Source organism: Sesamum indicum, linkage group LG4, assembly GCF_026168435.1.
Source record: "Sesamum indicum cultivar Baizhima isolate 11 linkage group LG4, ASM2616843v1, whole genome shotgun sequence".
NCBI lineage: Eukaryota > Viridiplantae > Streptophyta > Magnoliopsida > Lamiales > Pedaliaceae > Sesamum > Sesamum indicum.
In genome coordinates, this window is record NC_142660.1 from 20894839 (window position 1) to 21016457 (window position 121619).

At 36.3% G+C, this 121619-nt stretch overlaps 15 protein-coding genes and 1 long non-coding RNA gene across 23 annotated transcripts in view; 11 read left to right on the forward strand and 5 right to left on the reverse strand.

Moving 5' to 3' along the window:
- Positions 1-1627, forward strand: part of LOC105161221 (phospholipase A(1) LCAT3) — a 5554-nt gene extending 3927 nt beyond the window's left edge. Inside the window, exons 8-11 of the mRNA XM_011078842.3 lie at positions 256-413; positions 508-562; positions 830-883; positions 1285-1627. Coding sequence (XP_011077144.1) covers positions 256-413; positions 508-562; positions 830-883; positions 1285-1443 — 426 coding nt within the window. The 3' untranslated portion in view covers positions 1444-1627. The remainder of the gene's footprint in view (positions 1-255; positions 414-507; positions 563-829; positions 884-1284) is intronic.
- A 13697-nt stretch (positions 1628-15324) lies between these two features.
- Positions 15325-19122, forward strand: LOC105161222 (AP2-like ethylene-responsive transcription factor BBM2). The gene is made up of 8 exons (XM_088880172.1): positions 15325-15844; positions 15955-16522; positions 16683-16765; positions 17072-17160; positions 17301-17374; positions 17461-17511; positions 17719-17795; positions 17887-19122. Exons 1-8 carry the CDS (start codon positions 15574-15576, stop codon positions 18756-18758), a joined length of 2085 nt encoding a protein of 694 aa, XP_088736298.1. The 5' UTR covers positions 15325-15573; the 3' UTR covers positions 18759-19122.
- Positions 19123-21089: 1967 nt separating this feature from the next.
- Positions 21090-24075, reverse strand: NPQ7 (antigen receptor-like protein (DUF565)). Of its 2 annotated transcripts, none has more exons than XM_020693134.2 (4): positions 23820-24075; positions 23640-23727; positions 22164-22300; positions 21090-21710 (listed from the first exon to the last, which is right to left on the reverse strand). In XM_020693134.2, exons 3-4 carry the CDS (start codon positions 22295-22297, stop codon positions 21272-21274), a joined length of 573 nt encoding a protein of 190 aa, XP_020548793.1. In that variant the 5' UTR covers positions 22298-22300; positions 23640-23727; positions 23820-24075; the 3' UTR covers positions 21090-21271. The 2 variants fall into 2 exon arrangements, with proteins under 2 accessions (XP_020548793.1, XP_011077146.1); XM_011078844.3 differs by having other exon boundaries at positions 23816-24075.
- Positions 24076-31909: 7834 nt separating this feature from the next.
- Positions 31910-36446, forward strand: CRT3 (calreticulin 3). Its single transcript, XM_011078845.3, has 14 exons — positions 31910-32069; positions 32526-32633; positions 32886-33078; positions 33392-33650; positions 33913-33969; positions 34056-34103; positions 34340-34426; positions 34517-34574; positions 34698-34765; positions 34879-34971; positions 35065-35121; positions 35205-35306; positions 35753-35785; positions 36099-36446. The coding sequence occupies exons 1-14, from the start codon at positions 31958-31960 to the stop codon at positions 36108-36110; spliced, it is 1287 nt and encodes a 428-aa protein (XP_011077147.1). The 5' UTR covers positions 31910-31957; the 3' UTR covers positions 36111-36446.
- A 6088-nt stretch (positions 36447-42534) lies between these two features.
- LOC105161225 (U1 snRNP-associated protein usp106) lies at positions 42535-49591 on the forward strand. 2 transcript variants are annotated; one of them, XM_011078846.3, is made up of 13 exons: positions 42538-42800; positions 43570-43622; positions 44285-44453; positions 44538-44601; positions 45130-45209; positions 45298-45451; positions 45962-46023; positions 46218-46280; positions 46609-46667; positions 46975-47056; positions 48424-48467; positions 48561-48809; positions 49235-49591. In XM_011078846.3, the coding sequence occupies exons 1-13, from the start codon at positions 42654-42656 to the stop codon at positions 49251-49253; spliced, it is 1245 nt and encodes a 414-aa protein (XP_011077148.1). In that variant the 5' UTR covers positions 42538-42653; the 3' UTR covers positions 49254-49591. The 2 variants fall into 2 exon arrangements, with proteins under 2 accessions (XP_011077149.1, XP_011077148.1); XM_011078847.3 differs by lacking the exons at positions 48424-48467; positions 48561-48809; positions 49235-49591 and adding an exon at positions 47368-47538 and having other exon boundaries at positions 42535-42800.
- Positions 49592-50474: 883 nt separating this feature from the next.
- On the forward strand, positions 50475-52324 carry LOC105161227 (uncharacterized). The gene is made up of 2 exons (XM_011078848.3): positions 50475-51103; positions 51861-52324. Exons 1-2 carry the CDS (start codon positions 50549-50551, stop codon positions 51921-51923), a joined length of 618 nt encoding a protein of 205 aa, XP_011077150.1. The 5' UTR covers positions 50475-50548; the 3' UTR covers positions 51924-52324.
- A 304-nt stretch (positions 52325-52628) lies between these two features.
- TIC20-II (chloroplast import component Tic20-II) lies at positions 52629-53751 on the forward strand. Its single transcript, XM_011078849.3, has one exon. The coding sequence runs from the start codon at positions 52928-52930 to the stop codon at positions 53555-53557; it is 630 nt and encodes a 209-aa protein (XP_011077151.1). The 5' UTR covers positions 52629-52927; the 3' UTR covers positions 53558-53751.
- A 511-nt stretch (positions 53752-54262) lies between these two features.
- On the reverse strand, positions 54263-58751 carry LOC105161229 (biotin carboxyl carrier protein of acetyl-CoA carboxylase, chloroplastic). The gene is made up of 7 exons (XM_088879315.1): positions 58454-58751; positions 56927-56980; positions 56699-56844; positions 56308-56620; positions 56081-56152; positions 54605-54670; positions 54263-54508 (listed from the first exon to the last, which is right to left on the reverse strand). Exons 1-7 carry the CDS (start codon positions 58619-58621, stop codon positions 54485-54487), a joined length of 843 nt encoding a protein of 280 aa, XP_088735441.1. The 5' UTR covers positions 58622-58751; the 3' UTR covers positions 54263-54484.
- An 8286-nt stretch (positions 58752-67037) lies between these two features.
- On the forward strand, positions 67038-69343 carry LOC105161230 (thioredoxin F1, chloroplastic). The gene is made up of 3 exons (XM_011078853.3): positions 67038-67441; positions 68837-68936; positions 69039-69343. Exons 1-3 carry the CDS (start codon positions 67149-67151, stop codon positions 69171-69173), a joined length of 528 nt encoding a protein of 175 aa, XP_011077155.1. The 5' UTR covers positions 67038-67148; the 3' UTR covers positions 69174-69343.
- A 504-nt stretch (positions 69344-69847) lies between these two features.
- PRORP1 (proteinaceous RNase P 1) lies at positions 69848-74994 on the reverse strand. Its single transcript, XM_011078854.3, has 6 exons — positions 73700-74994; positions 72865-72954; positions 72552-72733; positions 71195-71315; positions 70254-70322; positions 69848-70159 (listed from the first exon to the last, which is right to left on the reverse strand). Exons 1-6 carry the CDS (start codon positions 74855-74857, stop codon positions 70070-70072), a joined length of 1710 nt encoding a protein of 569 aa, XP_011077156.1. The 5' UTR covers positions 74858-74994; the 3' UTR covers positions 69848-70069.
- A 10116-nt stretch (positions 74995-85110) lies between these two features.
- LOC105161233 (aspartic proteinase 36) lies at positions 85111-95504 on the forward strand. Its single transcript, XM_020693320.2, has 10 exons — positions 85111-85854; positions 86727-86856; positions 87005-87252; positions 90263-90487; positions 91489-91651; positions 91828-91901; positions 93710-93800; positions 94003-94078; positions 94595-94666; positions 95230-95504. The coding sequence occupies exons 1-10, from the start codon at positions 85631-85633 to the stop codon at positions 95376-95378; spliced, it is 1452 nt and encodes a 483-aa protein (XP_020548979.1). The 5' UTR covers positions 85111-85630; the 3' UTR covers positions 95379-95504.
- A 32-nt stretch (positions 95505-95536) lies between these two features.
- Positions 95537-97757, reverse strand: LOC105161232 (transmembrane protein, putative (DUF2358)). The gene is made up of 5 exons (XM_011078855.3): positions 97330-97757; positions 96855-97081; positions 96566-96646; positions 95900-96250; positions 95537-95811 (listed from the first exon to the last, which is right to left on the reverse strand). Exons 1-5 carry the CDS (start codon positions 97553-97555, stop codon positions 95710-95712), a joined length of 987 nt encoding a protein of 328 aa, XP_011077157.1. The 5' UTR covers positions 97556-97757; the 3' UTR covers positions 95537-95709.
- Positions 97758-101623: 3866 nt separating this feature from the next.
- Positions 101624-106181, forward strand: LOC105161234 (serine carboxypeptidase-like 20). 2 transcript variants are annotated; one of them, XM_088879861.1, is made up of 15 exons: positions 101624-101843; positions 102393-102484; positions 102602-102747; positions 103075-103151; positions 103266-103388; positions 103538-103640; positions 103749-103786; positions 103905-104006; positions 104435-104515; positions 104635-104880; positions 105101-105166; positions 105253-105365; positions 105495-105608; positions 105737-105782; positions 105904-106181. In XM_088879861.1, exons 1-15 carry the CDS (start codon positions 101838-101840, stop codon positions 105985-105987), a joined length of 1437 nt encoding a protein of 478 aa, XP_088735987.1. In that variant the 5' UTR covers positions 101624-101837; the 3' UTR covers positions 105988-106181. The 2 variants fall into 2 exon arrangements, with proteins under 2 accessions (XP_088735987.1, XP_011077160.1); XM_011078858.3 differs by lacking the exon at positions 101624-101843 and having other exon boundaries at positions 101940-102484.
- A 98-nt stretch (positions 106182-106279) lies between these two features.
- On the forward strand, positions 106280-107622 carry LOC105161236 (dirigent protein 24-like). The gene has a single exon (XM_011078859.3). The coding sequence runs from the start codon at positions 106429-106431 to the stop codon at positions 107518-107520; it is 1092 nt and encodes a 363-aa protein (XP_011077161.1). The 5' UTR covers positions 106280-106428; the 3' UTR covers positions 107521-107622.
- Positions 107623-108500: 878 nt separating this feature from the next.
- On the forward strand, positions 108501-113444 carry LOC105161237 (cytidine/deoxycytidylate deaminase family protein). 5 transcript variants are annotated; one of them, XM_088879957.1, is made up of 10 exons: positions 108501-109024; positions 110001-110135; positions 110490-110546; positions 110897-110996; positions 111119-111244; positions 111331-111644; positions 111723-111842; positions 112054-112299; positions 112380-112505; positions 112977-113444. In XM_088879957.1, exons 1-10 carry the CDS (start codon positions 108659-108661, stop codon positions 113265-113267), a joined length of 1881 nt encoding a protein of 626 aa, XP_088736083.1. In that variant the 5' UTR covers positions 108501-108658; the 3' UTR covers positions 113268-113444. The 5 variants fall into 5 exon arrangements, with proteins under 5 accessions (XP_088736083.1, XP_088736086.1, XP_088736084.1 ...); XM_088879960.1 differs by having other exon boundaries at positions 110490-110538; positions 110901-110996; XM_088879958.1 differs by having other exon boundaries at positions 110496-110546.
- Positions 113445-119232: 5788 nt separating this feature from the next.
- LOC148788552 (uncharacterized) lies at positions 119233-120649 on the reverse strand. The gene is made up of 2 exons (XR_016065341.1): positions 119517-120649; positions 119233-119402 (listed from the first exon to the last, which is right to left on the reverse strand). It is a non-coding gene; the product is annotated as an uncharacterized LOC148788552 (long non-coding RNA).
- Positions 120650-121619: the final 970 nt, after the last annotated feature.

The following is a 121619-nucleotide window of genomic DNA, read 5'->3' on the forward strand; positions in this document are numbered from 1 at the left end:
ATTGCTTCAATTATATGCATCGAACAAAGAAGAGCCGGGTCGATGGCATCAAAAAGGCAGTGTCCTGCGCCTTCTATAGATTCAGTAGTTGCGGATTCATTCTGAATTAAGAGATAAACAGTAATATATTTTTCCTTTACATAACCGGGAGCTACTTTTAGTTTAGCTATATCTCTTGGGTGGTTCCGCAATTGTTTCAATTATTGATCCTTGAGGATTATGTTATTAACATTTCTATTTCTTCTCATTTTGTAGCTAAAGTATGACGGAAAAACAGTGGCTCTCCCTTTCAACTTGGCGATTCTTAAATGGGCTGCTGGTACCCGGGAAGTTCTCGATGAAACTCAGATTCCCAAGGGTATTTCTTTCTACAACATATACGGAACATCTTTCGACACACCTTTTGACGTTTGGTAGGTAACTCAATATCACATCTTTCACTTGATCTCTACATTGGGAAAGCTTTGTTGGACCTAGATATGTTTACATTGTCTCTCCCTCTTGCAGCTACGGTTCAGAATCTTCTCCCATCGACCAGCTATCTGAGATATGTCATACAACGGTAAGCGATCCGTGTATTTCTCATACTATCTGGTTGCACAAGTAAAGCATCCAATACATGCATGCACACATACAAATATATCTTATTTTGGTGGTTCGCAGATGCATTGAGATTAAGTTTTATTTTGCAGAATCCATCTTTATGCAACAACAGTGATTCCTATAGTATTCATTTCTTTTAACCAATTACAGTCCTGCATATGTTCAGCTTCATGACGACATATTTTTCCTGTAAAACTACTTATGTGAGACTTTGTTATTTGTTCAGCCAGAGTACTCCTATGTAGATGGTGATGGAACTGTCCCCTCCGAATCAGCAATGGTACAATGCCTTCTGCTCTGGTTGCTACTTTTACAATTTTGACAACAATACATTATATAGGGACCATCGCATGGTACATCATATCCAAAATCCCCAGCAGTCATGGTTTATGATACAAATATTCAGACGAAATATGCAATGTGCAACACTTTTTTAGGTAAAATCGAGGTCTTTTAACACTACATGTAAATCTTCAGACTATGAACATAATCAGTGCATTTTTATATTAAGTGAAAACACATTGCTGGTCAGTTTTAACGACATTGCATAGATGAGCGTAGTGCCTACATACCGAATTCTCTGTGAACAATCCTTCACACACACACACACACATATATATATTTTTTAAGAAGAAGCAATTTCATGTTGACCGGGCACGATCTTGATTGCACGTTGTGCAGGCGGATAAATTTGATGCAGTAGAAAGAGTAGGAGTTGGTGCAAGTCACCGGGGACTGTTAAAGGATGAGAATGTATTTGAGCTTGTGAAGAAGTGGTTAGGAGTTTCTGGAAAGGCGAGGGCGCGCTATTCCAAGACTTCAAAAGTTATGGATGCATGATATGTAATTCTGAGGAGGGTTGACAGTGTCTGTACAGACATCTGAAATATTCTTGGGAGCTTCTAAGAATAAATGGGGTAATTCCATCTGAAAACCTCATGTATGTCTGTCTGTATGTATTCTCAGACATTTTGGGTTCATTGTCTAAATTAATGGAACCTCAAACTCTTTGCATTCTATTTCACTTAATAGATTGTCGGGTTTGGACGACTGTGTTCTACTCTTACATCTTATACCATAATTTTAGACAAAAAATTATATCAAAATTGTTGGCTTTCTCATCATTTAACGTACATACATAGAGTTAATCATATGATGAAAGGGATCCATAAGTCCATATATAAATGTATGTGGGTGAGGTTGCATGTTTGGATCCATCCCATTAGAATAATTATTAATCTGTCCATACATTATTAGGTTGTCAGTGACCATCTTGTAACTACTAGGTTTTAGATATTGGTCTCAACATCACATATATTTTATTTTAATTTTTTAATTCAATACATATAGAATTAATAAATGAATACACAGATACAAATGTGAAGCAAGAATCAACTTAGGCCAGGGGGTGGCTTGGCTCTGCAATCAACACTATACATTAATTTCTACATGAGATAATTAAGATATTAATACATGTACGTATATATATACGTGTAAGTATGTATGTATTTTTACAGTTTCAAGAACAAGAGTTGTTGTTTCGAATTACGATATATATGTTTTCATGTGATGATTTTACAAGTTGAAGAATCGGACTTTGTTTTCTTTCGTCTGTATATATATATATATATATCATTGATTGAATAGTATAAGAAAAAGAACATGAGTTGATATATATATATAGATACAAAATCTCTTTTTAATTAACAAAAAGCAAATCTGCGTGCTACTACTATATATATAGGCCATGCATGAGCATGTCTCACACATACACACACATGTGTGTGTGTGAAAGAGATACATATATATATATATATGTATAGAAGAAAGAAGAGTGGTGGTGGGAGGTGAAATTTTCAAGGGTGGTCCAAGTCAAAAAAAGGGTTGGAATCCCAACATGCTGTTTACCCCCCCACCCCCACCCCTCACCTGCTTAATTATATGAGTCTTCATCATCATCAAATCAACATGTATATATATGCATCAAAACCAATGAGATGAAAGAAAATGAGGATTCCCAGGGCTTTGATTTTGCTGTAAACAAACAAACAAACTGGTTTGTATTTAGCGTTTCTTTCACCATTCACACACATGCAAATCAAACCCTATTTCTGGAGATGGCGACTTATAGCTAATTACACGTTTTCAAGTATTATTTTCCATTTATAGAAATACCCACCTTCTTCATTCTTCATCCATATCAACCCTAAACACCCTTTTTTGTATGCTCGGACAAAATTGCATTTCAAGTCCCCTATTATACCAAATATGTCAATATTTTAGAATCCTATTATACCACCAACATTTTTTGTTTCACATGATACATTTGATATCAATACGCCCGTTTTATCAAAAAATATTAATCATGTTCAAGAAACGTGATTTTATCGTCTATTTTGCATGGAAGTTGGACTGTGGGGCTAAATGTGTGGAAAAAATCCCATCATATAATAAGTATGAAATATAATTAAGAATTTTAAAATCCATTAAAATTATTAATTATAACAATTAGATGCATCCAGGGTAGAATAATTAATATGAATAAAAAGAGGGAAATCCTTTTATCTTGGGCACTTTTATTAATTAAGTAATAAAAAGAGGGTGTAAATGTAATTAAGGCAGGCAGGCACGAGCATGGCGACAAAACATTGACTTGCATTTAAGGCTGTGCAACCAAGGAATTAATTCAAATCATATATTTATTAATTATTAGAATATTATTATATATAAATTGAAATAGTAATGGTTTCCGAGGAGGCACGGGTGCTCCGACGATTTCTCCAACACAATCCCACTTCCCACCACTCCCTCTCTCTCTCTCTCTCTACACATATATTTGTAACTATCTGCATGCCTCTATTTAAACTATTCCAATCTCTATTGGGTTTGGGTCTGGGTCCCCACAGTTTTCTTCGGATTTTTTTTATAATTAAGAAATTATATTTAATATTTTTAATGTTTATTTTCGTATAATAATTAAATAGATCAGTAAGTTTTTGTTTAAATTTATAGATATTAATAAAAAAATTGAATAAAGAATCATGTTTACTCTTGACTAACTTATATTGACTTATTGTAAGTCAAACAAATTTTTCTGACCAAACTATTCTTATAAGATGTAAGTGTATCTCCTTACATGTACTAGCGTCATGCATAGAAAGATGTATAAGGGTAGTTTTGTCAGAAAAAATAAATTGTTTGACACACAATAAATTAGTAATAAGTCAATTGGGGGTAAATATGAATTTCATTTAAAATCTTTTTTGGTTAATATCAACAAATTTGATTAATTTTAACTAGGGGGTCTGTTTATTAAACGAAAACAAACTTCATAGATGCTAGATGTAATTTTTTTTAAATCATAATATATTTTGTGTATAATTACACCAAATTTCAGAAAAAAAATGTAATTATCCTATAATTATATTATATATAATAAAATCAAGTATAAAAGTTGTTATAATTAATAAGAACTAATGACAAAAAATTGGGCACAATCAACAAAGTCATAATTCAGGTCATATGGGGCTCCATCATTTCCTCTTGCTTGTTACCTGCTTCCATTTCCTTCTCCCATATCCTACCCTACCTAACCCCCCTCTAAAGATTATAAGAATAATTAGATACTCTGTTTCTGATCATAATGACTAAAGTATATAAATGTATAGAAAATATATAATAATCACATTAATTAATAAATATTTGTAATGCCACATTTGCTTCATATATATAATCTTTTAATAGAAAATGATGGCAGCAGCTTATAATTATTAAACATATTATCAACAAGATTTTCCCACTTGAGATGTCCATTTGACCACCGACCTCAAAAAGTGGTAAGAAAACAAGACATAATATAAATAATTTTAATTTCCAATCAACTATGATTTTGAATCCTTTATTAGCATATTTGAATAATTATGATTTTCTTAATTAATCACTAATCTAATTTGGAATTTACATTTGTAAATTGGAATCCTTGAATCAGGCAAGGGCAAGGGCAAGGGCAATCTAATGAGCGATTAGATAGTTTTATAAAAGTCCAAAAGGGTAATCTGGCGATATAGACTTGTTGGAATGTTTTTAATTAAGATCCTCCAATGTTTATATCAGTTAGATGCATGTGAAATTGAAGAAAAAGATGAAGAATATTTTTTTAATAAATGACTTACCTTAGCCCAAGAATGGTTCACCTTCAAAACAAATAAAATTATTAGAATTTTTTACCCCAAAATAATTTTAAAAAAATAAAATGACTAATTAACTTACGTGCCACCTCAGCTGCCGACGTCCGCTTTCTTGTAGCATCTGGCAAAAAGTTTCATATGTTTAAGAGGCCGACCGAGCTCTACCTCCTGTAGAAAAATTAAACAATTAGAATAATATTTATAAAATAATGATAAGACTTAAAAAAAAAACGTAATGAACTTACCATTTTAATCGCCGCCTAGTTCACCTTATTCTTCGCCGACCCTTTTTGGAAGTCCGCATTGGCCCAGTACACCTAGAGTTGTAGTAAGACCTCGTTGGCTAGCCAAAGTGCTTGACCAAGTTCCTTAGGCGATGGCGAATTTCTTCTGTATATGCCAGCCTACATGTGGAAGACGCGAAACATGGGCTCATCGTCACAATTCCACCAGCAGGTCATCTACAATAAGAAAATTAAAGAAAATATTAGTAAAATTCATTAAAGAATTTAGATTATAGTATAATACCAAATTGAGAATAAGGTACATTACCTTCATATCATCTAACCAAAAATGTTGGTGCTCTGTCGGCACCTGCCTCATACATGCTTACGGGTGGGGATAATGTCCTCGCACCACCGCATTGTTGTGCTCGTGGAAGCGACGGTTAGACCTAAAAAGACATATTAGTTGTTGATTTTTCAAATAAAATAATACTAAAAAAATATTTATAGAAAAATTTACCTCGCGTCACCGAGGCTAATATACTGGCACGCTGATAGTGGGGGGACTACTGGTTGTGCTGGTGTGGAGCAGCCCACGGATGGGCAAGATCAGCTATTGGTGCGCAGATGGTTGTACGACTTCCTCAGTTGCCGGTGCCACACCAGATGGTCCAGCATCATCTGAAGTCTACTGGGTGGTTGATTGTCCCATAGTGTCAGGTGGTGGGGGTGATAAAAAATTGCTTCTCCAACCAGAAAAGCATCAGACGGCACGGATGAAAGTTGCGGGCCACGATAGTTGCCACGGCCACATCTACGTCCTCAACCACATGGTACATGAGGCATACCGCTAGACATAATCTATACAAATTATTGAGAAGTATTAGTTTTTGTAATTGTTGAAAAAACTTTCCTAATTCAATAATTATTAAAGCGAATATACTAGTTCTTACATATTGGAAATATTATTGACATTATTATGAATATAATAATATTATTAGAAATATTAGTATAAGGTTCTGATTATTGATATTGTTATGTAAGTAATATTATTTATTGAAAATATTAATTAGTCTAAGATTGTGACTAGTGATATTGTTATGTAAATAATATTATTATCGAAAATATTAATTAGTCTATGGTTGTGATTATTAATATTGTTATGTAATAATATTATTATTGAAAATATTAATTAGTCTAAGGTTGTGGTTATTGATATTTGTTATTTTAAATAATACTATAGGAAGTATTAGCCTCATTTTATGATTATCGATATTATTACATAATAATGTTATTATTTATAATACTTATCTAATTTTATAATTATTGATATTGTTATGTAAATAATATTGTTATTGGAATTATTAGCCTCATTTTTATGATTATTTTAATTATTATGTTATTAATTTCTATTATGCTAAAATGTGTAATAAGTTCATTAATTTTCTAAATAATTACACACATTTCACAATAATTTACAGAAACTACACAATAATTATTAAAATAACACAATTACACAATAATTACCAAAATTACATAATATTTTCCGAAATTACACAACTACACAATAATTATAAATAAATACAGAAATTACACAATTATACAATAATTACACAAAAGTTACACAATAATTGACGAAATTATGCAATTATCTCTTGTTACAAATTACAATGATTACATAAAAATTACAAAAATATTATAATTTTCATAAACTATATTTTAATTTCAGAAAAATATTGTTTAATTTCAAAAAACATATAGTTTAATTTTCAGAAATATATTTTAATTTCAAAAAATATTTTAATCTTATAAAAAATATTTTAATTTCAGAAACTTTTTTATTTTAAGAAAATATTTTCAACTTTATGAAAAATTTATTTTAATTATAAAAAATAACTGATTTCAGAAAAAAATATTTTAACGTTAGTAAAAATTAATTAATTTCTATTTTTTTTAAATTTGGGAAAATTACAGAATTTTTTTTTTGAAAAAACAGAAAATATTACACATTTTCTGAAAATAATACACAAAAAAAACTTTGTGAAAAGACAAATTATTATACGATGTCATAAACTCTTTCTAAAAATATTTTCAGAAAGGGGTACCGGGGGGGGGGGGGGGGGAAGAAAAAAAAACGGTGACTTATCTTCTTAGAGAAAGAGAGGGAGGAAGGGCGAATGGAGAAAAAATGAATGGTGGTCGGCAAACGGCAACAGAGTTACGAAAGGGGGTGGCAGCGGCGGGCCAGAGAGAGAGAGAAGGGAAAAAAAAAAAAAATCTGCCGAGTGCTATTTATATATTGAAATTTTAGAACGATCTAAAAACGGTCAAAATTTAAAAAATTGTTCCACCGATAGTTCCTAAGTAACCAAAATGTCGTCGTTTCACTTGATGTGGATTGGTCAGAATTTTGATTTATTTAGGAATGATTGGTTATATTATTTCTAAATTCGTTCCTAATTATAAACAATGATGTCGTGTAATCCTAAAACGATGGCGTATTGGGAGATTATTAGATGATTGTTCCTATTTTTTTTTAAAAAAAAAAAAGTGTTCCTAATGTGGTGCCAAAAATATTTTTTCTTTTAAATAAAAAATAAAAAATAAAAAATAAAAAAATCGCCCCAAATATATTAATGATTAGATAAAAGTAGACCATAAATTAATTAAGACTATTGAAAATATATAATCTTTTGATTTAAATTGATACATATTCGGAAGATCAAGTATATTTGTATATATATAAGATTGTTAATCTTACATAGATGTAAGTAACATCTTATACTGTTATACTGGAATGCCTAATTAGACCGTTGGATATGATTAAATCAACAAAATACTACATTCGATGAAGTTTTAGACATTTTTGTTATACGGATACTGAGATATACAATACGATGTTAAAAATGATGCAACTGTCCATCAGACCATGTGGGTTTTACATCAGACCACTAGATATGTTTACATATGTAAAATGTTGTTATGCATTTAAGTTTTAAATTAATTAGGAATCCAGATGTTGAGATATCATAATCGGGAAGTGAATTAGGAATCTTTATTATATTCAGGAATGGTTTTATTACTACTTTAGACACGGTTTTCATTTATATTCATGTTAGAAACGGATAATTTATTCATTTAGGCACAGTTTCCTTTAAATTCATCTTGGGAACGGTCAAATATTTAAAAATCATTCCTATATGTGATTTTTCCTCCACTTTTCATTTGACGCGAAATTAATTTTGTTTGGAATTGATTTAGGAATTGTCAATGTATATATATTGACTGTTCTTATATTTTGAATTTTTCTTCTTTTTCTGTAGGATGTTGTAATATATTTAGGCATGATTTTTTTTTTTGCCCATTCCTACTTGAAATTTAATATTATTCACGAATATTAAGGAATGGTTACATTGAGGCGGTTTTACTTATGATCGTTCCTGTTAAAAAAAATTGAATATTTAATCAATAATTTTTACAGATGTTTTGATTACAGAAACGGTGTACTTTCAATTATAATTATTGTCCTTCTTTAGTCTCGTAATCCTCGTCAAAAGCTATCTTCGTCAGACTCATCATCAGATTCACCATTCGCAGTTTGGGATGTACCTACTCCTTGTTGATTAGCAATAGAAAGCTGAACGACAAATAGTATACCATTTGGGTCATACAATTCATAATTATGGTTGTCCGTAAAAAACTTATGTAGTAGGTATTATCTTCTCTTCTTGAAATGCAACTTCGGTCCATCAAGTGTTATCAATGACTCTTCTAACTTTTATTTTACAGACAACCATCTCTTCATACTAGGGTACTCCATGTAGTATACTTGTACTGCTTGTTGTGACAAGATGATGGTTCGTTCTTTTAGTATACCTTCTTGAAGTTGACATCAACAAGGTGATAACGAGGATGTACTTTCATACCTCTCATGAGATCGACCCAACAACATTTAAATAAAACAATCTATATGTTTAGAATAAGTATATAATCTAACTGAATAATCTCTTTGAGAATCCCATAAAAGTCACATTCGTGTTTGTACATGATGAGCTTTTGACACACACCCGACAATTCATAGTTGACTTGCTTAAGCTGTGATGTTCAGTGTGGAAATTGTAACCATTCACAAAATAACATGGGAATGCTCCTCAGCAGTATGACCCCAATAATGCAATTTCAACAAATCGTTGTCCATGTAATTCAAGTCGGATTTCACCTGTATTGCACATATTAGAGAAACAATATATTGACGACTGACAGTTGTGGCACAATTCGTAATTAAGCACAATTCAGAAGGCACAATTTACACGACGTTTGAACCAATTCTTGAATTGAGTTGCAACTAGCTCCTCAATATTGGGGTCCTACAATTGATGGTGCTCGTAGAGTTCATTCAAAAAGGACTTGTATGCCAAAAAAAAAAAAAAGAATACATATCAACACATAGGTTAAAAGTCTAAAATAAGAATGTGAATAAACTGTTGGTATCTTCACACATATTCTCGCAGTATGACGTGACTACTTCACAATTGCACAAGATGTACGTCTCAATTATGTGACCCTATGATCCGCTAAGCCACCTCTTCTTTGAAGCACCACATGCTCGGTCAGGATAGTTGAAAATAGATCGTTGAATACGAATATCGTTCATACAAAGGTTGTCATTTCTATGGGGCATGTTTCGTTTGCCAAAGAATCTGCAGCTCAAAGTATTGAGAAGTGAATAGACCAATTTCGTCTATAAGGTAAGCTTCTACAATTGACGTCTCGACGGTGTATTTTGTTTTTCATCTTCATTTTCAAGTTTCTAAAAAATCTAATAAACGAATATTTATTAGAAAACATATATATGATACAATTAGAACTATGTCAAAAAGTTAGTATAACTCGTGTGCTTACCTCTCAAATGGGTACATCCACTTCTATTACACGGCCCCTCTCATGCGCGCTTCATATAACAAGTGAACAATTGAATCGTCTTATTTGATATGATTTGATTCTTTGATCATATATCTTCCTATAATATTACAAAAATAAATCAAAAGACAAAAGGGAAATTAATCCAAATATAGAAAGTAATTAATTTAATTAGAGTTAAGGTTAAACACACACATACATACACACAAGTCATGTACATGTGTGTGATCCCTAGCTACTAGGTAGATGATAATTCATGGATGGGAAAGTGTTAAGAGTCAAAAAGGGAGAAGAGGGTATTCAGAGTGTGATGAGGCACATCAATGCATATTGTAAAGACTACTAATATATTAATTAATATTATAAGGTTAATTTGTGTATGTGTGTGTGTGTTTTGGGATTCTCTTCTTCTTCAACGGTCAAACTTAACAGTGAGTTTTTCGCACCCTTCGAGATATCTCTCTCTCTCTCTCTCTCTCTATATATATATATATATATTATATTCTCACACAGTGACAGTAGGGGTATGCATGCAAGTCCATACATTAGCTTCTGCCAATATATGGGTTCACTTCATCCCCATAAATGTTTTCCAGAAAATTTTACTCAATCTTTGAAGCAAAAAATGTAATTTTAGTCCTATGTATAATTCAGGGATTGATATTTTTTATTTTGTATGAATTAATTTTTATAATTTAGTTTCATAATTTTAAGATTTTGATAATTTTAATTATTTTTTGGCTAATTTGGTGGAAAAATTCACTATAAGAGAAATAATATTTAATCATGATTAATTGTCATAATTAATAATAATAGTTGCAGGAAATAGACATTGATCATGAATGTGTAACGTTTGTTCATTGTGATTTTTATGAGGGTGGCTACACATTTATCATGGTTAAAAGTCATGGCAAATATTTTTACTATGCCTTTTAGTAGCGACGAATATTTTGTCATTGTGGAAAAGCTAGTTTTTGGAGCATCAAAAATTCCGTTCCTATAAATTACAAGACTACAATTACATTGTTTTCCATATATTTGCACCCTATATATATATATACATAAAATCAAATATTTTTTTGTGGTTGGAGCTGTACGTATACCTAGCTAATATTGTTCATTCTTCAAAAAAATAAAATGACGTAATTATTTTTAAATTAAATTCGAAGTTTAATTCATATATATACTTTTATATAATTAATCTGACTCTAATAATGCCATATTCACCAATAATAGCTTCAAAAATATCAAATATTAAACATTTTTTTTAATATTTAAAATACACTCTTATTACAATAATAAATTAAGTGGCATGCAATATATAGATATATATAAGAATAGCTTTTACAAAATAAGTCTTAATTATATTTTGTTATTTAGAATTTAATAGGTAGGTAGAGATATATATAATTAATTTAATAATTAAATAATGGTATTGAGAATATATAAGAATGAAAATAGATGAAGCGGAAGACAAGGGTTTGTGTCCTCACTTACGGAAACATACATTTACTTTTTACTTCTCCACTTTTGTTTTTACCCTACTAATTAATAATAAAATAATAACTCTTCATCTAATATCCATCCAATTATATTTTTTGATCCATAATTTCAGAAATATTCCACCATATACATATATAGGCTTAAAGACAAGTTTCGTCCCTTAATTTCAAATCATTCTCGTTTTAGTCCTCTAAGTTACTAGGGTTTCATTTTGGTCCCGTAAAATTGAAAAAATTTCAATTTTGATACAAATTTGGTTGGAAAGTTGAGTCACTTGTCGGAAAAAGCCACATGCCAAGCATGTGACTTTTTAAATTGGGGCTTGCATTGTGATTGACTGAAAAAGATGATATGATGAAAACATGGCCTGAAGTTAGGGGACTAAAACGAGAATGACCTGAAATTATGGGACGAAAATTGACTTTTTCCGGCGAGTGACTCAACTTTCCGACCAAATTTATACCAAAATTGAGATTTTTTCAGTTTTACGGGACCAAAATGGAACCCTAATAACTTAGGGGACTAAAACGAGAATAGCTTAAAGTTAGAGGAAGAAAATTACTTTTAATCCATATATATATATATATATACCTTTTGACATATTCCTGTCATTAAAATTTATGAACACCTACAGAACCCATGACCCTTTAAGGGATAAATTGGGTGATTAATTAATTAGATTTTGGGAGGAAAAATATGATATACAATGAATGCAGCTGATATGAACAGAGTGTATAGATAGGAAGGAAAGTAGTCGCCCGTGTGCAGCGGGGGGTAATGTGATAATAATTGATAAAAAAAGAGTGGTATAGAATAATGTGATGTGATGTGTATGGAGGGAATGTGAGAAAGTTATGGGTACTGTTCAAACCCTCCTTTTCCCAATCTCTTTTATTTCATTTCATCTCATCATTTTTTATTTTATTTCCATAAATTCTTAACAAAACAAACTTTATTTTTGTATTTATTATTATTAATTAAGAATCACGTACAATCAGAATTAGAGTAGTGCAACTTTTGATTGATGCGGCATGTGACAAGATTGATATTCAGCTCATTAGTACATATGTTTTATGAAGACAGAATATCGACTTATAAACCACTTAAAATCGTCTTATTACATTACATGTTTTTATTTCAAAACATGCCAAAAAAGTTTTACAAACATTAAATTTAATGTAGGGAGAGGTAGAAATACAAATGGGGGTTATTTCACAGTGGGTTTGATAAGGGGTACGTAGTTTTGTAATATAAATAATGATATAGTAAATTAATAAAGTTAATTTTGAAATATATATATATCTATATATATATATATATAATGGTATATGATGATGAATTAGGGTTAGTTTGAAGAATGGGGAGTGGCAGATGTCTGAATCTGACAGTGATATGACAATTGTGTCCAACTGGGCATCTATATTATTCATACATTATGTGGGATGGAATGGGGGCCTTTCCTGGGATCCTTATTACCAAATTTCTCATCATTAATGCATATACCGATAATTTTTTTTTAAAAAAAATTCGATATAATTACATATAAATTTTATATAATTTAAAAAAAATGAATAAAAAAACTGGGAGGTAGGATGAATGTGAAATAGTTAATTTTAAAGATTAGGAAAGGACATGATGATGTTAGGGTGCAAAGCCATGCATGCATCATTATGTGTATGTTAATTGCCCTAAATATTACTACCTAGTAATTAATATATATCCCATTAATCAACATAACTTCAATTTCCTTATATATATATATATATATATATTTGGATTGACTATAATTCTCAAAACTCTCTCTCTCTCTATATATATAATTTGATGTTGCATGCATGCTCTCGTACGTGTTCTCTTTTCATTAGTTCTCTTATAGGCAAACTACTTCCAAACCCTAAGTGTATGCCCATCATCATATAATACATTATATATATATATATATATGTAAAATTAAGAATTTGAAGATTGGTGCATGAATATATATATGATGATGATGATGATGATGATGGTTCCACTTGGAATTTTAAGATATTTAATTTAGTTACGTACCTATTGTATGTAGTAGACTAATCATTCTTGTGTTTTTGGCATTTCTTGAGTTGTTGAATATTGGTGGTGTCAATTATAGGAAAAATCACAATTTTAGTTCCGTAATTTAAGAAAAGTGGTATTTTTAGTCTTGTATAAAATGATTTTTGTAATTGAATCCTATAACTTTATAAATTTGACAATTTTAATTATTTTTGGCTGGAAGTTGCAATTTACTTGTAATTTTAGTCTTGCAAATAAATTCATGTAGGAAAAAAAATGTCAACTCTTCAAAGTTATAGGACTAAAAATGCTAATGCCTCCTAAATTACAGGACTAAAAATGCAATTTGATTGAGTCATGTGCACATCACATGTAATTTTTTCGGCCAAATTAGCCGAAAAAAGATGGAAATTTCCATTGCAAAAATCAATTCGTATAGGACAAAAAATGTCACCTCCCATAAGTTACAGCACTAAAATTGTATTTTTTCCACAGATTATATAATGTCTGATCTCCACTGCCATTATGATAAATAAAAATTCATTTTTCTCTAAAATATAAATGACTGTATACGGGTCATGACAAATTAATAATATCTATCAATGTTGGACAAAATGCAATGCAAAAAGTTGAGTTTGTTGAGCATGGCTATTGGGTTTTAATTATTCATCAAAATATTAATGTTCTTTAATTGATCACTTGCAAAAATAATATTATTATTGATCAATTTATTTAGTATTTTGTAATATTTTTTTCTGGTTGGATACGGTTTGCACCCCTGAACTATGCATAAAATGCATTTACACCCCTAAATTATAAAAACGTAATAAATTAAATGGCCCCTCAAGATATACACTATTTTTTTTATGATGAAAATACCTTATTATTTGCACCCCTAAAATATCTCTATTACAATCATTCTCCTAAATATATAATCTAAATTATTATAAATATTTTGATTTAAAATAAACACTACTCAAATTTTATAATTTCTATACTGAGTATAGAATCTGTATAAACTCCACAAATTTATAATTCTTATATTTTTTATACAACTGACATATTTTTTTGCCTGTTTTGCTATATATTGAACTTTTTTTTAAAAACAAAGTATCAATACAAATTTAAAATATTATATCGAACATATATATATTGTAAAATATATTTAAAGCAATAATATGATATATTTTTATTATGTGGACATGCATGTAATTGAATAAAAAATTATATAACATATTTTTTTATAATATTATATGCATTATGTATTGACACATATTTATGTGTATTTTTTGACATAATTTATTTACTTTGTAAAATATATTTAAATATTTTAGCATATATTGAGCTTATAATTTTTTTTTTGTGTTTTATAATTTATAAAAAAATTATTAATTATAAATATTATTTTAAAAATAAAATATGAGTAGAATTTTAAATCACTAGAAATAATTTTGGGAGAGAAATTTTAAAAAAAATATAGAGATAAGTGAGAAGGGCATTTTTATCTTATCAATGTCAAATTATTTTGTCAGGGATATTTTTATTACCTTTTATATTTTAGGAGTGTAAATGAGATAAAATGCATAATTAAGGGATATAAAATGTATTTAATCCTAATTTTGTAGGTTTGAATGTGTGATAAAAAGTGAGATTTACTTTGAATAATTAATTTGGTTCATTTGTTTGATATAATACAAATAAATTTTTTGATAATGCTCGGATTATATAATGAAGTGTATATAAATATAAATATTAGGTGGCCACTTGTGTGTGTGTGTGTGTGTGTAAAAATGTGCATAGAGATGGAATCTGGGTGTGGGTGTGTGAAAGTGTGCATATAAATGTGAAGTTTGCGTTGGGAGAAATGATTTTCCGGTTTGATATTTTGGAGCTTTCCTCTTCTCTTCTTCCCCAAAACCCAAACTCAAACCCTTTTTTCTTTTAACCCTTATCATGCATGAACTTCATCTATTACTCTTCTTCTTCTTCTTCTGATCATATATATACACACACATCTATATATATATATATATAGTGAGAGAGAGAGAGAGAGAGAGAGAGAGAGAGAGAGAGTGTCTGTGTGTGTGTTCGTCACTCCAATTCATATGGGTTCCATGAATAATAACTGGTTAGGCTTCTCCCTTTCACCTCAAGAACAGCTTCCCCAAGAAAACTCATCATCACTTCCTACCTTAGACCAAATCTCAGCTGCAGCAGCTGCCCAAGTTGTCTCCTCTCAATCTTGCTTCAATCATCTCACTACTGCTACTGCACCCTCTCATCATTCAGGACTCCCCCTTCCCTCTCTCAATCTTCCACCCCCTTTTTCCCTTTTCCAACCTTTCAACACATCAAACCTTAACACCACCTCTCAAGGTTTCATTTCTTCTTACTTAACACTTTTTCCTACTCTATGTTTGTGTTTCATTTCTTAATTAATTAAATTTCCCTTGTTTTATTTGCTGATTTTCTTTGTGTTTCTGCAGATTGGACTAGTATCAAGGATGTGAGCATCAACTCTTTCTCATGCAGCAGCCACAGCCACAGCCTGGAGAATCAAGAAACGCCGAAACTGGAGAACTTTCTTGGGGTTGGAGGCCAGACGTCTTTTGCTCATGATCACCATCATCAACACCACAAGAAGCTCTGCCTTGATCATATTGCATCTAATTCCGACACTAATTATGATACTAGTAATTTTAACATCTACCAAGAAACTGAGCCCACTTCCCACCACACAAACACCACCACCACCAACAGTACCATTGGCCTCTCCATGATCAAGAATTGGCTCAGGAGCAACCCAGGCCCCCCAGACAACAAAGGCGGCGCCGACGAGGCGGTGGCTCCGCCGCCACTTGCTGGGCCGACGTCTGCAGGTGCACAGACATTGTCACTCTCCATGAACACAAATGGCAATGCAATGGAGAGTTGTGCATCAGATAGCAAACTAGCTGACAGTCAGGCTGCAGGTGGTGGTGCAGTTGAGTCAGTGCCCCGGAAATCTATAGACACATTCGGACAAAGGACCTCTATTTACCGTGGTGTAACAAGGTTTGAGTTTTTTCTTTTTTTTTTTTTTTTCCGATGTTAATTTTTTGGGCTTTTTATTACATTAATTTGTGGGGTTGAAATGATTAAGATGCAAATTTTCTTACAGTTCTTGTACATTATTAATCTAATTAATGTTTTTGTTTGTAATTCTTTTGTGCAGGCATAGATGGACTGGCAGATATGAGGCACATTTATGGGATAATAGTTGTAGAAGAGAGGGACAAACCCGGAAAGGAAGGCAAGGTGTGAATGAAATTGTCTGCCATTATTACTTGAGTTAAAATAATCTTAATTATTTGAAATTTTATTACAATATTTCTTGGTTTTAACTCTCTACCTTGTTTCCTTGTCTCCCTCTTCTTCTGAATTTGCATGTTGGGGGATGATTAAATTAATTGTCACTGCAGTTTACTTGGGTAAGTCTGCCAGTTTTTCCTCTTCATGTTCCCATTAACTCTCTCATTTTTCCAATTTAAAATTATGTGATCTTTAGTACTATACAGAAAAATAAAAGTTTTCTTGCAACCCTTGTGGTATTTTACAATGTAGGAGGTTATGACAAGGAAGAAAAGGCTGCTAGAGCTTATGATTTAGCAGCACTCAAGTATTGGGGAACCACCACTACTACAAATTTTCCTGTGAGTTGTAACAAAATTTCCAGAGACATGTATATATATATATAACTAAACATTTGCTTTTACTATACGAGTGTTTGTTATGTACTGATTTAGAGACATTTGACACTTTTTCTCGTTTGGTGTTGTTCTAAAATTTTCAGATCAGCAACTATGAGAAAGAACTGGAGGAAATGAAGCACATGACCAGACAGGAATATGTAGCATCATTAAGAAGGTAATAAACTGGAATCACTTGAGTAAGCATGAATCAAGCTAAGAAGAAAAAATAGCTTATCATGTCAATAATTGCGTTTCTTCCAGGAAAAGCAGTGGATTCTCTCGCGGGGCGTCTATTTATCGAGGAGTTACAAGGTAAAAATTGATGTAGCTTTTTCTTTGCATGAATGATCTGACAGGCAACATGGGTGTAGTGATGTTGAATGACTCGTGTTCTTTCTTATAACTTGATTATGGAAATTATTCGATGGCAACTTTTGTAGTCTTCTGCAACCTTTACATGATAAATGAACCTTTAAACAATCTTGTAAAGTTATCTCTGACAAGCACTGTAAATTACAGACATCATCAGCATGGGAGATGGCAAGCAAGAATTGGGAGAGTAGCAGGGAATAAGGATCTATACTTGGGAACTTTCAGTAAGCCACTTGCCTTATTATTTACTTAACTGTACATGATATCTCCGCAAAAAGACTTTTTAATTTTCTTCTAAATTTTCTGAATTTGAAGGCACACAAGAGGAAGCAGCAGAAGCGTATGACATAGCAGCCATCAAATTCCGGGGCTTAAACGCCGTCACCAACTTTGAGATCAACAGATACGATGTGAAAAGCATACTGGAAAGCAGCACTTTGCCAATAGGCGGAGCAGCAAAGCGCCTCAAGGATGCTGAAAATGCAGAGACGGCTTTAGAAATGCACCGGGCTAATGAAGGGAACTTGAGCTTGCACCTAACAGATGGGCACATAAACAACTACGGCAGTGGAGGGAATAATCATTCCTGGCCGACGATTGCATTCCAGCAAAGTCAGCCCCTAAACATGTACCCTTATGCCCACCAGAGACTGTGGTGCAAACAAGAGCAAGATCATGATTTCAGTCACGGTCTCAACGATATTCATCATCAACTTCAACTGGGAAACACGCAGAATTTCTTGCAACCATCTGTGTTGCACAATCTCATGAGCCTGGATTCTTCCTCCATGGAACACAGTTCAGGTTCTAATTCCGTGGTTTATGGGAATAACAACGGGGACGGGAGTGGGAATGGTTCATATGGGAATGGAGCTAATGGTAGCGGCTTTATGGTGCCAATGATGGGGACAGTGATTGTTCAAGATGGGAGTCAAAACCAGGGAAACGGTTTTCTTGGGAATGAAGGGGAGAAGGCAGTTGGGTATGAGGGCAATTTTGGATCATCAGATGCTTATCAGCAGGCAAGAAACTTGTATTATCAGTCTCAGCAATCATCATCAGATGGCATAGGATCAACTTGTAACAACTGGATCCCCACTGCTGTGCCAACTCAGCTTGCAGCAAGGAACAGCAACTTGGCTGTTTGTCATGGAGCTTCAAACTTTACCGTATGGAACGACACGTAAAATCCAGGACAGACATGTTTTTCGGGATCGTTATATACATAACTAACTTTTTATTTTATTTTATTTTTTCAATGATTACCCTGCTAATTTGCTAGAAAGAGAGAATCCAGGATGATAGCTAGGCCTTTGACATTTTTCATGTGATTCAGACATGTTTTTTCTCTTAGGTGCAGGCAAATTTCATAAGGACATTATGGCTGGAGTTCATCAATAGCCAGTTTGAACTTTTGTGTGTTCAATCTGGCTATGAATTTTGGGAACTTGGGTTGAATACATGTCCTCGGAAAGTAGTTGTTATCAGGCTTTGTAATTCAAACTGCAATACGAAAATGGGCTTTTTATGCTTTTGTGGATTATTACTTTAGTAGTATCGAAATTTTACATTGTAAGACGAGAGCGAAAAGGATTTGTATGTGCATTATGTACTCAATGCCTACACTTATTTATACAACTAGGAAACAGAATGAATCGAATCCCGACAATCATTTGCAAGATACGCAGTGGGCAGAGCTTATTAGGTAGATAATCAATCCATAGTCCCAATTCAAGATGTCTACTGGGATTCAGAATTGGTTTGAACCAAATAAAAAATGGATTGGGTTGGCCAAAATCCAATCCCAACTATCTGTTCCTGAGTCGGGCCATTTGTTTTTATAATAATAATGCATGATGCAGAAATTTTATTTTATTCTCCTAAATTAACTATACTAATAGCTTTTATATATTTATGGAACTCTAAAAATTATTGTTTTACTTCTAAATTTTTAGTATTTTAATTCATTAATATTTTTATTTATTGTTTTCATATTTTATTATTTTTAATTTATTATGTTTTAAGTTCATTATATAGTATTAACTATTATTTTTTTAGTTATGATTTTTTTGTGATTTAATTTAATATTTATTGTATTTCATAATTAATTTAGGTAATTGTTAAAAAAAAAAAAACTTCTATTTCATAAAACAATAAAATAAAAATAAAATAGACACGCTTGGGCTTGGTCCCGGCCTCAACCGATCATGAACAATAGTGAGCTAGTCTTGGGCTGAGCTTTTTTGAACTGGCCCAACTCGCTGTGCATCTTGAGTCCCAATTATAACCGTTGTAAATATCAAGTTTTGTTGAATCTATATATATATTTATTTAATTAAATAAATTAAAAAAATGAATTGATTGATTAAAATTGATAAAATAAATTAATTTTGAATTAAAATTAATAAAATAGATTGTTATTTGTAAATAAAATAAGGGCTAAATTGCCTTTACTACCCTATATGTTTGGAGGGTATTAATTATTTCTTCTAATAATTACGATAATTAAAATTGTGTTTGAAACAAAATAAAATCAACCACTTGAAATAGTGGTAGTAAAGACTAAGTTTTTGTTAAGCAAAATTCGAATTGTTGAAGTAAAAGAAGAATAATTGCAATTTCGAACATATTAGCACTTGGATTCACATGTATGATCAGTTATATCATTTCTTAGAGTTCGTTAATTAGTTCAATGAGAGGAATGGAAAAATTAGTTCATAAACATCCAATTTTATTACCCTTTCATTTACTCTCCCTAACCAAGCGACAACTTTTTCTTTTCACTTATACACTTATTTTTTACCCCAACCAAACAAGCTCTTAATTAACAACATAATTGATTAGATATTTTCTAAAAGAAAGAGTTCCTACAAATAATTTGCATGTTGAGTGGCAATTGATTGATTGCTGAAGTTTGAACTTACTACAATTGATTGATTTCCTTACAAGAGTTTGAACTTTAACATAATGAAAATATATAATAGAAGAATTGTTAATTGATTGGTCAAGTTTAAAAAAATAGTTTAACATGATCATAAATGAACATACAAAAATAAATTTGATTGAGTCGCCTTTCTTTCTCTCTCTACCCCGAAGTGAATGGAAATGAAAATTGATTGAGAGGAAATGATGGTTTGGCAAGGCAAAGCTTTGGTCAAAAGGCCGGCTCCAGGGTCGTTTGCCGGAGGGAGAAAAGAGGAATGAAATGTTAGGATTCAAATTCCGCGAATTTGCACAAGTCACATACAACATAGCTTTCTTTAGGGAATGATCCATAAGGTATCGTTGTAAAGATGCAATGTTATTCTTTAAAATCAGAGGTGGGATTCTAGTCTATAGAGACACAAGACAGCCTCCTCGAAAGCAACTGGTAGCCAAGAAAAAGGAACGTGCGTGCAAGAATGCAGTACAGTAATGTTATGGCTGCCCTATGTTTCTCTGCTATTGTCCCAATAGTTGTGTGGATCATTAAGCTGATTTTTTAGCATAAATCAAAAAATCGTTGCTGACAAGCAAAATTACTCGGAGAACTCAACTCTTATTGAAGCTTCAAATGTTACAGGACCTACACATTCCTAAAGGATTTATACAGCAATCCTCCCCACACATTTGTGCAGAGGAAAATCATGAAGGTTGAAGAGAGCTGATGTTAAGTGAAACTAGACATTTGGTTGAAGGATAAATGTGTAATGGCAGAAAGTCAACTGCCTAACTTAAAAGCATCAACAAATAAGCCTAAGCAGACACCAGCTTTCCAATAATTTATCATTACCACCAGAGACTTCAACCTCCCGGTAGACATTGGCCTTTTGTACATCAGCATACCAATACCCTCGATTGCAGCAACTACAACTCCAGCTACCAGTACATCCCAGTCTCCCGTCTGGCCTAGAATTGTTGCGAGAGCATTAGCCGTGTAGAAGCCAAGGAGCAGGAGAAATACTTTCATTGGGAAGTTCTTCCTAGCAGAGTTGAGCTTACTCAACAGCTGCCTACTACCGGCACCAACTATCCTTCCTAAACGAGTTCCACCAAGAGCAGAGTTGTTCCCATTGAGGTTGCCTTGGTCGTTGTTGGCTGCAAAACCATCAGTATTCAAAGCAAATGCTATTCTCCAACCATGTCGACTAGACTGCAAACTGTTACAAATGCCAAACACGGAAACACAAGTGACATGAAATATCGGCTCAGAATACTGAACAAAAGGAAAAGAAGAGCAAATTATGCATGAGAAATATGACTTTGCAGTTCGTCATGAGTCCCATGGAAATAATGAAATGTACTAGAAAAGAAAAATTGGTACATAAAAACTCATTGTACTCAAGGGTCAGCTTACTTTATACTTTCGTCCAACCAGTTACTTGAAGAAAAGCACAGTATAATGAAAATGTATGTCATAAAATCAGTCTGTGCCATTAAAGGTCTCATGTTACTTTCATTACCAACCCCATTGACCAACAAAAAGAAGACCACAAGCCCAAAAATGGCGAAACTAGATAAGAAAGACTTCAAGAATTTAAGCAATCTTAAAAGTCTGGAGTAGGATAATAGTGATTCCGATGATCACAAGGCCAGTAAATTCAGAAATATACCTCTTTCTATAAGAAGGTAAATCAAGTTTGGGTGTCTGTCTAGATAAGTTTTGCATATTGACCAAATTCTGAATGCCACAAGAATGCCTGAGAGACATAGTCTGCAAGGTTATTATATCCATTTGGCAGGCCATGAACTGCAAAATACAGAGGAAGAAAGACAATTAAACCCTGTCAGAACTCAGAACCTAGAAGAAGAAATTTTTAACGAAATTAGTGGCAAGGACAAGCAGGAAAGCAGTTAGAAAAGTCAATGCAGTAACATGAATCGAGCCTGACGTGGGTGCTGGATCCAGCAATATTCACATCAACACCAATGAACTATATAAGGTGTTTTAGAAGTCTTTAAACTTCACATGCTACCTGGTAGAAATCTGGATCTTTATCTATATGTTTGTTTTAATTCAAAGCCAAAACAAAGATTTCAGAGCAGCAACAAACAACTTAATTTGGAGTAGTATATCATCAACCCCTAATGTTCTATAGCACCATAGTGATATACATTATTGACATGGAGACCACAAAAGCAAAAGACAAAGCATTTTCATTTCAAGAAAATAAGATACAAATATAGGTACTGATGTACCATCACCAGCTTCCAATGAGTTTACGAGGATGACGGCCGTGATGATAGTTAGGAGGAAGATAACCTTTGTTGACCAAGAATTTACCAAAAACAGACTATTCGACTTTGTTAAAGCTTTATATATATATATATCAAAAACACCAAGGCCGGTGGGGATTTTTTGAGGTCTCCTCTCATCTCCATATCAACAAGCATAGGTGGAGTAGTGCTACACATTTACTCAAGATGCCCATAAGGGCCACCAATAAGAATTGTGGTACTGAATTGAATTAATGCTATAACGATATTGCAAAAAAAAAGAAATATCATTAAGATAACATTCAAAGCTTGTTAATGGACTTGTCAAGTGCGACGAAAAGCAGCAAATATGGAGGCAGGGGAAGGGCGAATTTTCTGTCAATTGATGAAGGCATTCATATTGCAGCTCTTTTCACTCTCAGAGTGTCACACAACGGATATATTAATATGCCAATATCTGCAAACTTGCAACTCCCAGTAGAAATAATGATAACAGAACAAGCTCCAGTAGATATAGAGCTCGGATATGCCTTCATTTTTAACTCCATAATTTAAATTCCAAGAAAAGCACGAGTGGATATTTACTCAAGTTACGAACTTGTATAGTGCAGTTTTAATTAGTTAATACTGTATTTTATGTTCTCAGGAATTAAGACAAAACATACAATATAGTTAGACATCCCTATTCATATCTTCATATCCTATAACATTGCTTTCCACTCATATAAACATTACATCTGGCACTACCAATATCCCTTATGAGCTAAACAGTCTTACATTAAAAGTTTCATCAATGTGTATGAATCTTTACCATCAACTAAAATTCATTAAAAAAAGAGTATATGGATATAATGCAAGAAAATATCATCTACCTGCAGAATAACGACAGCTCCAAGTATGCTTGCCAGACTTAGTGGGCAACTGAAGAAGAGAGGCAAAAGCACAAAACTGCAAACTCAACTGAAGATAAAAAGTGAAAGTGAGTATGATGATTAGCATATGTCCTTCAAAAAAGAAAGATAAGACTGGAAAGAGACTGATGGTATACATGCCGTTTACATCGAGATTCAACTGGGCGAGTTCAGTTGAGATTGTTGGGAAATTACTCAAACTCAGAATCGAAAACCCACCAATAATAAGTGGTGGGCTGATGAGAGGAAGAAGAGGTTCGTTAAAGCCGATCCCTTTCTCTGTAATTTCCCTGTCAGACTCAAGACTGTAGATTAAATAGAAACCACAGATGCCAGCGGCTGCGGCCCCTAAGAAGCACTGCGATTTTATCAAGGCCATTTGCTTATTCTTTTATGTACTAGTCGCCCCCTTCTTCTTTTTACCCTCTTCTTCCCCAAAACACCGGGGGTCAAATAGGTAAATTTTCATGTTATGAGTTGAAATAGTAAAATCCGTTACATTCTTTAAAGACAGTGATAAGGGTATAACAGTCATTTCAGCTAATTAATTGGTATGAAATATAACAAATAAACATGGAATGGTAAACATGCCACTTACAATTGCGTACAGTAAACCACGTATAATTAATCTCGAGTTTTTTAATTCTTCAATTATTATTAATCTATCCTGAAATCCAAATAATTCATACTTAAAGTAAACACCACCTACAATTGAAGTTAAATGCAATCTACTCCCCGGTAATATGTGAAAATGAACAAAAACCTCCTAAGAAAAAAGAATAAGTAAATTACTCTTTGTGTTTCAAAAAATGAATCAATGGTTTAGATAAGAAGTAATTTGTTTCCTTTTTCAAAACACAGGGAATAGTTTACTATTTTATTTTTTATAGGAATTTTTTACTCATTTCTCAAATAGGGGTGGCGGAGTGGGGTGTAAAAAATTGCAATTTTTTCATTGGGTACCAAAATGTTCGCTGTTGGAAGGACTTTTCAATGGTGGTAAGGTTGAATAGAGAGGTGGTCGGATGACAGAGAAAAAAACAATAGAAGATGGGGGCTGCGAGTTAGGATTTTCTGAGCAAAACAAATGGAGATAACTCGCCAACAGATTGAAGATTTTAGGTCTATATGAATATGATACAAATGAATACACAAATTTATTGAAACATTTCCATTTGTATTTGTTAGGATTGTATGATCTTTCAACAGGTAGTGTTAACCTTCAGTAATAATGTTAAAAATGAATGTAAAATCCATGGCACAGAGAATGGAATCAAAAAGCTTCTTTCTCATAGATTCAGAAAAGTGATACAGCATGCCTTAAATATAAGAAGCAAAGGTCGGTGAAGAGAAAAGAACTGTACAACTAACTAATAATAGAAATAACAAATTAGACGTCACATCACCGCCACCTAAGCTAGCTAACAAAGGTGCAATACACATAAAGAAAACGTAAAGAAAGAAACACACTTTATACTAACTTCAAGTGACGGAAACAGAGGCTGTGGAAGATGACGCTGGTGTTGCAGGCATGGAGGAAGAGGACCGAGCTGCACTTGAAGAATTCAACAACCCCCCCCCCCCCCTCAAGTTGGGCGTGGGTGAAAGGGAACAAGCTCAACTTGGGTAAGAAAGTAGCGACGGACGGACCAGACACGGACTTAGTAAACAAGTCTACCAGCTGCAACTTACTAGAGATGTGCGAAGGAGGAATAAAACCAGATTTGAACTTGTCACGCACCAAGCGACAATCAATCTCCAGATGTTTCATACGCTCGTGAAAGTTGGGGTTGGCAACAATATGTAAGGCGGGCTGATTATCGCAATATAGAGAAATTGGTGTCCTGATTGCAACATGAAAATCCTTCAAGAGATAAGAGAGCCACTGAAGCTCGCATACAGTCGCACCTAAACTACGGTACTCTGCCTCTGCTGTCAATCTGGAAACGATGGACTATTCTTTGTCTTCCATGAAATAAGAGCATCCCCCAAAAATATGCAATACCCACTGAGAGACCGACGTATCCACACAGCTGCCACAATCAGTGTCGTAATATGCCGTGAGTGTGGAAGAAGGAGAGGCAGGGATAAACAAACCCAACTCTGGACAGCCAGCTAGGTAACGTACAAGATAGAGCGTAATATCCCTGTGAACTTGGCATAGCTCGTGAAGGAATTGGCTCAACTGCTGGGAACCATTGGAAATGTTGGGGCGAGTGAAGCCCAAGTAGAGGAGACGACCCACTAACCTGCGGTATGGCTCTGGATCAACAAGAGGAGGAGATGAGTGTGATGAGAGCTTTAAATCAAGTGGCAAAGGAGTGGAGACTGGTTTGCAGTGCTCAAGTCCAGTATCAGCAATAATATCACGAATGCATTTATGTTGTGTGACTAAAGTACCAACTGTGGAATGAGCAATTTCAAGGCCAAGGAAGTACTTGACATATCCCAGGTCCTTAATGTTGAAGGTAGCATACAAAAAATTCTTAACTTCAGCAATGAGCGCCTCCAATGGTCCTGTGATTAGCAAGTCGTCAACATAAACGAGTTCAATGACAAGTAAATCAGTAGAGCCTTTAACGAATAAACAATAATCATTCAATGACTGAGTAAAACCAAACTGAATAAGCTTAGCAGTAAGTTCTTGATTCCACTGACGAGATGCTTGCTTTAAGCCGTACAGTGAACGTTTTAACTTGCAAACCTTGCCCAAAGGAACCTCATAACTGGCTGGAGGTTCCATGAAGATATCTTCATCACGGAAACCGTGAAGAAATGCATTGTTTATATCGCGTTGATGTAGAGGCCAATGAAAACTAGTAGCCACAGCCAAGAATACCCTTACTTAACAACTTTGGCGACTGGAGAAAAACAATCAAAATAGTCGACGCCTTCGACTTGATTATACCCCTTTGCAACGAGTCTCGCCTTATAGCGTTCTATACTGCTGTTAGGGTTAAGCTTGACTTTATAAACCCACTTACGATCAATCGGTTTCTTACCAGGCCGCAAATATGTCAGCTCCCAGGTTTGATTTTGTTCTAAGGCATGAATTTCAGCCCTCATAGCTCGCCTCCACTCCTCAAATTCCATAGCTTTATTGTAACAACTAGGCTCCTGAACCGTAGACAAAGCAGTCTTAAACGCATAGTGTGAGGAGGTGAAGCTATAGGGAGGAACCTGAGAAGTATGACTAACGAAGTCACGTAGCCAGAAAGGTGGATATGTGATCCTCTATGAGCGTCTAAGAGGACTAGGTGATGGAGGATCAATAGGTAAAGAAGCAGGACTGGAATCAGTTTGAACAAGTTCAGATTGAGTGGACTCGTGACTCATAGTGGGAGTAAAAGAACCTCTCACAGGATCAATAGAAGAATCCTCAACAAAGGATGGCAGAGGAAGTGGAGTTCGTTGTTCTGTTCGTGTGGCAAATTTAAACGAAAAAACATTTTTGTAGAAAAGGACATCTCTTGAGAAAATGACCTTGTTGTTGTGGATGTCAAACACTTTGTAGCCCTTTTGGTTTGGCAAGTATCCTAGGAAGACATTCAAACGCCTGTTTATCAAACTTAGACCTCCCTGGGTAAAAATTGGAAGCGAAACAGAGACAACCAAAGGATTTAAGGGTGTCATATCTAGGGGATGATTTATGCAAAATTTCAAACGGGGATTTTCAGTCTAAGGTAGGAGTAGGAAGCTTATTTATAATGTGAGTTGCTGTCAAGATGGAATCCCCCTAAAACTTATTTGGTAAGTGTGATTGGAACATAAGAGCTCGAGCGACTTGTAGAAGATGCCTATGTTTACGCTTTACTACCCCATTTTGTTAGGGTGTATAAATGCAAATTTTTGGTGACTAATGCCAAGAGTTTGGAAGAGATGGAGGCAACTAGAGTTCACGAATTCGGAGCCATTTTTGGTTCTAGTGGATTTAATTTTACAGCTGAATTGAGTGCGTACCTAAGCAAAGAAAACAGTCAAGGTATGAAGTGTTTGTGATTTTTGGTTCATGAGAAAAGTCCATGTGGCTCTATAGAAGTCGTCAACGATAGTTAATACGTAGTGAGCTCCTGAAATCATGGCCTGTCTATAAGGACCCCATACGTCAATATGTATGAGTTCAGAACATGAGTTAGTACAGGAATTGCTTGAATGAAAGGGAATGCGAGTTTGCTTTGCTAATGGACAAATGCTATAAAGATGTCTTTTGTGAGATTTAGGAATGCATAAGGATTTGATATGCTGCATTACATCAGGTGATGAGTGTCCTAAACGCTGATGCCACAAAGTAAAACTACCATGATCTAAAGATGAAAATAAAGCATGTACAAAGGTGTGATTGGAATTTGCAAAAACAGGAACAAAGGAGTTGTGCTCCAGATGATAGAGCCAATTATGTTGCTTCCCTAGAGCCAAGATATGGTTAGATTTCAGGTCCTGCAGTACACAAAAAGATCCATGAAACAAGAAACTGACATGATGTGAAGCGTAGAGTAGAGATACAGAGAGCAGATTATGAGTAAAGTTGGGAACAAACAACACATTTATCAACGTGAGTTTAGGACAAAGCTGAATATCACCACTTTGTGTAGCAAGGGTGAAAGTATTATCAGGTAGGTAAATTTGTTTGGGTGTTTTGAGTGTAGTGAGAGATTGGAATAACTTCATATAACCACACATATGGTAGCTGGCCTTTGTGTCTACGATCCAGGAGGTAGAGTCACAGTCTGCTAAACTAGAAAACTCCATAGCCATACCTACCATGTCTGATACTTGAGCGAAATGTACATTCGCTGGATCTGAAGGAGCTCTGCCTTGCATCATACGTAGAGCGTCTAATAGTTCTGACATCAATTAAGTACTGCTATTAGGATGACCAGCGTTTGCAAGTGAAGTATCTATAGTTTCAGTGACAGCATACCCCTTCCTCGTCGTGCTCTGTTTTCATCGCCGGTCATGTAGTTCCTTGTACTAGTCTGGGAAACCATGGAGCTTGAAGCAAGTCTCCTTGCTATATCCCGGCCTATTATAATGCTCACAGTGGAGGGTACGTTTTTCTACGAGTCCCTTTCATCTCATACAGTTCTTAGGACCACCACTATGTCGTTGTTCATACACTCTCATAGTAGAAGCCTCCCCTACTTTAGAGTATTCTGAATTTACTATTTGTTGTCGTTCAACCCGTAGTACCATGGAATACACCTTATTGACAAAGGGGAAGTGGTTCCAGAACTAGAATTTGGTTGCGTATATTGTCGAATGAATCATTTAGTCCCATTAGGAACTGTATCAACTGACCAGCATCATTTTGTTCTGCCTTGGTCTTGTTGCAGTCGCAGATGCACAGTCCACATGAACAGGTGGCTGGGGGCATGAGGCATATCAACTAATCCCACAATTGTTTCAATTTTGTGTAGTATGTCGTTACACTCATATTACATTGCGAGATTGAACTAATTTCTCGTTACAATTTGTAAAAGTAAAGTTCCATTACATTCACCGTACCGAGCCTCAAGTTCCAACCAGAGATATCTGGACAAACTTGCATAGAAGTAAGCATTCACCAATTCCTTAAAAATGGTGTTCAAGATCCAGGTCCTCACCATACAATCAGTGAATGGAGCTTCAAGCACCTAACTTTCCATGCTCATCAAATGCTAAATCCAGTTTTAGCGAATGTAGAAGAACAATTACAATGTAGAAAAGGATTTGTATGCAGAGACCATCAAGTTGATGGCTCTGATACCATGTTAAAAATGAATCCATGGCACAGAGAATGGAATCATAAAGCTTCTTTCTCATAGATTCAGAAAAGTGATACAACAGTACCTTAAATATAAGAAGCAGAGGTCAGTGAAGAGAAAAGAACTGTACAAGTAACTAATAACAAAAATAACAAATCAGACGCCACGTCACCTGCCACCTAAGCTAGCTAACAAATGTGCAAAACACATAAGAAAAATGTAAAGAAAGAAACACGGTTTATACAGACTTCAAGTGACAGAAACAAAGGCTGTGGAAGATGACGTTGGTGTTGCAGGCATGGAGGAAGAGGACTGAGCTGCACTTGAAGAATTCAACAATAAATTATTGAGAACAGGAGAAAGATCAGCGTACCAGCCAATATTTTGATCTTCTAAGCAATAGGAACATCAGTAGTTTCTCTTTTCCAATCAACTTCCGGAAATTGTAAATCGTCTTTAGACATGATTAGAGGAATCAAGGATACAAATTTTTCTGCAGCAACATGCAAGCTCACAACCTGTAAGAAAATTAAATAATATTATAACAGATTTTTGGAGTCATCCGAAAAATAAAACATTAGAGGATCATATGGTTTTTGCATCACTGGACTTCAACTTGAGAGAATCAAGAATATAGTGTACAACTGGAACCTGTAGTTGCAAGTACACATTGATAAAAGAAAATGAGAAGACAATGCTCACATATGATTCTGAGATGTTCACCAAAACAGACGACACAAATCTAGCTAACATAATAACTGCATTAAAGAACAAGTAAAACCCATTGTGCAATCATAATAATTAGGAGAAGAAAGGATACGCTTTGTAGGGAACCACATAGCAAACAAGATGATAAAAAAATAGGGAAGATGATGTCAGAAGTTTGTAAATGACGTGGAGCAACATTTAGGACGACCATAGAAAGACAATTTTTCAGTGCCAACAAGCACCCATGTTGTAGTCCAGATTTCTTTGGCACTACTATAATTGACAAACAAGTCGAACAGAGAATTATTCATATGATTAAGCAAGTAACCTCTCATCATTTTATTGTCTCTGTCATACTTCTGTTTTGCCTCATCTTCAAATTTTATGGTTGTCCCGTTTGTGGAGATCGTTGCTGCAGGAATGGCAAGAGTAAAGATTTGTGCTGGAGTTTTCGATGGATTTTGGAACAGCACATAGTCCACATCCAATTGTTCGAAAAAGATGAGCAACTTTTGTGACCATCATTTGTAGTTGGTACCGTCAAGTGGCTTTAGCTTGGAGAGGTCAGGCGATGTTTTAGCAATAGGAACAGCCATTATAACAAGAATTTCGCTTAAAACTGTTGGAAAATAAAAGATTGTGCCGTGGAAAACCACTGCCTTGAAAGCGAAATTTTGATACTACCGTGGTGCAGATAATATAAACCCTTCGTTCCCCAAGGTTAACACAACTATAACTCTCTGACACGCGCACTCGTGGTAGAGAGCTTGGAACAACGAACAAAATAACACTCAGAAGAGGAAGGAGAGAAAGCAGAGCAGATAGAAGAGGCTCTCGGATTTTTGGTGTGTTTCAAATACATAGAGCTGAGCCTATTTATAGACGAGCAGCTTTGTTGTTGGAGAATTATGGACTCTACACTAGCCACAAAAATTAATGTTACAAACGGATTTTAACAGAAGCTAAAAAATCGCTAATGAGGGCTAAAGAGGAGACTTAGTCACCTAGGAGTCAAAAAACGTGAGAAGTGAAAGAGAAGAAAAAAAAAGAGAGACTTGTATTTTATATTCTATTGTAATTATATGAAATATCACCTCTACGATTTTTTACACCATCAATGACATATCTATACAACCTATATTATATATTATTTGAGAGGGTCTATTTGATGTCCAAATTAATTTTGATCTGTCATCTTTTAAAATTTTTAAATTTATTAGTTATTTTAACTTTCATCCTCGTGATTTTTCAAAACTACCTTTTCGAAATTCTTTTTTTCTCGTGCATTTTCATCTTATTTTAGGTAATTTTTAATTATAAAAAAAATAAATAATATAATTTATAAAAATATTTTATTTTAAATATTTTTTAAAAATTATGCACATACATAGAATTACTAGTTATGAAGAAAAGAGGTGTTGTACATCCAAAGTGGTGGTTTAGATATCATGGCACTATTTTTTTGTAATTTTTATTTAAAATATCGTTCAACTTATAAGATAATTAATTTATTTAATTTTTTAAATTTTATATAATTTAACTGTTTAATTTAATTTAAAATATATATTAAAATATAATTTTTTTAATTCAAAAGGGCAGTGGGACGAAGGTGTCGGGGGTGGGGGCAGAGAATGTACTAGAAGGAATCGGGACTAACGTGCGAAAAGGGGCCGTGTTGGGGACTTCAAAAGTCAATAAAGAAGTCGTAGTAAACAGGGCACGACCGTAATAAACCATAAATTATGGGGTCAAAACACAAACATGATTTCTATAATTGAGCTCCCCCTCCCCCAACCACAAGCAAATCCCACGCCTCAAAGTTGAAGAATGGCAAAATCTAAGCACAAGCTACTTTCAGTAGCGTCTTTTCTGCTGCTACTAACAGCTTCACTCCTCTGCTCTTCATTTGCTGAAATCATTTTTGAGGAGCGTTTTGAAGGTAACTTCTTCCAACATATTCTCTCCTTTTTCTTTCCGGAATACATTTTCTTTTGTTATTTTATAGTTGGAGCTTGCGTTGGTTAGCAGTAATGATCAATGAATATATCAAGTTTTTTGTGGGTGCCCACGAATCTTTGATGAGTTGTATTGAATTTTTCAAGCTGGAAATGGGCTTGAATTGATGTCTTGGGCCTGTTTACATTTTGTTGGTGATTATGCTAGTACAGACAAATTGGTGATTTTGTGACTTTTATTCTGTAGTTTTGAAGCTGAGTAAGTTTTGATCGTTTGCTTATATCTAGTTGATTATGGGGTTGAGCACTAGAGTCAACCTTGCTGAGTTTTTCTTCTTACCAGTTATTTTTGTAAAAGTGAGCCAATTCTTGAAGAAATTATTGTTCAGATTTTACTTTGTTGAAATATTTATTTTTCGACCTTTTGCTGTTTGGAAAAGATGGATGGCAAAGTAGATGGGTGAGGTCTGATTGGAAAAAGATTGAAGGGAAAGCTGGATCTTTCAAACACACAGCAGGGAAGTGGCATGGTGATCCTGATGATAAAGGTTTGACTCTTCACTCATATATATGTTTGCTCTGATAATTATTGATTTTAAATGAAATTCGCAAACAAGTTTCTTATTTGAAGTGTGCCTCTTCAACTATGCATTTTAAGTTGTTCGAGACAAACTAAACTTATGGTTCTGGATTTTCCTTTTACGTTATAGTTTCTATCAACAATTTGGTTATTGAATTTGAAATAAGATTGGAAAGCAATTTCAATAGCTTGCTTTTCTGATGTTTCCAATTCATTTCAGGTATTCAGACCACGACTGATGCTAGGCATTTTGCCATATCTGCTAAGATTCCGGAGTTCACCAACAAGAACAGAACTTTGGTTGTTCAATATTCTATTAGATTTGAGCAGGACATAGAATGTGGTGGGGGTTACATAAAGCTTCTTTCTGGTTATGTTAATCAAAAGAAATTTGGTGGTGACACCCCTTACAGGTATGCAACTGTTCTAAGCTGCATCTAATATAATTTCTTCAAAAGATGCTCACAATCATGCTTCATTTTTTCAGTCTTCTAGGTTCATTTTGTTGTGTTACTTGATTTCCTGTTAGAGGTTCCATTTATGAAAATATCATTGTTTTATTTTTACAGTATTGCTCTACATGCAAAGTTTAAGAAGCAGCTGATGATAGTTTCAGCTAACAGCTAATTCATGAGGACAGAATACTGACAGTTTCTTGCATAAATTCATTTCCTCCACATTCCATTTTCGGATCACTAATCATTTGGAACTTTTATTTGTTGTCAGTATGATGTTTGGACCTGATATATGTGGCACACAGACCAAGAAACTTCACGTCATACTTTCATATCAGGGTCAAAATTACCCCATCAAGAAGGACCTGCAATGTGAAACGGACAAGTTGACCCATTTTTATACATTCATTCTTCGCCCTGATGCAACGTACAGTGTCCTGATTGATGGTCGAGAAAGAGATTCAGGAAGCATGTATACCGACTGGGATATCCTACCTCCGCGCAAGATTAAAGATGTGAATGCAAAAAAGGTTATTTTCAGCTTAAATTCTTTCAACTCTTACCTATATCTAGTTAATTTCATGTGAGGTTAAGTTGTTTTTCCTTTGTCCTTAATTTGACCTTGTGTATTTATCCTAGGACATTACTCTGTATACCTCTTATTTACTATAATATTATTATTGTTTAAGTTTACATGCGAGTATTGTTGCAAATCAGAGAATGAGAAAGTAATAACTAGTTGATGGTATAATGGGTTTATACTCACATGTTCTTCTAAAACCATCATGACAGCCTGCAGACTGGGATGATAGAGAATATATAGATGATCCAAATCATGTCAAGCCTGAGGTATTGCACTTTGCAGCTTTATTGTGTCCTCAACAGCTTATTAATTTTCTGTTTATGATTCTGTTTTAATATGCATCACATTGCAGGGATATGATTCTATTCCACGAGAAATACCTGATCCAAAAGCAAAGGAGGTTAGTTTATCCACTAAAGGTTAAGTTTCATTTGCACAACATGTCACATGCATGCCGCCATATATGGTTACCAAGAGCCCTTGATCATGATTGTTTAATCTGAACGAGGCTGCTTAGTTTTCTTAAGTGCTTTCAAGTTCCAGTTGATCATCTTTAGAACTCAATTTTTGTTCGAAGCATTGATGAGAGAGCATTATATTAAACGATCATTTAGTTATTCATTTTATCCTGAGCAGCCTCATGACTGGGACGAAGAAGAGGATGGTATATGGAAACCACCCAAAATTCCAAATCCAGCCTACAAGGGACCATGGAAGCCTAAGGTGCCAAAATAATTTGAACACTACGCAGCAATACTCAAATCTTAGTTCATTGTTAAATCACATCAATGACCACTGTTTCTTGTTAAGCAGAAAATCAAGAACCCTAATTATAAAGGAAAATGGAGGATTCCATGGATTGATAATCCTGGTAAAGCTCATTTGTCGTCATTCACCTGCTGGGCTGCAGTTTTCAGTATCGTTGAGCTATTATATGTTTTCATTGGCTTTCGAGTTCTAATTTCTGTTTCCCTTTGGTTTTTCCCTTGGTCAGAATTTGAAGATGATCCAGATCTTTATGTTCTGAAGCCCATCAAGTATGTCGGTATTGAAGTTTGGCAGGTGAGAAAGATTTGCACGTTTATTTTGCTAGCTTAGCATATGCTCCTACATTCAGCAGAGCCAATGTTTTGTGGTTTGATTTTGACTGGTGTTTGATTTTGCTATGGTTGCAGGTGAAAGCAGGTTCCGTTTTTGACAACATTCTGATTTGTGATGATCCAGAGTACGCAAAGAAAGTAGTGGAGGAAGTCTTTGCCAATAGGGAGGTGGGCCTCTGCTCCAATCTATCTTAAAAGCACATTGTAGTGCTAGCTTTCTAACTTCTTCTACACTCTTTTGTGTTATATTCTGGAATTTAGGCTGAAAAGGAAGCCTTTGAGGAAGCAGAGAAAGTGAGAAAAGCAAAAGAGGAAGAGGTCATAGCCTAACCAACTGTCAGTTTGATTGATTTGGCACCGAAAGATGGAAAAATAAAAGTATTTCTGACTTTTATTTGCAGGAAGCACGACGAGCAAGAGAAGAAGGTGAAAGGAGGAGAAGCGAAAGGGGTTACGACAGAAGGCCACGGGATAGGGAGCGCTACCGAGAAAGATACAAGAAGGTTTGCCCTTTTGTACCTGAACTAATTCCTTGTATTATGTGCTGTTTTGTTTATCGGGTTCGAAAATGATTCTTGTAGCAATGCCTGATGCTTCTATTACTTCTCCATCTTCTGAGTTCCAGCCATGTATTTATATGTCTAAGAGGCTATGGTATGGGACCATCAGGAAAATGTTGCTGTTGGGTCTTTGGCTTAGTCAAAATACCTTATATCAGACTGAAAATATAATGGAAATTTAAGCTAGAGAATAAGGTGTTGTATTCTCATCATGATTTGTTGAGTTTTAAGGAATCACTGCCGTTTCTCTAGTCGGGTTTATACGATTCTGTAATTTTTTTTTCTGTGTGGAGACATTCATATGCAAATTTATGCCCATCTGGTACTTTGTAATTCAATTCATTTTGCACTCAGAACGTAACATCTTAAACCTGAAAATTGTTTTGCAGCACCGCCATGATTACTTGGATGATGACTATCATGTAAGTATTTCACTTATCTTATTTTATATTCCTAATTGTTTGTATGTATGGTGAAGATACTAACTGCAGACTCTCTAATTAAAGATCGAAACATGAAACTAATGTTGCAATACTTTGGCTAAAATCCCACATCTCGAACTTGGAGACAAAGATAATGTTGTCAACTTGCATGATAAAGTGACACTAACTTGCAATGTTGAGAAAATCTTTGTCTTGATGTTGAAATGGTGTGGCCTAACTTGCAAAGTTGCAGAGGTTTTTGGTTGTGCATTCAAAGCTCTAGACTGAGTTGTTTCTTGTTTCCCTTTTGCAGGATGAACTATGAGAATTTGCCTTCTTTCATGATTGAAGAATTACTCCAAGAAGTTTCTTCCGGCATTCTATTTTGTAAGTGTAGCTATAGTGTTCAGACAGGATCTGACATTTTGTGTCGCAGCACGTCTTTGGAATCAAGAAGCACGTCATCATGGTATGTGCTTGTGTTTCATCTGTTAATTTACAGGAACATAAATTTGATGCTAAAAGAGCAGAGCTCTTGAAAACTCATGTTCTTTTCAGCATTTTATGACAACCAAAAGGGCAGAAAATCACTTCATTTGTATCAGTCAGCTGAGAGTTGGCATAAATTGTTGATCCCATGTATTGATGCGATTCAAGTCAAGAGGAATGACAGTATATCAAGAAACACCAATATAATGAATATTCCATGAAAATTACAAAAATAATCATAATAATAATAATTATTTCTCGTCATTCTTTTGAGGGGCCTCCGGTTTAATTTCTTGAGAATCCAGTTCGTGGTCTTTTGGCACAAGAATCTCAAAATCATGATTGACAAGTGGAGGTTTGTCATGAACAATGCAGTGAGGCCATAACCACACCACGCTCATCTTTTCCTCGTCGAACGTCCATCGACATGGCCACTCCTCCCAATTCTTAACATTCTTCAACTTCTCAATTAAGTCTTCCGGTAGTGAGACGTGTGCATTCATATCGTACTCTTCTCCCGTTTCTTCATTTGACAATGCCATTTATCGTGCGATGTACTTTAGGTTCACCCCTTCAGCAGAGCCGATATATATATAAACAGACACGCACACAGAGACACAGAGAAAGAGTTCTTGCACATATAATTTCTGTATTGGATTCTCTTAATATTACACAAATCTGAGTGAGTTACAAAATCCAGATATATTAAAATGAGGAGATTGTGAATTGGGTATTTTTGGAAAATATATGAGAGAAAAGGAGGCATGTCTTGTTGTCCCAAAAGCAAATATGGTAAGTTAGTGTTGGCATATTGGGTGGTAACAGGTGAGAGAGTCCTCCTATTTCACATGATTGGTAATTGCATATGAGGATGGGCGTAGATGGCAGGATTTGCAGAATTATACTTAGATTATTTTGATTTATGAGAGTGTAAGTGTGTGTGATTTGCTTAGACATTGAAATCAAGGAAACTTAATTCTCATAATATCAATTTGTACAGCTGCTTATTCTAATTTCATGTTTATGTTGTTGAGGATATATTACTGAAATCCCACATCCAATGCACACTGATCTGTTTCTGACCTCATGAGGCTGTCAATTAATGCAAATCTTGGACCTGACATAAGGAATGTAAATTGGTGTAGAAGCAAATGTTCATCTCCAGATAAGAATGAAATTAAGTGACAAGTTTATCATCACGAAAAACCTTAAAAAACAAACAACATATTTATTCAAATTTATGGATTTGAGGGAGCTCTTTCATTCATCTTAAGCTCATATATCATGCAGCACCATCTTCAGTAAGTTGATAGTACTGCCCAAGCACTCCAACCCACCACATTTGCTCTTCATCAAACGTCCATGGACAACTCCACTCTTCCCAATAATTCATATCCTCCAATCTCTCAATTAAATCATATGGAAGCGTTGGATGAGAATATCCCTCATCTTTCCTCTCCATTTCCTGTTGTTTCTTCCTTCCATTGTCTTCCTCCGCTTCGCTTATATAACTTTTGAATCATGTAACGGAAGCCTATCTGTAAGAAGAAAGGACAACTGATATAATTAAAAGACCACGAATATTTTGGTAAGTGGGGATATGGATGGTGTATCCGTGGTTTTACAATAGGAAAGCTGGCAATGGTTCGGTAAATTACTTTTGTCACTCTACTACCTGTCTTTGTATTTTGTATATTTGGTAAATTTAACTTCTTTATATGTAATTGTTGATTGTCATTACTATAATCTTTTGATGATTAACACCTCAAAAAGATGTTGAATGATGATCTGCAGACAATAGGTTTTGTAAAGGCTAAATTGTATATTGTAATTATTCAAATAATTATTATAACCCAAATACAACAAGCGAGTCGGCTCGGAAAAGCGCTAGGGGAAGCGAGAGACGAAATAATAGCATAAAAATTAAAACCTCATTCATAAAATAAATAAAGCGATCCAACCAAGGGGTGTTCCCGAGCGTTCAATGCAGTGTGAAAAAGGGAAAACAATGTTCACACAAGGCTATGGTTATAAAACAAAAGAGATGCATAAACTTAAAACGAGAATACCTCTTTCGATTCAAGTTCCCAATTGAGAATCGTTCACTTCAAGATCCCAATATTGAAATCCTCTAAAGCAAAGTCCACACCATACCAGAACGAACGAGACCTTGATCCCTTTGCTAGAAGAGATTAAGGTCAAACTCTCACCAAGTGCCGGGGGAGGGGGGGGGGGAGAGATAGTTCTAATTATGGTCAAACTTGCACATTTCAAAAGTGCAATTTTTTAGTCAACTTTTCTTCCACCAATTGGCTAGTGGGCCTCAATTTTGGGCCGAATTTAAAATAAATTCAAGGCCCAATGAATTTTAATTAAATTCAATTTAATAAAAAATTCAATTAAATTGAGCGCAATATGCATTTAGTCCAATTAAATACATAAGCCTAAAACATCTTAATTAATTCATAAATCTAGTTTATTAATTAATTGAGTTCAATTAAATTAATCCAATTAATTTGATCTTGGGCTATCCATCCAAATTAATTCCTTATTCTTCTTCAGTGATTTGTGTGTGACTCTTTAAGTTCATCTTTCAACTAGACTTGGGCTAGTGTCCAACACTACCGATTATTAAATTCAATCTAATTAATCATTTCTAATCAATCATTGATCAAGAAAGATCGCTACCATGGGTTGCCGTCTAGCAAAGGTCCATGATACTAGAGACTAGGTGAATATCCATGTGAACACTTAGGCTCCCAATTTCATACATGTACCATCCTTTCATCTACAGTCTTCTGGCCTTAGTCTAGGGTATGCAATTTAGTGTTGGTTCCCATCCTGGACTAGGCATCTATGCTTTAATACTTGAGACCACATTGCTCAACGTAGGAACCTCTGTTTTCTATTCAATCAACTACTGTGGCCACAGGTTCATAAAGCATAAACGCGTTTCCAAGTGCATAGGAGATACCTCTGTCACAAATAGATAGGGGATGGATCCTCTTTCTGGAACTCACTGTCCTTACTACATAATCCGACTGCACTAGACAAGGTTTATGATGATCATATTTATGACACAATCACCTCTCGTGCAAATCCAAATATAGTCATTGTATGCACGTGACTACCGTGATTCCTCAAGTTTGAGGACTATTCCCGTACTATTGGAGCCGATGTCTCAAGTCATACCAGCCAAGCCTCCAAGGTTTCCATATGACGATCCCCTCGAGTCAGTTCAGTCAGTTGACCATCTTATCAACTAACCCACTAAAATTGCATAGACGTCCAACATTTATCACCGATGAAGCACGACACTTATCTATTGAATGCATTACTTAGTGCAAATCTCAATAGAACTTTCGATGCCCAGTCTCGAGGTCTTTGACTTAAAACGTTTCATATCAACCCTCAAAAGTTGATTTCACAATCGTCATCTAATGCACAAACTAACTATATGGGTTATCTAAAATGGTCTGTGGACATCTGTTGTGATATCAAAGTAATGCTTAACGTAATTGATAAGCACAATAGACACATGTACCAAGGTGAATACTTACCATATTCATCGGGACAATATTACTTAAATAAAGATCGCTTGAATAGTTCCCAAAACCGTTAATCCAATTGGCTTTTTGGCCACCCATTCCAACACCACTTAGGTTGTGCTAAGTTGGTCTATAAGCCATTGAATGTGGACATAATAATACCAAAAAGAGAAATATGCCATCAAAATTCAAAATCCAACTGCTTTCAACCCCACCCAGGTAGTATCCAAGCAGGCAACATGCCAATGAATTAGTGTCTCTCTTTGTGAATTTTGCCATACAATTCTGCTCTCTTACTACTCCCACATCCAATGCACACTCATCTGTTTCTGACTTATGAGTCTGTCAATTAATGCAAATCTTGGGACTGAGATAAGGAATGTAAATTGGTGTAGAAGCAAATGTTCATCTCCAGATAAGATGGAAATCAAGTGACAAGTTTATCATCACCAAAAACCTTCAAAAACAAAGAACATATTTATTCAAATTCATGGATTTGAGGGAGCTCTTTCATTCATTTTAAGCTCATACATCATGTTCCCAAAAAGTAGGTAGATGCAGCACCATCTTCAGCAAGTTGATAGCACTGCCCAAGCACTCCAACCCACCACATTTGCTCTTCATCAAATGTCCATGGACAACTCCACTCTTCCCAATAATTCATATCCTCCAATCTACCAATTAAATCATATGGAAGCGTTGGATGAGAAAATCCCTCATCCTTCGTCTCCATTTCCTGTTGTTTACTTCGCTTCGCTTAAATAACTTTTGAATCATGTAACGGAAGCCTATCTGTAAGAAAAAAGACAACTGATATAATTAAAAGACCACGAATATTTTGGTAAGTGGGGATATGGATGGTGTATCCGTGGCTTTACAATAGGAAAGCTGGCAATGGTTTGGTAACCGTCTCCATCATCTCCACAATGATTCGTGAGTGACCCTTTAAATTCACCCTCAGCTAGACTTGAGCGTGTGTGACTAACACAATTAATTAAATTAAATTAAATTAATTATTTCTAATTATTCCATAATAAAAAATGCCTCTTACCATGGGTGATCGTCTAGCAATGATCCATGACACTAGAGACTAGGTGAATGTTGGCGTGAACATTTAGGTTCCGAGTTCATATGAGTACATTCTTACTTTCAATCGTCGTCTGCCCTTAATCTAGGGTATGTAATTGGGCGTCGGTTTCTATCCTTGATTAAGAAACTATGCTTGAAACTTGAGATGTGTTTACTCTACTGATCGTCGTAGGAAATCCCTTCTCACTCAATCAATCGCTTTGGGTATAGACTCGAAAAGTCTAAATCATCTCGGAGTGCATAGGAGAACTTTCTATCATATACTAACAGGAGATAGATTCTATCTTGAAATCTATCGTTCTCGCTATATATAGAATGCACTAGATAAGGCTTGTGATAACCATGTCTTGCGCCACAGTCTCCACTTGCCAGATCTAAGATGTAGTCTTCTTATGCACGCGGTTGCCATGATTTCTCAAGTCTGAGAACTAATCTCGTACTATCACAATCAGGAATCCTAGTCATGCTGACCAAGCCTTAAGTGACTTTCATATGACGATTCTCGCGAGTCAATTCAATCAGTCAACTACCTTGCCAAACCCATTAAAACTGCACAAAGGACCTACATCTCCTGCCGACGAAATACGGCTGTAGTACTTAGTGCAAGTCTCTATAGGACCCTCAAATCTTTTCGTGCTTCCTCAGACATTTTGTACATTCGCCAATCCTTGGAGTAGGGGAAGGAGAAGGACTCCCCCTTGGTGGCCAAGCTTATGTGGGAGATGCTTACTTCAGGGATAGACGCATCATGGCCTTCGTTACTCAAGAGGAGCTTGAAAGGATGATATCCACATACTTGGTCAAGGTACTTCTTCTTAGTCTTTTTCGCTACTTTTTTCGTTTCTTTGAGTACTTTCTTGATTTTCTTCTTGTGTTTCAGGCGACCTCTTTGTGCGAGGAGTTTTTCTCATGCCTCTAGGTGACTCCTCCTGCTACTAAAGGGGATGCCGAGGCAGAAATTGGAGAAAAAAAAGGTAGAGCGTCAAGTAATTAAAATTGTCAAGCTGAAGAAGACAAAGAAGGAGGTTGTGTCTCGCTACCAGCAAGCAAAAAGGGATTTAAAGAAGCTGTAGAAGGAGACTGTTGGTCAAGTCAAAGCAATTAGGAAGGCAACTGATCAACCTAGACTTGATTTTCCTAATACTAAGGAGGGTCAATGGTACTTGGAAGCCTATTGGGCCAAACATCTCCTGGAGTTCAAGAAGTCAATGGACTTCCAGCGTGATGTGGTGAAGATAGCTGAGCCCTTCTTGGAGTATGATTTTATGGCTTATAAGGAGTAGTTGATGGCTTAGGGGTATCTCCCACATGCATTAGCAAATATAAAAATATTTAAAAGTAGTTTGATTAGAAAATATTTATTTAATACAATAAGTCAGTAATAAGTCAATTAAGAGTAAATATAATTTTTTATTTTATTATTTTAATAATATCAGTAAATTCAATAAATTTTAATTAATGAATAAACCTATTTATTGGACAAAAACAAATAAATGAAATTTTCTTGCAATTAGGATCTATTTAAGAAATTACCAAGGCAGGGGTTACAAGGCGCTATGGGTAATTTCCAAGTTCTTAAGGGTCTATAAGTAATTTACATAAATATCAGGCGCGGAAAGAAATGAGTGTTCTTCACATAAGAAACCCACTTTTTTCTTCCCCGAAACCAAACCCTAATACACCGAAACATTTTCGCTGGTTCTGACAGTGGGGAAAGGTATAGGATAGGAGAAGGAGAAGCAATGGATGCGTTGAGGAAGCAGCTGGATGTACTGATGGGAGCGAATCGAAACGGCGACGCACAGGAGGTGACGCGGAAGTACTACGATCGTGATGTCTGCCGCCTCTTCCTCGCCGGCCTTTGCCCTCACGAGCTTTTCCAGCTCACTGTACGAATTTTATTTACTATTTTGTGTTTGTTGAAGCTTTTTCCGTTAATTGATATTTTACTGCTAGGATAAGTTTGGTGGTTTACCGCTTCAGTAATGCTTGAGTATTTCTAATGATGAATCCGGGTACGATGTGAAGTCTTATGCTTATGAATTCGCATAATGAAGAAAATCAAGTTTGAGAATTTTGTGGGTTTGAGAGGGGTGATCACGGTGCTGACTTAGTTTTTTTCTAAACTATTTTTCAAATTGAATTGCCATTGGCAGTTTTACTAAACAATTCTTCAAATTGCTAATTTCGTAACAAAAACTGAAAGTTGCTGTTTTATGCTGTTTAACACTTATAAAAAATAAGACATCCACACTAACAAAGAGTAGGAAGTTATATATAGTTCAAAAATTTTAAGTGACAAAAGTAGTAAGTTATACATATATACTTAAAAGTCTTAAGTAATAAAGAGTCGCAAGTTTTTGGAAGAATTGAAGTCAAATACACAATATACAGCTAAAAAATTTTTAAGGTACCTTAAAACATTAAATATTATATATATTTGACTGTTCGATTTTCTGCCGCTTTTTTAGTTCTAGACTTACATCAAACCAATTAGTACGGTTTACTCTACATTATCCTGGTTTGTAACGGTTTGATTCGAATTGGTTCGGGTGGTTTTGAAATTTTTTTATCATCCTTATTTACTAGTGGTGTTTGGTTTATTAAATAAATGCATTTTTTTCTGTCCATTGATTTTGTTATTTGTTTCTGATGTAGAAAATGGATAAGGGACCGTGCCCCAAGGTGCATTCATTGCAGCTGAGGAAAGAGTATCCTTTATCTGATAAAACCATGCAACTTTTGTTTTTGTTATTTTGTGTGTTCGTGGAGATAATGTAATTATCCGTTAAGTTTTGCAATTATAATTTGGAATCTATATTTTGGGTAATTAGAGCAGGAAAACTTTCAGATACTTGGTTGGGAAGCTGTCCGATGTCATCACTGAAATTTCTTAGGCAATAATTTACTGGCCTTAATGCATTGGCATTTTTTATACTTAAATTCCTTCTTAGTATGGTAGGCCAAACAACCTTCTTGGGAAATTGCTTTTTCTTTCTTGAAATGAGACTTCCATTTGTCAAACATCTTGATGTTGGTGTAGCTAAAATGGAAGAAGGATTTTATATTTTTATGCTGTTATGATTGACAGATCTTTCTGTGACTGTTTTCAAGTATCTGGTGCAAGAGAATTCATCACTTAGAGCCTGGACATTTGTTGCACCATTGCAGTTACTTATGAAAGTATTTGTTTCTGGAACAAGATAAGTCCTCGCTTAGAGGCAGGAGGTTTACTCTGCATCAAGCTGTTGCTTATGAAAGTATTTGTTCGTATCGTAAAATGTCAGATACTTTTGCATGATCAGGACTCATACTTATGTAATACATTCTTGGAACCTGGATTTCCACTTGTGATCCTTTAACCCTTCTTCAGATATGAGGAAGCAAAAGCAAAGGGTCTTGATAATTATGACAGGGATTTAGAGGATAACATAGACAGACTTATTGTTGAATGCGATCGTAAAATTGCCCGGGCTCTGAAGAGACTGGATGAAGAGGATGCTAAAGCGGCTATCGCAATTTCTGTATCAGAAGTTACTCAGGTATCTTTCTGTATTGCAACATCTTCCTGCTCTGGCCCTTTCGTTCATTCAACTATATGGTCAGTAAGCACTGTGGATTCGCAGACTCTGGAGAATATTGAGTTGTCAAAGCAAATTAAAGAGAAGTTGAAAGAAGCTGATCAATTTGGTAAGTTTATCAATTGCCTCTGTGTTTCTAATCAGAATGCATGGTTCACTTTAGATGACTTTCTTTATGTAATGCTGAAATGCACTTAGGTTAATTTGGACATCATTGTTATGATTATAATTTGAGGGTTTAATAGGTTTGTTGGAATTATACGAAGTAGAAAGTCTTGAGTTGACAAACAATTTTCTCTATGCTTTCTCTCATGTTTTATTGTCTAGAACCCTTGTTCACTTGATCTGTTGTGATGGGTAGCCTGAGCAATCACCTGTGTTACCCACAAAAATCATTTACGTGTATAGGAGTAAATGTTGTGTATTTGGGTATTTACAATTTTCTCTATGCTTTCTCTCCTGTTTTATTGGCTAGAACCCTTGTTCACTTGATCTGTTGTGATGGGTAGCCTGAGCAATCACCTGTGTTACCCACAAAAATCATTTACGTGTATAGAAGTAAATGTTGTGTATTTGGGTATTTGGTTATGTTCCATGATACTCATCTGATGATGCTACTGAATATTTGATATTATAGATCTTGAAGGCAAGACGGACATGAAGATTCGTGCTCTTGAAGAGGTTGAAGAACTAAGAACTAAAAGAGCGGACAAACAGGTTTAGAAGGCTTTGAGAAACTTATTTTATTTGTATCAATGAAATTGATGTACTAGAAGGATAAACATGAATTGTTGTTTGATGGCAGGCAATGCTTCTTTTAGATGCTTTCAACAAGGATCGTGCATCTCTTCCGCAGCCCCTGACAAATAATACACAATTGGCACCCTTGCCAGCAGCTCTTCCAGATCCGCACATTCAAGATATGATTAACGAGAAGCTAAAAAAAGCTGAAGATCTTGGTAAGATTTTTTTTAAATATTTAAAGCATGTACATGGTTTAGCTTGATATCAGGTGATTAATACACAATATGAATGAGACTGATTAAAACATGTACTGTGCGGTGGTGTTTTAAAATATTTTTGGGGTTTTCAAATTTATTCTCTTACTTATGCATATGAAGTAGTAGCCTCTCGTAGTTTATACTTAAGGTGGATATCTGTATTTCTTTTTGTCATTTTATATGACCATATGCTGCAAACCAGCTGGATCCTTTTGATTCCATTCAAAGGATGGGTTTATTTTGTCTGGTAGCATTGAATGCCTTGAGGGTTTGTATGGATGTAAGTTTAGGGTACCTAGATTTGAAGAGTTTTGTTAAAAATTATTTAATATAGTTTCCTGTAATGTGATTGTTGGAAAATGTTGGTGATACTAAGTGACACCACCTCTCTGCTTAAATCTATTTGATATGTTGTGATTCGGCCATACTAACACTATCTTCAATTTGTGCATCTGGTACGTTATTCAGGTGAACAAGGAATGGTGGATGAAGCACAGAAAGCATTGGAAGAGGCTGAAGCACTCAAAAAGGTTTGCATCTACTTCCTTGAGTTTAACTTAGAAATGTTGCTCATGTCAGGATCTGCTTCATGTTGTTATCCTTGCTATTTTTCTATTCTGTCTCTTGATGTCTCAAGTTGCCACTTTTTTTGTTTTCAACATGCCAAAATTTTCAATCTGTGCTTGAATTTGACTATTTTTTTTCTTGCCGGCATTTGATGCAGCTGCCACCACGACAGGAAGCTGCAACTGATTCCTCAAAGTACACAGCTGCTGATGTGCGCATTGTGAGTACAGTTTCTGTTATTCTGACAATTTTGATTTGATAATTTTTTACTGCCGTTCCAGGTTTCCCTTGGGTTGTTGTATGTTTGGATGCTATTTCGACTAGTTATGGTTTTTCCGTTTTAATGGAAAATATGGGGTTAGTTTAGATGTGAGTTACAATTCTACCCTGGAGGATTCTTTCTGTTTATCGGAAAGTACTAAGTCTGCTGTTATGATCCCCATTCCAAAGAAACATGTCAAATTATTCTTCTTTAAATGAAATGTGAAGATTGGTATGATAAGGATTGCATGTGTTTTGTGACACTGATATATTCTGGTCACTTGCAGACTGATCAGAAGCTTCGTGTCTGTGACATTTGCGGAGCATTCTTGAGTGTTTATGACAGGTAAATGTTTTGTTGATCTTCTGAGTTATTAAATGTATTTCCTAGCATTGGGTTGAGAACGTAGTTATATGGGTTCCAGTACTTCATTGTTTGACCTGGCAATTATACCTCCTTGTCACCAGCAGGCTTTTGGGCCCAGTTTTACGCGGATAACTTTTGCAGCTAAATAATGTGCGTTATTTTCTGTTTTATGCTTATCGATCATGCTATTGTAACTAGAAAATTTATCAGGCCACTGTATTACCATTCATTAATGATATCGTACATGAGCTTGTCATGACGAGAGTTTTTCTTATGAGCTTTTCAGTGATCGACGTCTAGCCGACCATTTTGGTGGAAAGCTCCACTTAGGGTATATGCTAATTCGCGAAAAGCTAGCTGAGCTTCAGGTATGAATGTATAATCTACAATTTGCCCTATTCACTCCTTTTTTTTTTTTTTTTTGGGAATTAGTATGATGTTTTGCTTGTTTACTAAAGGTGCTTCAACATCTAGTGTGGATTCTCATAAATTGTTGTTTTTTATATTTTAAAGTGGGATACTTGTTTATTCTGCCTTTTCCTTTTAAAATACTAGTGAACTTAAGGCACCATTAATTGTTCTGTGCACTTGTGTTTCTAGCAACTTGTTATTTTGCTTGTTATAAATGATCACCAATACCTTCAGTACCTAAGTTGGTGCTCTGAATATTTTGGTTCAGGTGATGCCATAATCTATCAATTTCTTCTATAGAGATTCTCAGTTTACTTGTCCCCTGTGAGTTTTTCTTATCCTAGTAGAAGAGTCATTTTCTGGATACTTCAAGTGTTGGATTGTTGATGAAAATGCTTGCTCGTCCACAACATATTTGAGATTTGAGGAAACTGAAAGGTGAGTTAGCCTGACGGCAGTTAGATTTGATATTTTGCTGTTCCAAGTTCTCTCAAGCAGAAATGGAAACTAATGAGGGGAAGTCAGTTGATCAGATCCATCTGGGAATAAAAAGTTAATGCTTAAAAATTGGAAGGATAAGCTTTTATTGAATAGCAATAAGCAAAGTATAATATGCCTAGCTTTACTAAGATGCAGCTTAGTTAGCGGTGTTTTGGCTTTTCAAACCCCAAAGATATGAGTTTGGTGCGTCGGAGATTCTTTCTGTTGCTCTCAATTGGATCAATGAATGTGGTATGTGTTGTCATATGGTGGAGGTATTTTGGCATCTTCAAAGCTGAACCTCTATTATATTTTGTCTTCTAGAGTTTCCAGTGGCAGTCTCTTTGACTGCCAGACATGGTTTTTTTGGGGACCCTTTTGTTTAAATTGTGAGGTGATTTCTTATTTCTTTCCTATCGTATTATCTCATTTGATGGCTGTACCTTATTGGGTGATTTATCGGTGAAAGATACTTGTTCTATTACCAAAAAAGACGAGTCTGTGTTAATATAGTATGCTGCAACCAAGGTATCTTAGCAGTTGCTATTTGAGTTACACTTACAAGTGATCTTTGATCTAACTTACACTTACTTGGTATGGCATAGACCAAATACGGTCTTTCTGGTATTCTCTGCCCCTTACCTGTAATAGTAACACAATTTGGAAACTGTATTTCCAACTTTTACATGTACCCTTTTTGAAAAAGAGAGAGATCGATGGAGTGCAGTTTCTTCAATTGATTTGCAACTTTGGGGAAGGATATGTTTGTTTATCTCAATTGTATTTTTGACTGCAATGATATCAGTTTTTTATATTAAATCTATTTCTTTTTTATCATCAACAGGAAGAAAGGGACAAGAAGCGAAAAACCCATGAAGAGGACAGAAGGTAGATGTGAAATTTTGTTACAACATGATAGCAGCTCTCTTTTCTCTCAGCTTTCTGGTGGTGTAGGAATGATAAGTTCCTAGTTTTATTCAGATCAAGAGATCGGAAAAGCCGAGACGGTGACAGAGAATCCAGCAAGGATCATGATAAAAGTGAGACCCGTGAACGTGGAAGGGATTATGATCACAGGGGCAGAGATCGTGATAGGCACTATGATCGCCACCGTGGTTATGATCGTGAACGTGAGAGAGAGAGGGACAGTACTCGCAGCTATGACTCAAGGAGTCGCCGGAGATCTCGTTCCCGATCTAAAGAACGCTCGAGAGATTATGATCGCCACAGGTTCGATATCTAAAGCCTTACTTTCTCTTTGTTGCTTCTGTTTGCCCCTCGATGTGGATGTGGTGTGGGAATGACTGTCTTGTTGATGCTGTCTATTATATACCTTACCATTTCCCCTTCTCTTAGCCGTTATTTATTTCACTTTCTTTCCTCACGTGGTAGATACTCTACCTTTATCATTTCCCAACTCTTTTGTGAGGTAGCAGTCGTGGCCTGTGCTGGGTTGGTCAAGTACTCTTGCTTTGTGACTTTTGTTTTATCCCCTTCATTCTTGTACAATGTAATAAGCTGTTGCTTTAGTTTTGGCCCAGTTGCCTACTATTATCTGTGTCGCTGTGCGAGAGTACATACATACCGATATCTCCATATTCTGGCTCACCTTGATATTGATTTTTTGGGTGTTTTGTGATATACCTTCTTGACAGGCGTTCTGATCGATACTAGCTGGACAAAGATTTCTTCATCCAGAGGATGGATCTGAAGTTGGCAGTTCCCGTTGATGAATAGTGTGGTATTCCCTAGGCAGATGTTCCATTTTCTTGCTTTAAACAAATTCTGGCGTTCAGCTATTGCTGCATCTGGTAGTAGAAGATTGTTCTTGGTATGCTAGTTGCCTTGAAAACAATAGAGATTTTCTCGTGGTGGTTGCTTAGCTTAAGTTTGGTCAATGCATTATGATGAATGATTCTTTTTTTCTTAAAAAAAAAAAAGTGGAAAATTTTATGTGGAACAAATATTTGAAAACATGTTTGGCAAAGCTTTGAGGAAGATTGAAGGACCAATTGGCATCCCATTGTTATGTTACCTAAAGTTGCATTACCCAATCCCCTCGGAATCTGGTTTCCCCATAGTGGTGCATTTTCTGCTGGCTAGGTTGTAGTTGGAACTGAAGGAAGATGAGGCAACCAAAATTTTGTGCAGGTCAGGTTTCGTATTGTGCTGCTTCGTTTGCGCTTGTTAATTACATTGGATGGTGGTCGAATTAATCTGATATTTGAACAATAGGGTTTGGATTGAGTTACAATTGTGATGTAGGGGTATTTGAGTTGATGATGATTTGGTTTCTTGTATTATTATTTTGTAAATGATAAATGGAGGGAGTCTGGTGGTGGTATGGGAGAGAGAAAGTAAGTGTATACATAAGGATGTCGTTTGCGGTTCAACTTGTTGGGGGCAATGGATGATTCATTTCTTCCAACGGACAAGTTAGTGTAAGAGCATAATATCTTTTTGGTGGAAGGAAATGATTAAACACATGAATTGAGTAAAATGAGTTTAACAAATAAAAGCTGAAGCAAGAAAATGCAGTGTCGCAAAACTTGTGTGGGTTGGGTAACAAGAAAATAATATAGCCTCGCTCCATTCCAAATCTATTGAGTTATTTATAGAAGAAGCTTATTTGCTTGTTTAATCTAATCAACCAGTGTGGTTCATTTAATGAAATTCTTTTAATACTTTGTATTGTTTTTAATGCATCATTTATTTATTATTATTGTGATACTTAATGTTCAAATAAAAATAAAAATAAATTTTGAAAGTTAAAGTATCATCAGTGCTCTTAGGTGAAAACAAAAGGCACACCATTAAAAAAAAAAAAACAAAAAAGAAAAGAAAACACTTTTTTTGCCTCCAATCGAAAGGCAAATGGCAAAACAAAAAGCGCATATATCTTCATCAAACTTGAATGCCCTAACCTAACCCCCCAGACTCAAATCCTTTCCTTTCCTTTCCTCCCAAAAATGGCTTCTCATACATCAACACCAACACCCATACTCACCACCTTAACCATCCTCTTCATCTTCATCTCCCCATTCACCCCCACCACCGCTGACCATAACCTCGCCGCCTCCTCCTCCTCCTTCTACGACGTCCTCGAATCCCACGCTCTCCCTATTGGCCTTTTCCCCAAGGGCATCTCCTCCTTCTCCATCGACCCCCCCACCGGCCGCTTCCACCTCCATTTGGTCTATTCTTCCCCCTGCAAGGCCGAGTTCGAGACCCATGTCCGATATCAGTGCAACATCACCGGCTCCATCTCTTTTGCCAAGATTGCTAATTTGTCTGGGGTGGCCGCTCAGGAGCTCTTTCTCTGGCTTCCCGTCAAGGGTATTCGTGTCGATGTTCCCAGCACCGGGTTGATTTATTTTGATGTCGGTGTCGTTTTTAAGCAGTTTTCCTTGTCCTTCTTCGAGACGCCCAAGGAGTGTAATGCTATCACGGGGGATGAAGGAGGAGATAATGATGATGATGATGTGGTTTCTTTCTATGATCGCAATCGTGGGCCTGTTGTTGAGGTTCGTACTTTGGAATTCCTACATACTTCCATCATCATCGTCATCATTATTATTATTTTGTTGATATTGTTGTTTTCTAGTTTTTGGAATTACGAATTTGGTGTTGTGTTCAATCAAATGGAGCCCCTCAATCTGTGTCCATAATTCTCGAGCTCTTGTTTTCATCTGTGTTTGCGATAACATGTACCACGATGGTTTTTGTGTGTGGGCAACCTGAATTAAGATTTGAGTATAAATTGATGGAAGCATTATGTTCCCCCCTGGTATTTGGAAACAATACATGTTTGCACGCATGGTATTTGTATTTGCCACGATGTCATGTTGATGCTTTCATTTTCAAATTTTATATGTTATTAGGATAGATTATGGCCGATGATGTTTTTGATAGCTAGGAGTTTTGTTGTTTAGTTCTATTTCTACTATTCTATCTTCCGTGGGATGTTTTTAGGTGTAGGAGAGTCAGGAAGGTTGATTGCATGTGTGTGTGTTGTTAGGAGTCAAACTGGAGTTCCGTACTAAGATATACAGTTGGAAAGATAACTTTGCGCGTTGTTAGTATGTTATATAAATAATCTGATAGAATCAGGGCATGCTACATATATATTTCTTTTTCTGTAGGACTTTCGTGCTGCTATTATCGTCTTTACCGGAGAGTAAAGGAGATGTTTATGTAATCTGTGATTCTATTTGAGCCTCAGAAAGAGGAAACTAGATATAGTTTTATGATGTCTAAAATTCATTGCTATTTAACTTGCAGAATCATTCTGGAGACTTTGTGAGAAACCGATTCACAGATGAAGAAAGGAAAGCTGTTTCTTGAATTAGGGAGTAAAAGGATTTGAGTCTTGACATTAGTTAAAGTATTCGTTGTGGTTTGATGTCTATTGTGTGAGGAGTGCTGATGATTTCTGGTTCTTCTCTTCTGATTAGTCGTCCTACACATTACATGCTTCATCCTAGAAGCTCCTGACAATGCGGGCAAGATTGCAGTTTTGTAAATGTTAATGACATCCCGTTTCGTCTTAAGGTGGTTTCAGTTGTGTAACAGTGATTAGTTGTGCATTGCTGCTTCCCCCCCCCCCCCCCTTCCTGTCTATGGGTATGGTCTTGTCGCTTGTGTGAAGTTTCTGTAAATTTATAGAAGTGCTGTAATCTAAACTTCTGATCTTCTATGACTATGGAGCTGATATGTTTGAAGGTATATGTTATTTTTTTTCCCAATTCAGTTTTCATGTTTCTTTGGGTTGTTAGATGTGCAACCCATTCATCCCTACATGCTCGTCTTGTGATTGAAAATGGCCTGTGCAATGGCACTTATGCTCCTAAAAAGAAGGGTGATTCAAATCATGCACGAGGTTCTTAGCAAGTCCTACATATGAACTGTGGGTATCGGTCGAGCCTTGTATAAAGGGTCATAAGTTGGGATTATTGCCCGTCCCCCTTCCTATCTGTAAGCTCCTTTCTTCCCCCTTTTGCATATGCTTGCCATCTTTCTACAAACTGGACAGCCATTCTTTTTCATTTTAATGGGCCATTTCCAACCTCCAAAGTTTCAATTTCTGTTACCTTAAAGCTTTCCTGGAAATCTCTTGACGGACGTATACTAAACTTGATGATTTATTATCTAGAAGTGATTATCCATATGTATACATATATGTACTTTGTCAAATAACAATTCCAAGTAAGAGTGATTTACGCAGTCTAAGTCCAATAATATAAATCCCCTTTATTTCTCCTCAATATCAACGAGTGAACTCAATTATCTATACCCCATTTCTGTCTCACTCACGCTCATTGTCTAAGCTAAAACCCTCTACCTGAAAAATGGCCTCTATTCCACTCCTTCGACTTTCCGTCCCACTCCACCACCGTAGATCCACCGCCCTCCTCCCCCCTCACCCCCTCAAAACCGCTTTTCAACCGGGTCGCCTCCCTCAACTACTGCTGAAACCCACCACCACCACCAAGACCAAGTGCTCCTACACTCCCACCCCGGCTCCGGACCGATTAATTTCCGCCGCTGCCTACTTCCTCCCCTTATTCAACGGCCTCCAATACGGTCGATTCCTCTTCACCAAGTACCCAGTTCTGGCCACACCGTTCGAGCCCCTCCTCCCTCTCCTCTCTCTCTACCACTCCGTACCCTACGCCAGCTTTGTGACCTTCTTCGGGTTCTACCTGGGCATCGTCAGAAACCCTAGTCTCAGCCGTTACGCGAGGTTCAACGCGCTGCAGGCTCTTGTCCTGGATGTGTTGCTGGTGGTGCCGGTGTTGCTGCAGAGGATAATAACCCCAGGGCGATCGGGCATCGCGCTGAAGCTGACGGCTTGGGCTCATTCTGGGCTGTTTGTGTTTGTGGTGGGGTGTTTTGTGTATGGGCTGGTGGCCAGTGTTCTTGGCAAGACTCCCTATCTGCCTCTTGTTGCAGAGGCCGCCGGCCGCCAATTGGACTGACTTCTCCTCCTTTTCTTGGGCCTACAAAGGATGCTGTTGGGTTTTTGTGATGAGGAAATTGTAATATTTGCAGATTGCAAGGCTGTTTATGATGTTTGGTTTTTTGGGCTACAAAAGTCGAAAGTTAATGAATTCAAAGGCAAAAATGTTTTGTTAATGAGCATCAATTAATAAATGATTTTGGTATTATTAAATGCTTAAATTGTAACTTTGTTATGTCGCGTGATATTATGCTAGTATTCTTTTTTTGGTTCAATAGGATTGGAAAGTTTTCAGTCCTACTCTACGGGATTAATATTTGGGTCTTGCAGGAATAAAAACATTGCAAATATGGTGACATTAATATGTTTGGTCCTGCGGAGGCAGTTGTATAACTAATCTTTTAGGGCCCTTTTTACTTTGTGGGTAGTGATAAGGATGTGATTAATTAAAGTATGATTGAAAAACTGATTATCTGTTTGCTGATTGTGTTTGTTTTGAATCATGACATTTTGTATGATGATAATGTGGTTTATTACCGTAAATACCTTTGCTAAAACAACATAATTCGCTCGTTGCTTATGTTGGGTCAGTAGACAGATGTCATTACCAAAATCGTTTAAAGAAAAAGATTATTACTAAAGACAAGTTTGGATTGCACAGAGTAGTTGAAGTTTGTACTACAAAGGCCATACATGATATCCTCACGTCATAAACAAAGGCAAATTGTAAAACTAGTAGCAAAGTGTCCATAAAATTAAGGAAAAATGCTCCCAACAATTTCTACACTTGATGAAGAAAAAATCATCAGCAGCTCATTCGGTTCAATCTCTAACTAGGTCTCACCCATAGAAAACAAAATTAAGGAAAAGTAAATAAATTCTGCATCCCACAACATACTTTAGCCGAAAGCCTTCCTACTCCTCTGGGCGTTTTGCCTCATCAGCTCTATGGTTCAATCACAAAGAGAGGCTGTAGACAATAAACAAAATAATGTAAGGCCACCCCAGTGGATAGGGAGAGTACTTTTGTTTATTAAGTGACTGAGGTTGGTCCAGAAAAACTCACAGTATCAACACTGACTGGCTTGCCATCTTCTAGAAGGATCTCGACTATCTTTCCAGACTGATCAGCCTGCAGAGAGCGATTCAGGCATTAATGAGATGGGAAAATCTGGCAGCAGTGAAATGATACCTTTTGCACACAATGTGGATACCTCAGGCTGATGCAAAACCAGATATACCAAACTCTATAGCAATGGTAAAACAGCAGGCGAAGGTACAACATATCATGTTTGATCATGTCATTCAATGTTTTGAAAAAGTGGATGGAACCCATGAAGTTTTTCAAAAATAAAGTACCAAGCTTGCTAGAAACATGTGGGAGGTTGCCTAAGATTGTAAATAGCCTCCGGATATTGATTGTTGCAGGCATAACATCTATGTTAATCTTATCTCTAAAAATGGGGGTCTGACCACAAAAAATCTGGATAGACTTATTGCCACAACACATTCAGCACCTCATTTATGGGTGAAGGATCCAAATACTTGAAACAAGGAAAGTTTTGGACGCAACCTCTTGGGAATTCCAAAATGCTCTACACAGTCATGTAACATATATCAAAACACAGTCATGAAACTATTGCATTCCCTCTACATTGGACAGACGCTAATGTCATTACAGAGACAGAAAAAACATGTGATAACACACTAACACAATAAGGTTAATTATGAGAATATAACATATGCCTAACAACAGACCGTGTATCCTTAATCACATTACATAAATTTTGCCACTTATAGTGTGTTAGTGATACAAGTCTTGCTTGTTAGAAGAATGCTTTTATTTATAGGTCATGATACAAGTCTTATCCTGCTTGTAGGAAAAATCCTTTTGATTATAGGACACAGTGCAACTCCTATCCTGCTTGTTTGAAGAATGCTTTGTTTATAGGTCTGGTTGTGATCGAGTAACTTTCCATGGATTCCAATCTTATTTAGAACTCGGCTTCAACTATGTCAGTTGACTCCAGGGACAGATGCCTTGTTAATAAAAACAGACAAATAATATATAAAGGGGAGACTGGGGGAAGTCTATTGGATCAATTCATAATGTTGAGTTTCTCGGGAAGAAAAAACCACTAGAAAGTCAGACTGCTAAGTAACTTTTACATCAAGATTCAGTTTCAAACAAAATCTGTAGGCCAACATTCTCATGAGGTATTTAATAAGATGTTCTTGAGAAAGTCAGCAAGGAATGATGAAGTATTTTTTCCCAAGATCAGGCTGCAGCATGAGGTGGGAAGCCAGTGGATGCAAGATGTGACTGATCTTGGTTTGAATGAAATTTTACACAATTAGGAAAACAAAAAATGTAAAATCTTGATATGGATGCCTAATCATTTCAAAGTAATTAATACTTGAAGAAAACGCCAGAAACTCAAAGTAACTAGTTTATAAGCATTTCCCACTTAACCACAGAAAGCAGAAAATATTAAACCTCTGGTAGCAGAATCTCAAAATAAATGCATACGAAAAAGCTTACTTCGATTTCATTCATCAGTTTCATGGCTTCAATGATGCATAGAACCTGTCCCTTCTGTACTTTATCTCCGACCTGCAAAAGAGTGCAGTATGAGAGAGAGAGAGAGAGAGAAGAGAAGTATATCAAATTGGCAAATGGAACAAATGTATAGCTTTATCCATGTTTCGTCAGACAATGTAATATTGATTATTGCTTCCTGAATATTTTTGTTCACACATATCAATTACCTTCACAAATGGTGGTTCCCCAGGAGCTGGACTCCGGTAGAAGGTTCCTGCCATGGGAGATTTAAGAGGTGGATGAGATGACTTAGCTGGTTGAGCTTTAGGTGGAGAAAGTGCTGGAGCTGGTGGGGGAGTAGGTGCTGCAGTTGGCGCAGGTGAAGGTGTGGAAACTGGAGGCAGTACTGCAGGCTGAGGTTGTGACTGAACATATGCAACAGGAGGAGGTGGTGCAGCTAAGGCCTCCTTCTTACGTATTAAGACTTCACAGTCGAGCTGTTTCAACTCTAGTTCCACGATATCCTTAGCATCCACCAACCTGCAAGAAGGACGCTTTCCTGAGCTCATTCACAATTAAAGAGCCACTTAAGAGGGATCATAAAATTGGAATGCGTACTTGACAAGACTTGCAACTTGAGTAATAAATTCAGATATTGATTCTTCTGATGCCAAAGCAATAGGTGTATCCTTGGATTTGGCCGGTGAAACCTCTGATGTGGCAGGAGTGGAAGCTTCAGCTTTCGAGGATCCATCCGTTGCAACCTTGAAAGCAACAAATAGCTCAAAAAGTTTTTCCAAAAAGAACGAAAATTTGAAAGGAGTTGATATCCATGGAAAACCTTACATCATTTAGTTGAGCTTTTACCATAGCAGAACACTTCCAACCAGACTGCAAGCCCTGCACAATGTAATCCACATCATGAATAAAATTCAAGGATTACAACTAAGAGATATAAGAAAATGAATGTGCTTTGTTGGTTCCAGTCTATCAGTAAGACTAGGCTCTAAATCAAATTCAAGAATGAGAAAATGGTAAAGATGATGTGATAGGAATTTCTTTTCCTGAGCACATAGGAACTAGGAAAATCTAAATAAAGCAAATATAAGGAAGAATCTTCTGAGAATAAAATTTATTTCTCTAATCTCTAATTAGAGAGCTTTTTCATTTTAATTTTCTCTCCTGTTACAATTCCCTTACTTAAGTTTATATGAGTATGACTATATTTATTTTAATTGGACTCATGATGTCACATTGAACGTATCTCCTATATTTCCAATTTGGATCCTATATTTCAATTATGACAGAATGAACAAAAGAGCAGGAAAAGCGGAACAATTTTGTTGAAATATTATTCAAAAGAACTGAAATGCAGTAACATGTAAATTGTCGAATCTCCATTTATTAGCTTTTATTTAGATTCTCTTTCATTTTCTTTGGTGCCAAAGCGGCAAAGCCCAGCCTAAACAAGGAGATAAACAAATTGTTTCCAATAGAATCTTCACCATTATACCCCAAATCTCAAATAGAGGTAAGCATGTACGTTCCTGATGGCTAAAGAAAACCCCAAAAAATAAGACCTATTTTTCTGGTAAACCAACGGAAAAGCCAGACAGCAAAGCTCTCGGCACAAGGATTCTGTTAGATGCTATTTGCTATAAATCAAATCTCCAGCATTTGCCAAGTCTCCACGCGCTTCTTAAACTTCCAAGCGTTTGTAAGTAATAGTGCCCATTGGTTAGTTTGTATTTTTTTTTTTCTATAATCTTAAAGAAGAAATATACATCAAAGTACATTGGTACTCTGCAATCTCCTTTTATGAATAAATTCCCTGTTCATACATTCAGTTTTGAAATGTCCAAAGTCTATACTGCACAAATTTGATAGACATTTCTATCTCTGCAGATTATCAGGAAGATGCACTCAGTTGTTTCATTCCAGATTTTTAAAGAATAACGTTGCACAATTTGCTGAAAGAATTCATTTTCTCCACTAGAATCCAAGAGGCTCATGCATGAATTTGACCATATTCAATTTAGTCCATCTCTTCTTCAGAAATTTCATTCAGTTCTTTCCTTAAATAAGAAGACACAAACACAAATCTGTTCATTTCAGCTCGAGCTCCAACAAACTTGGAAACAGCATAAATCAAATAATTCAAAAATAAGTTAGTATCTCAGCACGAACAAGCACACCTCGACAGATTCTACATTTATGCAGGGTCACCGGCAGAAACTAACTGAGATCCACCTCACACAATCAAATCAAAAATTCCGTGCATGAAAAGAATACCGATAATTAAGCACACAATTCTCCAAATGAAGTTATAATGCAAAAAGAGCATACAAAAGCGGGAAAAAAATCGATTTATACCTTGGAGAAGAGGCGGAGCTTGGGCCTGGGTGTGAGGCGGAAGGAAACCTTGTTGGAATTTGCTCGAAGGAAGAAATGGCGGCTGGCGAGCGGTAAATAAGTGGAGGATTTGTTAGCATTCCCGGTGAGGGAGGCGGCCGTCGCCGCTGCTCCAAACGTCGTCGCCATTGCTACGGCGGGAAGTGAGAGTGTGTGTGGTGTGTGTTTTTAGCGTGTGCGAGTTTTGGGTTTGGGTTTGGGTTTGGGTTTGGGGGATCCGCCAGCGGAGAAGGAAACAGTGCTGTTCGATGAGACCAAAGAGTGGAGATAGATAATAGCTGTAGCTCTGCGTGACTGAACGGTGTCGTTTGGCAGGTGGGTGGGCCCCGCTTGACAACTGATCTTCTGGGGACCAAAACTGGCTTTATGATGAGTTGTACGTCGTGTTGCAGTGGAAGTACCCTGCTACTTATAGAGTTAGATGCCAGTAGTCAAATCCTTTACCGACACGTGTCCGACAAGATGATCTCTTTCTTCTTTCATAAATTACGATTCGGTACTCAAACTTAACTGTTATTGCTAATTGACACACTGATTTACACGAAATTCGCACTAACTACTAACCTAATATGTTTTTATTTAAGATAAATCACACTCACCTCGTTTGATATTTTGGATAATTATAAATACCTATTCATTATTTGAATAATTATAAATATCTTTATAATTTTAATATCCGTTTAACAACGAGTTCATTCTATTATGTTTCTATTCGACTTTTACAATAAACTAATCAGAATATCTTTTAAGATTATGTATTATACTTTTACATATTTTTTTAAAAAAATTATATTTTTATAGACTAATATGCTTTATAAATTATTTATTTTAACTGTCCTCAAAATATTTTATATTTTTTTCAAATATTTTCTTAATCCAACAAGGGTAAAGCAGTTTTCACATCACGATTTAGGAATTAAAATAACAAATAATATATTTATACTTATTCCACATTTTTAAAAATATAGCTAACGTAAATATGCACTAAGAGGGTACTTTGATGCTCTTATAAGTTATACTAAATTTAAAAAAATAAGATTTTTGGAGCCAATAAGCTATTTTATCAAAAATAAGGAATTTTTAACTTAATCTAAAATTATTTTTTAGGTAAATATAATTTTTATTAAATAAATAGTACAATCGTACAGTACAACAGTGCTCAATGAGTGGTGTCTCTCTCGACAGGTCAAGGATTACGCCAAAGTCTATACAACGCACAAGAACTAACAGAGCGAGCTAAAGAAGCACTAAGAATCCTCTGTCTAACATCTTCCACAATGAGTCCAGCAAGTGTGGTCGGTTCTCGCTCAAACTACTCAAAACATCTTAAGTTCCGTTCCTTCCAAATATGATACACACATGAAGCCAATAGCGCACGATAAACCAAATTAATAATGTGTTGCCCTCTCCATTTTCTTGTAGCTCACTCTATGTCTATTGGTCAGTCTCAGTTCGGCCAATTAAAACGAACGGATCATCGAATAGCTATAAGGCACCGTCAGGCGTAGCAGCATCGGAAAAATAAGTGCCTATACGCCTCATTCGCGCCTTCATCATATAAAACACAAGCGCCTAGGTAAGAGAACCATGGCTTATCAGTCGCCAAAAACTTCCCTAATATAACAAGCCATAGAATAAAATATACCTGTGTATCTTGAGAGAACCCAAGAGTAGTGAAGACCAACCTACCTTGGGTCCTGGAGGGACCAGTGACCGGTATAGAGATGTGGAAGTAGGATTACTATTTTCATACCGCCAAATGATGCGATCAACACCGCCATGAATCCGAAGCAGTGATTGTAGAATCTTCAACCACTCAATGTCTATAATGAGGGGCCATTGCCATTGCCCCTCTATGATAACGCTGCTGATCTTGGTAGAAATCCCAAGCTCAAGGAGTGGTGGTCCATGAGGAAATCTAGCAATGAGGGGCCCAAGATGGTGCCAAGGATCCTGTCAAAGATAGAACGTAGCCCCATTACCAACCTGAAAGTCCACCATCGACCGAATAAGGGATCATAGACGAAGTAGTCTCCGCCAACCCCACGAACCCCCACAGTCTGGAACCGCCTAATAGATGTATTTTGCAATCGTCCATTATAGAGCCACTCCACCCAAATAGACGTCCTATCACACCTTATAACGTCATAGAGTTTCTTACACATTAAAGCTCGATTCAAGGTAGCAATGTCCCGTAAGCCATGCCCACCTTCCGATAACGGCTTACATACATCTTGTCATGCTACCTTGGCATAGCCCCTAGTCGTCCCCCCTTTCCATAAGAACTCTCGAAGTTGCTTCTCAATCTCCCTTATAACACCTTTAGGTAATAGGAACGTTGAGGCCCAGTAAATGTTCAATGCCATAAGGACAAATTTGATGATTTGAATCCTCCCAGCATAGGACAACGCCAGACTTTCCCATCGTTTAATGCGTTGGTCAATTTTCAAGAATAATAGCTGACAATCTGTTATCAATAATCCAGACGAGAGGAGCGGAAGTCCTAAGTATCTCATCGGTAACTGTCCTTCCTAAAATTCCAGCATCGCCAACAACTCTTCTCGAATCCCGTGTGCCGAGCGAGAGATAATAAGGTGGCTCTTATGTTCATTAAGCCGTAGACCCGACCAAGATGCGAACATATCTAGGCCCTACTTGAAGACCCCTATAGAACCATATCAACTACAAAATAGTAGCAGATCATCGGCAAAACCAAGCTGAAAAAGTCAAGTACGAGCACATTTCCAATGGAATGAAAAATGTCCATCATGTTCAATCAACTTTAGGAATAAAAGATGTAACACCTCCATCATAAGAACAAATAGGTTAAGCGACATGGAATCACCTTGCCTCAACCCTCGTGAGCCCGCAAAAAATCCATGGGGTTTTCCATTCAGACCCACCGAGAACGACGGTGTTGTTACACACTTTTCTATCCACCGAATAAATTGTGCTGGAAATCCAAACATGTGGAAAACTCCTAGTAGAAAGTCTCATTCCACTGTGTCATAGGCTTTTCAAATATCCACCTTAAGAGCACATCTAAGTGGGAGATGCACCTGGTTATACCCTGTAAATAGTTCCTGTGCAAGCATAATATTGTCGCCTATACTACGATTAGGAACAAAAGCAGCCTGTCAAGGGCTGATTAATTTATTCAACACCCTACTCAAATTTTGAACAATAATTTTAGCGAGCACTTTATACAGCACGTTACAACATGATATAAGACGAAAATTCGTGACCAGCTTAGGGGAGTGTACCCTGGGTATGAGTGCCAGCAGCGTGGTGTTGATTTGCTTAAGCATCTTCCCCGTAGCAAAGAAATCCAATGTCGCTTTCGTTACTTGAGGACCCATAATTGGCCAAGCGGCTTTGTAAAAGCCCGAGGAAAACCCATCAGGTCCTAGTGCTTTGTCCTCAGCAATATCAAACACAGCCTGCTTCACCTCAGCTGCGGTTACCGGTTGGAGGAGTATGAGGGTCTCCTCCTCATTGAGCACATGCCTCACCTATGGCCTCAGGTATCGGATATCTATCACTTGCATCCGTCTGTCTCCACCTAATAGAGCCTGATAAAAGGAGACAAACTCATGAATAACCGTTCCTGGATCTGTGTAGGTAGTCCCATGCTCATCATTGATTTGCAAGATCCTTCGAACAAACCGATGTTGCGCAATCTTGCGAAAGAAGATTCGTGAACATTGATCACCCCCCTTTCATCCACTGCATCTTTGCTCTCTACTGTAGTATGATTTGTTCGAGCTTCACTGCCTTGGCATACACCAGTCGACAGCAATGTTCCAATAGGAGGAACAACTCGTTCCGTCTATCCGTGTTAACCAGTTGTTGGGCTGTCTCAAGGAACCCTTTGGTCAGTTGTAGATTCATCGTCAGATCCCCCTTATTGCGCCTCATATGACAAAAGGCAGGCTTTAAAGCTTTGAGTTTACGAGTAATCGCGCACATCGACACACCTACCATTTCATACTGCTAGATATTCTGCACACTGGGAATAAAATCCAATGAAAGAGTAAGGTAATTATCAAATCTGAACATACCTCCCAGTTGTTGTTACCTATCCCCATAGAGCACCAGCGGTGATTGATCCAATGTGCGTGGAGTGAGACTATAATAGTACGAGGTTGGGAATCGTTCTAGCCAAGCATCATTAATGAGTATACAGTCCAACCTCTTCCATAAGCTACGCGAGTTGGAGCTACGGTTATGCCATGTGAACCACTCACCCCTGCATAGGAAATCGGAGCAATCCCGTATCCTGAATACACGCATTAAACTCCTCCATGACCACCCTTATATCACCAGAAGTACCATAAACCTCACTGAGGTCACGTATAGCATTAAAATCACCCCCTACCAGCCATGGATCATTCACACACTGACCGCCAGTATCTCCAAAGATCTCCATAGCTCTCGACGTGCAGTAATATCATTAGCTCCATAAATAACAGTAACAATCACATTCACATGAGTTGCTCTAACAGTCACATGGCAATGTATATATTGGTCACCCAACGTAATCACATGAACATCAAGTATGTCATCATCCCAAGCAACCCATATACGATTACCAACAGTCACAGAATCAACAAACCATTTCCAATAAGGCAAGACTGTATTCGAGAGGCATTATTCATTCGCACACGTGTTTCTAAAAGACCAATATAGTGTAACTTGAATTCAGCTACGAGATCTTTTAGTGCTAGCTGATGGTTCCTCTTATTCAGGCCACGAACATTCAACATGGATCACCATTGATGGGGTTGCTTGCATTAGGACCCAAGTAGCATCATCTGTATCATCAAGGAAATTTAGTGCATCAAAAGTGTTACAGATGACTAATTCCTTACCCTTATCTCTAACCACCTACTCCCCACGTGTAGCAGGTATATCTCGACCAATCAACTATTGTGCCTCATCTTTATCCTTCTCCACTGTTGGTGGTGCAATAGGAGCTGAGTTTCGCACACGCTGCACATATACATTCACCGGTGGTTTTGGGGCTTTTGTGGTGGAACAGTCTTTGGTAGCATCTCCCAAGCTCATACAAGTGGTGCACTTCAGTGGAAGCCACTCATATTCAACATCAACCTTGCATGCGTGTTTCCCTCCTTCCTCCGTTGGCGACATGATAATTAAATGCTTTGGTAGCTTGGTGTTAACGTCAACCATGACACATACACGAGCGAAATTCAGTCTCGTGCATGCGCGAGTGATCGCATCTGGATATAGCGGTCTCCTAATGCCACTCACCATCGTACTCAGACCATCGTTAGTCCACAATTCAACTGGTAAATGCCGAGTTTAACCCAGATTGAACGTATGTTTCAATTTGCGTGTGACCATGCCCGGCTCTCACTTCTACAACACAATTGGTTGTCCCTGGAACAACCACGAGCCTCCCTCAATGACTTCCTCCATAGCCACAACCATCTTAAAGCTGAAAAAGAAAAACCCATTCGCCGTGGTTGTGACTCCCGTCACCAACAGCCAAATAGATGTGACATAATCTTTCACATGGTGATAATACGGGTGTTTGCCCAAAAAATAACCCACCGCTGTCTCATTCCATCATCGTGACCCTTCCAGAATAGTATCCAATGAGAGTCGCACAATTATTTTTCCATTTTGCATCGTCGGTGGCACATATAACAATATTTTACCGTCAAATTATGAAATATATTGGCAATTTTATCATCAGAATTCACAATATTTGAGCACGGGTGAAGAGGCACATTACTGACAAAAATACCGGTCGGTGAACCCATCGAAATTTGGAAATTTGCAGCAACATTCCCAGGTATCGAACTCCTCGAAGGCCATAAAAGTGACAGGAGAATCTGGCGATGAGAGGAGAATCGCAGTAGGGTTGTCTGCATGAGAAACAGTAGCAGATGCGACAGCAGCAGCCACAGGTTGGAGCTGCGCTGCTGCTGTCGCCGCAATCAGAAAAGTGGTCGGAGACATAGTAGCCACAGAAACAATGGATGGGTCTGTAGTCGGTTCCTGGCGCATGGGCAATGGAACAACAGTACGAGGCAAAATCATGCGAGGAGGACGCGACAACAATGGCGGACTCTCATTTTCTTCGCCAAACTTCTCAGTCCAACGTCTTTGTAAGTCCTTCAACGCAGTGATAGAATCTGCATCCCCTTTGTCTATAACCCGATGAGCCAACTTCAGAAATTCAGCGAATCGAAAGCTGGTTGTCTCTTTCACGCCTCCATTACTTATGGCTGCAGCTTTCTTATTACAGAGAATGGTTTCCTCCTCATCCAAATACCCCAATTCATCAGCAATGATACCATCCATGGCCTTCAAATCTCCTTCATCTCCAGAAACAGTCCCAATTTCGCTCTTCCTCAGCCGAGTTGCTGTCGTGTGATGTGTGTGAGATTTTAGGTGTGCTAGTGTGTGTGAGAGAAGAGAGTTTTAGAAGAATCCATCTTAAGAACTCAATTTAAAATTTTAATAAACTCCTTCAAATTAATTATAGAATTGTTATGACCAAACATCTGATCCTCTCACTCGATCGAGCTTGCGGATTCATTTTACTTTTGATTTTTTTATATCATATAAAATTTAACGTATTAATACAATTTTACTTCATATGATGTTGTATTTGAATAAACTACCTCCCTATAAAAAGAAAACATTATCTTCATATCTTTTTTAAAATAGAGCAACTTCATTTTAAAAAAATAAAAAGAGATAGTTTGCTATTTATTTTTTATAAAAGTGTGATTTGCACATATTACACTTACGAGGTTGCTTGCATTTTTTTTTCCAGAATTTGAGTTGAAGTTTGGAAAGACTAGACTATTTTCAGTAGTAACTTCAGTCCACATATTTTGGATATTAACTTATATATCTTTCCTCATAATATTCACATTGATCACGACCAAAAAAATAATAAGTGAAAGGAATAGAAAAATAAAAATAATTAATTACACTTAGACCCTTTCTAAAAATACGAAATTATTTTTTTTTAAAAAAAATTAAAATTATACTTACACCCCCTCCAAAATTCTTCCTTTATACCCGACACCCTTTCGTTAGAGTTTAGATGAAAAATACTAATGCTAACAAAAAGAATTATATTAATTCTCAAATTTGTTTCTCATTTGATATTTTCATGTATATTTTTGTATTTATAAATAAATAAATATAATATATTTATGTGGAGTAAGATAAACACCGTTAACTAGTTTGTTTTATGTCTTTTTTATTATAACTAATTACATTTAAAGATTTGAAATTTTTAAGAAGGGGAAAAAAGGCAAATTATCATGATTCAATTGTTTTCATTACCCAATTGATTTGCTCAAATTTAGGATACATTCTTGATATAATAATATTTATATTTTTTTAATTTATGGTCTATTTAAATAAATCATCATATTTTTTTTGCATAAGTATGCAAGTCACTTATAACAGCAAAAAAATAGAAGTAGTTTATGTAATATTATTAACATGTTTTTAGAGATGTATGCATATTTTTTTAAAAAATATAAATAATTTATATAAATAAATCTTAATAAATGTAATTATCCCTATATTCCAAGCATATATGGATCCACATATTGAGATAGTAACACTTCATTTTGATCTATAAATTCCAAATTCCAAATCTTTTGTATGTATAACAATCTTGGATTTCTCCATTTTCAAGTTTGTGGTTGGGAAATTTCCCCAATCCTTTTCAACTCACAAGGATTTTTGGAGTTTGAGATTTTTCCACTTTTTAACAATTAAGGGACGAGACGAAACACCCTCGATACGTGTATAAAATATAAATGAAGATCTAAAATCATATATGGAAGATAATTTTTTTTGGAGATATTTCATATTTATCACACCAAATTGGTATGGATAAATTATTAAGAGTTTAATGATATTTTAAGAATTTAATATTTGTCATTCCAAACGAGTTATTTTAAGTTGTTAAGTTAAGCTTAATATATTATATATTAATATCAAAAAACAAACAACGATTTGTGACACTATTTTACTAATTTTTTGTCGTGTCAATGATATATTTAAGTTGGTTTTACTTTTTCTTTTGAAAATGTGATATGTATGTTGATGTATCTGCTAATATAAAAGCAAAAAATAATTCACTCACAAACGTTGGATTATGAACCACTACACTAATTTTTTTATTTTGTCGATAATACCCTTTAAGTTGGTGTTTTTATTTCTTTCTTTGTTTTTTATTGAGATGTGACGTGTTGATTTATATATTTTATTTTTATTTATAATAAATTTATTTGTTATATGCACATAGAAATGACATACAACGACAGTTAATAGTATGAATAAATAATATTACTATTCGAAGGATTATTGCCACAAAAAATTAGATTTAGAAAAAGAAAAAACTCATAAAAAACCCACCGAAAATAGTGGCACAAACCAAAAAATCTCGAGGCTAATATGGTCATTTGATCCAACGAAAAATTAACGGTCCAGTTTCGTCGGCCAGCAGCCCCCAGTCGCAACCTTAAATTCCACCCTCAAACCTCTCTTCTCACTCATCGTCTGACTTTCTCTCTCCTCCACCACCTATACATACACATATACATATATCTCAACTCTTACTCAGTGAGCATACACACACTCACATACGCTAATAATGGCTCTGCAGGTGTACAGTGCAGCTCCGAGGACCTCAATGGTTCAAAATTCTGCCTCACAGGGGATTATCACCAAGCAGCCCGCAATGGTCTGCGTCGCAGGTGATTACCCTCAGCTGATGAGGAGGAAAGAGATAGGGCTGAGGATGGGATTCCGGGTCAGGTCCAGCTTGGACGCCACGACGGCGGTTGCGGAGGTGGGCCAGGTGACGGAGGTTACTAAGGACACGTTCTGGCCCATTGTCAAAGCCGCCGGCGATAAGACAGTCGTCCTTGATATGTACACCCAATGGTGGGTTTATCTTTTTTCGATTTTGGGCGTGTCTTGATTCATTTGATGGTTGGACTGAAGTTGTTCTTATACTAATCCATGCTTATCAAAGATCTTGGGGCTCTCTTCTTTTTTAAAAAAAAAAAAATTGGGAAATTTTGTGATATTATGTAGCAAGGTACATATAAATTTAGTATAAATAGGTATCTGAAATTACCGTTGATATAGAGATGTAATGTTTGATTTGTTCCATTTGCTGCATTTGGGGTTGATTCAATTCTAATACTCCTTGGATTTTAGTGAGTAATATAATATAAAACTTCCTTTTTTATAACTCGGATGTCAGTACTTATGCTTAATTTTTTATACTTTTTTTCATTTCCATGCTGATACTAAAATCCAAGGTCCAAATATAGCATATACGTTGTTTTATACTACTTTGTTCAATTTCTTGCATGTGACTTGACTCTTGTTCCTATCAAGAAAAGTGATTTCTCTCTATTGATTGCAAGTTTAACTTGTATAATGTGTATAGTGCTTCTGGAAAGAAAATATAGGCATGTAAATGAATGTGGTTATACATGTTACTTCATCGGGCTGAGTGGACGGAGATTTGGTTTGCAGGATAAGGCCCTTCTGTAGCTGAGCTTTGTGTCTGTAGGAGATGCAGTTTGTCAGAAAAGGCCTTTCTTATTAGCTGAGTTTTTGTGTCTGTATGAATATAGCGCTGCAGTTGAGTGTGGAAGTGATAATATGACTAGAAAGCAAGTGGAATAACTCAAGAGAAGTGGGAAAATTTTCCAAGTAGCTAATAGAATGAAACTTTTAGCATGTTACTTGCAGCTGATTCAGGAAGATTTCAGATAGTAATTGTGCTGCTATTGAAACTTAGAATCGTAGATAATTACTTCAGCATTCTTGAAGACGATTGACAAGTTTATCTCATTTTTTCCTGGATGATTTCTTAGTTTATGGTTCATCTTTATTAGGATGAGCTGCCAAACTTTATCCCTTCGCTTCTCACTTCTTATTTAAATTGCCATGATTGGCTTAGACTCTGAGTAAAGAAGAAGCACAATAACCTCATCTGCACATTTCCTTAAGTGGAGTTCTTTGAGCCATCAATATAGCTGGAACATTATGTGCTGCTATATGATATCATGGATGCAATCTTGATGTTGGTTGTCTCATATGCCGTTGAATTGTTGCGTCTGGTCTGTTTCTAATTCTGAAAGTTCAGAATTTCATCAATGTATTGAGTAGAACAAGTGGTGAATGCAATTCAATGTTTTCTAGATAATTTAGAATTCTTAAGGTACCAATGGTGCCACTTGTTTCAGCCTAGACATCAATTGTTGCATTGCTTCAACATTGGTTAAACCAGTTTGCTGAATTGAGTCATTCTTCCATTTGCAGGTGTGGCCCGTGTAAGATAATGGCTCCAAAGTATCAACAATTGTCCGAAAAGTATCATGATGTCATTTTCTTGAAGCTGGACTGCAACCAAGAAAACAAGGTGTGCAACAATTCTCTCCATCTCTCTCGCTCTATTGATCTATCTGCCGAACTATATAATATCAATATCTGGTTTGATCTAATATGCTGATGCTGATGGCAGCCACTAGCAAAGGAGCTAGGAATTAAGGTGGTTCCTACATTCAAGATACTGAAGGACAACAAGATAATCAAAGAAGTTACAGGAGCCAAATATGACGATTTAGTTGCTGCAATCGAGACTGCAAGATCCACTTAATATTTTTTTTCTTTTAATTTGAAGCTTGCCCGCACCTTGTAACTTGTTAATAGATCGACAGTTGTGTTTGTCGGGGAACGACCCAAAAATCCTGCCAATATTATTTGTAACCCGGTGAAATGATGATGCGTGACACCAATAACTTTTGCTATACTAGTATTTTTCAGTAATCTCTGTAGATTCTTGCATAATATATAACTCTGTGAAATGATGATGCATGATACCATTATGCACGAATGCTCATTTCTTGTTCATCTCCATTTCTGATGTGCTTCTGTTTCTTCCTTTTTTCGTATCTATACACATTTCACACTGCCCCAGACCTTCACTTGGTAGCTAGTTGAACGTGTATGAATGATGTTTAGTATGCTTTAGATTTTGAATTTTATTTAGCAGAGCAGTTACTTATATTATTATATCAGCAAATGAAAATAAATAATTAACAGTGCTCATGCCAAGGAGCTGGAATCAAAACGTTTTTGTTCAAGATCGTGCTAAAACCAGTAAAGAATAACTTTATTCAACTTCATCAGTTGATAAAAGGAATATTTGATATCACAACAGGGCTCGAACAAGATAAATATGGCTTCTCACTATGTTTGTATACAAAATTCAGTATAAAATTTGTCGCCTGAGCTCGAACAAGATAAATATGGCTTCTCACTATGTTCGTATCCAAAATTCAGTATAAAATTTGTTGCCTGAACTCCATCTATACTCGTACAAGAATTGGCCTGTCAAAGGCAAATAATATCCTAATTTTACAACTTACTGATGTCAATGGGAATGCAGGAGGCTTTTTCCAACTAAATCTCCAAAATGTAATGGTTGGACACATTCCCCTCAGCCTCGCTATGTTCATCTCATCCTCCCTGCGATAGAGCCTATTCATGCAATCACATCCTTGTGGCACAAACCCATTGTCTTGGAGTCTCAAGATCATCTCCTGTTACAGTTGGTATATGCCAACTACCTCGTTCTGACTCCTGCAATTATGTTGTACAGCAAAAACGGAACTTTCAGACATGAAACTCGCACTCTTCATTTAACAGCCATAAGATGATCAAGCCATTAATCTACCTGGATGACAAGTGAATATGGTGGTGGCATGTGCAAAATGAGCCCATTGCTAGAAGGTTTTATCCGGACCTGCCAGTTTGTAAGAAAAATCAGAAGAATGAAAAACTAAATTTTTGTTTTTATATACCACTGATAGTTCAGTTTCAGTTATGCATTCAACAGACAATATGAAAACAGAAAATGTCATTCTATTGTAAATTGAAGTAACAGATAGATATGTCCACGCTTAGTGCTGGCTGATAAAGCATGTAACCAATGTCAGACTTCCATGGATTAAAAACCTTGAAGTCGAGGAACCATGATATGAATAGAGCATATGTCTGGTGTGGTTGTATGTATATTAGCAGATACCATGCGAAATTCTAGAGCTATGCCATCTCGTCTTGGGTTAATGAAGTAGCTTATTATGTAACCTCCTTCCGCAACAGTTGACTATCTATGTCCCTTTCCCCCAAGAAACTCTATGACTTGCATAGGCAGAGCAACTCAAAGAGAGCAGCGAAAGAAGATCTGAGACTACGAAGTTCACTGTTAAATGAGGGTATTCAAGGTAAGCCAATGGTATGAAATCTTATAAATAGACATTTAAGTTAAAGACTCTTAGAGTTTAAATCCATAACAATGAATCTTTTGGTTGCAATTGCTTTTAATTCATTAATCAAACCCATCAAGCAGTAGAGATCTCAAAGTCAAGTCATTTTGGAATATTCATAATCCTTGATTATTTTCTTGTTACCATTGGATTTCATGAATATCAACTAGCAAAAAAGTTCAGGACAGCTCCACCACAAGCAATATTTTACTTAATGCTTCCTTCTTGCTGCAGCTAGTAACAAATTATTAGCTAGCTACACGAATAAAGGATATAAATATAACAGCTATCAAGGCAGTTTGTTGAGTACACAATTAACTAATAGCTATAATGAGGGAAAAGAAACTACCTGATGCTTTTCTTTCCATCTAGGAAAAAAACTATTGCCTAAAAGATTGAACAAGTGATCCCTCATCTCATCATTTGTCACCAGCAAACACTTTGAACTGACAGCAGCATATAACCAATACCTAGGAGGGAAAGAAAATGAGAAACATGAACAGAATAGCTTTACTGGAATACCTCATTAACATTTCTATATCCAGAGGTGCTTGTAATCTCAAAGTCGATGACATATGACAAAAACATGAAAGTAAGAAAGAATGAGAACAGGAAGAAAGGAAGAAAGGAAGAAAGGAAAGAAAGGAAACAAGTTAGAGAACAGAACTTTTATATCAGATTTGAATATGTAAGTACACTTGAGAAATGAAACTTGGTAGAGTATGTTGAGTGTATCTGTAACAACAAAGCATATCATAAAGCAGAGTTGTATGCTGAGCCATAAACTACTATACAGCTTACATTCCTATCTTATCCCTTCCCTCTCTCATAGTATCGCTTCTTGAATGGAAGTGCTGTATGTGAGAGTATCTTATAAGTCAATAATTTTTCAACCAGACTGAAGCAAGAAACTTCCTATCATTATTATTTTTTGACGAATGAAAGTGTTAATGAGAGAGTGATCTTATGAATCAACCATTTTACCACCATAGTGGAAGAGAAAAGATTTTTATTCTATATATCCAATTCTGCCAAGTGATGACACCTTTCTTATCTAAATACACCACTTTTATTAGTGTGAAACAGATATTAAATCAAACGACATTGGAGCCAGAGAAACCACTATTATCATGTAACAATGTTGTATCTCAAGGAACCTCGAAAACTTGGTTTATACCATCAGATATATATATACACATATGTGTATATATATGTGTACTTCAGTTGCAGGTCCTTTGCAAAAGAGGAATTGCTAGAATGCTCAGAAGCTAGGCAACAGTACCAACTAGCAGAGAAGTCTCGCCATAGTTTTTTTATAAAGATCAAATAAAAGGAGACATTTAATATCTTCCAAGAGCATCTACGATGCATACAAGACGACAATGGCAAGATCCTTAGAAAGAGAAGATCTTAGCTTAGGTATGTGTTTGTTAGCTATAAGAAATTACCAATTTCCATGATAAAAACAACATTCTATGCACCTATCCCAAAATGAAGATCAAACAGAATAAGGCATGTAGGTCATCATTATTATTGGTTGAATGTCGTGCCTAGTCAGAAGCAAATAGATCTCGATTTTGTTAAGGTTAAGTGATTCAATTGATTCAACCTGGCTACCTGGCACATGGGTATCAAATAAAAACTCTAAATGGAAAAATGATATTACAGTATAAAAAAAAAGAAACAGGTTATCAATCATTAAGTACCAGTCGTCGTTTGAACCCTGTGGCGTCGAATAAAGTGCACCAGCCCTTTTCCAGGTTTCCAACAATTTTTTGTTATTAGGATGTTGAGCAGGACCACCACTTACTCGGCTCTGGTGTAGAACAACAAGAGGAAATTTCTTTGTTGGGCTGATTTGACGCAATTGGTTCACAACTCTCATGATCTTCAAAGAAAAGGACAGTGTCATTTTATATATACATAATTTTACAAGACTACAAAAGACACAACTCCTTTTGTCTTAGTTTGTCAAATTCTCTCTAGAGTAAAAATGAGGGGAGTCAATTTATATTTTACCTGAGGGAAGCTAAAAGTATGTTGATTAGCAAGGCCCAAATTCGCACCATCAACTACAGCATCAAATGGACCATGCCGCTGAAGCCACTCCTAAACCAGCACCTTTTGAGTCAGACTCACAATATTATAATTAAACTAAATGCCTGAAACCTGAAACAAGCTTTGCACTTTGCATGTCTAAGACATGGTAAAATCAAATTCATAAACATCAGGTCCTAAGCATAATCTCTTATTTCACTTAATTACTCTTAAAATAATAAAGTTGTCTTATTTCGGATAATTCAATTGATATCAAATTTCAACCTGTCCCTGCGTGAAATTTTCTATTATGGCTTAATTTACAATTACTAAGCGAATTTGTATTAGTTTCATTGCAAAAGGCCAATTTGTGTACTTTCTAAAATGGATATCTAAGTACATGCATGCAGTAGTGCACACACATGTAAATTTTCAGTATGTAGTTGTAAGTTTGCATAACGGATATACGTAGTTAAAGGGTTATGTATTGAGGTTTTAATACACAATATGAAAGAAGAAATCTGCAAGTAAACTTAAAAACATAGGAAAGGTGTATTAAAATTAACAACAATCAAGGATTTGGGCAGGTTCCAGGATTCTGACAACTGTTACAAAGTCTAGGATAATGTTCATATCAACTATACTATATATGATCACCTATTTTTTCTATTTAAAACTGAAGGAGAGGTAGTCCAATCTCTGTAATTTCAAGGAACAGAAAACATTTATATGCTCTGCAAGTAAAATTACTGATTCCTCTACAGACATAGTATATGCACAAAGGATCTTCGTGGCAGGAACTGGAAACAAATAATACCTGGAATTTAGCGAAGTTGGTTCTAGCTTCTTTCTCACTGGCCAATTTAGCCAGGGACTTTGCAAAATTCTCTGTCTCCTCGGGATCAATATCAATGCAAACAAGTTTGTCCCCACACGACTGGCACACTCCAGTCTCATCCATCCTGGTCCTCATCACCGTCCAAGTCCCTTTCCCCAACCAACCTTGGCCATGCCATCCACCTCCTCCCTCCAAAACCCCTTTCTTCACCTTTCTCACATCCCATTTCTCAGCCCCAACTTCAGCAGCCCTTTTTGACCTAAACCAGTCCTCTATGGTAGATGCAGTCTCTTCTGATACCTGTCTCACTGTGGCCCTCAACCTATGCATCATTTCATACACTTTCCCCTCCCTCTTTACTTCAGAACTAAGTCTGAGGAGTGCAGAGAGCTCAGTCTCCTCAGCCAAGACACCATTGTCTATCATATGGGAATCCACTTCATATGCCTCATCAGCCATCCCCTTCTTACAGAACCCAAATAATGCTGGCCCATACGACCTCAACTTTGGAACAATTCCATGATCCTTCATTTGCTTAACTAAATCAAAAGCCAATTTGGGATCCTCTTTTGCGGCTGCCAACCTTGATACGTTGGTGAATGTCGCCTCATTCGGCTCCACTTTATCAATGCGCATTTGCTTAAAAATCTGAAATCCGTTATCCAACCTTACAGAGTCTTCTCCATCCTCCTCGCCATTGTCACTCTTTGGAGAACACAAATAAAGCAATACATTGTAATGATGCACATTAAGCTGAACACTGTTGGCCCTGGCCTCATTGTAAAGGTGAAGGGCCTCAGCCAAGTCACCGTTCTTCGAACATGTATCCAGTTTCACACGGAGAATCATTTCCGGGGACTCCCGACGCGCTTTTTTCCTGGATATTCGACTCCCCATATTTTTAGAGGACTGGAGGAGAGCTTCAGCCGAGGTGGTGGAAAAATGGGTTGTCTTTCTCGCCATTGAACCGAGACTCTTGGGCTGTTTTTGGGCATTAAATATAATTGTCATCGAAGTATAGTTACGCGAAAGATAAATGCAGCGTTTGGAGTGGACAAACAGCACATTAGAGCTCTTGCAGAAGAAGGGGAGAAGGATTAAGGTTTTAGTTGGAAAAGACGCCACGCGAAGGAGCATCCCTGCTGCAATGGGCAGATTACAGAAGCCCGCAAACGCTTCAGCAATGCACAACACTTGTTCACCAGAATGACTCCTCGAATTCAAGCAAACACCATCTGAACTTATCAAATTATAAGTCCTCTACCCACACACGACAAAGAATCTGCCAAAACACACTTGCCCGGTATGCCCACCAGTTATTCGCTGGATTCACCCACTGAACTTAGCAAGAACCGGTGACGCCGCCAGAAACGCCTCCATATCTTCCCTCCAATATGAAGGACAGGAAATTGCAGTTGGAAAAAAAACCGTCCGTCGTTTAGAGTTGGATAATGGAACCCGATCCCAATTCAAACTTCAGCTGAAGAATCAATGGATGTGTTGGAAGTAGGATAATACATTAAACGGGGAGATTGTTACTCGTCTCGTTGCGGCTGTGGTGATACTAATTGGAATACATTAAAAACCCCTATCAAACTTTTTATTAAAAAATCCCCCCAGAACATTTTACTCTAGTCTTAAAAAACCCAAGCCTCTATATTTTGTTGTTTAGGTTGTTGTTTACGCTGTACGAATAATAGTGTTGTGAACCAATCAAATTTTGGGACATCCCAATAATATTTGGAATGCACATGTTCAAATGACTTAGAATATGTATTTATGTAAGCCATTAAATCATAATAATCCTTCACAATTAATGCAAGATTAATCATGTATAAAGCGTATACTTTTTTAGCATGACTGCAAGAGATGCCAAATTGAGTCTACTTGCCACATGAACATTCTTGGTCCAAAATTTTGACAATATGGGTATTGAATCCATGTCTATTTTGACGTTTTGTAACAACCTAGGCGAATTATTGAAACTGATGGTATTTTGTGACTTGAATGCTTAACAGAATTTTGTTGTCTATGTGTGAACATCTTGTACATAAAATCCGTCCATAGTTGGTTGTTGGTCAATATTACACTATTATTCGCAAACCTCTCACGAAAATAATGGACAGTACGTTGAAGCGTCATCTCAGCTATTGCTGTCAACGGTAGGGGACGAGCCCCTTTCAAAATTCCATTTGATGCATTATGACATGTTAGTCGTCAAATACCACATCGCCATCCACCATCTTGAGAAACTGTCCATTTTTTCTTGTTAATTTGGTCTAAGAATTTTAACGCACCTAGTTTTTACCTCGTTATCTCTTATAATTCGATTGAATTTTTCTAATTTGATATTTAGAGTTAGCTCTCCAACAAAGATCCTTCAACACAATATTTTTATAACAACTGTTGAAATTAAAACACACATGCCTCAAGCAATACCGGCTCACGCCGTGAGGTGGCACAAAATCCAAACTTTCACCTACTATTTTAATGATACTAGTGGACAGATTCAAACATGGATTATAAATTATCAAGGAAGCCATAACCCATCAACCACAACAAATTGCTTCGCCAATCTGATAATGCTTCCACTACATCCCACAGGCAAAGAAGAAGTTCTAGCCGAATGTCTATTGGTTCAGTTAAACGACATGATGTTTGAGTGGATATAGCTTGTCCTTCTACATTGTATACAAATCAAAATTACTACGTGCCTCAACTGCCTCAATATTACTACATGCCTCAATTGCCACAAGATGATTGGTTTCAATCGACTCCATATATGCTAATTCATACAGAAGCTTAGTCTTTACATGTAGATCTTGATTTTGGCCTTGGCATTAATCAACCATATGCACTAGGATACAACATTTCACCAATTCATTTCCATCATTTAATGTATATCGTGAATGTGAAGTTTAGTTCTGCAACAACATATGGACATTAATCCCGATGGTGATAATGAAGAACAAAATGAGCCAATGTAAAATGTGGACGAAAAAAAATAAGAAGACCTCAACGTCAACGCCACAGACGCAATTGTGGAACAGGTGGACATTTTTTATATTTGTATTTTTATTATAATATTTTTTAACAAATTAGTTGTAATTATAATTATACAATTTTAATATTATGATATTTTTTTAATTTTATTACGTTGTTAAAATTAATTGAATATAATTAATATTTAATTAATATAAAAAACAAAATAAAATAAAAAATATAATTAATATACTATACATATCTTTTGCTTATAAATATCACCTCACACCTTCACATTTCTCACTTCTCACCTTCACACTTTCAGTTTCACCTTCACACTTCTCACACCTTCACACTTTTTATCCTTCACACTTCTTATACTTCATACCTTCTCGTACGTCAAAGCGTAGAACTATTCATTCACATTACCTCGGGATAGAAAATAGAATCAATATTTTTATTTTATAGTATTCCTCAAATGGGTTTCAAGAATATTGGGATTGGGATGTCCTTTCGTGGTACATCTCTCGTTTTCTCTTCGACTTGCTTTCCGTCCTTTTGTGATTGAAGAGAGAACTAGAGATATATCACAAAGGGACATCCCAATCCAAATATTCTTGAAACTCATTTGAAGAATACGATAAATTTAAAAAATACTGGTACTCTTGATTCTATTTTCGATCTCATGGTAATGTGAATAAATAGTTCTATGCTTTTGAAGTACATTCATTCATTCTCGCAAGTCGATTCCTATTCTTCCTAAATTAGGATGGAGAGCAATTTTATTATATTGTTAAAAATCAATTGAATATAATTAATTTATAAAAATAAAATAAAACAAAAAAAATTAAAATCGAGTCGTGGATGACTCATTTTTTTTAAAAAAAAATTACTTTTTAGTCGAGTCATGGATATGATCCACGACTTGACATAAAAATATTACATGTTTTATATAAATTATATTTTTATAATTTTTTAATAATAAAAAAATAATTAACCCTATATATATAACCACCAAAAAAGAGTTATTTTTCTTCACAAACCAAAGTAAGTAGAAGAGTACTTCTTTTTTATTTTGTTTTTTCCTTTTCTTTAGTAGGTTTCGGACCCAATACCTCAATTATGAAATATTGGCCTTCAAATATTGGGGTGTCTCCGAAGGGACAAAAGCACGCTTCTAATTGTTCATGATATTTCTGTAAAGGGTAAATATTATTATTTGGTCCCTTAAGTTTGTGTTTACAATTACTTTTTATGCCAAAAAAATATGCTCAACCTAAGAAGAAATCCAATTTGCAAGGGGACTTATCGAAAAGCCCTTGAAGGCATGAGGCCCAAATGGGAAGATTTACTAAAGACCTCTAACCAAGGAGCCCATAGACAAGTTGAAGAAGTATGGGCTGTAGTAAAGATCCCCTAACCTATGAGGTGACAAGGTTTCTTGCTAGCTTGGCTGCCAGGGTCACCTCCACAAATGATAGAAAACATTTATTCATGAAGGAAAAAAGTTGGCCACGTAGGTCTTGACGAAACTTGGAAAAATTTGTGGATCATCCTCGCGTCCCAACAACCACTTGGAAATTCGAAAACTTATCCATAAGAGGTTTTATCCAATCAAGGTCCCCCCAGTCGACAGGATTTTTTGGAGATTCCATTCAACTGCTTTCGTATTTCAGGGGGCATATCTGTTGTAGATCATTACCCTGAGTCTTAAGGGACCACACTTCGCCATCCAATGGCGAACTAAGGTTATAAAAGCAAGTCTTCTCCCTTTTGTTAAGGGTAGAGCAATTTTACACTAACATTCACACGAAAGCACTTTACTGAAAAATATGTTCTCAATCATTTTAAGCATTCATTCCTATTTCATCTTACTTAAGTTTATCTTTCTATGACTGTTTATTGACTTGGGCGTTGGAGTGTTAATGTTTTTTTTTTTGGCAGGTCCCCTTTATCAGGCTTGTAAAGAATCTGACACAAGAGCTTTAAGTCGAAAGATTTCTCTAACGAGCACTTTTTGTTTGCATCAAGTAGTGTTGTTTGTGGGAAAATAAAACTAAGACATAAGAATCAATGGAGAAGCTATAGAATAGTTGGAACAAGCAAACCATCATGGATACGTCCAGTGATGCCTAGACCCTTTAGGTGGTTTCAAGGACACCCTGGCTCCCACGAGATCCACAACAACAGGACATTTCAAAACTATCGAGCCTCTAACGGATCCCCCGCACAATAATACCTCCTCTAACATTTTCTTGGGAAGGTTGTCCCCAGTTTTGTTAGAGACTATGCAACAAATGATTGCCTCGACATTCCAAGCACAATTGATGGTTGTGACCCAGGTACCTGTGGTGGCTCTAAGAACTATAAAGACACCAGGTGAAGGAGATAAACCCCTAGCTCGAGGCCATTAGCTCTCCTTGGGGAGCAATGCTAGCCCCCACGACCGCTGGAGGAAGTCCCCCCTAGTGGGTAGTCTGCTTGGAATGCTAGCAGAAGGGACTTTAGGATGTACAACATCACGTGATGGGAGTCCGAATAGAGGAACAAGGCGACATCCCTTTCAACGAGGATGTTATGATGGATGATCTCCCAACTAAATTGCCGAACCCTTATTATCGCGGAGCGTGATGATACAAAGGATCCCCAAAAGCATCTGTCTAGGTTCGAGAATGCGGCCCTCTTACATTGTTATACAGATTAGATCAAATGTCAAGTATTCGTTACCACATTTGCCAGAGCAACCTAGGAATAATTTAACCAGTTATCAGTGGGATCAATTGGGAACTTTTAGGATTATGATCGCTATTCATATATTAATTTTCAAATATCAAAAAGTATCGGAACATAGAGCTTAGCCTCTTCATGGTTCGCCATATGAGGCAGAGTCCCTAAGGGACTACCACTACCGTTTCAATAGAGCCGCATTGGAGGTACCTTGGCCACCTAAGAGGTCAAGGTTAGTGTATTTTTCTAGCGATTGGTGGATGGATACTTTTTCAAATCCATGGGTAAGAAGCTGGACCCAGCTGTGAAGTATGTTAATATGAAGGAGGCGAAAGCTTCTAAGTGAGAAGGACGAGAAGAAAAGAGGAAGGATCCTAAGGAGGAGGGATCCTCAAAGAAGCTAAGATTGGATTTTCGAGATAATAAACCCTCGTTTTAGAGGGGTACCCCACGTACATTCCTTTGGATGCCCCTATCACACAAACCTTGATAGCATTTGAAAGTAAAGGATTGTTAGGCTGGCCCAAACGAACAAGTATTGCAGTTTCCATAATGGTTATGGGAACACCATAGAGGATGCCGACATTTGAAGAATAAGATAGAATGACTTATCCAAATGGATACTTATAAGAGTTTGTGTACCAGGAAAGCCCAAGGTACGGGTCTTTACTAGAAGAGGGATTAGGTTAAAGGAAAAGCTGAAGAAGAGCCTAGTTTGGATCCCCCCAAGAAAGAAGGACACAAGGCCTCAATGCAAGGATGCCATGAGGATCCTAACCACCCCCCATGGAAGAGGATTACTCACAAGATTGCAAGAGGACCTATAGGTGGATACTCCCATAGAGCAAAGAAATCCCAGATACGGGATATAGAGAAAGTCATCCCAAACTAAATACTGTATGTGGAAGTAATCGTTGATGCTCCGATCATTCAATGTAGGCTTACCGAGAAGACCGGGTTGGCACTACCTCATAACGACTCCTTGGTGATTACCGCCACACTGACTAATTATGAAGTAAATCGAATCTTCATTGACTCCAGCAACTTGGCCGACATCTTTTTTGAAGAAGCATACAATCAAATGCAATTGGGAGATATCTCCTTGAAGTCAATAGATACCTACTTATATGCCTTTGCCGGAGAAGTGGTCCGCCCCTGGAGCCTGGTGGTGCTTCTCCTCTCCTTGGGAGCAGAACCTCTCGAGAGGACTTGTCTAATAAATTTTTTGGTGGTGGATGTTCTTTCTGCCTACAATGTGATCTTGGGAAGTGAAACTCTTAACATCTTCCAAGGAGTGATATCCACCTTCAATATATATCTCATTTTCTATTTTGAGTATGATAAGTAAGGGAACTCTAAAAAGAGCCCACAATCAAGAAAACAGGTACACCCCAACAATCCTGCAGAAGGAAATAAGATATCCCAAAAAATTATGAATGTAGCAAGGCCTAGGATACAACATTAACCAATAATATGGTCATCAAGTTTCCAAATAAAGGTGATGAAGAAAAAAATATTACATATAAAACCCTACTAGTCAAACAGACTAGAGAAGGGAATATTCAGCAAACAGGAAAAATTTGTTTCATCCCTAACAATAGGGGGGGTACCACAGTTAACTTTTTTTAATTTTTTTGAGAAAGGGGGAAGGGGAATACATAGCCATTCTTGCCCTACAAGTGAGGTCTTCTATTTCTCTTGTTTTAAGGGGATGTGGTTTTGGCTGCAGCTTGTTCAAGAGGAAGCTCTAAGGATTGCTCTTTAGGGGAATCCACCTCCATAGCTGTTAGTGCTCTGGTAGAAGGGGAGGCATGTACCTCTTGCATTACCATCCTAGAAGGTGTTCCAGATCTTCATCTGAAAAGAACTTGCCAACTATGTCATTCAACAATTTGGAAATCACAGTAAGGAGGGTGTTAGCCTGTTATCTGATCCACCGGAGGAGACCCAACAATGAGCAAATAAGTGGTTGCAAAGAGATTAGGGGCATCATCTAGGATTGCCTCGAAAATTAGAAATTTATCCTCTACCCCTGGGGGAGGATACCTATGCACAACAAATTGCCTCTAACAGGTCTCAAAGCTATATTTAAGGAAGGTCAAGGCTATCTTAGTTACCTCTCTATAAAATTCCTCTGATTTGTTGTCGTTGTGCAAGCAACTCCCTCAATAAGACTCCAAAAACCTTCGGCCCTTGTTGGAATTTAGGAATGAAAAATGAGCATCATTAGCCGCCTTCATCAAAGTTTTAGATTGATTCTTCATCAAATCCAAGATTTGTTGCTGCAAACACTTGTTCTCCTTTTAAGAAAGCTGACACTTCCCCAAGGTCTCTTTCAATTGCACCACCTCTGCCCCCATGCACTCTTCTAGTCTTTTATATTGATCTTCAACTTGAGGAGGAGGAGAAAGTGTAGGCTGGGGATGGGACAACATCTCCCCCAATATTACAACCGCCTAGGAGATAACTTTTTTTTGAAAAAAAAAAAACATTCAGTATGAGAAGTCAACAGTGATAAAGATGAAATACTTTAGTGATGTGGCAGGATAGCAGGCCATCCAAATCCTCCTTAAGGATAGAACACAGAATATGCTTAACCCTTGGAGTTAATCACCCCCTCAAAAACTTGAAAAATAATGTTGATCCCTTTCTCACTCCCGCACAAGGGACTAGTGCATATAAAGGCCAATCAAGGGAGAAACATTGGCACTTCAGGAGGGAACCATCTTCATCCCAAGAATGAGGGAATAGAGAAGTTGGAGGCATGTTCGCGGATCGAATGACCACCTATAAAGGAATACCTGATGAGGCCTGACTGGATATTCTATTGGCATCTTAAAGGACCCTAAGGGGGTGGAGGTTGGGCGCTTCCCCCGAGAATCACTAGACACTAGCATCGCTTGGGGAACCTGCAATGAGGGAGTTGCCCCCTCTCGTATAATAGGGCTACCCTAATGTCCCTCCCACAGTAACTTGCTGAACATAATTCTCTCTATAAATAAGTAACATACAAGCCAGTTAACAAGTCAAAAAGAAGGAGCGTAAAAGGAAGAATACTAAAAATGGCAATATCTAGGAGCTCCTCTAATGGGACCTCCTCATGACTCAAGCCAAAGTGAGAGAGAAGTCTCTTATCTACCAACCCCCGACAATCATAAAGGGAGGGACAAGTCCTCAAGGAGGATAGAAAGTCCTCAAGTCCTTTCCCTTATAGAGAAAGAGGTGATAGGGGGAGATCGTAAATCCACAATGGTGAAATAGGATAGCGGGTAGGAGGTAGAACATAGAAAAAACTGCGCTTTCAGTTCTTGGGAGCATTAAGGTAGGAAGAAAATGAACTACACAACGTGGGAAGTAGTGGAAAATACATTTTCAATTGAAAAAATGTAAAAAAAAAGCTTCTTCCTAGGGTGGGACACCATTAAAAAAGAAAAACCATCACAAATTTTACCAAAAGGCGAAAAGAGTTGCGCGCTAACTAGTTTTAGGGAATCTAGAAAATTTGAGCAACCTCCTCATAAAAATTGAGGAATAGGAAAAGCATAGACTTGCTTTAAATTGGGCAGTGAAAAAACATAAACAACTTGGGGATGAAGCATGAGGCTGATTATCAGAGGAGGGAAGAAGGATGATATAACCCTTAGGAATACCATATTCCTTTGTCAAACAGTGAAGGTCGACATCCTTGAAGAAGGAGGGTGTCCTATTCATCAAAGATGCCATTTAAAAACCTAGGAAATTAAAGGAGGATGATGAACTTAAAATAAGAAAATAAGAGTAATACGGAAGTAGAAAAACACAAAAGAAAAGGAGTAATGCTGCACTAGGAGGATGATAAAATTTTATGAGAATAAACTAAGAGAAATAAGAGATTAATAGCTCCAGTACTTTTGCTACAAAGATCATGGGGAAAGAGAAAATAAAAGAATGAAGAACACATTAGGAAGGGGACTAAATGACGCCCAAAATTATGCTCAACCCTCCGTTGGAGCCTTACTACTATTCTAAGGAGGAGGAAGTCTAGAGTGGGATTGACTATGCCAAAATTATGCTCAACCCAAGAAGATTCCCAATTCGTAAAGAGACTTAAGGAGAAGACCTTCGAGGTGCGAGGCTCGAAAAGAAAGACTTTCCAAAGACTTTCAGGCTAGGAGCCCAAAACTGGTTGAAGAAATCTGGGCTGTAGTAAAGACTTATTGGCTTATGAGGGGACACAGTTTCTTGCTAGCTTGGCTGCCAAGTCGGCCACCTCTACAAATGACAAAAAACCATTCATCCACGAAGGAGAAAAGTTGTCCATGTAGGTCATGGCATAACTTGGAGATATTGGTGATCATCCTCGCATCCCAAAAACCCCCTAGAAATTTAGAAACTTATCCGTAAGAGGTTTTATTCTATCAAGCTCCCCTTAGCCGGTAGGATTCCTTGGAAATTCTAACCAACTGGTTCCGCATTTGAGGGGGCATATTTGTTGTAGATCATTAACCCAAGTCCTATGCGACCACACTTCGTCATTTGATGGGGAATTTAAGATTATAAAAGCAAGCATTCTCCCCTTGATTAAAGGTATTGCAATTTTACACTAACATTCAAATGAGAGCACTTTACTGGAAACATTCTCTTAATCATTTTAAGGTTTCATACCTATCTCATCTTACTTAAGTTTATCTTTCTACGACTGTGTACTGATTTGGGCATTGGAGTAGCAACATTTGATTTGCAAATCTCCTCCTCAGGCTTGTAAAGAATCAGATCCAAGAGCTTTAAGTCCAAGGACTTATCTAACAACCGCTTTTTGCTTGCATCAACTTTAGTTCTTAAAATTCATTTTTTGAATTATTTTCAGAATCACTTTAATCCCTAAAGTTCATTTTTTGACTTGTGTTTAGAAGCCGGGGGAGGCACACTAGAGGGGCATAGAGGTGAGGTAAGTCAAGCGCGTGGTGGTGGGGGGGAAGCAATGAGGAGGCGAGGCGCGCAGTGGGGGGGGGGGGGGAGAAGCGACGATGGAGGTTAGATGTGCGGTGGGGGAAAGAAGCGATGCAGCAGGGGGAGGTGTGCTGGTGGGGAGGGGGGGCAGCCGACCGATGTAGGCCACCGGGGAAGGAATCAATTATCTGATATAAATAATATACCTATATATTGTATATATATATATCTGTATAATATATGCATATATATATGTATTATATTTATATCTTTTGTATATAATTATATAAGTAAAATTAAATTTGGACCATTCATCAATAGATAAGATCCAAAGGTTGATAATAAAGATACGAACAAAAAAATTAAAAAAAATGACGTGTGTGTTACAGCGCGAGCATGAGTGGTATTTTGTTTTTTTTTTTTTTTTGTTTTTACACTTGAAAGGGGATAAATTGTTAATTTATTTTTAGTGAGGGAGGGGATAAATTGTTAATTTTTAGTGACGGAGGAGGGCCCTTTTTGTAAATGTTAAATTTGATGTCAACTACATCAAATAGTTAGATAATTGAAGTAATCAATTTTTTTTTTTTATTTCAGTGCATAAAATATGGAATGTAGAGTGAATTTAATGACATGAGTGCATTAAGAAGTTGGGGATTTGCATTTAAACATGGAGCTTAGAAATTGACAGCAAAGTAATTGGAAGAAGATGATTTTCAGGTTCAGTGTCTCTGCAGTCTGCGCTGACTCAAGCACCAGAGAATGTAAGTCAGACATCTACATATACATACATACACACAGAGACGGACAAAGCGTGAGGTACAGGACTTGCGCCAAAGCGTCTTCCTTTCTTTACAGCCAAAACGCCTGCAAGAGAGAGAGATTGATAGAGCCCTTGTAAGAAAAAAGAACATTTTCTCTCCGTAGATTTGAAGTTGAGTCCAAGGAACTCCAACAACTCATACCATTGTATTTACTAAATTTAAACCCATCCCTTTTGTCCATTTTCCCAGTCCATCTCTCTCTCCTCTGCTTTCTCATTCTCTCTCACGTTTTCAGCTCACCTTTCCTGGCCTTATTCACCTTCCTCTCGCGCCCCTCCAAGAATCTCACATTTTTTCAGCGACCCATTAGCTAGACCAGACAAATATTCACATTTATTCGACCACCGAACTTTGGCTTCTTCCAAGAATTCCATTCATTTGATATTACTTGGGTTTCTTTTGATTTGCTCACTATTTGCCCATTTCGAAGTAATTCTTTGCGGTGGAGATGGATTCCAGGAAAAGTTGCTTGCTTGCGGTTTTGCTTTTGCTTCAGCTGATCTGCGATGTGGATGGCAATGTGATGTTTCAAGTTCATCACAAATATGGTGGCCTTGGAAAGGGAAAGGCGACGTTGAAAGCTCTGAGGGCACACGACTCGCGTCGCCATGGCAGAATGCTCGCCGCCATTGATTTTCAGTTAGGCGGTGATGGTTCACCCACTGACGCTGCGTAAGTCTGGCACGGATACTATTTTGATCTATAAAGTATTTGTGTTGTGTGTGATCATTTAAGCTTGATTGGTGGTTCGGGACTTGGTTTTGAGTTCAGGAGACTTTAATTCTGTCTTTAGCTATAATCATTTCAAAATTCAACTAGATGGCCCTGTTTCCGTGATTGAACATGTGAATTTAACCTTCAAGTAATATCTGTTTGATTGATGAGGAATGATAGAGGTTAACTTAGTGATTGTGTCCTTTTACCTAATTTTTTTTTTTTTATTTTGTTGTCTTGCTTTGGTGTTAAAAGAGTCTTCTTTTTCTTGATTTATTTCTGTTTATGAACTTTCTGTTAAGAATTTAAGGTCCATTGCTACTATCTATGCTTATTAGGTTGTTGATGAATGTAGAGTGCTATTTCTCTTGCATGCAGCTTGTGGTGAAGTTAAAAGCATGTATTTCTCTAAAAAAAGACTGTACATGGAAGTTTAATTTTTTTTTCCCTTCATTTGATCTGTCGGTGCCGTGGAGGTGGAGAGTTACATTAACTATTAAGGCTTCCTACCTTGGCCTTTATACATCATATTCTTAAGAAAGATGCATATATATACATATGACTGTTATGCTGTAAACATACCTTTGTTCTATTTCTATTTTCAATTCTATTATTGATTAATGTAGTTGTTGACTGTGTGTTGAAAAAGGTAAAGAGCAAAGAAAACTATTTGGCAAATTTGATTTTTACTTGAAGTAACTACCAAGCTAAATATTGTTAGAGCTAAAATATTGCTAAAGTAACTATAAGAACATTTCTAATAGTGTACTTTGTTTCTATACTACAGCTTCTGTTTGTGATCTCAATGTTTATTTGACAAATTGATGCAGGCTTTATTATACCAAAATCACTATTGGGACTCCTCCAGTCGACTACCATGTCCAGGTGGATACAGGAAGTGATATTTTATGGGTGAATTGCCACAACTGTGAGAGATGTCCCACAAGAAGTGATCTTGACGTATTTCCCTTCTTCCCTTTTTTCTTCTTTTTTGAAGCTTAAGATTGTATAGTTAGTGCTTTCATTATCCAGTACACGCTTATCACTCAAAACATGTTTTCTCGTGGATCTAGAATGACTTGTATATGGTGTTGGTTTGATGAACCAGATAACTCTGAAGCAGTATGACTTGACTGCCTCATCTACTGGAAAGATGATCTCTTGTAATCAAGATTTTTGTGATGCTGCATTTGGCCGTCCAAATCCAGATTGCAAGGCTGGAATGAATTGCGAATATTCTGTTACCTATGGAGACGGGAGCAGAACTGAGGGGTATTTTGTCAGAGATTACTTCAGACTTGATCAAGTCACTGGCAACCTTCAAACATCTGCCATGAATGGATCAATAACTTTTGGGTGGGTATTCATGGTTGATCTGAGTCTACTTTATGCTCTCAGAGTTCTAATTCTAGTGCATGAATCTTTCATGTGAGAAATAATTTATATAGTGGTATTATCTTGTCTCCGGTGTCAAAAGTGTTAAAATTGAGATTTTACATTGATAGAATTAGTCCTCAAAAAGCAATATGGATTAACACTTGAATGCATAATACATATACCTATAACAGGCCGACTCTCCATGCCTTATATCGTCGGACATAGGCATCTCGCAGATATGCTATTGGTGTGCGTGGAAATTAAATAAAAAGGAAAAATCCCGAAACGAGATGAACAAGGTACCAACATGGCTGATGAGTGTCTAACGTGGTTGATGAAGTATCCAACATGTTCTTGGACCGTTGGACGTTGTTTTTCTTTTTTCTTTTTAAATATCTTTTTATACATTTTATGGGTTATAAAATACTAACAATCTACCTAAAATTAATTGAGTTAGTCTTAAATTGTTGAAATCCCTTTATCTTTCCTATTTAATTTTTTTTCCCCATAAATAAAGCTTGAACTCTTTTTTTCAGCATCATAGGCTCCGAATCATATTAATAGAAGTCTAGCACCATCACCGCATGATCGCCATTTTTTTTGTACCTGTATCTGTAATTTTATAAATTCATTACCAATTAAAAACATAGATAGACGTATTATACGTGTGTCTATATTTTTATACATAAAAATTATCGGATAGCTTTGTCCATGTCATGTCATGTCTTAAAACTTTCTAGAAATGCCAAGTCCTATGTTCGTAACGTGTTGTGTCCGAGTCTGTGTATCATAGTACACAATCACGTGAACCTTTCCGGTTATGATTAGTGGTAGCATGTAACTTTCTGATTGAGAAGATCATGCAAATGACTATTTTGTGACATTTGAAATTTTATGAACCAAAAGTTAGAACTTGTGTCCTACTTTGACCTGGAGTATATTTGAAACAAAAAAAAAAAAAAAAATCAAAATCAGAATCATGTAGAATAGAAGTAAACAATTGTTTGTTGAAGAGAATGAGAGTAGACGTCAAGAAAATAGATTTTCAGACGGAATAATGAATTCATACATGTGAAAATTTATAGTAAATTCTTTTATAGTGAAGTTTTTAACTTCCAAAATCAAAGATTCCTGGTTATGAATGAGGTTGGAGCCTTACTTTTGAAGTCCGTATCTATGCCTAGGCCTTCTATTTGCATGAGGCCCCCGATATGGAAATACAAAAAAATTGGATATCCTATATCAGCGATGTATTAATTGGATGTATTGGTTCACCCCTTCTTGTGTTGTATTTTGTGATCCTCTGCTTTAGCTTGCCTTTTCTATATACCCGGGCCTGATGTTGATTTCCGATTTCAATTATTATGTCAGGAATGGATTTATCTATTCTACTTTTTATTAAAGAAAATAAAAAAGAGAGATTTGTAGTTTAGAAATCATACGACAGGATGAATACCTAGTCTGGTGATATGGAATATGTCTCGAACAAATTGAACTAAGTGCTAGAGTTTGGCATGTCTAGAACGTGAAGGTTTCATCTTTCTCCATTTTGTTATCCGCCATTCTCTAACGTAGAGGGAACACAAACAGTTTCAATATAGAACTTAAGGAACCCTCTATCTATAGGATCTTCTCTGGTTCATATGCATGGACCACTAGTTTTGCTTCTTCTATATCAGAGTATCGTCATTTGGATGTGCATGTATCATGCTCACCCATCCTCACAATAAGTAGATGACAGACCGGAACATTGTTCACTTGGTGACATAACATAGTTGTTAAATGCACCTGGCACATCATGGCATAAAGGTGCTCTGGATCCATGGCGTGCGGTACATGGAGCTGTGCATGCCTTTTTGAAGCATGGTGCATTTGCAAAAATAGTTTATACCATTAGTATTTTACTAAAATCAGCATGCTCAAGGTTAGGTTTCTAATCTTTTGGCCAAAAGTTTCAAGAAAAAAGCTAATTTGTTAACGGCTTCTGCTTTGTTTTTCTTCTTTCTCTCTCCTTCTGTTTTAATAGCAAGCCCAATCTTTTAAGGCTGGGCTTCATCAAGGCACGCCATAGCCCGCTTGGTGCACCATAAAAATGTGCCCTGGTGCACTCCATGGCTGCGCCATTGAAAACCCAGTGCCGTCTTTTGAAAATGGCGCTGGGTTCTCGCCTTTTGCACCATGCACATGGCTCCAGCCATAGCACGCCACGTATAACTATGTGATATAATGTGTTAACATTCAAATTTTAGGTGACTGTGCGCTGAATATATCATTATACCTGAATCTATAACAATTATCAACATTTTTCATGTCGTAAGCATGATGAATGATGACTTGTAGAACATTTTCTGTAAATAGGAATCTGAAAATTTGGCGACTATATTTTAAAGTTCTTTTATGCATTGAATTTTATTTCTTAATCAATTTTTCGGTATTAATATTTTGTGCATAAGAAGGAAAACTGCTTTTATTGAGATTCAATATCTTTGTTATATGTTTTCTGATATTTCAATGTTCTTATAGATTGAGATAGCACCGTCTTTACTTCAAGTTGTTTTAGACACAGATCTTGTTGATGCAAAACTTTGTCAAGAACTTCCTCTTGTGTGAAATTTAGGCTCTATTTGCGAGGCTGATTATCTAGCGTATGCAATAGGTTCATTATGTGTCTAGTACTGGAATGGCTTTTGGCTTCTTGCAACCTTGTACTTAACATTATGTTGTTACATTCTTTTGTCTTTCACTTCTGGGCAATGTCAATAAAGATTAATTTCTTCAGCCATTTTGTTTGGATACATCAGATATAGTGATTGGGTGATTAAGATCCTTGATTGCTTAGCTCCTCTTATATTTGATTTGTTTGTCCCATGTGTTCAGTTTCAGAAAGAGACTTGCTTCAGCTTCTGTTATAACTTCATTAAATTTTCAGTTCCCGATACAATTTACTTCTTGCCTTTTCTATATCTTACATCTTTATCATATAAAACAGATGCTCAGCAAAACAATCTGGAGAATTAGGTACCTCTTCTGAGGCAGTTGATGGAATAATTGGTTTTGGACAAGCAAATACATCCATACTTTCACAACTCGCTTTGTCTGGAAAGGTGAAAAAGATCTTTTCACATTGCTTGGACGGCAACAAGGGAGGTGGAATTTTTGCTATTGGGGAAGTAGTGCAGCCAAAAGTAAACAGAACACCACTTGTCCCAAATGAGTACGTGATATGAACTTGTTTGTACTTGTCCATTCTTTGGAAAAAATTGAAGTTATTTAGCTGTAAATATATGCAGTTTGTCTACTTTTTGTTGTTTGTGGCTGTTATGTGGAACTGCATTTTAAACATAGCTGGTTAAGTTATTGTCAGAAAGTCATCTGAAATTATTCTCATATTATATGTTGCATATAATATGAGAATCTTATCATTAATTATCCGTATATTCATAACTTTGGTTGTTGATATCTCTGATCCTTTTGACATCTACTCTTGTAATAATGATACAGGGCAAGAAATCTAGTAATTACCTCTATGTTAACCAAAAACATTTGATGATACCATATTCCCTAAAAAAATCAAAGAGACGCAAACTTCTGGACATTCCTAAAAATAGCCTATGGTTAATGTTTGTCAGTTATTGTAACACATTTTAAAATAGGGTAAATTACAACGACCTCCCCTAAGGTTAGTCATAATTACGAATACTCCCTCGTTTGAAAAATTACAAATACGCCATGATGTTTGATGAAATTATGTAAATCCTTGGATGGAGGTATAAAATTGTCAACTTTGCGCTTATAGTATTATTTTATTTTTTTAATTAAAAACTTATAAAAGAATCGAACTGAGTGGATGAAAATTTTTTAAAAATTATCTACTTAGTCCATAAAAAAATAAAAAAGTTTAAAAAATAAATAAAATTATAATTTTTAATCCACAAGGGCATTTTGGTTAGTTCAGCAAGAAATGGATGAAAACTTAATGGATTGGGCTAATTGTAGACGGCCGTTAGGAAGTATTGGTAATTTTCAAATAACGAGGGGGTATTTGTAATTATGCCAAACCTTAGGGGAAATTGTTGCAATTTACCCTTTAAAATAACCATCAGAATCTCACCATTCTTATTACTCATTCTAAATGAATATTCTCGCATACACTTTCCAGAGATTACTACATATTTGTGAGACTAACTATCCCTTTCTTTTAAATATTTATCATAGGCCACACTACAACGTTATCCTCAAGGCAATTGAGGTAGGCGGTCAATTTCTAAACCTTCCAACGGACTCGTTTGACACGGGATCCAGTCGAGGGACAATAATTGACAGTGGTACAACCTTGGCATATCTTCCATCTGAGGTGTATCAGCAGCTTATGAATAAGGTATGTCTAGAAAATCTAAGGATTGACCATCTAAAGGTTCATCCTTAGGATGAAAGTTTGGTTAACACAGTTTTCTTGATTGTTTCATTTTCGCATATATGCGTCTTAGTTTTGCTTCTTTCTTCTTCTTCTCTCCCTTCCTGATTATTTGTTTATCTATTCCTCTGTCATTTTAGGTGACGGGACAACAACCAAAAATGGAAACTCACGTAGTTGAGCGGCAGTTCAAATGCTTTTGGTACCGTGGGAAGTAAGTTTTGCTACTATGCAGGGGCTAGGTCTCTGTGCATGCATGTTTGTATGCAGACATATCTGTTTCTATAGCACACAAAGACACGCATAAGATAAGGTCCTTACTATGACACCGTTCATAGTATGTTAAGTGATAGTGATACTTCTCCAGTTCAGAAGGCAATCACTAACAATTATCATGCTTGGCATTGTCAGATTTACACAGTATCAATGTTATCTCTCTTGGTCCCATTGATGAATGGATTTTAGTTGCCTTTTGGTTATCTGTTTATAGATAAATTGGGGATAAGCAGAAGTTGACTTCGGATCTTGATGATTGAATTGGGTACTAATTAATACAGTATGTCTCCACCATGCTGTTTCACAAACTTAAAAAATGAAAGCTAGGATGGAAAACGTAATTGGGGAAAAAGTTAAGGCTAAAGGGATATGTTTGGGATGTAGCTAATTGCACCTTAACTAAAGGTTGTGCCTTTACGTTTTTCTAATGCACGGTATGTAAAAATTGTTCTAATAGTTCCAGAACCTGAAGTGAGAAAAACTCAGTAGCAGAAATGGAAGTGCTGATTCGTCTAGAGTATGAAGTATCTATGCATTGTGGAATTGGATTTAGTACGAAAAATAGAAATTTGTATTTTCATAATTTGAAGTCACATGTAGGGGCGTATCAAGAAATGGTATTGATGAGGATACCGATAGGTCGAATGACATTTTAGACATTCCACCTCAGTCATGATCGTCTGGGAGGAAGAGACATGCTTTCTTGGATACATCTCTTATGGATGGGTATTCTTGTATCCCATGAGGTTGTTACTAATGATAAAATATCTTTAATGGTTTCTCGAAAATATTTTTTGATTAAATCTTTAGACATTAAGTATTTCCAAAATGTGCCCATAAATTACTTGAACTGCTGTTGGATGGATTATAAGCATTGTTAAATCGGAAGAGATTTTGGTCACCATAGTTGGACAAAAAACTGGAGTACTGTCGTAAACAACTTTGATAATAGTTGAAAGTAAAGTCTCTGATATATTAGCTATTGATATTCTTGTGTCAACCATGGTAAAATGGTTAGTGGCAAAGACTGATGTAAAAAATAAAATCTTCGAATATTTTGTATGGCCTGCTAAGTTTATGCATCTTGTTCTGTGGGGATGATGTGGATGGTTCGTTTGGATTATTTTACTCAGTCTTGTACATGCTTTATCACAGTTGCAATGATTTACAACATTGTACTAAATTTAGTATAAATGCCTTATTCTGGTGACAAATGTGGAAGAATCCTATAATTGTCAGATCTATAATTGCATGTAGAGATCCGTAAGGGCTTATAGTTTAATTGGTTGAAACGTACCGCTCATAACGGTGATATTGTAGGTTCGAGCCCTACTAAGCCTACCACCCCCCTCTCTTCACCCTAACGGTATTTTAGGTTGCTGTTTCTTTGAATATAATATGTTTCCATGTACTCTTTACTTTTTTTGCTGTTGAAATTTTAATGAGGCTAAGATGCTGCAGTATGAAGTTTTAACTTATTATATATGGTTGGAGAGGAACACTAGAAACTTTCAAGATCTTTGTGGTACTCATAATTGTTTATGGGTTAGATTTTCATTTGTCTTCTTAAATGGCTGAATCTGAGAAACTTTTTACTCTTTTACTTTATTAGATGTGCCCCCTATATACACTAATTTACTTTTTCAGTGTTTTGGCTTTTATGTACCTGTATTTCGTGTTCGCCTATTGGTGATCTTCATTTTTCATGAATATCCCAAAAATTATGCATTCCAAATATTTTTGCAGTGTTGATGATGCATTTCCAGTTGTAAATTTTCATTTCGAGAACTCACTCCCTTTGGCTGTCTATCCCCACGACTATCTGTTTGAAGTCCGGGTAAGTAAACTGGGTTAATTTGGTTGGATATTTCAGTGCTGATCTCAGTTCATTTGGTTCCACAAGTGCTTTCACAGTTTCACTTAAAATGGAAAGTATCCAAGTGATTAAGTTCTGTGTGTTACTTCTTCAGTTTGTTTCTAGTTTTTGTCCCTCTAAAGAATCCAAGCTATACTCATATGGAGTAACTTTGATTTTGCAGGATACAGAGTATTGTATAGGCTGGCAGAACAGCGGAATGCAGACAAAGGATGGAAGGGAAATAACTTTGTTGGGAGGTATTTTTCATGTTTAATTTTTTTATAATAATTGATTTTCTATACGCAGATTTACGAATGGTAATATGATCTTTTTTACTTTTGTCTTCTCTTTTGTTGCTTTTTGGTTGTATCTTCGGGCGCTGTTATACATAACTCGAAGGCAGTAGCTCTAGAAGATTTGCAGAGGCACAGTGATACTGAATGCCACTATTATAGAACATATTTGGGGATGAAACATGGATAAACCATGAAATACTAATAACTAATAGTATAGGAATACGTTAACCCTTATAGAATAATTGAAATGACTAATAACTAATAGTATAAGAATATGTTAACCCTCATAGAATTTGCTGGTTTGACGTGTTCCTCTTTCTTATGAATAATAATGCAAAGATGTTTTTTCTTTTAAAAAAGTTCCGGGAAAGTCCATTGGAGACTTTAAAACATCAACTAGCAAGTCGACTGACTCATTTCCTAAACCGATCAAGATTGACAGACGCTATCATTTTTCCTGTTTATTTGTATTTGCAGATATAGTATTACAAGACAAGCTTGTTTTGTATGACCTTGAAAACCAGACCATTGGATGGACGCCGTACAACTGTGAGTATAGCTTATAGTTGGTTTGCTTCTACAGTAGCAACTCAGTCTCATAACTTCATCCTCATCTTCTAGAATAGGTTGATTTCGTAACATTTATGCATTGCATTTCCAGTTAGTCTGCAGTTTCCTTTTGGATTTCCATATACTTCTCATCAAATATTCAAAGCAAGGAAGAAATTCAATCTTTTAGTATGTTATTGCAACATCTGTAAAATAAGATTATAAAACAATGTGGAGTACGAGATTTTCTCAGGGCTTTTAACTCTGTTGATGCTCATATCCTTTTGGCGATTGCTTACGTTTTTCAATCATAGCTTCTACTGTATTGACCCAATGTGTTCTCCTGAAAACTTTTTGGCATTCTCTGACAACAAATTCTACTGCTTTGATGTTTTTAAAACTTTTGGAAATCCCTCCTGTCATTTTACGAGTCCGTGGTATTGCAAAGATGTACGACAGAAACAAAGCAAAGCAGTAGAAAGTTGAATTATTGTTGATCTTTAATTTTATGAATTTATCATGAAAATGCAACTTATGACTATATGTGGTGCTGTGAATCTCAGGTTCTTCAACCATCAAAGTCAGAGATGAAGCGAGTGGAAATGTTTATTCTGTGGCAGCACACAACATCTCTTCTGCTTTCAGTCTACCGAAGGTTAATGTTGTATTGATGCTTTTGTTTATAGTCGTCCTCCTCAAACTCATAGAATGAGTACTATGCCAAGTGTAGCTTCAGGCAATGCTGCTCTTGTCATATCATAGTAAATGTTTGATGCTGAGGACGTTGGTACTGAACCTTAGACTAATGAAATAAAAGTTTGGTGGAATTTTGTCTCTATACTTTTCTAAACGTCTTTTGTCTCGACAGGATTCTTACTTGTTAAGACCTTTTAATAGGATCATAAATTATATACAGCAAGGAAATCACACCCGTTCATGAGGTGGGATCGTGAGATTGATCTGTTCTTACATGAACGACTGTGGTTGTCTTGGAATTCTAGAGTCCTGAGACCTCCCGAGAATCACTTGTATAAGCTTTAGCTTCACAAAGTTGTCCGCAAGTACTGTACAACAAAATAGACAACTGCCAGAAACAGCGCAATCTGGTATAAATCTCTCTGAAAGCTATCATCCCTCTGGAAAAACTGGATCAAGACATATTTTGAACATCAGTCAACTGTGCATATTATGAATGTTTCAGAAAAATCGGATTACTTGCAAGAAATGTTTTACCTTTGTTGGATCACCAGTTGGGTCTGGATACATTTCGACATTCTTGTTTTCTGCTGTGAAACGGTTGGTCAAGTCTTTAAGGGAGTCGGAGACATCTTTTCCAGCTTCAAATGTGGCAAAGAGCCGTCTTGAAGCCCAGAAATACGCCTGAGCAACGAGTGATGATTCTGACAAATCCCACAACTCTTCGTGCTCGATAACTTGGCCACTGATCTGATTCAGAGTGAACTTGGAGTCGACTTTGACAGACAAGTCTCCTCCAATTCTAAAAATGGGAGACTTGGCCTTGCCTTTTACTGTCCACTTGATGTTTAGCACACTCGTTGATAACATCACCATCTGCTGCACACTCTGCACAAACGAGTACACAACTAAGACAAATTTGTATCAGACTTCAAGGGTGTATGAAAGAAGTTTGATCATATGATACTAGTTTTCAGATAATTACATAAGTCTCCTTAAGTTTACGCATACTATACAGCTTATTGATTTTGAAAGTGATATATAAATTTCTTTATACTGTAAAACATGACTGTCCAAATTTGGTGCATGGTTTTTGCTGGTAATATGTTGTCTAAAACTGAGAGGTGTCAGTGTAATTATCCTTAAGTTCAATAAGTAGTTTGACTAAACAAACAAGAACATTCTTGAACTCTGAAAACTAACCACTATGGGATTCTCAAGTGCATCATTCACCCAGAGTTGTCTCTTGTACTTGTCTCTTCCAGTGAAGCTTCTGACTGGATCCTGCAATGAAAACACTCATGCACAGCTAATCAAGAAACCATCAATCCTTATTCCTTATTTTTTCGTTTTCCCTTATGTTTCAATCATTGATGTTGAGTCGTTGACCATAATCCAAGGAACTCATCACCCTGTCCATACTACAGAACACAGAAACAGAAACAGGAGGAGATCTTAGCACTGGACGTATCAGTATGTTAAAAGCAAGTACCTTATATTTGACAGAAACAGCAAAGGTTCCAAGGGCACGATTGCCCTGACGAAGCTGAAGAATGTCTCGAACAAGTTGTCTGGCAGTGGATTCTACAGAAGGACTGCTTATGCACTCGAAATCATTGCAGAGTTCACCAAAGTCCATGCCATCCACAATCTTGTCTGCCTCTGATCTCTCTGAGGTTGCATCAGGAGACACCTCTGTACTACTCGACTCATTTGTAACTACATGCAACATATTCATTTACAATAATTAAGGTAGTAGTAGGGTAGCAGCAGCCCTCATTACAATTCATGAAAGTGCTAACAGTACTTGGCATAATCCTTTACTATTGGTGCATGCAACAAGTACATGTCATAAGTTCATCAAACTACATGCTGCTTAAATTAACTACAAAGCATATATGTGTATGACTGGGATGCAACAAACATGATGATCCCATGACGTAAAAAGGGTGAATGATGAAGGTTACCTCGGAGAGAGACATCAATTTGGTGAAGACGACACCGATGATTGAAGGAGAAAGCATGGCAGGAGGAGGGGGGATGATGAAAGACAATACTAGTACGAGGAATAGCAGGAGTACTACTACTCCTAGTATTGTTGAGAGCACGGCGTAGTAGTAATAAATTCAAGCTGTGAGAAGAAGAAGAAGAAGATGAAGTGATGGGAGGGAAAGCAGCAGAAGGGGTGATCATGTCTTTTCTGTGTGTCTGAAAATTCTCCCCATTCTGCAAAAATCTGCAAGAATTTGGACTATTGATGATGATGATGATGATGAGCAAGAGATCTTTTGTTTGTGTTGTGTGTTGTGTGTGTGTGTTTGCTTGGGATCCCACAAAATCTTGGATAAGGTGTGTGGTTTGCTATGTGGTCTGAATGCATTTGGATTTGGAAGGCCATCACTTAAACTACTACATATGATATGATGCGCACCTTTGTCCAATTGGGGAAACCACAACTGCTCTTAATTCCCTCAAAAAGTGCTACAATACTGAATTAGTTAAATTTTTCACACTATGTTTTATATAATGATTATCATAAGTTTCTATGTCAATGGGAGCATGATTCAGGACTTCTTTTTTTTATCCCAAGATGATAATTAAAAAAAAAAAGTAAATCATAATGAGTTCTCCTGAATTTTAGCATAAATATAAATACTCTATCGTTATTTCAAAAATTATCAATTTCAAATTTTCATTCAAGGATGACATACTTTTATAAAATATCTCGAGTATTGACAATTTTTTAAACAATGATGTGATATTCATAATTATGTCAATTTTTAAAGAGCTCATTGTAAACCTAAAAAATATTTGTTGCATGTGGGCTTTTTCAAATATTTTATTATTAAGTATAGTCTTACTTTTTAATATTTGATCCGTCTATTCAGTACTTATAAAATGAACACGTGTGTGAATCATACATTTTTTTCAAAAAAAGATATATATTAAATTTATATTGAAATTCATAAAAAAGGTATTAAAAAAATTATTAATTCTTTTTACAAGAGAAGATTATAAAAATAACAACTAAAAATAAATAAACTCATTAACTAATTTTGAGATTCTTTTAATTGTGATAATAATACATGTTTCATAATATTTAAGCATCGAAAAATATTTATGCTTCTTTTAATTTCTTTTTTCATTGCATGATCAATTGTATAGACATAATTTTATAAGCATAAATATATGTTTGCTTGATATTTACAGTTGCTTTATGATAATTCTTCTTGATTTGAACTGTTAATTTTTATATAGTAGTTATATTTTTTTAATTTTAATTTTGTATTTGTATGTACTATTTATGTTGTTGTGGTTCCCCAAAAAATTGTTGATAAATCTCTACATCTTAATTTGCAATTTAAAGAGAAGAAACCATTTTTATTTTTGTTCAAAGGAATAAAAAGTTAGATCTTAGGATATAATTATCTGTATATTTTTTATTCTTCTTTTATGTATGAGCCATACTTTTCTGGGTTATGTAATTAAAACATTTGAAGAGAGATGAGTGGAATTTATGTCTACTATACCATTTAAATGGATAATATCAATATAATTTTAAAAGAAACTATTAATGTTTTATCGACTACAAAAAGAATTATTTTTTCGCAACCGAACTATATAGAATTTCAAAACTCGACAATATTTTTCTACGAAAAAAATAACTCATCGTGATAGGTGATGTTGTTGGAAAATATTTGTGATGGGAGAGGACAAACCATCATATGATCGGGACAATGGTAAGACCCTGGTCTCAAGTTGCGTCATTTGGACTGATTATATTTTAACTAATGCGCAACGAACTCTCCGGTGATACTTGGGATAGATAAAATGAATTATATATATAATAAGTTTGGGATGGTATGTTCGGCACTGAACCATCACAATCACCTTCATCTATGTGGCGGTTTAGGAACTACCAACAACTCACCCTAGAGAGAAAGAAAAGAGGGGTGCTTACCCCTTTACTCATCAGAGGCAAGGGCCCCCTTTGGGGATCTTGGAATAGGGGTCCCTCCAACACGGCCTCCCAAGACATGTTCCCTCATGAGCTTGCTGAACATGATGTTTTTGCCGAATACAAAGAAATAGTTAGTATCCTAATGAGACGCAAGAAAAAATACATAGTAGCAAACAGAAAATAAAGAGATACCCAATAAATCTCCTAAGGGTTCCATTTGAGGGGCCAAGCCAAGATGCCCTAATAGACTTTCGTCAATAAAGGATCAACAATCATAAGGGGCCACATTTAACCTAGCCAGCAGAGAAGACAAAGCAACTGTTCTTACCCCCACGTGCATAAAAGGTGGAGTTTCTTGAACACACTAACTAGGAAGGGACCAAGCATGGGGGTAGGACATAAAAATAACTGTTATTCCAATGTTTACTGAGATATGGAGGTGGTAAGAAGGACACCCCCTTGCGAGGGACAAAGCAAAAAAAATCTTTCTCAGCTCATTTAAGGCAATAACATTTAGCAGAAACATGTGATGTTACAAGGGAACCATGAAAGCGAAAGCCATAAAAAATTGAGCCAAAGTTCTTAAAGAATTAGGGACCAATTGGTTCAAAGGAACCTAAAAAAGACAAGCAACTTTTGAATAAAAAAGAGGAAGGAAAAACGCAAACCTAAAGTAGCTGGGCCTCGAAAAAACACAAACAATTGGGGGGGGGGGATGAAACGGACGACTTGTGAAGGAGTATACACAATAAAGGAAGAAGGAACGTGAAACTTTTGTAGCAACTGATCTATGGAGGAAGTTTTCAGAGTAGAAGACCCTAGTCTATCGGTGACTGGGGCACCTTCTCCTCCTCTTCTTCCTCCTCTTGGAGGGACCTCTTCTCCTCCTCCCCAAGAAGAAACCCAGACACCCTGTCCTCCCTAAAGGAAGACCCAGGCGTCCCTTCTTCCCCTAACAGAGACTTGGGCCCCCTCTCTTCCGCAAGGAAAGATTCTTCACCCTCATTTTTCCCTGCCTCCTTATTGGAATCCTCATCTATTAATCATCGTACAATAGCCGTCGCCTGTCGCAGACTCCTCCTATGGCCACTGGTAAATTGAGACAAGACAGGATTCATCTTCCTAGAAAGGGCCTCGGAGGTATCATCGTCCAAGAAGGTTTTCTTAAGGAAACGGACAGACTCACTAAAAGATGACATGGAGAAAGATGAATCTTGAAAAAGCAAGAAATGACAGAATACATACTAGAGAGGAAGGTAGGAAACCCTTGTGCTTAACGAAAAAGGAATTTTTGGAAAGGGAGAGTGGAGACAGGTTACACTTAGCCAAGATAATGGTCGACGGGGCTTGATCCCACGACCCACTTGTAACCGCATGAGAGTGGGTGGTTACCAAGCGTGTGGAAGGGTGGTTACCAGGCGCATAGGGGGCGGTTACCAAAACGTCACGCTTCCTTGCAGTAATTATGGCCATCAAATCAAGCTTACAAAATATTGAAGAATGATCCCCTCTTCTTGCACTACAAGTGCTCCTACTCTAAGGAGTTAGGGGGCATCCTTCCTCCTAAGAATACTTGGCCGAAAAGAGGTTATGAAGCCCAAGCCAAGCCTATACCCTCTAGAAGATTTTCGGACTCGACCCAAGAGAGGAACCCAATTTTAAAATTAGTAATTAATTTTGACGACTTTGACAATCGACCAATATTTAGATTTATATTTAATAACTTTTGTTGTTTTTTATTTTCATAGATATAGATATAGAGTATGGTCTCTAACCTACAATTATTAATGAATATTATTCTTAAGAATTCATCAGCTACTTGATCTGCGATCCACTAACTAATTGTATTATGTGAATGCTAATTACTCCTATATGTAAATATATATTATTGAAATTATAATTTTTATTTATATAGTGGTAATTATATGGTAGTACATACATTGGAAGGGTATAAAAGTCAAATTTGTAACCAAATTGAAGACTTAAGGGATTACATTAATTAAAATTGAAATGAAGCGATGGAGTATGACATTTTGCAGCATGAAATCCAAAAGAAAAGGTTATAAATTAGTATAGTTATTAATATATATATATATATATAGATATATGTCTTAGGTCTAATAAATTAATTAATTAAGAAGCATCAATATTAATATATTTTTACATTCAAGAATATAAAAATATTGATTAATAATTCGAGAATTTTATAAATATTTGCAATTGAGTGTGTGTATATATATATATATATATAAAATTTGAATAGATATCTGAAATTAAAGCTGCAGGTGGAGTGTTGTCTTTTGTGGGTACCCAAACCCATCACCAGCAACAGCAACTGCAGCTGCCATCATCATTCATCCCCCAAAATTCTTCATTTTCTTTATCTTAAATAACCTAATTATAGCAACCCACAATCAGAAATCATAATTCACCTCTCTCTCTCTCTCTCTCTATACATACATATATAAATATATATCCATTGCAGCTGATTCAAGTCAAGAGAGGTTTCTTCGGATGGTGGTATAAAAGAGCGTTAAAGTCATAAGATGCATTTAAGTGTAGCATCATCAATTCATCATCCTCATCCCATCTCAAATTCTGATGTCATTTCTGTTTTCTTTTTTTTTTTTTTTTAATTTCTTGTATGAAAATTCTAGTTCAATTTGAATTTTGATCAAATTTGAATTAATCATATAGTATAATTGATGTATAATTCATAAAAAATAATTAATTTCTGTGGGCTAATTACATAACAAGGTCACACTTAATTTGTATAATGTGATCATATTTAATTCGGGTAAGAATTTTCGTTTTCTAGCATTTGTAACGTTCTTTTAGTACTATATTTCCCATCTTTTGTCTCATCCTTCTGCTTCTCACCTCACAATTTTATCTTGGAATGCCTCTTTAAAGCCGCCACCAAATTTCTCATTAAACTCATATCTCACTCTCTCACACACACACACACTACACACTCAGAAAGACAGACAGAGAGAGAGAGAGACAGCCATGGCCATGCACAAACTTATGCTACTTGTGATGAGTACATCAATTTGCATGTTCTTGCAGTACTTGTGTCCTCTTGAAGCAGCCCCTGAAGATTATCTTGTGACAAATCTTCCTGGATTCAAGGGCACTTTCCCTTCTAAACACTACTCAGGGTATATATGTGTGTGTGTGTGTGTGTTTTATATGTGATTAATGTCTTGTGTGAATCTGTATATTGAGAAAGCATCAACTAAATTGCTTGCTATATATTGCTTTTCTTTTCTTTCAAGGTATGTGAAATTGGATGGAAATCCTCCAAAGAACCTCTTTTATTACTTTGTAGCATCGGAAAGAAGTCCGGCCCGTGATCCCGTTGTGTTATGGCTGAATGGAGGACCAGGTTGCTCTAGCTTTGATGGCTTTGTCTATGAGCATGGTAACAACCTCTCCACATTAATGTATATTACAAATTGATTAAAGGGATGATGGAATAGACTAGGCATTTTTAAATCTTTGAACCTTGCATGTTTGTGGAGGATTTGAGATGGAACTTGGACAAGATTTTGAGATATCTGTAATAGACAATTGTTGTTGGTTGATTCAGAAGAACAGAAGATAAGTTGGAAAGGCAAAGATATCGAGAATTGATGCATGTCGGCTTACTCCTATTGCTTGTTGCATATTGAATGATTTCCTGTTTTTCAGTTTCCATCAACTCTTAATAATGGAATATTAATGTCAACTTTCATGTATTGCTGCACAGGGCCTTTTAATTTTGAAGCAGCAAAACACAAAGGGGGTTTGCCTGTTTTGCATCTTAATCCATATAGTTGGTCTAAGGTTGAGATTTTTCAGAATTTTATTTAAATTTTCCAGACATGTGTTCATGAATACTGTACTTCCATTTATTGCAACATAAAATTTCGTTTTGTTTTTCTTGTATGGACTAATTAGGTTGCCAGTATTATCTATTTGGACTCACCCGTCGGTGTTGGATTCTCCTATTCTGCAAATACAACCTATTATGTAACCGGAGACCTACAGACTGCAGCTGAAACTCATCTTTTCCTTCTTAAGGTATGTTGCATCGCAGTTATGTTTCTGAGAAATTCATGTTAGCTACCTGTCTGTCATACAGGGAAGTTCTAGCTGCATTTTATCATAGTCCATCTCTTTTTAATGAAAAGCTAATTTACTGAAGTAATCTTCTTTGGCTATGTTCCTAGTGGTTTGAGCAATTTCCCGAGTTCACCTCCAATCCATTTTATATCGCGGGCGAGTCTTATGCTGGGATTTACATCCCTACTCTTGCTTCTGATGTCATCAAAGGTAGAAAATCAAGAGAAACTTTTGTGTTTTTGTTTAAATGATCTCTGGATGTAGATAGTTACTTGTTACATAAGTATCTGAAAACTTGTCGACCACATTTCATTGCAGGAATCAAGAACGGTGCTAAACCAGTTATCAATTTCAAGGTAGTTTCCTCCACAGTCTATGCTGTTCCTTGGTTCTTTCATTATGCCGTTGCATTTTGTGTTTGCTTTCTCGAACTTGGAGTTTTCAGGAGTTGAAACTGGGAATGATCTGATGCAGGGATACATGGTGGGAAATGGGGTTTGTGACCCTGGCTTTGATGGCAATGCACTTGTTCCATTTGCACATGGGATGGGCCTAATTTCCGCTAATATGTTTAAGGTTGGAAATTGACTCGTTCTCTTAGAATCTTGATGTCTGAACATTAATGTTCAGATGATGTCAGTTTGCTATTATTTGCAATACTGACAATTTATCTTTCTAAAAAGTTGTGATGTTTCAAACGGTATTACATGATAAAGTACGCTATGGCGTGACCTGATATACACGTCATTGTTTCTGTTGCGTCATTTATAGAAAGTCGACATGATTTTGAACTTTGCGTAAAAAGATGGAAACTCTATAACTCGATGAAATCAGACCACAATCCGGAGTAACCACAGCATTACTTGCTGATGATCCTCAGAATGGCCCTTCTTGCATTCGGAGCAGTTACAGCTACTTACGGATGCATTTATATTTGTTTCCAAGTTTCAACCTTTCCTCAACACAAGCCCTGAGCACTTGCTTACACTGTTTACTGTTTCTAGGAAGCTGAAGTCCTCTGCAAAGGGAATTACCACAATTCCATCAACAATAAATGCCAAAAGATACTGTACAAGATCGACAGGGTAAGAATCTTGGCAACATGGCAGCACAATTAAGTTTCTATGTCACTCCTCATTTGTTATGATAGGCTGACGCAAAACTAGGACTTTTATTTACGAATTTTGCTGACTTTTTGTTTCAGGTTTTAGATGAATTGAACAGATACGACATCCTCGAACCCTGCTTCCACCACGTTGGTCTAAATGACGTTGCGAATGAAAACACAACTGGCCTACCACAGAGCTTCAAGGAGCTGGGTCAAACTGAGAAGCCTCTTGCTGTGAGAAAGAGGATGTTTGGCCGTTCGTGGCCATTCCGTGCACCAGTTGAAGATGGAATCATCCCATTATGGCCACAGCTGATGAGAAAGATCACGGTCCCTTGTATGGTAAGTAACCAATAATCAACAAAAAGCGAGTCTGTTGGTTTTGTTCCGTTCTTAATTATTATGAGAACAACCTGCATTTTGGTTTCGTAGTTGTCTGAAAATAACTCATTCCTTGTTTTCCAAAAATATCAGAACAAGTGACTTGAGAAAACTTACATCGTTTCAGTTTGTTACTTTTCCTAATCATTGCTAGAGAGATGACCTTGATAGAATCGCGCAGGATGATGTACAGGCAACTATATGGCTGAACGACGATGCAGTCAGAAAAGCAATTCATGCTAGTCCGGTACGTCTTCTGGCAAGCTTTCACAAATCCAGACTTAGAGAAAAATGAACTCTTGTTTATTCTTTCCTATTTCTAAAACTGCTCAGGAGAGTGGAAACTGGAGTCTGTGTGTCGATTTGCGATACACTCATGATGCAGGAAGCATGCTCAGCTACCACAAGAACCTGACATCTAGTGGCTACAGGGTTTTGATATATAGGTAAAAGATGATTTCTTCACAAAGAGATATTAAGTCAGTTAAAACAATCCTTATATCCCGGAATGTATCCAGTTTTACATCAGTGGTTCCTGTCCAATTCTTTGGTTTACAATGTTTTTGATTTTGTAGTGGAGATCATGATATGTGTGTTCCATTCACTGGAACTCAAGCATGGACACAGTCACTAGGATACAAGATAGTGGATGAATGGAGACCTTGGAAATCCAACCGCCAAATCGCAGGGTACGTATATTCTCCTCCTGACATCATCTGCATCGCTCAATTCTTGACGACATATTTCTCTTTCTTGGATAAGATTCCTCGTATATCGTTGTTTTTGCTCTTCCATAAAGGCTTATGTGAAACTGCAGATTCATACAGGAGTATGCTAATGATTTCACTTTCCTCACCGTCAAGGTATATAGCTATATGACTTTTTTCTCCCGTCTGTAGAGTTTTCACTGGCACAAGATCAAGAAACAGGTAGTCTTAGTCATTGTCAGATTCCGACATGGATTTCATATTTGATTGTGTGCAGGGAGCTGGACATACCGTGCCTGAATACAAGCCTAGAGAATCACTTCACTTTTTCAGTCGTTGGATCGAAGGGCTGCGGATTTAATTGACTAACAAAGAGGAAAGGAAAATCGCGAGCTGTTATCTATACATGCTGGTAATAAGCAATAACAGAGAAACTTGAGAAACAAAGTTGAACAGACTTTGTTTAAACCTTAATGTTTGAGTATTCCTCCAAGGTTCCTTTCTGAAAATTTGGAGGATAATCAGAAATGAATGCAATGAAGATTTCTGGTTTAATTCTCTGTTTCATAGTATTATATTTGTACTACTCAACGAAACCATTTCTCCAAAACCTCTGCAATCAAAAGAGTTTAGGTTTCTCAACTAATCATACACTCAAGTTTGTAAATTAAGTGCAGTGATCACCAACTCCACATCATCAGCTCCACTTTCCATTATATACTACTCCAACTATATATACCCTTCTTGAATACAGTATGCTCACCAAGATTCATATCAACTCTTCTCAACTTTTTGCTTCCAAATGGCTCACCTTTTTATGCTCACCTCTAAAATTCTCAACTCTATCATTTGCTTGTTGCTGCTAGCCACCACCTTCGCTAGCTCCGCAAGAATTCTTGATGAAATAACCCCGTCAGTCCCCCTTTCAGTTGATGCGCCGGACACCTCGGATCCTATACCGGAGACTGACAACCCTAATGTTGCACCTGCGGTGCCACCCACCACCACCACCCTGCCCAGTGGCCAATTTCCAGCCACCGACACTGTTCCCACCACTGATTTGGCACCCGTTGTCCCAACAGAACCTGCAGCACCTCTCGTAGCACCGGGTCCCCACGTTCCACCAGTCACAACCCCAGTCACTACACCATCTAGTGGAGCTGCTGCCACCTCTGCTACGACGCCAGCTGCAACCTCCGGTGATCCCTCCACATTTTCCTTCTTCATGCACGACATCCTTGGAGGGTCCCAGCCCTCAGGTCGAGTAGTCGCTGGTATCGTGGCTAACTCCAATGCCAACAACCTCCCCTTCTCCAAGCCCAACAACCAAATCTTCCCCATTAATGGCGGTGTTCCTCTCAACACCATCAACGGCGTCATCAACAACAACAACTACCCATTCCTCGTCGGCCTCAATGGCTCTCCTACCAACACCCTCGTCCAAAGCAACGGCAACAACGTGGTAACCGACAACAACAACCAAGCCTTTGTTACAGCAGGACAACTCCCACAAGGCCTGACAATCCAACAACTCATGTTTGGGTCGGTAACAGTGGTCGACAATGAGATAACAGAAGGGCACGAGCTGGGAACAGGAGTGCTCGGAAAAGCTCAAGGCTTTTACATCACAAGCTCAACAGACGGCAGCAGCCACACACTGGTGCTGACTGCGTTATTCCACGGGGGCGATCATCATGAGATTGTGGACACAATAAGCTTCTTCGGGGTACACAGAACTGCCACTCCGATGTCCCACATTGCAGTAGTTGGAGGAACAGGGAAGTACGAGAATGCAAAAGGGTATGCTACAATTGAGACACTTCCTCATGTGGATCAGCATACAACTGATGGTGTGGAAACGATCACGCACTTCACTGTTTATCTGACCACCTAGAGGGATTTCATCAGTTGTTTAGTCCTATAAACTGTTATGTTGTGTTACTGCTTATTATTAGTTTGTCGTGTGATTTGCGTGTAAGTCGAAGTTGTCAGTTCATCAGCTCTTCTTCTGCTTGCCATTGCCCGCAGATTAACACACCATTAAAAGTGGATCAACCAACTTGCATGCATGGTACAAAATATGAAGTATATATATATATATGGTAGCAAAAGATTGCGTTGAAGGTGTGAATAAAAGATGAACACCCGTAAAAGTACTGTAGCATAAACATAATCAAATTCTTATCAAGACTAGACGTTAAACCAATCACATCATAAGTGCAAATATATTCTAAAAGAAATTTTTTTTTTTTCAGAAAATAGATATTAATGCACTCAAATATAATATGAATGGAGATATATATATATATATATATTTAAGAAAATATGATGAAAATTGATCAAAAAAAAAAAGAAAATATGTGAAAAATATGTATATGAAGTGTGAAATAAAAAACCAACTTTATTATGCAAACTTTTTAAGCACTCAAACGGGATTTTATATGAAATACTATGTGTGTATATGTATAATAATTTTTATATTTTAAAACATATTATAAATAAAAATAAAATATATAAACTAATAAATTATATTTTTTTAAAAATTAATTTAGATATTCTTGACACACAAAAACAATTAATGTAGAGGTGTTAAAATGTTGTGGAATTACTTTTGTAAAAATATATAATTATAATTAATTTTTAAAATTATATAATTATAAGTATAGTGTGGTGGTGTCACTAACAGCCGTTTGTGTAGTGAGTATGGAGAGTGTTTATTTTTTTTTTATATTAGTATAAAAAATGCTATTTTGTGTATGAAAACAAAATATTTAAATAATATAAAAAGTTTGATGTGGGGTTTTATTTTAGAAAATGAATAAAAAATTATGGTGCAAGTGTGCTAAAAAGAGAGAGAGGAGAGAGAGAGAAATTAGAACATAATTTTTCAATCCAAAATAGCAATTGGAGTTGGAAGAGTTTTATCCAAATCCAAAACGTCTCAGCTTCTTGGAATTTCAGCAGAAGTTGACCCACTGACTTCTCCGGCAGGTAGAGACCAAAACCACCACCCCAATTTGTCGCCTCCGGCGATGGCCTTCTCATTGGGACCCTTAAAGTTTCCTTCTTCCCTTGTCTGCAGAGCAACTCCCACAACTTCTTCCTCCTCCTCACTTGCCCTTGACGCCGCCTACATCAAACGCGCGGCCGAGTTAGCCGACAAGTCCGCCGGGTTCACGGCGCCGCACCCCAACTATGGTTGCGTCATAGCCACCACTTCAGGTAATGGAGAGAGGGTGGTGGTTGGCGAGGGGTATTTGTATGCGCAAGGGACCACTCCGGCGGAGCTGCAGGCGGTTGAGGCCGCCGGGGAAAGCTGCCGTGGTGCCACTGCTTATATCAACATGGAGCCCAATCACTGCCTAGCCGACCAAGCTGCGGTTTCTGCTCTGGTCCAGGTAAATTGCTTTCCAATAATACTATGTAATTTGCGCTTTGTGTTTCAAAATGTTGCCTTTCTGCTTCAGATTTTATCACGAGCGTAGAACGCTTTTGCTTGAACCATTGCTTAAATCTCGATTAAACCTCAAGAAAATTTTGAACCACAATGTTCCTCGTATTACATTCCGAGATCTGATTTAGATTTTGTAGCAAATTAAATGTTTCTCGCTTAAAGATGAGAGTGTTGGATCTTGTTTTTACTATTCTGAGCTATTGCTTTTGTGCCGCTTCTCTTATCTCCGACATTTTCTAGTAGTTCTATCAGTAGAACTTCTGGATTGTATTGTGTCTGAAAATTTTGTATTTTTGTTCTTAATCTTTGGTGAAATCTAGTTAACTTGAATCAACTGTACGCTATTAGTAGTGTTGGTGATTGATTTTGATTATTGGCTTTATCTGTGCATTTCTCATCCCATAACTTGGAGCTGCCATGAAAGTTTTCTCCCTTAAACTCTACTCAATGCTGGAAAACGGATATTTTCTCATGATGTGACTTATTTCCTCTGCCATTTAAGTGGGCTACAGGCGTTCTTTGTCGCTTAAGGGTGGCATAAGATATCTATTTGAAAGAGACTTCAGAACCCTAGTGTGAGTTTAATGAATATTATTTAATCATTATTTTGTGCAACTAGAAAGATGTTGGAGGACAATTGAAGGTAGAATTTTCTCACATTGAAAAGTTTAACCCCTCTGTTTTCGAAGAACTACCCCCTTTTATACACATATATGAGCACCATCTTTCCACTCACTCCAATATTATATGAGATGGATATGCACTCAGAAAAAGCACAAATTCAGACCCCCCCCCCCCCTCAACCTGTGCTGAAAATCGTATAATCTTGTCATCACTGTGCCAGATATCCTTATTGATACTGCTTGACGATATTCACATTCATTTTGAAGTAAAAGTCATAAGTGCTTATGCATGTTTAGGCAGGAATAGCTAGGGTTGTCATTGGTATCAGGCATCCTTTGCAACATCTCCGAGGAAAGGCTGTCCGTGCCTTGAGAAGTGAAGGCCTGCTGGTTGATGTTCTTGGTGAGGATCTCCAGTGTAAAACTGTAGAGGTAATGTTTTCAAAACTTGAGCTTCCTATAATCTCACAAGTTTTCTGGAGCATTTACTTGCATTTGTTTTGGCTCTTTAAAAATGATGTAATTGTTGTTTGGCAAGTAATGTAGATGTTATGATCTTCCAAATAACTTATCTTGTATTTGCGGTGAGTGTCACTACACTTTCAGATATAGTAAGACATTAACACGCACATCTACAAATGAAAGTGACGGTCGTTTATAGATAGACACAAGTCCACTCGAATGAATGCATGCAACAAATCGAATTATATGCTCGAATGTGAGATTTATGTTCTCTTATGACTTCGTGATAGTAAGGTATATTTCTGAAACTTATCTACCTCTTAGATACAGAGACTGGTAGAGAGCAGGGGATTGTCTTATATCCAACTCCCAGGTCTGACAGTGAGTAGCATCTACGGAATTGAGATCTGTTAAAATTGATGTATTTATGCAATTTTCTTGGCATTGCTACTTTATCATATTATATTGTTTCAGATGTGCTATCTTATGGAAGATGTAGGTTGAGAGTTTATGTAGAAACTATTATACATCACTGTATACTGGTTTGCTTTTCTACCTATTAGCAACTTGCTTCAATACGTAAGCAGTATGCTTTTCATTTATCTTCTTCGCTTAAATAAAACACAGCTATTTTTTTTTTTTGTGCTTGTTATATTTCTCATATTACACATCATAACTTGTTCCCCTTACCTTACCGAAAACTTATTTGCCTTTCTGACTTTATCCTGTAGGAAGGTCTCAAGTCCTGTCTCCTAGTAAATGCTCCTTTACTGTATAGGGCATCTTGTCGAGTTCCATTCTCTGTTCTCAAATATGCAATGACCCTTGATGGTCAGTACAGGGTAGTTGTTTTTTGCTTAATCTGTTCATTTCACTGTTTCCTTGGAGCAATAATATCTGAGTAATTTGTCGAAACTGCTGCTATTTCTTATATCATACTGGTATAAATGCAGGAAAAATTGCTGCAAGTAGTGGACATGCATCATGGATAAGTAGCAAAAAGTCAAGAACCCGAGTTTTTGATATGCGGGGCAGGAGTGATGCTGTTATTGTTGGAGGAAACACTGTACGCCGAGATAGTATGAATCTCTAATTATGTTAATTTTTTATGGATTGTGATGCTGGAAATAATCAAATCATATTCTAATTCAACTCCGAAATGTAGATCCACGTTTGACAGCAAGACATGGAGGTGGGCATTTGCCCCAAAGGATTGTACTGTCAAAATCGCTCGATCTTCCTGAGGTGGCAAACTTGTGGGATGTTACTGAAGTTTCCACATTGGTCGCAACACAGAGAGGTGCAAAAAGGAGCTTCCAAAAATACCTTGCATCAAAGGGTGTTGAAGTAGTTGAGTTTGAAATTTTGAACCCTAAAGTTGTCATGGAATACTTGTATGATCGTGGCTGTCTCTCTGTTTTGTGGGAATGTGGAGGTACATTAGCTGCATCTGCTATTTCTTCTGGTGTCATACACAAGGTATGTCTGGGTAAATGTGAAACTTCAAGGAGTATATTCTCTTAATTCTCAACTTCGACATACTTTGTGTTGTTGAAGGTACATGCATTCGTTGCCCCTAAAATTATTGGTGGAAAAAATGCTCCATCTCCTGTTGGAGAACTTGGGATGGTGGAGATGTCACAAGCATTGGAACTAATTGATGTACACTATGAGCAGGTTAGAAATATTTCTGATATAGTGCTGAAAATATCTTCACAGTTGCTTTATTCTGTCTACTGTTTACCTGAAACCCTTTAGAATGTGAGACCCTTTATTCAGTTGATTAACAACTATGTTATTGCGATAGAAAACTTTATAACCTGTGCCAAATAGGCCTCTGAGTCTTCTATGACTAGATTATTCAACAATTGTGAGCATCCAATTGCAGGTTGGTCCTGACATGCTTGTAAGTGGATTCCTTCAGCCGGTTCCCGACTTGACACCTGTGATTCCATCAGTAGATGAAACTTCTGCAATTGATCCTACCGTCTCTCCATTTGAAGCAAGCATCATATTCTTTTATAAAACATGGGATCCTTATGGTGCATTCTCAAACTTCTCTTTGCATCCAATTCAATTGCCTGATGAAAATGGCAACTATTATAGCTGGCCCAGTGTGGAGCACTATTACCAGGTCCATTTCTTGGTCTATTGCTGTAGTTCTTGTCCATACATTGTATGTCTAGATTTATCTAAACTTTCTTAATTCTGTAGGCTCATAAGTTTGTGGGGTTAGGTGATCCTGTTGCCAAAAACTGTTTGGAAGAGATAAAAAACTCCAAAAGTCCAGAGGAAGCAGCACGTATAGGAAGGAGAATGCAGAGACAGCACCCAGATTTGGTATCACTTTACTGTCTGATTATTTTTAGCTGAATGTGTTTATGAAAATCGTTGTTATTAGCTTAATGCTTCGAATTACTGAGATGTGAAAATTTATTGTAACCCTTTTATCTGGCATAGTTGGTAACCTGGAGTTTGATTTAACTAGGATTGTCAAGGTTAGCAGAAATGAGTAGGTTGTCCTAGTAATATCTACATATGCATCTTAACGATGTCCAACAATTCTATTGATAGATGTGACGATACAATGTATCAAGTTGATAAATGTAATATGGGACCCAACTCTGTTTCAATTGACTACTACTAGACAACCAGAGGAGAGGCATTCTGGTGTGGACAAGATCATTAATGATTAACTGCTAAACATATGAAGCACGTTTCTTCCTCCATCATGATTCTTGAATTCTTGAATAAAAACATAATGATTCTCTTTGTGACTGTCTGATACAATTCCTGTCATTGTCCATACAGGTGAGACCCGACTGGGAATCTGTCAAGATAGATGTCATGTACAGAGCATTAAAATGTAAATTCTCTACGTATCCGAATTTAACTTCTATGCTACTCTCGACTGCTGGATCCGTCCTGGTTGAAGCTTCACCGCATGATCTGTTCTGGGGTGGGGGTCGAGAAGGAGAAGGGCTAAACTATCTTGGGAGGCTGCTGATGCAGTTGAGATCCGAGTTTCTGTCAGATTCTGCACAGAATGCAGATGATAGAAGTCTTCGACCGGACGAAATCAAGGTACAGAAATTGCCATGAAAATTGTGATCCACAGATTGAATAAGTTAAGCTGACATCAGAATTTCTTGATAAGATGAGAGTTGTACATTGAAACAAGAATTGTAGAGGTGAGGGCTTAAGTTTAACATAATTTCTAACATTTATTATTATGATTGCATGAAATGAAAGAGCAATAAATGGATTTCATTTTCATCAGTCTATTTCTTTCACAATTTGTTTTTTGGCCATGTGCTGGAAATGAGAAGGTTTCATTGGACAATTCAACAAAATTGGATTGTTGTGAATGCAAAGACCACAACCAAATATAAAATTAAATTAAAATATCTCATTTCTTACGTGGAGTGATATTAATTGAACATGAAAAAAAGTTACATATTTTAATTCATTTGATAATGGGCATGATGGTCTTTGTAACCAAAATTATATTATAAAGGTTTTTAATATTTTATAATGTGTATAGAAATGTTAAATATAGGTATGACATTGACATGGTCCATGTTGTGAAGGAACACCACCAATCTGTCTGTCATCACATGCAACAATCTATATGTCTTGTGCTTGTAATTTATAATTTTTTTTTATCACAAAAAAAAAAGTAATTTCACCACAAAAAACAAAATTATGGTAAACACCCATTGTATATATTAAAAAGGGGGCACCGACCACGCCCATTCAGAAAAAGAAAAAAAAAAATCTACCACACAATGAAAATAAATGTATTGAGTTGAGTGTGTGTGTGTGTGTGTGTGTGTGAAAGAGAGAGAGAGAGAGAGAGAGAGAGAGAGGGGTGATGGGGTATTAAGCATGAAGAACGTGATTTCCTAAATAAATATCTGCACTTAATTATTATAACTTATGATATAATAATATTGAGTGACATCCACAGCCACACCCATATCTGCTCTTATTACTTATTTATTTGTGTCAAGTCTTACTATCTCAATAATATATATATGTTTATAGCGTCATGAATGCAGATTGGCATTTCAAAGTAATATAGAGGGTAGCCTAACACTTTCAGTTATTGGATTGGATTGGATATGCATTATTATTTCCTATTATAAATAAATTAGTTAGTACCTAAATACGCGTAATCAAAAAAATTTTAAAATCAAATGAGGACTAACCTATAAAATAGAGGTTAATACTTTAATGTTTAAATCAGTAACGTATTTACTTAAAAGGTTATCGAGAAACTTGTGAAATAACGTAAGAAGTTTTGATGAAATAATTGCAATGACTTGACAAAGTATCAAGATAAAGTGAGAATTATTTTGTGGAGTACAAAAAAGTGTAAGCAAGTTGTTGAAAATAGAGAGAAAACAGTAAAAGTGAGTGAACAATACTTGATGCTTTATGTTTGCACAAAACTCTATTAATAAGCCAATGGAGATTCGAAAGCGATTGCAGTTTGTGATATGCAGTTAGAAAGCTACGTGAGTTAGCTAAGAACAAAAAAGAAAATTGTGATTTGGACTTATCTTTAAGAAGTTATAACTATTTGAATGAGTCATATCAGTCAAACCGAGTTCGGCGAATTCCATTTTACTTGTTGTTGCTAGGTCAGCCTATTATATAAAGTATCACAAACAATTGGAATATCAGATATAATAACAGTTTTTGAAACAAAAAACACAAACAAACATGTTAGAACAAATAAACAGTAAAACCAGTTACACATGACATTTTTATGAAAAAACTAAACCGAGAACTTAGAATAAGAGTTGTATCCTAACAACTCTCAGTCTGAAACTACAACTAATCAAATCACAAAATAATTCTGCTATTCTTGAAAAAATTATATGTCCCGTCTTAAATGCACTAGGTACTATACAACTTCTTCTAGGATAAGACGAATGTCGTTCTTTCAGTATTGCACTTGTGTTGACGAACACCTCGACCCACACTCGGAAACTTTACTGGAACAGAAGCTCAAACCTATAATTTGAGAGAAAATCGAGAGTAGAACTAGAGAGGAGAAGTAGGAGAGGACTTGTGAATTCTGTTATGAGTTGTGTGTTTTAAGTGAGCAGTGGCATCAGCCTTTTATAGGCATGGCCAGCCACACACCATCAATGCAGCCATAAACACCCCAGTAACCATATTAAGAACAGGTTTAAAATCTGTCAATAATGGCATTTAAAACTAATTGAAACATCACGAAATAGAAAAATTTTTGAGGCTTTTAAACGTCAATATAAATGACAGTAGTTTCAGGTTTTAAAAAAAAACCTGAAATCGAAAATTTAAACATTTAAACTTCAAATTTGAAATTTTTGATTTTGAAATCTGTTTTGCTTTTACTCCATAAATTCCAAATGTTTTTCCTACAAAAAGATATATTTGAGACTGAGACATTTGTCGGTGTCCGTGGCCGGAATTGGAGTAGGAGCAGGCCGGGACAAGCGGGGCCGGCCGCGCGTGTGGGGCAACTCCATATTCACTCTAGTATCCATAACACTTCAAACACAATTTGGATACTGAACTTACTATAAGGAGTTTATTTTTACTATAAATTTCTAATGTGAAAAAAATGAGTGAAAAACACTCATCCCCACGTACACCTTATATACACATCAAAGCCTAATCTTTTTCCATCATATTCTTATGTGGACAAAAGCAACTTCTCTCAATTTCTCAAAATCTAATTTATGGATTAACATGTAATTGTATCCATATTTTAGACTATTTTGTTGTTATAAATTAGCACCATATTATGCAATTACAACAATCCCTCACAAATTTATAGATTTGAACTCAAGCTTCTGGTTTGAACCACTATTTAAGTTATCTAACATCAGCTGTCACCAGGTCAAATGGAACTAAGCCTTGAATTTGGGCCTGTCAGTAACATCAAACCGCGGCTTTGTGTTGATCTTTATGGTTGACACTTTAGGTCGTGTGTCCTGATCCTATTCATGAATGCTTTAAAAAATAACCCAATTTTTAGTTGTAGCCAAACAACTGCATTCACTTAGTTGGGTGTTTCCAAGAATGCACTGATAGCATCTTGTCTAATAGATTTGACCCCGTTCAGAGTTTAACTCTTACTATACTTACAGTATCAGCACCTTCCAGAATTACAAGAGATAGACTCTAGATACAAAGTATCAATCTATTTTGGTGCTCTGACATATCCTTCGACTTGTTAATACCATATTGAACCTTTCTTGTGGGATCTCCACTTAGATGGTTGGGTTTCTATTATAAATATGTCAACGATGGGTTTTCAATCTCATCCCCAATCTGAATTTTTGCATTTGTGACAGATCTAATTCTTTCGTCAAATGATCAGCCACATTCTCTTTTTTTTCCCCACAAAGTTAATGCTTATAACTCTGTCCGACACTAATTTTCTTATAGATTTAAGTTTAACTCGGATGTATATTTTTATCTTTTGGTTGTATTTACGACTTCGAGCATTTGCAATCATGGTTTGACTATCACAATATACAACAACATGTAGAAGAGGCTGGCTTACAATGAAAAATTATAATAACAACCTATACAACCATTCTGCCTCAATACAAGTTGTATCCAATGCACATAACTCGGCTTCAAAAATAGATCGGGTTTATCAAAGTCTGTTTTGCAAACTTCTAGGAGACTGCACCAACACCTAAGGTAAATACATCTCCTGAACTCCCATTACTCCTTGAGTTTTTAGCTATCTAATTAGCATCACTATATCCCTCATAGAACAACAGGGAATTTGCCATATTGTATGATCAGTAATACCGTGCCCTTCAATACCATAGTACCCTATCCAAAGCTCGCTAATGGGTTCTGTCCGGATAACTAGGTTATCTAGTCAGCTTTGACATAAAAAAGATATATTTGGTCTTGTCCCATTTTCCAGATACTGCAAACTCCTAGAGATCTGGAAATACCCGAGTTGTGTTACCAAAACACCACTTTCATTTTTGAATAAAACTATAGAAGAATCATATGGTGTTTTACCAATTCTACTGTTCTGATAGCCAAAATTTCTCAATTATCTTCTTAAAATAATGAGACTGAGAAATGACTATCCCATAAGTTGAACAAATCAACTTGATACCAAGAATTCCATCGGCCTTACCCATATCTTTCATTTCAAACTTATTCTTTAAAAATGACTTGGTTTTGGTTATTATATCTAAACATGATCCTATTAAAAGAATGTCATCTACATATAGGCATAAAATGATAATCTTTATCTCCTTTAACCTTACAGTAAATACATTTATCACTCTCATTTACAGTGAAGCCAAACGCAAGAATAGTTTTATCAAATTTTTCATTCCACTATTTGGGTGTTTATTTAAGTCCATAGAGAGACTTAACAAGTTTGCAAACTTTATGCTCGTTACCATGAGCTACAATCCCTCAAGCTAATCCATGTATATTTCTTCCTCGAGTTCACAATACACGAAGGCTGTTTTCACATCTATTTGGTGAATCGGGAGACTATACACTGAAGCAAGTACTATGAGCACTCGGATTGTAGTTAATTGAGCTACCAAAGAATAGGTATCAAATAGTCTATTCCCTTCTTTTTTTAAAAAAAAATCCTTAGCTACCAATCTGGCCTTAAACTTATTGATTGTCTCATCAGGTTTCAGTTTCTTCATAAAGATCCACTTACATCCAATTGTAGTTCAATTTCTTCATAAAGATCCACTTACATCCAATTGTAGTACACCCCGGAAGAAGATCGACTAACACTCATGATCTATTAGAAACAATGGAGTCCATCTCACTTTTGACAGCTTCCTTCCACTACTTAACTTCTGAAGAAGTCATAGCATCTTTAAAAATTACTAGATCATCCTCGATATTGTAAGTGATAAAGTCACTTCATAAATCCTTGACAATCATATCTCTCTTACTCCGTCTAAGTCCATCTGACTCCTCATAAGTCGGACTAGTGCTACTAGGATTAAACCCCACATTTGTCATCTTTTCCACATGTTCAGGAATAGAAGTGGAGGCAAGTAAATCATCACGATAAATACTTAGAGGTATTCCCGCTTTCATAGGAAATACATCTTCTAGAAAAATAGCATCATGAAATTCAACTATTCTGTTGACCTCAATGGCTGGAATTTCATTTAAATAACCAAAAATCGTAAAGCATAACTTGTCTTCACATAGCCCAAGAACACAACATCAACAATCTTAGGGCCTAATTTCTTTCTCTTGTGTTCTGGGACCAGCCATTTTGCTAAGCATCCCCACGCTGGAAAGTATTTGAGGTATGGTCTCCTACCTTTCCATAATTTGAAATGAGTACTCGTATTGTGTTTCAGAGGGGCTCTACCCACAAATACTTAGGTAATCCAGAGGTTAACAAAAGGCTGTTAATCATGTCTTTAAACGTTCTATTCTTTCGTTCAACTATTCCATTTGACGAAGGAGAATATGAAGGATTCTCTTCGTGAATAATACCAAAACTTTGGCAATATTCGTTGAACTTTCGACTCATATTCACTTCCTCTATCTGACTTTAATCGTTTAAATTTCTTACCAATTTGGATTGTTGCTTCTTTTTTAAACAAAAAAAAATTATATAAGGCTTCATTCTTATTTCTAATGAAAAAACATAACAGTATCTACTGCAATAATCTATAAATGTGATAAAATAACGCTTATGGTCCTCAGTCAAAATTCTATTGAACTAACAAATATCAGTGTGAACTAAATCAAGTATCCTGAATCCCTTTCAACTTATTGATAGGATTTCCTAACTTGGCATTTGTGACCTCATTCAATATTATGACAGGAATTAAAATCAAGATTCATTATTCATTTAAATGAACCCAAATTTGAATGGCCTAATCTACTATGCCACAAAGTAGAAGATTCAACATTCAAAATAAAGGTATCAAAAATAACAATTTTATGGCTTTCAACTCGAACTTTAAACAAACCATCAGACAAATAACTTTTGCCAACAAAAACATCAAATCATTGAATTACAACTTTATTAAATTTAAAGGACAATTCATAACCCTCACTAACTATTACAGAACCGCTCGTTATATTTCTCCCAACAGTAGGTACATGATGAACTCTTTTCAAAGATAGAACACGCCCTGAAGAAAACTTCAAGTCCACACTTCCTATCCCAAGTACTTTAATTGTACTGGAGTTCCGTATGCTTACGGATGGCTTGATAAGACACAAAAAGCCATTTATCAACAAAATGTGCATATTTGCTCCAGTGTTAATCAACCAATCAAATGGTTCATAAATAGTTAGGAGTTGGGTTGTACAGAAACATACCCTTCAGTTGCTCCTGAGGTGCTAGCACCGCTAGAATCTCCCATAACCATATTGACAGTTGCTTGCGCAGTTTTGACTTTTTTAGTAGGACAATCCTTGGCCCAGTGTCTAACCTGCCTACAGTTCTAGCAGGGTTTATTTGCTTTTGATTTCTTAATTTTTACGGTCTTGCCTTTATTGATGGTTTTCGAGTTCGGGTTCACATTATCACTTTCTTTCTCTTGATTGTTAAATTTGCCCATGGTTGATGCTCAACACGCATTTTATGTTCTAATTTTGTACTCTTTCTCTATACTAATCGTGATCATAAGATTCAAAGACAATATCATTTTTTATCATTTGAGCGTCATGCCAAAATATTTTCAAGATTTGGGAAGTTTATCCACTATAGACATGATCAGAAACTTCTTAGGAAGCTTCATCTCAGTATCAGACAGAGCATGCTCAAGATTTATAATCTCATGCGTCTGTTCAGCTACAAACCTTCCCTCGACCATCTGATACCTCATTAATTTAAAAACAGATACCTCAATAATTACATTTAAAACTAGCTGAAACAACACGAAACAAACAAATTTTTTAGGCTTTTAAACCCAAATTAAAATGACAATAATCAACAGCAGTTTCAGGTTTTTTAAAAAAAATCCAAATGTCTTTGGTGCAAAAGGATATATTCTAAGACTTTCACCCTCACAGGCAACGACAACATGCATGTGGGACAATCTTATGTTTACTCTAGTCTCTATAACACTTCAAACACAATTTGGACATTGAACTTACTATATAGAGTTTATTTTTACAGATAAACTTCCAATGTGGGAACAAAAGTGAGTGTAAAACACTCAACCGACATATACCTTATATACACATTTAAGCCTCCTTTTCCCATCATATTCTACGTGGGACAAAAGCAACTTCTCTCAATTTTCAAAATCTAATCTATGTATTAACATGTAATTGTATCCATATTTTAAACCATTTTGTTGTTATAAATTAGCACCATATTATGCCAGTTACAACACGGCCTTCATGAGTTTAGAAGAAATTTGTTGGAAATCTTTTAAACTTGTCAAGTTGATACAAACAGATGGGGCAAAGAACAGATACCTTACTCATGAGTCAGTAAAACCAGATCTGCTGGATAGTCACGATACCTTACTCAAACTTTAGCATTAAGTTTGAGAAAACAAATATTTAAGAATAAAAACTAGGAAAGCAATGATGAAAGAAAAGAATCAGACAAATACAATCCTCATGACACAATCATTCCTTGCTTTTCTTGGTCAGCCGACTTTTATCCAATCACCCCTTTTTCTCCTTTGTTTTCTTTCCTACTTTAATATATACACTATCCCTTCTTACGTATGGTATAATTATATATACATTCTTTATAATTTATAAAATTATATTTAATACTTTTAATATTTGTTTCATCCAATCAACTATTTTTTTATTCATAGTTAACTTACATATTTATTATAAGTCAAATAAATATTTTTGGATCGAATTATCTTTAAAAGGTGAAGATATATCACGGTAATTTCATCTAAAAAGAGCTATTTGATCTATAATTACTGAGTAATAAATCAAGTTAGAATAAATATGTAATTTTTTTTAATTTTTTTGTTGATGTTAACAAATTACGTGAATTTCAACTAATTGATCAATTTATTTATTAAATAAAAACAAATGTTATAGGTACTAACTATAATTTTATAAATTTAAATTTTTTTTTATATATAATTACATCAAATATCATAAAATAACGGTATAACTATTCTATGTATTTAATAGAAACAATAATCCAAAAATCGAGAAAAGTTGATGATGAAACTTAATTTAGTTGATGAAAAGGAGTTTGAATTGAATCAGCATGCAAGTGTTTGCTTATTTTAATATAGTAATTATTGATTAGTTATAAATATATAATATTAATAATTAAAAAATTTGAAACAAAAACTCAATTAATTTAAATTATTTGGCATGATTGTAAATAATTCTATCTTAAGGTTAATGAAAAGTATGCATTAATAGTATTTAAATATTCAAAATGATGTTTTAATATAAAGAAAATTGGAATTGGACTAAGTTTGAATGTTTATT

What these genes read in the sequence shown, in the direction of transcription:
- LOC105161222 (XM_088880172.1), top strand. Translation starts at nt 15,574, where the DNA reads ATGGGTTCCATGAATAATAACTGGTTAGGCTTCTCCCTTTCACCTCAA. An exon ending in CCACTACTACAAATTTTCCT is followed by an intron (nt 17,161 to 17,300) that starts GTGAGTTGTAAC and finishes TAAAATTTTCAG; the next exon opens with ATCAGCAACTATGAGAAAGA. An exon ending in ATTTATCGAGGAGTTACAAG is followed by an intron (nt 17,512 to 17,718) that starts GTAAAAATTGAT and finishes TGTAAATTACAG; the next exon opens with ACATCATCAGCATGGGAGAT.
- NPQ7 (XM_020693134.2), bottom strand. Translation starts at nt 22,297, where the DNA reads ATGGCCTGCCAAATGGATATAATAACCTTGCAGACTATGTCTCTCAGG. An exon ending in TTACCTTCTTATAGAAAGAG is followed by an intron (nt 21,711 to 22,163) that starts GTATATTTCTGA and finishes CATTTGTAACAG; the next exon opens with TTTGCAGTCTAGTCGACATG.
- CRT3 (XM_011078845.3), top strand. Translation starts at nt 31,958, where the DNA reads ATGGCAAAATCTAAGCACAAGCTACTTTCAGTAGCGTCTTTTCTGCTG. An exon ending in TGGTGATCCTGATGATAAAG is followed by an intron (nt 32,634 to 32,885) that starts GTTTGACTCTTC and finishes AATTCATTTCAG; the next exon opens with GTATTCAGACCACGACTGAT. An exon ending in AAGTCTTTGCCAATAGGGAG is followed by an intron (nt 34,972 to 35,064) that starts GTGGGCCTCTGC and finishes TCTGGAATTTAG; the next exon opens with GCTGAAAAGGAAGCCTTTGA.
- LOC105161225 (XM_011078846.3), top strand. Translation starts at nt 42,654, where the DNA reads ATGGATGCGTTGAGGAAGCAGCTGGATGTACTGATGGGAGCGAATCGA. An exon ending in CTAAAAGAGCGGACAAACAG is followed by an intron (nt 45,210 to 45,297) that starts GTTTAGAAGGCT and finishes GTTTGATGGCAG; the next exon opens with GCAATGCTTCTTTTAGATGC. An exon ending in CAGCTGCTGATGTGCGCATT is followed by an intron (nt 46,281 to 46,608) that starts GTGAGTACAGTT and finishes GGTCACTTGCAG; the next exon opens with ACTGATCAGAAGCTTCGTGT.
- LOC105161227 (XM_011078848.3), top strand. Translation starts at nt 50,549, where the DNA reads ATGGCTTCTCATACATCAACACCAACACCCATACTCACCACCTTAACC. An exon ending in ATCGTGGGCCTGTTGTTGAG is followed by an intron (nt 51,104 to 51,860) that starts GTTCGTACTTTG and finishes TTTAACTTGCAG; the next exon opens with AATCATTCTGGAGACTTTGT.
- TIC20-II (XM_011078849.3), top strand. Translation starts at nt 52,928, where the DNA reads ATGGCCTCTATTCCACTCCTTCGACTTTCCGTCCCACTCCACCACCGT.
- LOC105161229 (XM_088879315.1), bottom strand. Translation starts at nt 58,621, where the DNA reads ATGGCGACGACGTTTGGAGCAGCGGCGACGGCCGCCTCCCTCACCGGG. An exon ending in TAAAAGCTCAACTAAATGAT is followed by an intron (nt 56,845 to 56,926) that starts GTAAGGTTTTCC and finishes GTTGCTTTCAAG; the next exon opens with GTTGCAACGGATGGATCCTC. An exon ending in GGGAACCACCATTTGTGAAG is followed by an intron (nt 56,153 to 56,307) that starts GTAATTGATATG and finishes ACTCTTTTGCAG; the next exon opens with GTCGGAGATAAAGTACAGAA.
- LOC105161230 (XM_011078853.3), top strand. Translation starts at nt 67,149, where the DNA reads ATGGCTCTGCAGGTGTACAGTGCAGCTCCGAGGACCTCAATGGTTCAA. An exon ending in CTTGATATGTACACCCAATG is followed by an intron (nt 67,442 to 68,836) that starts GTGGGTTTATCT and finishes TTCCATTTGCAG; the next exon opens with GTGTGGCCCGTGTAAGATAA. An exon ending in ACTGCAACCAAGAAAACAAG is followed by an intron (nt 68,937 to 69,038) that starts GTGTGCAACAAT and finishes TGCTGATGGCAG; the next exon opens with CCACTAGCAAAGGAGCTAGG.
- PRORP1 (XM_011078854.3), bottom strand. Translation starts at nt 74,857, where the DNA reads ATGCTCCTTCGCGTGGCGTCTTTTCCAACTAAAACCTTAATCCTTCTC. An exon ending in CCAACTTCGCTAAATTCCAG is followed by an intron (nt 72,955 to 73,699) that starts GTATTATTTGTT and finishes GTGCTGGTTTAG; the next exon opens with GAGTGGCTTCAGCGGCATGG. An exon ending in GATGGAAAGAAAAGCATCAG is followed by an intron (nt 70,323 to 71,194) that starts GTAGTTTCTTTT and finishes ACAAACTGGCAG; the next exon opens with GTCCGGATAAAACCTTCTAG.
- LOC105161233 (XM_020693320.2), top strand. Translation starts at nt 85,631, where the DNA reads ATGGATTCCAGGAAAAGTTGCTTGCTTGCGGTTTTGCTTTTGCTTCAG. An exon ending in ACACCACTTGTCCCAAATGA is followed by an intron (nt 90,488 to 91,488) that starts GTACGTGATATG and finishes TATTTATCATAG; the next exon opens with GCCACACTACAACGTTATCC. An exon ending in TGCTTTTGGTACCGTGGGAA is followed by an intron (nt 91,902 to 93,709) that starts GTAAGTTTTGCT and finishes ATATTTTTGCAG; the next exon opens with TGTTGATGATGCATTTCCAG.
- LOC105161232 (XM_011078855.3), bottom strand. Translation starts at nt 97,555, where the DNA reads ATGATCACCCCTTCTGCTGCTTTCCCTCCCATCACTTCATCTTCTTCT. An exon ending in CACTTGAGAATCCCATAGTG is followed by an intron (nt 96,251 to 96,565) that starts GTTAGTTTTCAG and finishes TCGTTTGTGCAG; the next exon opens with AGTGTGCAGCAGATGGTGAT. An exon ending in CAACTGGTGATCCAACAAAG is followed by an intron (nt 95,812 to 95,899) that starts GTAAAACATTTC and finishes GTCTTGATCCAG; the next exon opens with TTTTTCCAGAGGGATGATAG.
- LOC105161234 (XM_011078858.3), top strand. Translation starts at nt 102,333, where the DNA reads ATGGCCATGCACAAACTTATGCTACTTGTGATGAGTACATCAATTTGC. An exon ending in AAGCAATTCATGCTAGTCCG is followed by an intron (nt 105,167 to 105,252) that starts GTACGTCTTCTG and finishes AAAACTGCTCAG; the next exon opens with GAGAGTGGAAACTGGAGTCT. An exon ending in TCACTTTCCTCACCGTCAAG is followed by an intron (nt 105,783 to 105,903) that starts GTATATAGCTAT and finishes GATTGTGTGCAG; the next exon opens with GGAGCTGGACATACCGTGCC.
- LOC105161236 (XM_011078859.3), top strand. Translation starts at nt 106,429, where the DNA reads ATGGCTCACCTTTTTATGCTCACCTCTAAAATTCTCAACTCTATCATT.
- LOC105161237 (XM_088879957.1), top strand. Translation starts at nt 108,659, where the DNA reads ATGGCCTTCTCATTGGGACCCTTAAAGTTTCCTTCTTCCCTTGTCTGC. An exon ending in CGGTTTCTGCTCTGGTCCAG is followed by an intron (nt 109,025 to 110,000) that starts GTAAATTGCTTT and finishes ATGCATGTTTAG; the next exon opens with GCAGGAATAGCTAGGGTTGT. An exon ending in GTGTGGAGCACTATTACCAG is followed by an intron (nt 112,300 to 112,379) that starts GTCCATTTCTTG and finishes TTAATTCTGTAG; the next exon opens with GCTCATAAGTTTGTGGGGTT.